The following is a 138,700-nucleotide window of genomic DNA, read 5'->3' as shown; positions in this document are numbered from 1 at the left end:
CTCCAGCAGTCCAAATGAAGAGCAGAAAAGAGGAGGCAGGAGGCTGTCAGAACAGCATGAGAATGAAAGCTCCCTGTAAAATCCATCTAGTTGTTTTGGCTCTGGATGCGATACGGCAAATATAAAAGATGAATATATCTCGGTTTGAAAATACATTCCTCCTTTTCACCTTAAATTTCCTTAATTTTTCATCTTCAAGTACATTCTGCAAGTCTGAAATAGGAAAATCAAAAATGGCTATGAGGAGCATTTGGATGCCCCTCTCAGCAATGTTCCCTTGTTGGTGCTTACTAACAAACTGCAACAAAATACTTTTCTATCTCATACGGTTTTGCTTCATCTCACTTCCCTACTGAAGACAGATGGGGGAGCTGAACGTTTAGCCCAGGACAATGCTTTCTGAAGAGTAGCCCAGAATGTCACCTGACAAACTTGAACACCTGCTCTGGCAAGTCTACCTACTCCTCTAAATTGAGCGGTCTATGACTCAACCACAGCAACAAGCTGTAGTTAAAATAAATTTCAGTAACATTTGAAATTTTGAACTTGCGGTGCACCTCCACATGGCAGACTAAACGTGCAATTATTCATCTGTCACTCTGCGAGAAAGCATTAAAAAAACTTCTTCATTTGATTTAAGAAAACAGACAAAGCAACTCTGACAACTGACAAACTTTGTGATGAGGCTCATATTTAAATCACTCAAAATAAACAAATAAGTACATTAAAACTGTATCAACATTTTTACTTAACTTTAAACTGATGTATCAAAACGGTTTCCTACTTGTTTCCAATGCAGATACTTTTGACAAACATGTCTATTTTCTGTCATTTAATTCCAATTACCAGAGAGTTGATGAAATCATCAGGATCTGCAAAAATCTAATGTTTAACACCCATTTCTACCCAGAGTTCTAACCAGGTCTAGAAAATTTGATCACATCACCCCAATTTTATCCTCCTTACACTGGCTGCCTGTTAAGTTTCGTATTGAATTTAAAATATTGCTTCTTACATATAAAGCTCTAAATAATCTAGCTCCTGCTTATCTAACCAATCTTCTGTCTCGCTACAATCCAACTCGCTCTTTAAGATCTCAAAACTCAGGACTTCTGGTAGTACCTAGAATAGCAAAGTCGAGTAAAGGAGGTCGAGCCTTCTCATTTATAGCTCCTAAACTCTGGAATAGCCTTCCTGATAACGTCCGAGGCTCAGACACACTCTCCCAATTCAAAACTAGATTAAAGACCTATCTGTTCAGTAAAGCATACACTTAGTGCACCACTTAGGGGGCTTCCACACAGGTTATGCATCTTGCTGATATACACTGTGAACATCAGCTACGCTAATTATTTTCTTTATTCTCCATTTCCACCTGGGGATACTCTTCCCGAGGCCCTCAGACTATGCAGAGTCACTGATTCGATCCAAGACCAACGACGAGATGATCCCAAGGTTTCCATATCCTGGACCTGGCCGAATCCTGAACAACTACTGCGATGGTCATGGAAGAGTGGAGAACATGAGACTGTTTCCTATGACGCTCCAGAGACAGACGAGTCTTCGCTGAGGCCAGCTTCCAGCCTCCGCCACTGAGACTGCAGCTCTGCACAAGACGTTTGGCCAGCGGAGAAATTAAAATGGTCGTGCCCAACTGAGCCTGGTTTCTCTCAAGGTTTTTTTTTTCTTCACTTCCGCCTTTAGTGAAGTTTTTTTTCCCTCTCCGCTGTCGCCACTGGCTTGCATGGTTCAGGATCTGTAGAGCTGCGCATCGTTGGATTTGCTCTTCAATATTTGGACTCTCAGTAGTGATTATTAAACCACACTGAACTGAGCTAAACTGAACTGAACTTAAACACTACAAACTGAACTACACTGTTCCTATTTACTGTGACCTTTTATGTGAAGCTGCTTTGACACAATCTACATTGTATAAGCGCTATACAAATAAAGGTGAATTGAATTGAATTGAATTGAATTTCATAGTCCATTTACTACATTTTGCAAAAAAATATAAGGTCATATAAGAAAATGCAATGAGTGAAAGAAGCATTCACTGAAAACAAAAAGAAATAAAAAAAGCTTAACTTTGACAACTTAAAATTAAGGCAACCAGCTTCAGGACATTTGAGTTTATTAAACTTAAATCAAGTCAAGTGCATTGCTTAATATAATGTAATATTATATAATATTATATTATGTAATTTATATATATATATATATATATATATATATATATATATATATATATATATATATATATATATATATATATATATATATAACTACTGTTAGGTTACTCTAACCTCAGTGTTCTTGATCAGATATATGCAACTCGTACTACATCAGGCTGAGTTAGGGATGCATGCTCAAATGTTCTAAGATACAAGACTTGAATGGAGGCTTTCTTTTTGTGATGTTATTCTGACACCTAGTGGCTTATACAGATTTTACTCTACACAGTTTTTTCTAAAGTGAAAAATATGTCTAAAAACAATAGGTACAGTCTACAAAGATACATAGTGAAAACATTTACTAGCTTAATATAATAGTACAATATCATCTCTTATAAAAACTAAATTGTAATTGAAAAGAAAATAAGGGAATAGTAAATTCGTTAGTGACAATAATAAAAGAACATGAACCCTGAGGAACATTTTGAACCAAGTGAAACCACAGTAATTATGTAATTGATCTCATTTAAGCTGGATTGATTAATAAATACTAAGCTTAATCATTTTACTTGAAGGCACATTATCCTTCCCTTAAACAATATCTGCAACATGATTCTGGAGGCATGTTGCTCCATTGTGGGGGGAAAACAAAGACATAAACCCAACTAATGCTGAATTCAAGAACTATAAATATATGCATCAAAATAAGAAGTGTTCATGTGATTTTTGAAACTCCTTTTAACAAATCAATTGTGGAGAGAGGTGCATGAATACCCTGTAAAGATATTGCAGATCCTGTTTGATTTTTGCACAAGCCTATACATACTTGGTGACCCCTGTCCCTTAAGCCACATGAATAAAGCTGAATCAAAGTGGATACGGAGCTGTATCATGCTGGGCAGACAGGTGATTGCTAAAAACTGAAAATCTTCCAGTAGACCTCCGAACTTCAAGTGGATCTCAGAGTTGGGGCGAGTTGCAGCTTTTGAAAAACTCTCCTACAGTTTCCATATTTATATTTTAGCATCGATACCGCAAGGTGTGTATTCACAATAGTCACATCTCAGTATGTTGCAATGTTGAGTTGCAGCATTAAGGATTGTACAGTGTTATTTTAAATTACATTTGACTACTGTTTGATTTCGCAAAACCAAAACTTATTTCACTTTTATCTTTGCTCATGTCAGGGCTGGACAATTAATCGATAAAGTATTCGAAATTCAGGACATTCAGCCCTATAATCGATCTAATTTTTCCAGGTCAATTTTTTCAATTACTTTCCCTACCGTGTGTGGAGTCACGTGACCCCGCTTCATCCAGGCTAATTTATACTTATTATAATATGATTTATACTTATTATATTATTTTGACATTATACTTCTGCCAAGCGCACGCTTGCATGTACGGTCTGGCGCAGCCTTCGCATACTCGCACACCTCTCAACAAAATTTAACTCTCCTACAGTTTCCATGGAAGGTTTGGAGGGATTTCTGAATTTGTGCGACCCACAATGCTTGAAAACATGTAACGAGAAAAATTAATAATTGAAGCTTTGATATTAGCAACCCCCTTCCCCTTTGTGTTTTGGTTTACTTACAATTAATAAGTAACGTCATATTAAATTGAGTATTTATTTATTTTGTTTTGTTCTGCTTTTATGTTGATATTCTGCATTATATATTAATTATATTTATATATAATATATTGAATAATAATTTTTCGCTCTTACAAAGAAAAGTAAGTACAAGCAAGCCCAAACAATGGATGATTTTTTTAAAGATTTAACAAGCACATGATGCAGTAGCACATGTAATTATCTTCTCCACACATTCAGTCAGTGGTCACTAAAAATAGATTTTAAATCCCACCAAGTTACAAATAAAAGCACCAGGAACAACAGGCTGAGGACAATACAGTCTCTTCCTGGAACACAGGAAACATGGAGTGATGCAAAAGCAGATTGAGCACAGTCTGTGACTTGTCAAGTCAATCCACTATAGGACTTAAAAGTCTGTCTGTGAGCTCTCTGTAGTCTGAACTGTTCATTACAAGTGCAGCTGGAACAAACCACTATGGGAAAACTACAGTAAAGATGGGTCTCTAACAGTCACTGCATTCCACACATTCTGACAGAAGACCTCGTTCTGATAAAAGAAGTACATGTGTGCCTTGAACTGTGTGACTCAGCCAGGGTGTGTTGATGAAAACTTCTCAGAACTGTCAAACAAACACCACACATCTGTTAAGAGTAAAACAAGTGCCTTTTTCATTTAAAAAATGTGGAAAGGAGGTGGTATTTATGTAAATGAAAATAACATATAATCCTGCTTTAGCTAACATTTACTGTCTTTTATCAAATTAAACCAGATAAAATCAAAAACTTCATATGCAAAACCTACATATGTTTTCTGCTTTGGACTAGGGCTGCACATTATATCATTTTAGCATCGATACCGCAAGGTGTGTATTCGCAATAGTCACATCTCAGTTTGTTGCAATGTTGAGTTGCAGCATTAAGGATTGTACAGTGTTATTTTAAATTACATTTGACTACTGTTTGATTTCGCAAAACCAAAAAGCACAACTTATTTCACTTTTATCTTTGCTCATGTCAGGGCTGGACGATTAATCGATAAAGTATTCGAAATTCAGGACATTCAGCCCCTATAATCGATCTAATTTTTCCAGGTCAATTTTTTCAATTACTTTCCCTACCGTGTGTGGAGTCACGTGACCCCGCTTCATCCAGGCTAATTTATACTTATTATAATATGATTTATACTTATATTATTTTGACATTATACTACTGCCAAGCGCACGCTTGCATGTACGGTCTGGCGCAGCCTTCACATACTCGCACACCTCTCAACAAAATTTAACTACACGTCACAACAACACATAGCACAAGCCTTATGATTGGTCGGTTTGATATCAGTGGCATGGGTGGGCAGCTCGGAGGGCCACATTTTAGGCAATGTGTGTTCAGTTGTTCAGCATTGATGTTCAATAAATAATCATAGACAGTAGATAGTGTGCCTTTGCTTCAATTATTTTAAAATCAAATAATGCACCCTACATTCAAAAATCTCTCGCTTGTAATATGTGATCATACTTACTGAAAACTTGTCAGTGTAGTATGAGGGAAAAACATTAAATAAATCAGTAAAATAATCATTTATTAATCATAGAGTTAAAATGTTTCCAGTTAAAATGAGCTAGGTCAAGCTCATGTTATTTGTTCATGCTTGCAATTTGTTTGATTCTCTGCGCTACAAGATTATTCCATTCAATCTAAATGAATGGTTTCATTCCAAGTAGTGCTATTCAACTCATCTGCTGAAATTGTATTTATATTGCAGCAAAATTAAACATCGCAATGTCCGATTTCTCCAATATCTTGCAGCCAGACTATGGACGTACCAAACTTCTAAACAATTCTGCTGAGCTAATGAAAACCTGAAGCTTTGTGTGCACAAAACAAGCAGACCAGGAATGCTGAAAATCTAGGTCTCTCACCAAACTAATTTTGATGCAGTTTGACTAAAATACGAACTCAACAAATGAAGCAAAGGCATCTACACAAACCAAAACCAGACATTCTTGCTGCTGGTTTGACTACTTTACACATTTTATACTACAAGTTCTTTACTAAAAAAAAATTGTAGTACTTTAAGCTTTGTGGCGAGATTTAAATTATAAGTCTTTTTTGTTTTGTCTCTCTTTTAAACGGATTCAGTTCGAAAAGTAATTTTTGTGAATTCTAATTTTTTTTCTGGTTTGTATAAAAATAAATAAACAGAGATCTGAACTAGGCAGAATATCTTGAACCCGATTATCGTCCAATCGGGTTCAAGATGTTCTGTGGTTTGGAAAAGTCAAGGTTTTAAAACTGAAAAAAAATAGTCTGTGATACATATACTGTTCCTAAGGTAAATGTAAGGTTTGGGGGGGGCAATTAGGAAAAGGGTTGTACAATTAGGAAACATCTGAAAAACAAATCGCCTATTATGTGCCAACATCCAAGCATGCTATTGACCTGAACAGTGCAGCTTATTTTATATCCGAAAAAGAAAGATATCCAAAGGTGTCTTTTTCAAGTTGTAAAAAATCTGTATTTTTTAAACCAATGAAGATAGCATAAGTTTCTTTCAGCGGAAGTGTTTCTTAAAATTAAATATATTGGGCTCAATGAGAAAAAAAGCCTTTTTTACCCAGACGTTTAAAAATGAAATATTTGGAGCAGTAGTCACAATACATTCATACCATCAAAATTTTATACCGGCCCGTGCCTAATCTGAGCAACAAGTGTGAATGCACCATAAGAGAGTAAGACTCCTTTAAAATATCTAGCCGATCTTACCCTCTGAATGATATATCGCTGCTGTTATATTTTAAGAAGGTCTTGGCATTAAACTGTTTGTAAAACTCCAACCTACAGTAATCCATGTGGTGATATTTACAGACGTCAAAGCCCATTATTTGATTTTGGCACACAGTCATTCGTCAGAGCGGGTGGCCATTCAGAAAATCTACTGTTCCAAAACCAGCACTAAAGCAAAACTGGATTATTCGGTCTTATCCCTGAGCTATTTTTATCCTTTGATTAAGCATTGGCATCAACCAAGTTAATAACATTGAAAGAGGGGTTCAATGTGTGTGGGTGTTTTTTTTATCCGTCTGTCTCTCTGGTGTCTGTTTAAACACAACAACAACAACAAAATCTTGGTTGCCTACAAGATCCATCCATACAAAAACTGAAGTCTCTGAACTGTCTTTAATTTGTAAAATGTACATTTGATTGTTAAAGAGACGGCAGAAGGAAGATGCAGCACACATAACCTATATGTTAACATACAGTGCAGATGAGGGGTATTTACAATAACATTGAGATTCTTGTACGATACCAGGCTATTTTAGCCTACAAAATGGAGAAATTAAATATTAATTTGAATATGAATTAAATATTAATTTGATACCATCACATTTACAATGTTATTTACAAAGGTTTTAATATTGACAACTCACCATCACAAAAAAAATATAGACAAGAACTAACTTCTTATTCATATAGAACGGAGTAACGTTATGATAAAAATATTTTCATATTTCATCTGATAAGAGATCGATGTTTATATCTGTTTAGACGTTTTTCCTTATGTGTGATATACAAAATATCTTGATGGAAATTAGTATATTCTATCAATAAATCACTATATTTCATTTCAGCATCAATATCATGATGTGTGTATCCGCAATAGGCATAGATATGCAATGTTGAGTTGACTTTGCAGTGTATTTTTTACATTTACAAAACCATAAAGCACGCACTGCTTATTTCACTTTTATCTTGACTTTATTGCAATCATCTAAGCTTGTAATTTGTGTGTTACTTTTTATGGATGACCCACTCCCCTACAGAATCACCCCAAATCAAAATTAAGACATTTGATAACACTTCTCATTAATAACTAGCTGCTTATTAGCATGCATGTTATTGAGATATTGGCTGCTTATTAGTACTTATAACTAGGCCCACACAGAATCTGTATGCACATAAATCCGTAGATGTCTAGTCCATTGAGTCTAATTATTTACTTGTGTAAATGTGTGTAAATTTATATTTATTTATTCAGTTTTTAAATTAATTTAATTAATATTAATGACTAATATGAAAATGTTTGTATGCTTTATTTACAATAGAGTTTGTAAAGTAATATTTTCTGTCATTTAGTAAATGTATTATATGTGAGAATTGCTTTGTTTACCAAAAAAAATTTATCTAATTGTATTTTGCTTTGTAAACATAAAATAAAAATAAAAAAATATTATTTATTTAGTATATAACGTTTTTAGTTACGATACTCCCAAAAATCATTCCAGACAAATCTGCTGATTTTTTACTAAATTCTGCGCAGAAATATCGAAATATCTACAGTACTGTCTGGCTGTACTTATAACCAACATATTCTATATGATCTTATTCTACATCCCTAATCCAATACCTAAACTACCTTGATATCTATTTGATAAGGAGCATATTTGGAGTTTATTAAAGCAAATGTCATATTAATGGTTTGCTAATAGAGAGAATTGAACCTTTAAATAAAGTGTGACTATAAATTCTTGGTAAAAGTGATTCAATCATTTAATGATATTGTATAGATAAAGTATATCGCAATATATATCCCAGAAAAATGTATTTGCGATATTAGATTTTTCCAATGTCGTGAAAATCATACGGTATTGTCAATATTCATAATAATTATCAAACACTGCTGACCGATACAGTGACAGCCAACACATACATACAGTGCTCAGCATATATAAGTACACCCCTCACAACTTTTTTTTAACTCATATTTTTATTAGAAAGCTATACAATTTTATATTTGTGCATATACATTAGATTAGTCAGTACTGAAGCCAAATCTGGAGCTTATCTGACAAATATAAAGATGTTCTGTGACTAAAATATTATTTTAATAACTATATCTGTTTAATAAATCTGTTTTGTTTAAATGCACCAATATTCACTGTGAAATGGATAAAAATAATCATCTTCAGAATGGAGTGTACTCAATTATGCTGAGCACTGTATATTGTGAGATATTGAAAGCAAACCCCTGCACTAAGAGATAGTTACCCTTAACATAAAGTAATTCATTCATAAGAAATCCTTGACTCAAAAACTGGTAGGTGGGCTTGTATGTTGGCTTTATATTCACACACTCGTTCAGAGACAGCTTGTGACATGCTCCCTATATAGTTTACCATGGTAATAACTTTGAATATTCAGTCTGAAGTCACATGCAGGTATGACTTCAAAACAACATTAGCACTATTTAACTGTCTGTGAACAATGTTGTACTTTGATGGTTGCTAATATGATCTCCCTATTTAGAATACTTTTCTCAAATTATATTATTAAGGAGAAAGTCCGAATGTATGAAAATAAAACCAACTTTACCTAAATGGTTTGTACCACTAATGTCACCAAACAACCAGTGATTCAAAGCTAACGTTGGAGGCCTGTCAGAATCAGTGTCCGTGTGGAAACAAACTAATAACCAGACATAACAACCAAAGAAATGCACATCCATACGTGTAACTTACAAATTTAGGCTTCTTCTCTCCGTCATCCCCACTTGAACCGCCCTGAGATGACACTCCGGCTCCAAATCCTTTCTTGCGGTTAAATTTATTCTCCCTTCCTTGATTCGAGCCTTCATATCTTGGTTGGCGGTAGTTGTCCATATTGAGGTGAAGCTATAAAACTATCTCTACAAAGTTTCCGTGTTTAATGGCTCATTGTGTCTCCGAGATTGCCCGTTGAAAGAGACAAGCGCGAGCGCGGATTAAGCTGACTCTCGCGGGTGAACTTGCACGAGAAGCGCCCCTTGACAGTAAGTTAAGTTAGTTGTTGTCTAATAAATCGGCTAACGACGGTAATCCAATTGCCAGCTCCTTAGATGTCACTAACACCTTTTTTCAAACCGTACATTGATGTAAATGTTAAAAAAAAACACTCCTGTGATGCAAAATGCCAGTATCAGAAAAGCGTGTATGCTGTCCGTGTTGGTAAAAACAAGAGCAGAAATGAAATAGGTAGAAAGGTTATGACGAATGACAAGCAAACAAAAACTCCCGCCTTGGAACAGCCAATGAAAGCGTCCTTCTTCTTCTTCTCTTGGTTAATGGCGGATTGCGAACAGGTTTTAGGTGTATTCCGCCATCTACTGTGCAGGAGAGTAACATCACGTCATATTCTGTTAGTTAAATTTGTTTCATTAAGATGTTTAATACTGCTTTCCTAGTGTTTATTATTCATTCTCTTTCTCCTTCTGTTCCCAAAATCGACCCTTAAATTCCACTCCCTTTCTGCCTACTGGACTTCATCTTTTAATTCTTGTCTTTCCATCTTATCTACACTGTAAAATGACCTTCATTCGTTCATTTTCCTTCGGCTTAGTTCCTTTATTCATCAGGGGTCACCACAGCAGAATGAACCGCCAACTATTCCAGCTTATGTTTTACGCAGCAGATGCCCTTCCAGCTGCAACCCAGTACAGGGAAACACTTATACACTACGGCCAATTTAGTTTATTCAAATCACATAGCTTTATAACTATACCTGTCTGTTTGAACTGTGGGGAAACCCACGCCAACACAGGGAGAACATGCAAACTCCATACAGAAATGCTAACTGGCCCAGCCAGGACTCGAACCAGCAACCTTTTTGCTGTGAGGTGACAATGCTAACCACTGAGCCACCGTGTTGCCCTTATATCTAATGATATAAAATGCTTTGGTTGTTAAATTTGAATTAATATTTTAAAACCGATTAAATTTTCAAAATTTCACTTTATCAGTTTTACACAGTATTTAAATATAATATGTCTATTTATCAGTAATGCGATCTAAAAAATTATCAACAAAAAAAAACTTCAGCTCGTTTATTTTCAATAATTTGTACTAAAAAACAATATATATATGTGACTATAAACTTACAGTAGGTGTCAGTATTTGACTAACTATTTCGCCTTTACTACACTTTATAGACTTTTTTGTATAGTTTATATTACATGAAATCATTTAAATGATTTAAATAATCACTTTTTTGCAGAAGTGGATTTTTTTATTCAACATTAATAGATATTAAATAAATTCCTCTATTAATCAAATTATTTTAAGTACATTACATTAAGTTTCAACATGGTATTTAATCTTAACACGTCTTCCAACTAAATACACATAACTTTTCTATTAAATTGTGATTATATATGCTTTTTACTAATTATTTTTTGTCTGATAAATAACAAATTTATACCAGGAGTCCTAACCTTAACCCACTGTAAATCTCAAACTTTCTAAAACTTTACTCATCCTGTTTCATTTTTTGTTTTTCTTTTTAAATACAATAATTCAATCAAATTAAAATAAGGAATATGTCCATATGTCCCCTACTGGACTCCACTACTTGATTTATGTTCTCTGTACAAGCAGATAACATTTCCACAGCAGCTCTAAACTGAGACCAAATCACAACTGGCACATGCATTAATTAAGTGAACAAATGTGTGACATAAATAAAGAAATCAAACGCATTCTGGCTAATAAAACAGAACACATGCATGCTGTTTTTCGTCCTCTGTCTCCCTCTACTGCACATTTTCATCAAAGCACTTTGTTCTCTCACTGTAAACCCTGGTTGCCTTACATTTTAAAGCTGAATCAAATTAACCTTATGAGAGTCCATTGAACTTATATGATGTTAAACCGAGAGCTTGCGTAATTTATAAATTAAGTTATAACATGATTAACTTAGTTAAATAAGCTACAATGAACCAAAAACATATGCTGTCATAACTAATTGATCATATATTCTCTACAGTGCTTAGTTACACTTGGTTTTTCTCTCTCACACACACACACACACACACACACACACACGTTTGTTTTTCTGAATTGTGGGCACATTCCATAGGTTTCCATTGTTTTAAGGCTGTACAAACCATATATTTTATTGTCCTTTACAGGAAACTGAGTGCAGTTTTACTTTCTGGGGGAAAAGAAGTCATCAAAAAATGCCTTCATCATCAATCTCTTTGTACCAGTGTTATTACACATTTATGGCCTGATATGTCACAGTACACACACAATAATGTGAATATTAGCAATGTTAATTACATTAAAAGAATAATAATAAAACAATCTATTATACACTGGTCACACTTTATTTTAAGATACAATTCTCGCTGTTAACAAACTATTAACCTAGGACTTTTAGCTCAATAAACTACTAATTACCTGCTTATTAATAAACAGTAAGGTAGTACTTTGGTTTAGCTATTAGATTAGGGACATAGAATAAGATCATACTTTAGAAGTACTAACAAACAGCAAATATCTTAATAACATGCAGGTAATAAGCCACTTAAACTAAAGTGAACATAAAAAGATTTGTGCTACTTGTTCAAACTACTTATTTAAAATGAGCTCAATCAACACAATTCTTGAGCCTTTTGGGGGGCACAACTTAATTGTTGCAACCCAGGCTCATTCTAATTATGTACCTCTATATACATTTCTGTAGAACACCAAATACATCCTAGGAGCTACATTTTTATTTAGCAGTTTTTGTTTTCATGAATTCACCAGAGGCGGATGTGTACACTTTTTTAGATCTTAGGCCCCTTTTACACTGTTTACATATTCAGAGACTGGATTCAGGCCTCCATTATGAGAAAAGTAATCAGATATAAATCTGATATGTGACAACGCGACTATCATGTAAACAGGCAGATTGGATTTATTGAGGCATTCCGTTTTGTATATCATTAAACTTGCGACAATGTGGTACTTCTCTGCGGTTTAATAACGTAGAAGGAAGAGCGTGTGTGAAGACGCTGACGCGGTAAACAACAACAACAACAGAAGAAACATGGAGGAAAGTGATCAGTCGCCACAATTTGCTCCCACCAGACCTGAGATCTCTCTCATACCTACAAATTCCTCTGAATGGTGGAGGACACTATAAACCATAGGCGCAAGCTGTGATGACAGCCCTTTCCCCTCCTCCTCAAAATCATTATGAAGTTGGATGAACTTCACATAGTTTTCAGAGCTAAAAGCAAGATAATTTTTTCCATCATGGCTAGTGTGGCACAGATGCTAGAAGCCATCTTTAGCGCATGCGCAACGCCGTTAATTGTGTGTAAACGGGGTCTTAAATCAGATATGGGTCAAAATTAAAAGGACATGTAAACGGACAGGCAAAAAAAAAATCAGATATATGCAACAAATCGGAATTGGGCATCAAGACCTTACAGTGTAAACGGGGCCTTAAATTTTTCTTGTGAGTGTCATTTGCGCCAGCTGTTCTCACGTAAATCCACCAGAGGCCACTGTTGCCTGACTGTCTGACTGACCAACCCACGCCCCATTCCTAAACCCAATCGATAGAGGGTGCGCGCGATGTGTCTGAATAGCTTAGGCAAGAGTGGGGGGTTGGGCGACAGAGCAGGGAGGGATGCGGTGGACAGGGGTCTGCAACGTAATTTGAGGAACAGGCGGGACGCACGATTTCAGGGAGATTACCATTCGTTTGCGGGCAACTTCTGGGAGACTTGGGATGTCTGCCGTTCTTATGATCAACTCTGCTCTGTCTCAAGACATCCAACCTACCTAAGACTGTATGTAGCGAGCCACTGGACAAACAGCAGGGAGGCGGTCAGCTGGTAAGCGCGAAAAGGAACGCCGTCACAACGCCCCGTAGCGTTCATTTTAAAGATGAAATGCAGCCACACAATGCATTGTTACCAATATGCATATTGTGCAATCTACTGCAATCTGCAAGACAGTTCATACTGAATAAACACATTTGACTCCCATGAACAGCACATTTATTGACCATTCAGCAGATAGCATCCTATCTCTGTACAAGCAATATAGATTCTGTTAGCATATACTCTTTCTATGGTACAATGATCATTTACACAAATATACACAATTTAAAATATAAACTTGTTCCAAAGTACAACATATACTGTGTTTTATCTTTTTTATATATATATGTGTATTTATTTATTTCACGACATAGTGTTTCATTGAGGCAGTCCACGCGCTTCAGTTTCTATGGAGAGTGGACGGCGCACAGGCAACAGTAAAGCGGGCTCAATCAGCACAAACCGAAACGGTGACATGGAAGAGGATTTTTTTTTCATATTCAGGATGACCTACAGTACAGCTGGGCTGGATAAAACTCTTTGGATCATGCACTATCAGGCCTTTCTTTATGCATTGACCGTGATTGTCGGTTTATTGAAGTTCATTGCTCTGCTACGGTGCTGTTTGCTCCACTCAACGCAACACCGTATTGTTATTGTTGTTTGTATGGCACATTTAAAACAGTCTTGAATCATGTGCACTTGAAAAAAAATGTCCATTGTGCAAAACATTATCTCCTCCACACCGATCCCAAGTGCATAATGTAGTGATCAAATCAAAAGTGTATGAGCACACACTCTCATTCGAACACGTTCATAAGACAACATGCTTGTACACATGCACGAACATTTCTCTCTTTCACACATGCACGCATACTATAGCAAGCTGTTTTAGCATTTAATGCACCCAGTTTCATGCTACTAGTACTTAAAGCCACTGGTGTCTGTTCAGTTAAGTACTTAGTACTTGCATATTAGCTATTAGTACCCTTTTAAAGATATAAGTACTTATTAATTAGTTCTTATTTATTAAACACCAACATATAATACAACAGTGATGGTATCTATTCTATTGTTAGGAAGATTTCACATTTTTGACGTCTATAGGGAACTGTCGTTCAGATATTAACAATTCACTTCTGGCTGGTGTGTATTTTAATAGTGATAGCATAATATTTAAATAATATGCGAAAGTATTTAAACACTAGCAGTGGTTTATTAGATCGTAGTACATATTAGACCTAAGTAATAGTGTTGTCATGATACTGCAATTTAGTACCAATTCGGTACTGAAATTTTAAAAACAATACAGGGACCGAATGGTAATGAATATTAGATGCTTACTATATAGTACCTATTGGTACCAAAATTAAGTATTGTGAGAACACTAATAAGTACTTATATTGTGATTAGCATATTTTTAAATAATATTGGCAGGTACATATTAGGCCTAAGTACTAGTGTAGTCACAATACTGGAATTCGGTACCAATTCGGTACTGATATTTTAAAAACGATACAGGGACCAATTGATATTGAATATTACATACTATACAGTACCAAAATTCTGTATTGTGACAACAATAATAAGTACCTATGTTGTAATAAAGCACATTTTTAAATAATATTCCCAAGTATTTGGACACTAGCATGGATTTATTAGATAGTAGTACGTGTTAGACCAAAGTACTGGTGTTGTCACGATACTAGAGTTCGGTACCAATTTAGTACTGAAATGATACAGGGTTAAAAACGATACAGGGACCTTCACAGCCAATCACAGTCATTTCAGTTGATTACGTGAACATAATGGCAAATCAGAGTTGTTTAAGAACGAGATCAAATGTTAGCGGGAAATGGACATTATAAAAAATTTCAGTATCGATTGGTACCTAAATTTAGGTACCGTGATGACCCTTAGTTAGGACTAATTAGTGCTTAATTAGTGAATTGCGAGGTCCCGGAACTGATCAGGGTAATGGATCCGGCATGTTACCAGAGGATGGAGAGGTATCGCGCACGAAAGTGGAGAGAGGTGGGGGGAGCTATTGTTAGATGGTGCAGTGGATGGCAGACGGGTGTGAGCGGGGCGAGGGTGTCATGGACGAAAGTGAAGAGGGTTGGGGAGTCGCGGAAGAAAGTGAAAGTGAACAGCGGACGGGGGAGGAGGGCGGTTGAGGAAGGGGATTGGTAAAATGAGGATCCGGCGTGTTCCGGCACAAATGAAGCCCTGGGACTAATACTCACTACTATCTAATCACAACATAAGTACTAGTGTTGTCACAATGCTGGAATTTGGTACTAATTCGGTACTGAAATTTTTAAAAAGATACATGGACACTGGAGCATTTTAAAGCTGTGAAGATCAGTCAATTCATCAGTGGATCGCTTGTATGTTAGCTCATAAACAGACCAGCTTATCTTCGCTGCTTTAAAACGCTGTCCCTGTATCTGTAGTTGCAATCAGTAAACAGCGGTGAGTTTGGTGATGACCTTCACAGCCAATGACAGTCATTTCTGTTGAGCATGTGAACACAAATGGCAAATCAGTGCTGTTTAAGAACTCAAATGTTAATGGAAAATGGCCATTATTAAAATTTCAGTGACAACACTAATAAGTACTTATGTTGAGATTATCACAATTATATTTGCAAGTATTTTGACACTAGCAGTGATTTATTAGATCATAGTACGTATTAATCTGAAGTACTACTGTTGTTACGATACTGGAATTTTGTACCAATTCAGTATGGAAATTTTAAAAATTATACATGGATACTGGAGAGTTTTAAAGCTGTGAAGATCAGTCGAATCTTTAGTGGATCGCTGGTTTGTCAGCTCGTATACAGAGCAGCTGATCTTCGCTACTTTAAAATGCTCCAGTGTCCCTGTATCTGTAGTTGCACTCTAAACAGCGGTGAGTTTGGTTAATTGATGACCCTCACAGCCAATCACAGTCATTTGTGTTGAGCACGTTAACACAATGGCAAATCACCGCCATTTAAGAACAAGCTTAAATGTTAGAGGGAAATAGACATTTTTAAAATTTCAGTACAGACTGGTACCAAACTTCATTATTGTGACAACACAAATGAGTACTTATGTTTTGTAATTACTACTAGTAAATCTTACCAATCAAAATTATATATATTTTTTATTTATCTTATGTTATACATACTCATAATACAAAAAAAAATCTTATTTTGAATATTACCAATGAGTAGTAGTATTTAAATGTGTAGCAATAGCCTACTAATAATGACCAAGTACTAGAATCTATGTAATAGTTGCAAGTATCTAACGAAAGTTCTAGTGTTTAATAAATGAGAACCAGAATTTAATGAATAGTAGACACTATATATTAGATTACTAGTACATAATAATGTTACACTTTACAAAAAGGTCTCATTTGTTAACAAGTTAATTATGTCAGCCTAACCCGAAACCAACCATGAGCAACGTCTGTAATTTCCTCTGTAATATTTATTAGCTCATGTTAATTTCTAGATTTGCAACAAAAAAGGCATTTGTTAATATGAGCAAGCAAACAATGTTTTTCTAACATTAACAAAAATTAAATCCTTTACAAGATATGGATTATAGTTGATTCATTTTAATAATGTTAACAAATTAGACCAAATTATTAAGGGTTAAATAACCAAAATATTTGTTACTAAATGTATAATTTAAATTAAATATAGAATTTAACACTAGCTAGAACTGAATCATATCTGAACCCCATATAAGTGTGTTGTTACTACTACAACTACATTACTACTAACGACAGAACAGTATTCCAGCATTACCTAAAGTTCTAGTATCTATTTAACAGGTACCAAAACGAATAAATGCACACCATCTTCTAATAAACAACTTAAAAACCTACTAGTACCTAGTGTTGTCCCGATACTGAATTTCGGTATCAAAATTTTAAATACGCCCATTTTTTAAGTGTGTTTTTAAACAGCACTGATTGGCCATTGTGTTCATGTGGACACTGGAGCGTTTCAAAGTCGCACTGGATTGCTCATATGTCAGCTCATAGACAGACCAGCTGATCACTGATGGTTCGAATTCAGTATTGAGACAACACTATTAGAACCAATGTGTTTCTAGTACTAGTATCAATAAAGAATAATCACTTCTACCTAATGGAAAAGATACCAGTAGCAAAACATAAGTACCAATAGCATGTTAAAGGAATTAACGGTAAAGCAGCTTGCCATACACACAGCCCAGTAAAATCACTCTACACCTGTGATATAATCTGCATATTAAAACTGGGTGATCTGGACTGTTTGGACAATGGGCTTCCAGAGGAGAACGGACTCCCTGGGGAAAGGAGATCCTGGCTGCGTTCCGATCGGCCCAGACGCTCCTCCTGCAGGCTGATGGCGGACAGATAGTGAGCCCTGTCCGCACTGAGGCTTCCCAGCGATAGGCTATCTGTGGGTCCTGATGAGCCGTTGAGGCCGGTACAGTCAAGAGACTTGCTAGAAGATGTGCTGCTGGCTTTGGGAGGTGCACCAGCGAACGGAGGGATGTAATGTGGGTCTAGAAAGCGTCTGGGAGCGCTGGGACTGGGACTGCGGCTGCATTCTGCAGTCCGGAGGCTGACGGCTGGAGGAGGGGACTGGTGGCGTTGGTGGAGGCTTCTCAGGGCAGCTCGGGTGTCCGCGGACGTGCTCTCCCTGTGTCTGGCTCCTGGCTCTCTGGAAGGTCGAACGCCAGTGATGATCCAGTCACGTTTCACACTGCTAGGCTGACTGCTGCTGGAAGCCCCAGAGGAAAAGCCTTCATCTGGGTCAAAAGAGTCCTCGCCACAGCTCACGCCGTCTGCATCTAAAACACACACACAAAAAGAGAGAGAGAGGGAGGGAGGAAAATTGAAGTAGGGGAAACAGACCGCTGGATTAAGTAGATTTGCATTTCCTGGAGAAAATACCAGCGCTTGCAAGGCAGAGAAAGAAAAGTGTAAGGTGCGCTTAGAAGTAAGCTGAAGCTTTTGGATGCACGGCTGTGAAATGCAGCATCAGACACTCAGCACGCATCTTGTGTTGATTCTGCTGCAGAGCCCATAGAAAACAACACGACGCCGTCTTTGAAGTGTAAAGCTGCAGTTATACTAGGCTGCATTCGCTTGGTTTTTTCCATTTATACACATGTGGATGTTGACTCAACTCAAGACTCACCTAAAATTTGGATTGAAGAATAAGTTTCTAAATATAAAACGGTTGTTTATTTTATTTTTAAAGTAATATTTTTATTCAGTATGGATGCATTGAATTGATTAAAGGTGATGTTAACGTAGGGTTCCCACTTCAAGTCAATTAAAAGTTAAACAACATTAAAATAACAACAATATTTAAATGGTTTTAGTTGGAATATCATTTAGCATGACTTTAATAGCCAATATGACAACAACAATGGATAATTTACCTACATTTTTATTCATTTACCTAAATAGGTACATTTGTCAACAACAACGAAAAAGAAATAAATCGCAGTAATTACTGTTTGCGTGGCAATGCCGTGTTCCCTCTCCTAAATTTGTTAAATCAACAATTTGAGACAGTAATCCATGCTTTTGTGACCACTCTGTTAGATTACTGTAATGCTGGTACTAGCAAATATGACCACAACTCCCATGTGTTAGCTTCACTTAATTGGTTGCCAGTTCATTTTAGAATACAGTTTAAGATTCTTTTATTTGCCTATTTAGAAAGTTTAGCTATATTTTATCTTGTATTTTTTGTTATCTTGTAGTTTTATATAATATTATGCTTATTTTGTTATATATTTTTGCACAGCACTTCTGTGTTTTTAAAGTACTCTATGAATAAAATTTGACTTGACTAAATTTGATCGTTCAATAGCTGTTTACAAACTTTACATTTAGCAATGTTTTAAAGTGGTTATTTTAAAGCCAAAGCACTTAAAATATTGATTATCCCGATATGTTAGCCTTAGTTAACGTGTACAGTTTCGTTCTGACTCCTGTATTCAGGTGACAGTTCCAAGGGTACATTCAGAATTGGGTAAACGTGCTTTCTCTTTCTATGCCTCGTGTACTTAAAAACGAATTACAAAAGACACTCAGCCTTGCTGCATTGCCAACTCTGAATACTTTTAAACCTCTTTTGTATACAGCTTTAAAGGAGAGTTGTAACTTTTCCATGATGCGATCACAAACTATGATTGTCCAGGTCATGATTGTCTTCCTGTCCAGGTCTCACTAGAAGAAAAGATAGTAGTGATAACTCAATGTGATTTCCTGGCTAAATAAAGGAACAATAATAATAATAATGCATTTGACTAAAGTAATTACCAGTTGAAAAGTGGGAAAAGCATTAAAACAGCACTGAAAAACAGCCTAACTATAACAATAGGCGAGAAACAGCGTGATATAATAATACATTCAGGTAAATTGAAATAAAATTGAACTTATGCGAATTGCATATTCCATTACTTGAAAAAAAAAAAAAAAAAAAAAAAAAAATCAATGTCTGGAATAGACATTTTAAAATTCCATGATATTCCAGAAACTCCATGACCCGTAGGAACCCTGTTAAAGACTCTTGATGTTACAAAAGATCATACCTTAAAAAAAAACAAAAAACTATTTTTAGCATTGGCTAGGCCTGTGACGATGTCTATTTTTGTTAAACAATATATTGCAAAACATATATTGCGATAAACTATATTATTGCCATTTTAAGACCATTTTATGCCACTCACACACATTATATAATGCCAGAATGACATATATAATATCAGCCCAATGCAAGTACACTCTACCAAAGGACACATTTTATTTTTAAGAATTTAATTTATAGTCATTTTAAGAATGGAATAATTAGGCATTGGAATGAGAATGTGAAAACTTATATCCTAAACAAATAACAATAAATGTTCATGAAAAAAGTGCAAGGTAAAAAGTAACAGAGGCTGCGTTATCTGCTACCAGATACTTTCAGTTTTCATACACCCACATGAAAATATACTATAGTAATTAATTAATTAATTATTAGTAAATAATAAAACCATACTGTCACTGACCCTTCCAATAGAGATAGAGATGTTGCAAAATCAGCAAAAATGTTTCTAGAATTAGTTTATGTATGGGCGATATACACTCACCGGTCACTTTATTAGGTACACCTCCAACTGTTTGTTAAATGTTAATTTTTCAAATCAGCCAATCACATGGCAATAACTTAATGCATTTAGGCATGTAGACATGATCAAGATAATCTGCTGCAGCTCAAACTGAGCATCAGAATGGGGAGGAGAGGTGATTTAAATGACTTTGAACGTGGCATGGTTGTTAGTGCCAGACAGGCTGGTCTGAGTATTTCAGAAACTGCTGATCTACTGGGATTTTCATGCACAACCATCTCTACGGTTTACAGAGAATGGTCCGAAAAAGAGAAAAAATCCTGAGCTGATAGAAAGGCAACAGTAACTCAAATAACCACTCGTTACAACTGAATCTCTAAATGCACAACACGTCGAACCTTGAGGCAGATGGGCTACAGCAGCAGAAGACCACACCGGGTGCCACTCCTGTCAGCTAAGAAGAAGAAACTGAGGCTATTACTGAGGGATATATTCTTGCCACAATTTAGGCCCATTAGTACCAATTGAGCATTGTGTCAATGCCACAGTCTACCTAAGTATTGTTGCTGACCATGTCCATCCTTTTATGACCACAGTATACCCATATTCTGATGACTACTTCCAGCGTAAATCATCTTAGACTGGTTTCTTGAACATGACAATGAGTTCACTGTACTCAAATGGCCTCCACAATCACCAGACCTTAATCCAATAGAGAAGCTTTGTGATGTGGTGAAACAGGAGATTCGCATCATGGATGTGCAGCCGACAAATCTGCAGGAAATGCATGATGCTATCATTTCAATATAGACCAAATTCTCAGAGGAATGTTTCTAGTAACTTGTTGAATCTATGCCATGATGGATTAAGACAGTTCTGAAGGCCAAAGGGGGTCCAACCCGGTACTAGTAAGGTGTACCTAATAAAGTTGTCAGTGAGTGTATATTGCATCACCAAAAATGATTGAGGTCTTGTCCATTTGTTGTGCGATAATTGTGACAGACTTAGCATAGTGAATAATAAAAATGTTTATATGGATTAGGTAATTAGTGAATAATGATTAAGGATTGAGTAATTAGTGAATAATGTCATTAGCATTACTTTATTATTGAACACAAACCATACAAGTATTGTAGTTTTGCCGGATTAAAGTATACTGTACACTACTAAACTGTCCTGGAAATGATGTTTGATTGAATCTGTACGTTATGTAACAAGATATGAGAAAAAAAAAGTAATATAATTTATTTCTTGCCTTGCAAGCACTGTCTCCTGATCACAAATGAAAGGATTAAACACAAACAATGACAGTACAACACTAAGGTATGTGGAGAAACTAGTAACAGACAAAAGGAAGTTTTTTTCATGCAGTGGGAGTTGGTGTATTATTTATGCCAATGGAGATTATCTATGATGAACAAGGGCAGGGCTTGTGTATGGACTGTCTAATGGTGAGATGCTCCTGAGCCCCTGCCTACCCCCTTGCAAGGTTAGCTGAATGGTGCACTTTATCCGCCCGCATGGCACAGGATTGTCAGCTCGCTCCGTGGGAGGAGTGTATCGGCTGGGGGTGACGGAGGCGTAGAATTCAGCCGTGGTTGAGAAATCAAAACAATCTGAGGTGAAGACAGTGAACCAACTAAACATGATGCTGACAGAGGGAAAATAAATACACACACACAACAATGTCCTCCTTTTTCTGATGCTTGAATGGGTGTAATGGATGGACTGTCAGGGATGTCATGTAAATGTTCACTTTATGATTTTAACGATCATGGAGGAAATGAACGTGCAGAAAACAGGCAAAATAAAATGATGGGTATATAATGAAGGGTATATTTTCTGACTGTGTGTGTGTATATTTGACGTACCTTCTCGTTTCCAGCGGAGGCGGCGGATGGAGGCGGCAGTGACAGCAGCCTGAGAGACGCATCTCCCAGCAGGCGTTACTTCCACCTCCAGAAGATTCCGTGAGCCCTCTGGAGGACGGGATGGAAGAGAGCGGCTAATTGCATTTGCCACCTGAGGATCAGAGTTCAGTGTAAAGTGGTCAAACATTAATACATACATACATACATGCATACATACACACACACACACACGTCATTTAAAGGTTATTATTGAAAGATTCATGAACTATGACAAACTCAACACAACTCCAAATTCACCATTATAGTAGAGTGGGTCTCAAACGTCTGAGACCGCCAATGAAAATGATTAATGGTCATTATATTTGAAAGGTAACATTTTGGGAATAAGTAAACTAAGTTATATTTCTATTCACACATACATGGATAAATGTAAATAAAAATATATCGAGTCACCATGAGCACCTAAGTGCACTTAACCAATAGGCTATTGGCACTGACACATGAATATTTTTTTAAACCTTCCTTCCCTTATTAAATTAAAAATCTCCAACCACATAAAATGCAATCGCATACAAAGCACTGTCAAAATCATACCAAACTAATAGGTTGTGATGTAACCCTAACCACAAAGCCATGTTTGCCAATCTGAACCCTGAAAAAGGGAGATAGCAGTGCTGCTAAACACATTGTACATCCATGTAAAAGTTAACATCATCTTAATATTCTACTCTACTTTACGTTGTAACATGTCTTTTCTTTCATTTTATTAAACATTGATTATTCCAGACCAAAAATGAAAAAAAAAAAAGAGGACCAAAAAAAAATCTTTCAGACTTTCAGACCCCACTGCATTTTCCCCAAGTGTACTGTAACAAAGGTATTTCACATAATGTATTGGTGTGCAGACAGCTGATGACTTTTACCAGTAATGGTTGGGCATGGAGGTCTAGCTGTGCTCGGTAGAGGATGTCATCCAAAGCTTCTCTCCCCAGATCCCACTGGCCATTATAACTGGAGTTGATAGGAGAGAGCATCATTGTGAAGATGAGATCATTACTAACTAATCATCTCACTGACAATTCAATTCAAAAACATATTCTAAATCAAAATTAGCCCTGAACATTGAAATGGACTTAATACACTGAAGTTAATACACTCAATAAGGCTGAAAAGAAGGGGGAAAAAATGGGAATATTTGGAAATATTATTACAATTTATAAATCACTGTGTTTTAATATATTAAAAACTTTTAATTAATTTCAGTGATGGCAATGTTGAATTTCCAGTGTTTTTTGTGCTGGGCACAGTATAATCATGATTAATCACATCCAAAATAAAAGTTTGTTTTATCATAATATATGTGTGTATTATATTCATATACAGTTGAAGTCAAAATTATTAGGCCCCCTGAAATATTAGCCCCCTGTTTATTTTTCCCCAATTTCTGTTTAAAGGAGAGAAAAATTTTTCAACACATTTCTAAACATAATAGTTTTAATAACTCATTTCTAATAACTGATTTCTTTTATCTTTGCCATGATGACAGTAAATAATTTATTGACTGTCAAGACACTTCTCTACAGTTAAAAGTGACATTTAAAGGTTTAATTAGGTTAATTAGGTTAACTAGGCAGGTTAGGGTAATTAGGCAAGTTATTGTATAACAATGGTTTCTTCTGTAGACTATCAAAAAAAAAAAAAAAAAAAAAAAAAAAAAAAAAAAAAAAAAAAAAAAAAAAAAAAAAAAAAAAAAAAAAAAAAAATCGCTTAGAGGCTAATAATTTTGTCCTTGAAATGGTTATTAAAAATTTGAAAAATGCTTTTATTCTATTCGAAATAAAACAATTAAGACTTTCTCCAGAAGAAAAAATATTATCAGACATACTGTGAAAATTTCCTTGGTTTGTTAAACATCATTTGGGAAATACACATTTTTTTAATTCAAAGGTGGGCTAATATTTCTAACTTCAACTTTGTGTATGTGTGTGTGTGTGCGTGTGTGTGTGTGTGTGTGTATAATAAAACTTAAATTACATTATTTATCAGTGCATTCACCCAAAAATAAGAATTGGCTCGCCATTTGCTGTTGCCAAGTGTTTCCAAATCTTTTAGGAATTTAGTTTTTTCTATTGAAGACAAATTCAGATATTTCTAAGAATGTTTGAAACTGGTAAGCATTGATTTCCATAGTATTATTTCCCTACTAAGCGTGTCAATGACTACCACTTTACAATATTCTTCAAAATATCTTCCTGTGTTTTCAAAAATTCAAACATGTTTGAAACATTCATTCATTCATTTTCCTTCAGCTTAGTCCCTTATGTATCAGGGGTCACCGCAGCTGAATGAACCGCCAACTATTCCAGCTTATGTTTTACGCAGCAGATGTCCTTGCAGCTACAACCCAGTACTGGGAAATACCCATACACACTAATTCACTACAGCCAATTTCGATTATTCAATTCACCAATAGCACATGTCTTTGAACTGTGTGGGAAACCGGAGCACCCGGAGGAAACCCACATGAACACGTGGAAACTCCACACAGAAATGCCAACTGGCCCAGCTAGGACTCGAACCAGTGACCTTCTTGTTGTGAGGCGACTGTGCTAACCACTGAGCCACCATGTCACCCATGTTTGAAACAAGATCCAAACATCTACATCAAATACTCATCATATTAAAATGGTATGGAACAAACAAAACAGCAGTAATTTTACATCTATTAGAGAAAGTAGAGCTCAGCAAACATACATGGCATAGTAAACGGCACTCAGCATCTGCACCATAAACTCTGGCTCCAATCGCACACGGTTACAAGGCTCCTTCCAGGACTTCATCTGCTGTCGTGGGTATCCGCTCACACACAGCCTAAAACACAAAGACAGATTCTGAGAAAATCTCTAACGACATGTTTATTTGGAGGTCTTTATGCTAATGTCGTGACCCGACACAGAAATCCTTCGCTCTCTCTCTCGAAATCAATATTCCATTTAATCCATTTAATCATTCCATCTCTGCCAGTTCCAGCAAGAAATTTCAGAGAAAGAGAGAGAGAGAAAGAGATACAGAGACAGCAATGTTAGTGGATCATTAGCAGAAAACGCATTCTCCATTTTGCAAGCCGATTAGTGGTCTGTTCTTCTATTTTCCCTAAATACTAAAGAGTTGTGGACACTAAATGACTTTCCTAAGGTAAACTAGAACTCAGAAATGTAGTTTTTTTTAGGAGTAGTTAAATATAGAGCAAAATATTATTATAATTTTTTTATAATAAGTTAAAAACTAAAAACAGTTGAAACAGAGGGTTATACATTGCAAAACATCACTGTTCTCTCACTTAAACTTGAAATTCATTGCTGGACTACTTAAAATCTATTGCAAATTATAATCTTTTTTTTAAAGCCAAGTTTTTCAGTCAGTTTTTGTAATTCATTGTAATTTAAGTTTTTGTGCTGCGAATTAGCTTCAATAACAAGCATTACGGTACATTATAGGGATCATTTTTATTTTATTTATTTTTTATTTGTAGTAGCAATATACATGTGTACAGTACAATGATTTCACTTAAGAGTGTACATTTCCTATTGCTAAACTTTCTTTTTTACAAGCTATAAAGTAACAGAACACAACATAAAATAAAAAGTTTCATAAAATATGTAAAAATAACAGTAACAATAAAATGGCAACATATCAATAACTAAATATACATAGGTCAGAGAGGGTCGAGTCTTTATTTATTCGCTCAACTTTAGTTATTATCAGCTGTAAATTTCTAATCTAAAGAGAGGATTAAGAGGGGGAGTGCAATGTGTCGTAAATTGAAAAATGTTGATGGGAATTAGGTAGTAATATTTTTATATTTCTACGAAGATTGGATGGAGCAACCTAATGTATTCGGTCCACTTGGACCAGATATTTCTAAATATGTTAATTTGGAGTAGAAGGGAGAATATAATTTTTTCAATGACATAAACATCATATACTAATTCTAGCCAATCTTGGATTGTTGGGGATTCAGAAAGTAACCAGTGTCCAATGTCCAATGTACCATAATGTGCTTTTTTTGTCTGCGATTATTAAAATATCATGTAAGTATTTTTCAGATTTACTTATTTGGATATCAAAGCTTCCAAATAAATACCGATGAATTGAAAGGGTAGTGTAATATTAAGTATGTTTTCTATTACTCCATGTCCTGCTACCCAAAATTGTTTTAATACTGGACATTCCAAAAACATGTGCCAGTGACTAGGTTCCCGAGACCCACATTGTCTCCAGCACTTAAGTGTATTTTCCTGTGGCGTATGCTGTTTGTTTTGGCGTGAAGCTTTCATTTAATTTTAATTGAAGTTTATTAATAAATATTATATTGAAGAGTCCCTATTATGGGTTTTTGAAAATGACCTTCCATGTAATGTATAACACAGTGAAATATCCAGCTAAGGCTTAAATCTGAAAGTGCACAGTGTTTAAAACTATTGATTAATTTATAACAGAGTCGACTCTTAGTGCTTTAAAAGAATCGTCTTGCTAACGCGTCTTTAGCCATTTCGGCGTGATGTCAATATGAAACTTAAGCCCTGCCTAATTGTTGCGCGCACAAACCCAGGAAAATTGAAACCTGCGGCACAGCCCACAAACAGTAGCAAAGAAAAAGTGGAAGACAAACACTGTAGCAGACGCCGGTTGAATAAAGTCATGATGACGCTGTGCTCAGCTGGATATTATTGGAAGTGTGAGGGAAAGTTAGTGTTATTTTCTCTACCCAAAGATGAATCTGTGGAGAGTCAGTGGTTGAGGTTTATTTTTACAACAATACCTCATCATTAAAGCCCTCATTTTTCTGATGAGTGCTTCAGTAACCTACACACTTACAACGGGGGATTCGTCTGTCGTTTGATAAAGGAAGGATCAGAAAAGACTATTGATGTATGGGACTGTCAGAGCTTGACAGCAACTTTACAGTGGACCAGTTTCTTCCTCCATTTCACAAGTGTAAGTAAGTGCATCTTATAAGACAATGAAAGTGTATTTTGACCTTGCATGCATATCAGACTGTTGTTGGAGACCCTTAAAAACAAAATATGACCCTTTTTAAAGTATAATCGGGGCTCTTTAAATTATTATATTTTATATTAAATAAATATAAATAAAAAATTTAAATGGTCCTGAAAAAAAAACAGTGAAGTAACCTTACTGCTGTCATTACAGCCTCATCAATTTAAATGGAAAACATCTGATATGATTTTGCTAGAGGAACAGGCATTATTTTTATTGATTGGTTGGGGTTACCCTGGTCATCCATTTCTACATTCCATCCCATCAATATTTTTTAGAGGAAGCGAGACAGACGGGCTGAAATGTTCCTGCATCATTAGCAGAAAATATCATTTGTGCACTCTCCTTACCGTGTGCTCATTCTGCAAGCCGATTGGTGGGACGACGCAGGCATGAAGACCACGGCTGAGTTGTAGCAGAGCATTAGAAATGACAGCACCTCAAACCTGGAGGAGAAACACACACACACACACTGCTGTTACACAAAACCGCTCTGACATCTGCATAATTTTACATTGACAAATCAGACAGCGGTACATTAGGAGTCAGCGACTGTCGCCGTGTATCTAACACTGGAACAGGTAATAACAAATCACACTACATCTGCACAGATCCTGCTGTCATGAAGCTCCAGCAGCGGCTTAATGAAATAAAAATGCTGAGATATCATTACAGCCCGTTTCAACCTGCAGGAAGCAGCAGGAGCTGAGTCACCATAATGAAACGGTCCAGCGTGCGATTAATCAAATGCCTAGAAATATTCACAAGGAAATGGTACCAAAAAAAAAACACAGTTTGACAGGAAGCGTACCTGTTCTGTGAGGTGAAAGTCTCTCGCTGTGACAGCAGACCACTGTACACCACTCGGATGAGGTCATGCTGGTTCAGCGCTCCTTCGGTCAGCGCCATGGACCCCAGGCTGGATGGCTGCATTTTAGTATAAAAGCATTTGAATTTATTCATTCATCCATTCATTTGAGGCCCACCAAGTATTGAATATTCATGCAGCAGTTCAATTGAAAACAATGAATAACATTTTGTATGATTTCACTCGAGGCGTTGTTTTCATTGACAGAGTATGTAAATAAGTGTCAGATCCTGCTAAAATCAGTCTAGGCTAGTTTTTGTGATCCGTTGGGTAGTTTCAGAAAGATTTTAAGTACTTTTTAGATAGTCAATGTGGCCTCTAAGATAAATCAGGTAAATACCAGCTTGGTAAAAGTGAGAGAGTTGTTCTTATGATCAATTTGACTCTGCAGAAAAGATACCTTCTTATACACAGGTTAAATTGGAACTAGCCAAATTCAAAACCAAATATAGAGCATAATTGGGACCGATGTAATATCGAGCCAGCTACACAATCTCATATGTTTTGGGCTTGTTAAAAATTAAAAGGACTTCTGGCCGCTAATATTTACAGTTCTCTCTGAAGCATTAAATACTTATATAGAACCTGAGGCCATAATTTCAATATTTGGTTTTACATCACAGTCCTTATGTTTTAATAAAAGTAAGACAAATGTGATTGCCTTTGCAACGCTTCTAGCTAGAGGGTTAATATTGCTCAAAATGGAAGAAAAAATTTCTTCCAACCTTTAGGCAATGGCTTATGGAACTTCTACACCACCTGACCTTAGAAAAAATACTATATACTGTAAGAGATTGCACTGATAGTTTTTCTTCTCACTTGGCAACCTGTTTTAGATCACATAAAGGAGCCTTCAGTTATTTTAGAAGAGTAGAACCTTTATTTTTTTATTATTTTATTTTTTACCTTTTCTTTCCTTTTATATACAAGAGTAAAATATCCCTTACTTAATTCTATTATTTGTTAGTATTCTATTGTAATATTATTCATATACTTTTATAGAACCTAAATGTATATGTGTGCGACAGGTTTTGTTTGTTTGTTGTGTTACAAAAAGAAAGTGAGAAGCTATTTGTAGTACGTTTCGTATCTAACATGTCCAATAAAAACACCTTTAAAAAAAAGAAAAAAAGAAGATACCTTTTTAATATCCTGTAAAATTAGTTTGCAGTTAACCTATGGTTTTAAACAGCTTTCATTTAGAACTTGCTAATTAATTTGACCCAGTTAATTCATCATTAAACAGCAGATTTGACATTTTTTTTAAATATATTTGGTTATTTTAGACTTATATTGTCATCTAAAAAATATATAGAGTATTAATGTTAAACATGTCAAGTTTATTGTGACAGTTCAGCCAAAATGTATTCAACTGAAGATTTCAATAACCCTAAACCAGGGGTGTCCAAACTCAGTTCTGGAGGGCGGGTGTCCAAACTCAGTTCTGGAGGGCGGGTGTCCAAACTCAGTTCTGAAGGGCGGGTGTCCAAACTCAGTTCTGAAGGGCGGGTGTCCAAACTCAGTTCTGAAGGGCGGGTGTCCAAACTCAGTTCTGAAGGGCGGGTGTCCAAACTCAGTTCTGAAGGGCGGGTGTCCAAACTCAGTTCTGAAGGGCGGGTGTCCAAACTCAATTCTGGAGGGCAGGTGTCCTGCAGATTTTAGTTCCAACTTGCCTCAACACACCTGCATGGATGTTTCTAGAAAGCCTAATAAGAGCTTGATTAGCTAGCCCAGGTGTTTCTGATTGGCAATGGAGCAAAACTTTGCAGGACACTGGCCCTCCAGGACAGAGTTTGGACACCCCTGCCTCAAACCTACCCCTCATGTCTAAAGACTTCCTATTTGAGACTTCAAATTCAGACGTGAATTTAAATATCTTCCACTGGGTTAAATAAATGAACAAAAGTATTAAGTTTATGGGACAACAATTTTCATTTTGGGTGAACAACCCCTTGAACTGTTTTCTTTTTTTAATTAGGTTTTTGTATTGAGTGAAAATTCATTCATTCATTCGTTTTCCTTCTGCATTGTCCCTTTATTCATCAGGGGTCACCACAGTGGAATGAACCACCAACTCATCCAGCATATGTTTTACACCGCGGATGCCCTTCCAGCTGCAACCCGGTGCTGGGAAACATCTATACACACTCATTCATTGAGTGAAAATATGTGGCAAAAATATATACTTGACCTCATGCCTTATTTTAAAGTATGTGTACTTCATCTGTAGTAACAATGAACTTACTTAAGAAATGAATGGGTTATTTAAGGTAATACATGGGTTAAGGTTAGGTATATAAGTACAAGTGAAACAACTGAAATATAACGTGTTTCAATCATAACAGTCATCCTCATATTTTTAGCATAGCCCATGAGCTGGATTAAAGGCGCATTTGGAAATTGCATTTTAAAAAAAGAGATTGAAAAAAGGTCATGTTGGGGACATGTTGGTCATGTTAGGGAAAGCGCATGATTGTTTTGTCGATTTTAAATATTAAGACAGATTAGCAAAATTCACTTTGGGCACTTTAAAAACTACCCAATAACAAATCAACTCCCAGAACACTAGAAACAGTCCAGGAAATCTTAGCAACCTAGTAGTAGTACTTTATTTATATAGCACATTTTTTAAAGCACAACATTGCCCAAAGTGCTGAACATAATTAATACTAATTAAAATCACACAGCACATTTGTAACAGCTAAAACATAAGTCAAACCCCTTAACATAAAAAAAGGCTCAAATGCTAAAAGGATGAAGATGCAACTTCACAAGGTTTTAAAAACAATTAAATTTTAAATATTATATATGGGTAATACAGGCTAGGATCATTCTAGACTGAGTACATAGATGCTCTGCAGGTAGATAGTGAACAAGAGTTTTGTAACCCAGCTTCTCTTATCAACGTACTTGACCATAAAACCCAAATTCCTGACAAGATAAAAGAAAAGCCAGTCCTTATGAGGTATCAAAACATGGTCGCAGATCAGAAGATCTCTTAAGTACAACCAGAATCTGCCTATTCTATCCACACTGACCAGTAATACAAATTTTTACCATATTTATATGGGCTTTCAATTTGGTAGCTGGATTAATGTGAGAACATACATGACATATGATCTATTCCATAAGAATAATATTTCATTTGAGGAGTTACATTAAAAGCATAATATGCCTAAAAAGATCTTTAAATATCTGCAGAGAAGACATTTCGTTTATACTAGACATGGCAGTCTTACCTTTGATTTCTTTTTGGATAAGAGAATACACTTTCAGGTTAACATAAACACATTAAAGGGATAGTTCACCCAAAAATAACTAAATCTGCCATCCTTTACTCACTCTTGATGTGCTCCAAACCTTTTTTTGTTGTTCTGTTAAACACAAATGGAGATATTTTGAAAAATGTTGAAAACCTGTAACCGTTGACATCCACAGTACAATAAACAAATACTATGGAAGTCAGTGGTTGCAGGTTTCCAACATTCTTCAAAATATCTTCTTTTGTGTTTGGAAAAAAAAAAGAATAGGGTGAATAAATGATGCCACAATTATAATTTATGTGAACTATCCCTTTAACACAGTGAGCACTTTTATGTCTCAAATATCATTTCATAGGAACTCATTATAGCTTATTAGACAGTAGATCAGAAAATGCACATTCAGGTTATCATAAACGCATTAAAGGGAGAGTTCACCCAAAAATAACTAAATCTGCCATCATTTACTCACCCTTGATGTGCTCAAAACCTTTTTTGTTGTTTTGTTAAACACAAAAGAAGATATTTTGAAAAACGTTGAAAACCTGTAACTATTGACATCCACAGTACAAAAAAAACAAATACTATGGAAGTCAATGGTTGCAGCTTTCCAACATTCTTCAAACTATCTTCTTTTGTGGAAAAAAGACAAGGGTGAATAAATGCCAGAATCAATGTGCTCAAGATGCTGCATTACATAGGAACTCATTATAGCTTATTTAGAATACTGAAGTTAAGCACTTTATATCCAAATTTTACTCCATGATCAACCAGTATAAAGCAGACAATCTGATTTCATTGCAAAAGACATGGAGTACGAACTTAAAATGCGACATTGATGAAAATGTGTGGGATGATATTATCAGACTACCCTTGAATATTTCAGTCTGCAACAGATTTAATGAATTGCGATTTAATATTGTACATAGAGCTTATATATCCCCCAAAAAATACAGTAAAATAAATAACAGTTTCACCTTAATGTCCAAAATGCAATAATAATATCGGCGCGTTCTTTCATTGTGTTTAAGAATGTCCCTTGATTGCTGATTTTTGGACTGATGTTTGTGACAAACTGTCCATAATACATAAACAGAAGGTTACAGCCTCCCCATTAATGTGCTTACTAGGTGTTCTTTTTTCCCCTTAAAAATAGTGCATGCTGTTTATCAGGTAAATACCAGCTTGGTAAAAGTGGGAGAGTACCTCAAGCCAGCTCTTATGTGTGTTGCAGATCAATATAACTCTTTTAAAAAGATCCCTTTTTAATATCCTGTAAAATTAATTTTCAGTGAACCTATGGTTTTTAACAGCTTTCTATTACAATTTGCAAATTAATTTGACCCAGTTAATTCATCATTAAACAGCAGATTTGACGTATGTTTTTAAATATATTTAGTTTTTTTAGTGTTATATTGCCATCTAAAGTGTATCTAAAGTATTAATGTTTAAGATGTCAAGTTTTAATAGGACAGTTTACCCAAAATATATTTAACTGAAGATTTCAATAACCCTAAACCTACCCCTCATGACTGAAGACATCAGATTTGAGACTTTAAATTTACATTTGAAATATCTTTCATTGTGTTCCATAGATAAACAAAAGAATAATGTTTTACTGGACAACATGAGGTTAAATGAAGGATAACAGAATTTTCATTTTGGGTGAACTACCACTTTAACAATTTTCTTCTTTCTAATTAGATTTTTGTATGGAGTAAAAATGTATGGCAAAAATATATACTTGACCCCATAGAAATGTTTACAGTGTGTACTTAATCTGTACAAACAATAAACTTCTGGGTTATTTGAGGTAATTCATGGGTTAAGGTTAGGTTCAGAGATAGTGCCTAGTTATTTTATCCCAGTTTATGAAATGACTATGATAAGTAAGTACATGTGAAACAACTGAAATATAATGCACTTCAATCAGCCACCCTCGTATTTTTAGCATAGCGCAAGAGCTGGATTAAAGGCGCATTTAGAATTAATGTGCTCACTAGGTGTTTTTTATCCCTTAAAAATTACTGTATACGGTTTATGTTCTAATCATTGCTGTGTATACAACTCATTCTGAAAAATTCATTAAAAAATAATAATAATAATTTAAAAACCAGTAAAGTTGGAGCGAATCTAATGTGAGGTGGATGCTTGTTCCAGCATTTTGGGGTGATGACAGCGAAAACCTGATCCCCCTTCGCTTACACCGTGTCTTTGGTACAGAAAGAAAAGACTGACCTGTTGTTCATGAGCACCACTAATGTTTATTTTGTCTAAGAATGCCAAAAAAAAATTTCTACATTACTTTCTAATAAATAATACTGTAACAATAAAACCAGAACATTCTGATATCCCCTGTATCTCAGACATCCAATAAAGATCAGATTAAAGGGTGTATGTATGGTTCTTCATACCTCATGGTATATTGAAGGCTTGGAAAGAGAAGGGATGGTGAATGACAGCAGCTTGCCATATCCTTTACTGTCCACAATTTCCTGCAGCACACAATCCATATGTCAATTAAAAGACATGGTTTTTCAGGAAATGAAAGCTAACGCTAGCACAGTCATCGTTCTCTCACCAGGTTATAGATCCCCAAAAGCAAGGCCTCCACACAGCCATTGCGGTATCGCTCTCTGCTGGCTGAATGACTCAAGTACACCCAGATGAGTTCAGGCAGGAACTGCAGTGTGAAACGCCGCAAACCCTCCTCTGAGCTCCGGTACAACTCAAACAACTGATGACACACTGGAGCCAGCAGCTACAGAGGAGCAGACGCAAACAAAACAAAAACAAAACAGTGATGTGAAGTGAAACAGACAATATGGGACACTAGCCCTGCCACATTAATAAATAAAAAGGACACACAAGCATAAGAAAGCAGCATGTTTAAGACCTTCATTCATTTTCCTTCGCCTTAGTCTCGGATTAATCACAGGTCGCCACAGCGGAATGAACCGCCAACTGCTCCGGCATATGTTTTTACTAAGCAGATGCATATAATAGATTAACATCATATATTCAATTTGAATTGTCATTTAAAGTAAATGAAAAACATTTAACTTAACATATTATTTGCAATCACCTGAAATATAGTAAGTTATATGCTTTACAATGCATTTCATTTTGTTTATTGATTTGATTTTTTTCCAGAAATATTTAAGCTTTATGGTTTGATTTAGTTAACTATAATAGCCCAGTATTGTTTTCGCTATATAGCTATCATTTGAGAAAAGTTATTATTTTTGTGTAGGCATTTCTTAAAGGAACACTGGACAGCTGAAAAAAGGTAACTAGCTGTAATATCATTGCGACTGCTGCAGTCATGTTACAGCAGCAAAGTTCCTTGATTATTACGCCAGACTCAAAGAATAGTTCCTAGCTATATCCACCTAAAAATAGGAAAATATTTCTTTTTTTATTTCAGCAAGATGCTAATGGCCTCTGCTGATTCAATGACTTACACCAGTGGTCCCAAACCACTGGACTGATACCAGGCCACACAGCAAATCATTAATTATTTGTATTTATTTATTACCTGAATCTGAAAAATCTTTTATTTTGAAAAACCGTATTCTCTTGATTACATCTCGATCACTTGAGTGCTAAATTTCAACCCACAAGCTAGCAAAATGAGTAAGAAACAGACAGAGGTCTTTGTAATAATCCTTTGCAAAGAGGAAAGGCCCAGTGAAGGACCCACAAAACACCAAAGAATGGATCTGCAACCCATTTGTCAACATATCAGGTGAACCCAGCATGCCTGTGCAAGAAAAAGATCAACTGCTGGAAATTGCAAAAGACAGTGGCCTTAGGGGCCGTTCACATATTGCATCTTTTCCAGGTGCAAATTCGTCATTTCCAATGGAAGTGCATGGATTGCGTGCGCATATTGGGAATGACGTGCACACAGCGAAACATGCTCACACCTTCCAGGCACACCAAGTTGAAAACATCTCAACTTTTCAGAATGCAGTGAGTGCACTGTGAGTCACGTGACAAGAACTGATAATCCGCTTCATAATTTGTAAGAAATATACATATTTCAGTAGACTAATTACCCCAGACAAACACAAAACACACAAACACTGCAGTGCTTTTTCATTTTCTCCATAAATAAAACTTGTATCAGAGTTGCAGCAATGTTTTGTCATCCTTTGAGAAAACGGTTGATGGTCGCCTAGACATTTACGTAAATATGCCCCCCCACCAGTAAAACTGTCAATCATTGACTGGTCTGTGGTGATAAAAGGTTGGGGACCACTGATTTACGCTAAACTAAATCTAAAAATTACCCAGAGATCAGCTAAATGGATTAAAGAATGGTAAATCTTAACTGTAGGTGTTGTAAAATAAGCCTATTTCCAAAAAAAGAGTGTTCCTTTAACAAGGCAAATTATTAATCTAATATTTTTATTTGACTTAATAATAATGCTGAATGCATCAATAAAACCAAGTCACAAGAATGCCAACCAATGAATAAATCATCATCTGACAGAAAACCCTCTACACGTAACAGTTCAATAAAACATGAATCTGTCCTGAAGCGCTTCAAACACCTCTTCATACCTCACTGCTGGGCTGCTCCTGAATAACAGCATAGAGAGCAGGAACCAGAGCTTTCTTCAGACGCAGACTGCCAGAATAGCGGTGGATCTGCTCGTCAGGTAACGTCTAAGGAGAACAAAAAACATTGGTTAACATGACTAAGCTGCCTCAACCTGAATCGGCCTGGAATTGAAATAACTTGATGCTGAAAATATTCCTCCATTAAAATCTGACATTCCAGAAGCAAATGTGGTTAATGGGACATTGAGCTCAGATCACTTGGGAAGGGAGAATTTAATTTGAGTGAGCTATATAAAAAAAAAAACATCACATCATATTAAATTCTGCTCACCTTGAACTCCGAGAGCCATTCCTCAACCACACTTCGCTCTGAGCTGAGCATGGTCCTCCTGACAGAGAAAACACAGAAAGGAAATGGACAAGAGGAAAATATGTCTCTCTCTATATATATATATATAAGTGTCCTAACAACACACGATGCGACGAGCAGTTTGTATACCAGCAATTTAAATACCAGAGCTATTGAAGTGCTGAACAGTCTACTGTACTCCCTACAAACTTGTATAATCAAATAATCAAAAAGTCATGATCTGCACGATTGAGTTATTGCTTTATATTCCTTTATTTCACATTCTTCTGAGATACATACAAACGTTTCAGTGTGTGAAATGATTTTCTCCCTCCACCCTCCTTTTCAATTGTCGTCAATCACATTATGTTATTAATAAAATATGCAGTCATTAAAAACAATCCAATCTCATTTCGTATATGACGAATACCATCATAAGGAATGTCATTTCCACCTACAAAAACATTATCTCCATAATCAAAATTACTCTGTTTATAAGGTTACCGCGCCAATGCAAAAAACAAACAAACAAAAGTGTGCAGGATGTACACTCACTGGCCACGTTATTAGGTACACCTTTCTAGTCCCGGGTTGGACTCCCTTTTGCCTTCAGAACTGCCTTAATCCTTCATGGCATAGATTCAACAAGGTACTGGAAATATTCCTCAGAGATTTTGGTCTATATTGACATGATAGCATTACACAGTTGCAGATTTGTCGGCTGCACATCCATGATGTGAATCTCCTGTTCCACCACATGCCAAAGGTACTCTATTGGATTGTGATCTGGTGACTTTGGTGGCCATTTGAGCATAGTGAACTCATTGTCATGTTCAAGAAACCAGTCTGAGATGATACTGGCTTTATGACATATATGACACGTTATCTTGCTGGAAGTAGCCATTAGAAGATGGGTACGCTGTGGTCATAAAGAGATGGACATGGTCAGCAACAATACTCCGGTAGGCTGTGGTGTTGACAAGATGCTTGATTGGTACAAATGGACCTAAAGTGTGGCAAGAAAATATTCCCCACACCATAACACCATCACCACCAGCCTGAGCCATTGATACAAGTCAGTATGAATCCATGCTTTCATGTTGTTGACGGCAAATTCTGACCCTACCATCCGAATGTCGCAGCAGAAAGAGACTCATCAGACCAGGCAAAAATTTTCCAATTTTGGTGAGCCTGTGCAAATTGTAGCCTCAGTTTCCTGTTCTTAGCTAACAGGAGTGGCACCCGGTGGTCTTCTGGTGCTGTAGCCTATCCGCCTTAAGGTTTGACGTGTTGTGCGTTCAGAGATGCTCTTCTGCATACCTCAGTTTTAACGAGTGGTTATTATTGCCACAGCCATATCACCCTGCATCCCAAGACTGGTTACTCACTGAGGCCAAGCAGGACTGAGCCTGGTCAGTACCTGGATGGGAGATCACATGGGAAAACTAGGTTGCTGTTGAAAGTGTTGTTGGTGAGACCAGCAGGGGGGGCTCAACCTGTGGTCTGTGTGAGTCCTAATGCCCCAGTAAAAGTGAAGGGGACACTGTCAGTGGCCGCCGTCTTTCGGATGAGATGTTAAACAGAGGTCCTGACTCTCTGTGGTCATGACAATTCCCATGGCACTTCCTGTAAAAGAGTAGGGGTGTAACCCCCAGTGTCCTGGCCTTTCCCTTAATGGCCTTCCAATCATCCCCATTCACTGAATTGGCTCTATCACTGTCTCTCCACTCCCTCTATAGCTGGTGTGTGGTGAGATCTGCAGTTTCTGAAATACTCAGACCAGCCCGTTTGGCACCAACAACCATGCCACATTTAAAAGTCACTTAAATCACTTTTCTTCCCCATTCTGATGCTCGGCTTGAACTCCAACAGATCGTCTTGACCATGTCTACATGCCGCAATGCATTGAGTTGCTACAATGTGATTGGCTGATTAGAAATTTGCGTTAACGAGCAGTTGGACAGATGTACCTAATAATGTGGTCAGTGAGTGTACTTCATTGAACTATGATCCAATTAATACCTATTAAAACTCTATTAAAACTATTAAAATTAATAACATTATTAAAAATACATGCTAAGTGACAGAAACTTGTTGGTTTTGTGTGTATCTGTGGTAAAACATCTGCTTCCGCTTTCAGTATGGCTATATGGCTATAAAATGTCACATAAAATGGTATTGAAACCCACATTAGTAGCATTTACACTGAATAAAGCCCATAATCAGTACCTGAGGTGATCATTGTCAAATAGTTTATGTTGCAGAAATAAAAACAGTTTCTAAAACAGAAATTTATCCAGAAATGTATTCCTTTTAGCATGGAAAACTTTACTTTACTCTTGTGTCGCATGTAGTTATGACCCGGTGTAAGAAAGAGTTGTATTAATTGAATGTTGTTACACTGAAATCATGGCCTAAATCACACCTGTCGGTATGTGGGGGGTTGCATCGATTAATATTTAGCTGAGTGTGTTTTTGTGTTGATATATTATCTAGTTCAGGTCTGTCATTAATAATTAAACGATAAAAGTAGTTTCTGGCAAGTTCTTGTGTTAATAAGTGATTCACTAAATCAATGGTTGGTTACAAAATATGACTACATCATTTAAAAATTAAGCAAGTGACTGTCTTTAAGAATTACAAAATTATTGGCTCACTCGATTCATTCAGTAACAGGTTCATTCAGAAACAAAACACTGCAGTGCAGCTCTGAAATGCACAGATAAGCATCTCCACTCTCAAAGCATTTCTAAATGCAACATTTCTAAAATGCAACACTCGCTATTTACTTCTAATTTGTTGAACTGTGATAAAAAAAAAATCAATATCACATTAGCTATCATTCTCACATGCTGATATTTGAGAAAAGTGCACTTATGATTGTGAATTTATTGTCATAACTTATGAATATCAAAACAAAAACAAACAAGTTTGAATTCTTTTCATGACTTCAATTCTAGGGTGATTCCAACAGCATTCAAATGGATTTCATTACACAGTATATGTTTTTGGCTTGTTTTGTAGCAAAGTGAGTTACTATATTACATTAGACAATAATAAATTTTGCACACTCCTATCTGTCAGTGTCTGACTAGAGAATATTTGCCATGTAAATGTTTTCCTCATTGACTATGAATATATTTTGCATTTAATGGCATTTTCTGTCTAAAATACTTTAATAGAGGATGCAATAGGGTATATGTGGAAGCATGCTAATAGGACTTTTAATTTGCCAGTAACCTGGGTTAAGCGCTTCCGCTGAACTGTTTGCATTTGCAAAATTGGCGCGTTTAAGGTCTGTTTTCTTTAAAAAGCAGCTATCTCCACTGGCTGAGTGATATCCGATATAAAGTGGGTCTCAGATTGTACAAGAAGCACTGCATTAAATTACATTTTCCCCGGTATGTCTTTATAATATGAGCATTTATTTTACCCCAGTATTTTCAATGGAGCTTCTGCGCTAGCCTGTGGATTCTGACAGGTGCATGTAAGTCAACTTTTTTTGTCTCGTTTTACGCTTGAGCAACTGAATGAATGCCAAAGTCTATTTAACGGATTGTATTTTAATGACATTACAACATCGATGCTGTAAAAGGAATCGTATAAAATGGAAAAAACTCACAATAACCGGTTTATCAGTTTATCAGTGTGGGAACAACACTAGCTCGGCATATACCCTATAAAGTGATGAATTTAAATCAGTTAAGATCAACAAACCATGTGAATTCTTCAAATAATCAAGTGATATAAACTGTCTATTTTCATTTGCTTATTTTGTGTTCACTACATAGTTCCAATTCTTTAAAGTGCCACAATTACTCTACTTGTAAGTTAAGGAGGTCTCCTTTTCTTATAATAAGCATTTCAAGTCATTTCATTTCTCATTTCAAGTCCCAATAAATCATTCGCTTTAAACTAATGAAATGAGTAATTTTTATTTAATTTTTATTACAAAAAATATTATAGGAACACTCAATGAAATCGCACATTTTCCCAGTATCGCTCTATAGCACTACTGCTTAATTAAAGCAAATCTATTATGAAGCGTGAAACGTTTAACTGAATTAAAAGTGTCAATTCGAGGGATGTTTAGACCTGTGCACACTGCAGCTTGTTTACACGTTGTATTGAATAACAGAATAACCAATAAAACAATGGTGAATCAGATGCGTTTAGATTAGTCATGACTAAAAGTGGTAGTCTGAATTCTACTCCGTGCAAATTCACTTATAAACAAGACATTGTACATACAATGCAAGACATTTAGTACAAAAAAAGCACAACTAACATGACTCATCAACAAAAATGCAGTAATTATACATATTTTTACACAAATAATTTAATAACAGCTGGCGACTTGTGGATTTAAATTCTTTGATTAATTTGTGATTCGCATCGGAGATCTTAACCATTTTTCATTAGATTTCACAACAATGCATCTAGGGCCAGACAGAATCTGCAGACATTTTTTGCCATTCCTGTGCAATATTTTGTAAAAACGTAGAATGATTTTGGAAGTATTTAAAAACGTAATACATTGAAATTATAAATAACACCTTTATAACTTTTAGTTAGAGTTTACAATACAAATCCAATTAGATTTGGTAACACAAAGTCTCTTATATAACAGATCTACTAAAAGATTTACTGTATTGTAAATAAATCGTTTCATATTGGTCAATAATATTACTGAAATTAATTTAAAAACTGAATAAATTTATAAATTTACACAAGTAAATAAATAGACTCAATGATGGGCTAAAAATCTGTGGAAAAATGTGCAGATTTCTACAAGTGCAGATTCTGTGTGGGCCAACTCATATCTCATTTACGTATTGCCTGAATGTCAGACTGTCATTAGCCAGCTTTCCATCCATAAACAAATCCATTTTTTCCGCTACATTCATTTTTCCATGGTGGCGCGCCACACCAAAATTCATCCCGCCATGGCTGCATTGCAGCTTCTCATTCAAAACATTCAGTCGTTTTTTTTTTTTAATAGCGAGTAGCAATTGCACCAAAACCTATTAAAAGATAAGTGAATCATAACAGCGCGAACTTCTCCGTTACCATAGTGCTGTGCGTTATCTGTTTAACCCTTAAAGGTGACATGCTGACTGACTGGTGCGTGATGCATGAGGCTAGCAAACACGACGTATAGCTTTCGGTTAGGATGAACAGTTTCCACAATTATACTTTATAGATAAAGGTCTATAGCTCTGCATGCAAGACTTTATCTTGCTGGAGTTTACAGCTGATTCACTTTACTTCAGGACGCAATAATGCTGCTCTGTAGGTCTATTGGAGATATTCATAAACATTCCTAGCAAATCTAATAAATGTTGGAGACATACTCGCTACATAAACGCACTAAATCACACTTAAGCAGCGTTTATTTGAGAGCGCAGCAGAAAATCTGCAGTTGAGCAGCGTATATTTGAGGGTGTGCAAGAAGTTGTGCACGAACAGAGGAAATCAGCGCGCAAGCAAAGAGATTCGCATACTCATATTAAATAAATGCGATCTCATAACTGCCATAAGCAGTTGGTAGATCTGTAAAAAGGCCTGCCGCCACAACTAGAAATCCTAGAGGAAACATTGAAAGCTTGCAAAAAAAAAATCTGAAAATATGTGAATTAGGTGTGTTGTTAGAGCAGCTGACTGTAGTATTAGTAAGCAAGTAGTTAACAGTAAACAGGTCAAGCATGATGAAAGTTGATAGCTCACATGGGTGTAATGCTCACCAAGTCAGAGTTTATTCAGCAAATGCGTTTCCATCTCCCATTATTTGCATAAATAATGTCCAAAACCACCTCAAGCAAGCATCATTTTTATTGTGAATTAAAGGATTTACATTCAAAATTCAATATTTGGTGTTTCCATGACTCGTTTTTATGCAATACTTCAAAATGTGCATTAAACAGGGTGATGGAAACTCAGTTTTGCATATCTTCTGCAAATTTTAGTCATCCTGCCAGGAAAATGGTCATACAATGCGACCATTTCCTTACAGTATGGAGCCTGTGATGTCAATAATACAATCAACTATAGTGTTTGATCGTCAAAGAAGACACTATTTGCAGGCAGTCAGTGAAGACAGTAGGCAGCCATTATGTATGGATCTACATAGATCATTTACACAAGTTAAACTGAAACTGCTGACGACTCATTTCAGTAGTTCCGAATTTATTCTTTCAGTGAGGAGATAACATTAGTTGTCCTGCAATTCATCTTTAAAACTCTGCAGAGCTTTCACATTCTCACACACGGCAACATTACACACTGCATGAAGGTAATGTTAAGAAAAAACCACAAAGGGCTTACCAAGGTTATTATAGTTTCCCATTTCTAATTGAATTTTTGTTTTTATACTATTAAATTTGCAGTACATTTCAGGTTAATTTTAGTTATCTCTTTATGTCCAATCTCAGTACACTGCTTTACTGCACAGCATACTGATTTACATACAACTTTAATACAACCCTGCAGTTTTATGAATTAATATAGACAGAATGTTTGGACAGTAATGTTAACAAAAAAAAACTCCAAAGGGTGCTTCCCAAGGTTATTATAGTTTTCCATTTACAAATACATTTTTATTTTGATACTATTTTTAAATTTGCAGTTCATTTCAATTTAGTTTTACTTTGTTTTTATTAATAGTTTTATTTTTTATTTTGTGAAAATTCTGTTTAGTTTTAATACATTTAGTTTCAGTTTTTGTTATTCTACAGTTTGATGTTTGCACAGTTTACATTACCTCTTGTTCAAACTTATTAGTAATCCAAATAAAATAATTGTTTGCACAAACACAGACTAAAGAACCATACACAAGGAATTAAAGTTAGAATTGTGAAGATCACAAACAATCTTCTTAACATAAAATGTTTACATTGTATATGTAGATAAACATGCCTATTGTTTACTTTTTAGGCAAAAAGTTAGAACATGTTTTATGTTTATATACAGTTGAAGTCAAAATTATTAGCCCTCCTGTGAATTTCTTTTCTTTTCCAAATATTTTCCAAATGATGAGGAATTCTTCACAGTATTTCCTGTAATATTTTTTCTTCTAGAGAAAGTCTTATTTGTTTTATTTCGGCTAGGATAAAAGCAGTTTTTAAATTTTATTTAAACCATTTTAAGGTCAATATTATTAGCCATCTTATGCAATTTAGATGTCTACAGAATAAACCATCGTTGTACAATGACTTGCCCAATTACCCTAACTTACCTAATTAATCTAGGTAAGCCTTTAAATGTCACTTTAAGCTGAATACTAGGGTCTTGAAAATATCTAGCAAAATATTATTTGCTGTCATCATGGCAAAGATAAAATAAATTAGTCATTAGAAATTAGTTACTAAAACTATTACGTTTAGAAGTGTGTTGAAAATATGACTGATCTGTCTTGTCTGTTTATAAAAAAAAGCAAAAGATGTTTCTCTAAACAGTCAGATTTTTCAGAAGGAGTGTTTTACAAATTCTGAAAAAAATGACTATTTATTCATTTCTATTTATTATATTCTAATTTCAATTTCAGTTAGCTTTTCAGTGACGGTTATTAGTTTTGTTTAGTTTCAGTTTTTCCATTTCTTGTACATTTTACAATTTAATTCAGTCAACGAAATATTTTCGACCAGCAGTTTTAGCCTTAGTTTTAATTTACTAAAATAACCTTGATGCTTACTAGGACTGCACAGTATATCGTTATCGTTATCAACAACGATATCGCAATATGATCATTCGCAATGGTCATAATCGCAGGATCTGCAATACGGAGTTTGTATTATAATTTATAATTTGCATGTGTGTTTTTGATGCCTGTGATTGTATAATGATTTTAAAAACATTCAGGTATAAGAAATTGTCCCATTTGTGACTTTAACTACTCTAAATTTTAATGATTTATTTTTATTTTGATCATTCAGTTACTGTACTTGAATACTGTTAAACTCAGGAAATGATTTTATTTATAGATTCTTATGCATGAAAATACTCACAACACATGCAAATACAGAAATGCACTGCAAATAGCACAGATCACATTGAAAACGTGTCGGGACCCCAAAAAGTTTATAGATTGTTTTAGATTTTGTGGAGATGCAAATAGTAAAGATTAATTCATCAATCTCTGACTAAACATGTGCATGAAGATACTTACAACACATGCAAATACAGAAAAGCACTGCAAGTAGCACAAAACACAACAAATATCTGTCAAAGGAGCCCAAAATGTTTATAGATTGTTTATTAGATTTTATGGAGATGCACTCCCACTACAGAATCATCCCAATTGATCTAACATTATCAATTCTTTCCAAATAGAGATTGAAGTCATATGGTGAAACTATTCAAATCACAAAATAACAAAAAAATAATAATAATGAATCGCAATGTTAGAATTTTCCCAATATCATGCAGCCCTAATCTCTTTTTTTGCATTCATATCAACTTACCTGACTCAAACCCAGCTCACAAATGTAGACAAGCAGAGATGTGGCTCAGACTCTCCATGTCTCTTGATCTCTGGTCAAACAGCCTGCAGATAAAAAAAGAAACACACAAAGCTTATGCACCTGCCCGACACACAGAGCATCACAGTAACCAAACTGACTGTAGGTTCATATTCCAAACTGAGTGTTTGATGATAACACAAACACACCCAGGTGTTTCCCCACTCAGCCCTAACACCGGACGTCTGTGTTTGTGTGCAGTTTTTAAAATGGCAGAGAGATCGCTCTGCTCTGATTAAACAGCACTGCTGCGCTCGGGGTTTGGGAGTGAATCTGAGGTGAACAGATGCTTTACACGCTAAACAAAATCTGCGAACATCTCAAATCCTACTTGTGCTGTCGAGACATGACATGAGATAGCCTAGAGGATGCAGCGCTAACTGCACTTTCAGCTTGTGTTATGCACTGTTTTCACTTCATTTACAGCTTTGCATCTAACGGACAACAAGCAAACATAAATCTATCAGTAACGTCTTTAAGAACGTAGTGTAAGTGAGACTTTGTTAAGTGTAACAAATGCTGCTAGCTGGTGGTTTGGATAATGCATTTTAGCACAATAAAGAGACAGCTCACCTCAGAAACTTGTTCTAACCTGTTTGAGTTTCTTTCTTCTGTTGAACAGAAAAGATGATATTTTGAAGAATGCTATAGGGAAAAAAAACAGCCATTGACTTCCATAGTATTTTTGTTCCTAATGTGGATGTCAATGGCTGCTTTTTTCACAACATTCTACAGAATATCTTGTTTTGTGTTCAACAGAAAAAAAATAAATCACTTTAGAACCATGAGCGCAAGCAAAATTTTCATTTTTTGGCCGAACTATCCCTTTAATTTATGTCCAATCTCAGAACACTCTACTGCTGTTTCGTGAATATTGAAAGAATATATATATATATATATATATATATATATATATATATATATATATATATATATATATATATATATATATATACACACACACATATATACACACATACATACTTTTTTTTTTTTTTAAATAAAGTATATTTACTTATGTATTAGACAGTCTTTCTAACATGTTGAATAAATTATTCTGATCGGGTTTGCAGTATTGATCAGTATAAGATGTAACTATATAATATTTACCAACAATAAATTAGTTTATAGCATTATAACAGTATCTTGTTTAATTCAATCGGTTCTTAAAGGGCATCTATGGTGAAAAATCTACTTTTCAAGCTGTTTGGCCAGACATATGTCTAAGTATAGTGTATGGACCGTCATATTGGGGTGATATAAACACACCCAGTCCTTTTTTTTTTAAATTTAACAACATAAAATACGGTGGACCAATTGGAGCGGTTTTCAGATTGACCGCAACTTCACGTAGGAGTGCGGTCCCCCTGCCCACCAATATAGTTTGACAGGTGCGCATCACCATTTCTTCACTTTGTTGTTTCACCTCCGCCATTTTCAGCGTGCGAGTCAAAGCGATGTCACTAAAGGAACACCCTTGCTCTATTTTTGGATGTAAGGCTCATTGGGCTCAACATAAGATCAACATTGCCCACATGATCGCTCACATCAGAAATATTGTTTGTAACTTATTTTGTTTGTAGGTAGGTTTGCAAACATGTGTACTTTTCATTGCGTCTACCTTAAACTTCAGCTGTTTTGGCATTTCTCGCGGTCACAGAAGCTCCAGATTTTAACTAGGTGCAGCTGGAAATAATGCTTTGTTAATGCTGCTTTAATAAATAAATGCATATTTATTGGGGTCTAAAAAAAATAAATGTTGACTACCTACAATATAAATGCTGTAATTGTACATATAAACAATATATATGTTATTTCCATATTTAATCTTCTGTTTTTATTTTTATTTTAAATGGGGTATATGCACAAAGACTTTTAATTTCAGTCAGCCAGCCCCAGGGCATCCAGTGAACTGTCGTCCAATACAAAAATCGCTGAATTTAAGATCTGATTTCTTAAAAAAAAAAAAAAAAAAAAACTGTGATCATCACTGCCTGGCTAAGATACAATATAAAGTGGGTATTAGACCAAACAAGAAGCGCTGCATTAAATTATATTCTTCCGCTCCATGTCTTTAAAATATGGAAATTAATTTTACCCTAGTATTTTAATGTGTGCGCTAGCCTGCTGCTAAAGGCGGCACTAGCGTTTACATGATCTTTCGTCTCTTTTGATGCTTTAACAACCAAATAGACACTCAAGTCTATTTAACTTATCATATTTGAATTACATTACAACATCGATGCTGTAAAAGCCACCTTGTAAAATTGAAAATAATCATGTAAACCTTTCACCGGAAGTTCATCATTGGCTGAAAAACACTAGCTGTTGCATATAGCACATTGCACGGTCAAAACAATGATCAAGAGATCATATCAACATACGTTTTTATGTTAACAAAACTAAAAATAAGCTAATGTTAATGAATAAACTTGATGTTTAGTCAGTTAGTTTGATGTAAATGTACAATAAAATTACACTAGCCCGGAGTTTGAGTACCAAAAACAGAGCATTTTAAAAATGCTGAAGAGGCCGTTTTCAATTGAAAATGCCTGCTGCTCCATGTCAGTGTGGATGGGGAAACGAAAACAAATGGAGGCGTGGCTGCCAACATTCGACGTCTGATTGGGGCTTTTTCTCAATATTAAGTGAACAAATTTCAGTCTTGCATCCTCTCTTTGCAAGTTCAGACTTCACAATTTTGGACACGTCGGGTAAATCTTCAAAAGGAACAGTGTACTTTCTAATGTCATTCACATCACCCTGACGGCTACGTTTATTCTCAACAATAAAATGAAAACATGATATAAGGAACTGCCTATTTTTTTTGATATTAACAACTTAACAGACACCAAAAACGTTGAAGCGTCATGTAGCTACATTTATATGACTGTCATCTTCACTGTATGTACTGTATATTTGTAACAAAACGAAGTCTATAACATAACTGCCTCCTTTTATTTTTATTTTAAAATACAAAAAATACTCTGTGATTTTGCTGAATATGAATAATCAATATTGGCCATTATAAAAAGTCCAACATAGAATAAGTTTATACAATATTGGAAATAAAGGCAAGCAATCAGTCAATACGCAAAATCCGTGTACGTGGTTACTTGAATTAATAACTTATCTATCACTTAGCCTATCTTTGCGCTCAGCCAAAACACGTTACCTGAGAACAAATAATTGCTTCAAAAGACCAGAATCGATAGATAGAGACTAGATTAATTAAATATCATGTTTAACAACTATAGTGTGATGAGATCCAGCAGTAGATCCTTAATGAACTGTCCAATGTGCGCTGCTCTCACCTGGGAAGGTGTGTTCAAAGCACCCGCTGACTGCCAGGAGCTCAGACCCCCGCATATGCCACAGAGCAAGCCAAAGTGTGTATATGGTCAGGTGATGTGCGTTTTCAGCAGTATAGTGGGGATGGAGATCTTTTCAGAAATGTTATGTGAAACGCCAGTGAGGATGTGGATCCTTTTCATTCTAAAACGCTGTTTGAAAACTAAAACATATTAGTGTAAACGGGCCTCAGAGCTCTGGGTTCTCTCCCAGGACAGCATATCAAACATGCAAATAGCGTCAAGCAATATCTAAGGGTGTTTTCACAACTGCCTTATTTAGTTCAGTTGAATTGCATTAAAGTTCATTTTCCATCTTGGTGGGATTTGTTTGGGCAGATGTGAATGTAGCATTAGCATTCGAGTGTGCACCAAAATCGGACAAATAAAAGCATACCGAGCCATCTTTAAAGAGGTAACTAACACCTCCTCCTAAAGTGACTCGCGATGTGCATTCCCCGTTTGCAATGCATTAGAACATTGGTTTCCAGCCGTGCTTCATTCTCGAAATGTAGTTTGTCTAAAGTGATGTATACAAACTATATAGTATACCATGACCTAGGATACAATCAGCCAGAGCAGTCTTGCCTCCATAGTAAAATGCAACATTTTGTGTCTCTGGTTTGTTTACTTGCGGGAGTTCCATTGGCATTTTACCGCACATTAATTCTGACCAATCGAAAAGTAGTTTAGGAAATACGTTCAATAACCTCTGGCTAATGAGTGATGTGGATTTCGTCAAATGATTGCATTTTGTTTGTTTTTTTCAACTGGTTCGGACCAAAGCAATCAGTGTGGTGTGACAAAAAGCTACAGTGCATCATTTGTTGCCCTTGGCCCGGACCAAATGAACCAAACCACAGATGTGAAAGCACCGTAAGTGAGAACTCTTAAAATTTCCTTTAGTGTTCTCTTTAGTTCTGAGGAACTCAAAGGTTTGACACCACTTAAGGGTGAGCAAAATGGCATTGTTGCATGAACTATCCCTTAAAAAATAATGTAGGGCAGCAACTTTTCTTTTTTCCAGAATAATCTTTCACTAGACCAACATGGTAAACAAGAATCAATATTTCAACAGTAGTAACTGTACATAAACATACTTTCCTCACAAACATGAACTTTAACCAAAAACTTGTTGTTCCAGCCAGAATCCTTGACCAACGTTCAGTCAACTCCCCATTCAGTTTCTCCCAAGTCAAACATGAGTTTTTCCTGAGGGCCTACAACACCACTTTGACTTAACCAAGACTAGAAAAAAAGTAAATATCTGAAAAATGCAACGTGGCTGCAACAAACTATCACTCAATACTCCCCTGAGGAGAAACTCCCATCCAGAAAGCCTTACCTCAATCTGCTTGACCAAAACATTCCTCTGCTACATGGACGGTTAGCACGCCTGCTCTCCAACCCTTTGTCAACGGCTAAGAAGCTTACAAGATTCAGTGCCAGATAATTAAGTGTATACAGTCCCCCGAAGAGGAACGCCAAAAATAGCCATTGTGAAAAGAGCTTAGCGCGGAGAGACTGGAAGAGGGAAAATGAGAGGTGATTTCACTCAGCGGAGATCAAAGTAGTAAGCGTTGGGTTTACTATGATCAGCCGGTCGACTGCAACAGAAAGGTCATTGTTAAACAGCTTGCGCAACACACACTCGACTGAAAAAATGCACTCCAGGCTGTCAGACACACGCGCGCGCCGTTTACCTGCACCGATAACGTAGATCGACACATCTCACGAACTGTTTCCATAGCGAGGACAAACATTGGCGCGAACATATGCACACAAACATACGCACTCCTACATATCCGTGCGTTCAAACACACAGCAGCATTATTTTGGTTCTGATGCATCTCATCACTCTCAATCCTGTCAAATTAGCCAGATGGTGTCTAATCTCGCCCGGGCAAATCTCTGAATGCAAGTCCTTGGCAAAGGGTCACCATCCAGCAGCTCCTCTTCTGAGATAAAAACAACTCCCCCGGTATAGGGCATGCAGAGATGGTTTGATTAAAGAATTATTCTAGGGTTACATCAGTGGCAAATCAAGCTCTGGTGATTGCTGCCATCCTTCCTGTGCCATTTGACTGTGGTTTTCAGGGAACGCCGGCTTCCTGTTTTCAGTGCATCTGTGTTTTTAGGAAGGGGGGTGAGGGATGAGAGTGTGCACTTCACACTGCAGGTTTGTAGTTGTGCCTTCACTGGCATTCAGTTACTTTGTGTATATGCAGGATGAAATTGGTGTTATGCCAGATGGTGGAACAGAGCCAGTGTGTGATGTAAAGAATGCATGTTGGGAAAATGATTTCAAAATTAGCCTAAGGCCATAATATTGTGGCGTGGTTCTTTAAAAGGTTCAAATCTATCAAACAACATATCTAGCATTCGTAGTTCATCTGCATTCCAGTAGACATTTGTTTTTGTTTTGTCTTTGCCAGCCAAATGACAAATAGCATTAAGCTTAATATATTAAAATCGTTGTGAGTAATGTAGCTTTTTCAACAAACACACACACACACACACACACACACACGCACACACGCACACACGCACACACGCACAATATTTAAATAACTCTTTGATGGCTGCTCTTCCAAACCATGTTTTTACCATTTTAAATAATGACTGTTAAAGTTATTTAAAGAATGACTGTTTTAAATAATGGTTGATTTACAAAAATAATCAAACAAACATAATCCTGTTGCACAACTACACTTGACTTTGGTTTTATTGTAATAAAGGAAAAAAAGGAAACATGTTAAATGGGAATCTGAAATATTTTATGGCATACTACAAAAAAAAAGGTGATTTATTATTCAAAAATGTTTTATTTTTAATAATTTTTTACACTTACACTTCTTATTTTCAGAGTTTTTTTTAATTATATGTATTAATTCCGGTACTTTTACCATAAACAACATTATCAACCATTTGGTAGAGGCTGATATTTTAGAAATGATGGTATGTGTTGAAAAGTTGACCATTGAATGTGTTAACTAGCGACATTAGGAGTTAGGAAATGCAATCCAAACATTTTTTTCTTGGTTGGGTAGTTAAAGGGATAAATGAGAATAATCCTTTAAAATGAAAGGCATGGCTGTGACTCAATACTGAAAATATGACATCATTTTAACTATTGTAATTATTTATATAATAAAAATCGCTGTGACAATACTGAAAATATTACAGTATTTTTTTAAACTATTATATTTATATATATTTATATAATAAAATTACAGTCCTTAAAGTTAATCTATGGGAATTTGTGTGCAATAGGTCTTTAGATTTATCACAGTCAGTTTTATTTAAAAAAAAAAAAAAAAAAAAGTATTTTATGAACTAATTAAGATTCATAGATTGGTGTTTGTGTAATCTGGGGTAGGCATGGGATGATAACCGGTTTTAATGTTTACCACGGTTTGGAAAAGTCTAGGTCTTAAAACCATTAAAATTTACTGTTATACCATTCCTAAGGTATATCAAGTTTTGTCATGTGCTTTTTAATGGGTTGTAAATAAATCTGTGCTTTTCAATCTAACAAAGACAGCAGAAGTCAATGATTTATCTTAATTATTTCGTCTGACTTGTTTATTGTTCCAAAATATTATAAATATTTTGTGTTCAATTGGGGGGGGGGGGGGGGGGGGGGGGTTACTCAGACATTTTAAAATAACTTATTTTGGAGCATTTATCACAATACTGTGGTATTTTTATGCAAGGCTACCAAACCGTCAGAAACTTATACCACCAGCACATGCCTATCAGGGAGTAAACATTGTTTAACAGTGTTAAAAGGAAAACATATGGGCCTTTTTAATTGTGTTAAATATACACAAGTATGTATATTAGTATTGTACAGCAAGTGATAATAAGACAATTAAATCATTACATGTTTATCATATTTGTCATATAATTATTCAGGTTTGCTGGGTTCTAGTGTGAATGTAAAGATTAAAACATTTTGTACTTTACAAAACATGTATTAAATGTATTAGAAATTTAGAATTTAAATTAATTAATATTCATTTAATTCGATTTTTTACTATAATCATTTACAAAATATGAATTAGTATTTTTTTAACTTTTATATATTTTCACAAAATATACAGAAAATATTTATTAATTAATATATTTTTTTCTTTACTTGAATAAAATCATTTGCACAATATATATAGAAAAAATATGTATTGATCTAATGTTAAAATTGACATGATCCAAACAATTCGACGTTAACAAATGTTAATATTTGTTTGAAACTTAATAGTCAGCACAAATACACATGCCATTTTAGAAGGAAAGAAAGCTCAGCCAGTCGTGTTTGTTTATCATTGCGTTGTATGTTATAAATTAATGGTCCAAAAGCCTTTTCATGTGTTTACAGTAATAATATTTTACTTAACAACAATAAAATTTAAAATGAATAGCAAAATAGAGGCGTTAGCACACTACATAAAGGGTTTTATTAAAACGCTTACTAACCATTTAACATCACTTCAAGAAACCCTAGATTTCCCTAGAACCCTAGATAGATAGATAGATAGATAGATAGATAGATAGATAGATAGATAGATAGATAGATAGATAGATAGATAGATAGATAGATAGATAGATACGAGACAAAAGTCATATTTTTGGTCACTGGAACATAATTCAAGTCTGAACAGGTTGTACAGACCATCACTGCAATATACAGAGCACGTTGTGGTCAACTTTGAAACGACCAAAATAATTAGATTTAATAAGCACTCGGCCTAATTACAACACAGGCAGTGTCGTCCTCGAGCCCTGAGTGACTCCTATATATTTAAATAGCCTCATTAATGCTAACACACACAGGTTGCATGAATGGTGTGGTTGTGAATTACATACCAGTAGGATCTGGACTCCTCCGGATGCTGCAGATGATCACTAGAGTCCTTGAGCAAAGCTGCAATGCGCCTTAAAAGACAGAGCCGACAGCACGACCACCTCCGAGATCAAGCTCAACATTACTTCCACAATCCCCCCGGACCGCTACTATTAATATCGAGGAATCGATGGGTTAAAAAAAAGGCCTTGCGTGTGCCAGACCGAATAGATCACTGCCGTGTTGACATCATCGTGTCTCTCCTCTCTCTGGCTCTCTTCCTGCCAACTTGCAGCTATTTACCTGACCAATTGAGTCGCTCTGATCGAGCCCTCGCCGCGGTTGGCCAATAGGAGCGCAGTACGGTGAGCGGTGAGCTAAGCGGTGAACATCGAGCTGCGCTGCTATTGGTGCGTTACGTCGTGGGCTCGATCAGAGGGACTCAATTGGTCAGGTGAGTAGGTGACTCGTGCTTAGGTTAAAGCAGATGTCACGCGCGTCGATGTTTTTTTTAGTTTTTGTTTTTTAAAGTCAAACGTGTTTGAAAAAGGCACTCAGGAAAGAGCACCGACTGAATAAACTTCGAGTTCCCATCAAAACATGATACTGGGTGTAAATTCCACTGCCGTTATTCATGGTGCAATTAAAAGAGGCCAGAAATGTTCAGTCACTGTGACAGGGCCTTAGGGAAATATGGTGGATCTCAGAGTTTACTCTCAAATTACATAATTTGAAACACATAGGATAATCCCAGGGAAACTAATTTTGACAGATGAAAATTTCATTATCGATATTTGGTTGAAAGAGATTAAAAAATGGAAGATTTTGGATAAGTTATTTTCGGTTATCAAGATTTGTCATTATTATATACTTGTTAATAATCACTAATACATACTTGTTTATCATCAAACATTAACTCAATGACTTTCAGTGTTTTCCCTTCTTTATTGGGACAGGAGTCACCATGAAAAAAGTCTGAAAAAGTCAAGAAGGCACCTTCTTGTGAACCCCCAGTGCTGGGAAACACTGTGGCCATTTTACTATATGCAGTTCACCTATAGACCATTTCAATGTAGGTCATGTCATTGGCCAATGAACATTTCCTGCTTCAACGTATCAAACTATTTCATAACTCTAACAAGAGGCGATTCAATAATAACTTAATGCTAAAACAACTATCATAACTACTATCATGTGTGACTGTTTTTGTATTCTCGAAAGCTATAGAAATTAAAAATGTAAAACAGAAAATACGTTGGGACCATTGTTTTTGTTTACATCCCTCAAAATAGTCTATACCACATGGAAAGTGGGAGAAACCAGAGCACTGGGAGACACATGAACACAGGGAAAACATGCAAACTTCACACAGAAAATCATCCTGGCTCATCCTGACTCAAATCAGAGACCTTTTTAACTGTGAGGGGACGCTGTTAGCCACTGACCAACCCATCATGCCATCCTGTCAAATTTGGATAATTTATTCGCAGACAACGACTATGGGTTATTAGGTCAAATGACTTTCATGTATCAATTGTATAAACTTTCATTCATTCATTCATTCATTTTCTTTTCAGCTTGGTCCATTTATTAATCTGGGGTCGCCACAGAGGAATGAACCGCCAACTTATCCAGCATATGATTTACACAGCGTACAGTATGCTCTTCCAGCTGCAACCCATCACTGGGAAATACCCATACACACTCATTCACACACATACACTCCGGACAATTTAGCTTACTCAATTCACCTATACTGCATGTCTTTGGACTTGTGGGGAAAACCAGAGCACCCGTAGGAAACCCACACCAACATGGGGAGAACATGCAAACTCTACGCAGAAATGCCCACTGACCCAGCCGAGGCTCGAACCAGCAACCTTCTTGCCGTCAGGTGACAGTGCTACCCACCGTGCCACCGCGGCGCCCCTTGTACAAACTTATTTAAAAATTTGAAACTTAAACATTCATCAACATTCTTGGCTGTCAATGAAGCCATTTATTTGTGTTATGACTGAAGGTAATTTTGCATTGTTTCGACACATTAAAACAAATGCTTCAAATGTTCAGGATAATGCATAATGAGACATTCTGTACAGTTATGTCTATGTGTCATGTAAAGAAAGGGTTCATTCAAACAACAGTCTCATATAGCCAGATCTACAGGCTAGTTAGTATACCATTTGAAATTCCAATTCTTGCATATCAAGGCATACAAAACTATCTGATCTTTAGCACACCAACCTGATTTCACCAAGTAGGATATATTCCTGGATTAGCATCTATGTTGATCCTGGAACAACATTCCAATCAGCCAATTAGAATTAAGGGATCTGTTTACAGTTTATGTTAAGTTTAGGCTTACGGTTAGGTTTATGCACTTCCACATGATTGTTATCTAACTATTATTCTCTTCTGATTTTGGCAATAATTTACAGTTATGGTTAGATTTAGGGATGGGGAATAGGTATGGATTAGAAAAACAGACAAAAATGATGTTCCAGGATCAACATAGATGTTAATCCAGGGTCGAATCGTACCTTGCAAAATCACGACGTGCTTATAATTTGAAAAACTACATTCACACATGAACAACAACACATAGCATTAACAAAAATAAGTCGGGTACTGCTAATTAAATGTCTTCACTGATCATCAGCAGAAGATTGATCAGTTTGTTAGTCTGGAGCCTTCAGGTGTATGAGTGAACACAATGCCTGTCACACAACTAAAGCAGAGCCAAAATTGGTTTATGCAACAAGACAACGATCCCAAGCACATCAGTAAATCTACAACAGAACTGAAGCTGGAAAAAAATATCAAAGTGTTGCAATAGTTCAGTCAAAGTCCAGAGCTCATCCCGACTGAAATGCTGTGGCGAGAACTGTGAAAAACAAAAAAAAAAACTCATACAGTACTAAGTGTGTCACGCAAGGTTTTTCACTCATGTCTTTATAATTGGTAAATAAATAATGATTCGATGTGAGATGTCATGTGATGCTATTCATCTCAGGTTTTATCTTCCAAATTTTAAGACCCGCCAATGACCATATCGTTCGTTTAGTACAAGGGTGTCAAACTCAGTTCCTGGAGGGCTGCAGCCCTGCACAGTTTAGTTCCAACCCTGCTTCAATACACTAACCTGGAGGTTTCAAACAAGCCTGAAGGACTCAATTAGTTTAATCAGGTGTGTTTAATTAGGGTTAAAGCTAAACTGTGTAGAGTTGAGGCCCTCTTGAACCTGAGTTTGGCGCCTGTGGTTTAGTATTTCCTGATATAAAAACCTGTGAAATTTTATAGGGTATACTAACTTTTTCACATGTCTGTATTTAGTGTTTTAGTCTAAAATACACTTTATAAACAAAATATAATAACAGTGTCATTTTAATTACCTCAACTGTCAGGATGATGACTCTCTGAGATATATATGAGAATGCCGCTATTGCCAAATTGTTAGGTCCCGTGTGGGACCTGTTTGTTGTGGTTGTGTTTTGTGATTTGCAGAGCCTGCATGATTGCTGATTTGTGGGTGGGTCATCTCACCTGAGACCCATTGTGTGGTGCCTATAAAGAGTCTAACATTTGACATGAGAAGAAAGCTCAGTTAGCCAGACCTCTCTGCCTGGCGTTTCTGATTTATTTTAGTTTGTTTTGGATCATGAGCTCAGATCACTACCATGCACATGCTTTTCACTACTGACTTACATTTATATTGACTTTGATTGCTTTAAATATTTTTGTTAATTATGATTTTTGTTAATAAATAATTTCTCTTTTCAATCTACCTGGCCCGTATTGTCTATATTACAACTTTGAGCCAGTTGTAACACAGATGCTTGCTTAACTGCTGTTTTCTCACCACTGTCATTTTTGTTACGCGTTTGATTTGTTCTCAGAAGATGCCCTTTAACTGACACATATAAATGTTGCTTTCTGTAGCATCTACTGTATGTAATCTACAGGTTTGTATATCTGAATATGTACAAAATAATTTCCAATATTTTTTACTTCTCAACAAAGAATGAAGAGGATCCTTGCGAGTGGCGGCATAGTGGCTCAGTGGTTAGCACTGTCCCCTCACAGCTAGAAGGTTGCTGGTTTGAGTCCCAGATTGACATTTCTGTGTGGAGTTTGCATGTTCTCCCCGTGTTGGCGTGGGTTTTCTCCGGGTGCTCCGGTTTCCCCCACAGTCCAAAGACATGCGCTATAGGTAAATTGGATGAACTAAATTGGCCATGGTGTATGAGTGCATGTGTGAATGTGAGAGTGTATGGGTGTTTCCCAGTACTGGGTTGCGGCTTGAAGGGCATCCGCTGCGTAAAACATATGCTAGAATTGTTGGCGGTTCATTCCGCTGTATCGACCTCTGAATTAGCGACTAAGCTGAATGAAAATGAATGAATAAAAAAGCCAATGATGTCATAGTATGTTCTGAAGAACAAAATCAACATCCAAACATAAATGAAGGCGGGCCCTTTGCTATCTGCCATCAAACCAGTTCTAGTGTCAGTGATCGAAAGATTGCATGATATGAAGTGAAGTGGTAAAGTGATTTTAATGGTTATGGAAAGATAAAGGAAGGGCATCCGCTGCATAAAACATATGCCGGAATAGTTGGTGGTTCGTTCCGCTGTGGCGACCCCTGATAAATAAGGGACTAAGCTGAAGGAAAATGAATGAATGAATGAATCATTGCAAGTATACTGGAGCACTGAATCATTTTCAATCTCTTGTACATCACAAATTCACAAAAGCAAGCGTGTGAAAATGAACTATCTTTAAAAAAAAACATCCTTTAATAGAAAGCTTGTTTTATTATCATCAGCCTGCTTTTACTGCACTTCTAAAGTGAATTCATCAACTGAGAACATAAAAGGCAAATATATGAAAAAGCCATCAGAGAATCTGATCTTTAAACACTGTTACTGTGGCTTTATGTGAAGTGCACACTGTGAAAAGCACAAATTCAGACATTTCAGATCCTTCCAAAGCTCTTTTGGAGCACATAAAACATCCCGCATCAAAGATCATTCAGATACAAAGACCAAATCACAGTCTTTTCACAGTCTTTCATGAGTGTGCAGAGATTGTAATTGTGTGCCTTGTGTGTGTGTGTGTGTTACACAGAAAAAAAAACATCTAAAATGAAGACTGTAATTCTCAATGTGAGCATTCTAGTTTCCACAAAGCCTACTTTGCTGGAATATAACATTTTCAACAACAAGTGCTCCTCAAGGACAGAACTGCCCATAATGCACTTGGCTCAGAAACAGCAAGCTCTTAAGTTTAGTTTCCTACAGACACCTGCATTATAAAGCAGCTGGAGCAGTGTTTCTGTGTTAGGGATTGTTACCAGCCTCGAGTGGGTTTCCATGTGTCCACAATCTTCCCTTTAGAGTGGACAAAATAAACCGCATGCATCATGGCGGTGGCACAAGCCTGTCAAGAAAAGCACACAGATGTTCTGATTTAATGCACTTCAACCTGTTCTTTAGTCATCATTGGGGCATAACAATGGGGAATGCATTTGCCAACGTTGATGGAGGGCATACAGGTGCAAGCCTTTATTCCCATTCCCCTGATAAATATGGGCTTACTGCAATATAAACAAAGTTTGTGTCGACACTGACTGTAGTTTTGTGTCGGGATATATTCTTTTTTTTTTTTTTTTTTTTAGAATTTTTTCAGGGTTTTCACCTTTAATGCACAGGACAGTAGAGAGTGTTAAGAGGAAAGCATGGGGAGCTGAGAGAGGGGAAGGATCGGCATAGGACCACGAGGCGGGTATCGAACTCAGGTCGCCATGAGCACTGGAGTGCATGTGTCGACGCACGAACCACTACACCACTGGCGCCGACGTGTCAGGATATATTCTTATTTGGAAGTTATGCACATTGTGGAAACATACTGTCCATAGGGTTTGTGCACCAAGTTAAATTTAAGACATTTTTAAGAGCATGAAATTCTTTGATTTATACAAGGCTAAATGCTAAAGATATTTTTCAAATATTCCTGCTGGAAAAGATTTTCACTTGACTTGTATAATTGAATACAATTAATAATAAGTTATTAAAAATAAAAAGGTCAGGTCAGTATCCTCAACAGTAAATAAATGAAGAACTTTTAAACAAATGTTACTGTATGGAAAGTAATTCAAAGCTGTTTTTTATTAAAAAGTTTAAAGTTTTATTGAGATGGATTGTTAGTGATTGTATGGGTGTTAATGGCTGGATAAAGTAGTAATGCATGAACAAAGGAAAATTAAAACCTGTTAAAAAAGATTTAGGACCACATCACAATATTTCAGTAGATTTAAGACTTTTTAAGGGGGGAGGGGGGAGGGGGGGGATCACATTTTGGGTTTCTCAGCAACAGAAGTCATCATAGTAGGATAATTTTAGAACACAGTGAATGGGAGAGTACAAATCTTTTTTTACAATCCTCTTTGCTCAGATAATTACAGAAAATTTCAAGGATGGTGTTATCAGGACTTTCAGAAAAAGAAAAAAAAACGAAAACGGCAGACAAAAAAAAGAGAATAACGTCAAATGTACTGTCCCGCTACTATAACAGTGCATTAAAAACACCTTGCATAAGTGATGATTCGTTTTTTTGTCATTTGATGCGAAGATGATATAATACATACATAAATACATATAAATGTGCAAACATTTAAAAAAAATCTAAATAGTAAAAACTTTCAAAGATTTAAAATGCTGATGACCTGTTAAATGTGTCATAACCGGCTTGTGAAAAGGGTCCATAGCTAGGCTTTTTCAACCATTTTATTTGCATGCATGCACTATTTTATATATATTTCTATTCATTTTGAACTGAAACAGCAAGATAAAAAGCAATCAACTTTGAATGATAGTTTTTCATAATACAAGGGACATCCAAAAATGTTACTATTAATGTTACAGGTTTTTGGCCACTAAGAAACACTCTTGAAAATACACATGCTACAGTAGGAAGAGTCAAAAAGGTTTTCACAGTGATGTCAGGGGGGAAGGATTTAGTTTTTTTTAAATCACTTTTAGTGAAGTTCTTTGAATCACTTTTTTTTTCAAAGAAATGAAAAAACTGTAACTTGTAAATGATTTTGACAAAAGAAAGATCTATAGAGAGAGAGAGAGAGAGAGAGAGAGAGAGAGAGAGAGAGAGCATTTAAATTTATTGCCTTATAAGCTTCTTTGACTATTTCATGGCAAAACCAGATCAAATTTAGAACATTTTATAAATATGACTTTTAACAAAAGAAAAAACAATAAAAAGACATCATCAACAATAAATAATACACAAGATAAAACAGCTTTGTAAGGATATTGTAGCATTTTTGATGGATTCACATTTCAAAATATGTCCTTTAAAGTCTCTCCAGGTAAATATTGTTGTCTGATAACATTAAAAAAAGGAAAAGTATGTGTTGAACTGTTTGGTTTCTGTTGGAATATTGACGAAAGATACTTTTTGTTTTTGTATCTAGGCTTCTTATCAATTCATATCAAGATTAGCAATTTCAGCCTATTTATCAGTTACCAATATTACACTCACACACCCTTAGAATAAATCAAGATGGAAAAACATGCATGAAATAAATTGCGTGATATTCAACAAAAGCCATACCATGTGACTGATAAATGAATTAAGCATTAGATCAGTGTTTCTCAACCACGTTCCTGGAGGACCACCAGCTCTGCACTTTTTCCATGTCTCCTTAACCAAACACACCTGATTCAGATCATCAGCGGAGACTGATTCAGCTCATTATTGGAGACTGAGAGACCTCTAATGGGTGTGACAGACAAAAGAGACATCCAAAACATGTAGTTTGGTTGTCCTCCAGGAACATGGTTGAGAAACTCTGCATTAGACCAATCTCACTGTACAAAAACTTGCTCGTTGTGAAAACTTACATGTTGTACTCACACCATGTTGTACTTATTATTTATGCAATATTCAGAATTTTTCAAATACTTTAAATCCGCAGGGTGCATCAACAATAATGACATAGCAGCAGCTATGCATTAAGAGTGTTAGTAGTGTAACTCACATGGTAAGGCATGAGGGTGAGCAGGGACCCCAGCGGGAACTGCTTGAAGTCCAGTTTTCCAGAGACGGGCTCCACCCTGCCGTGTTCCTGAGTCATAGACAGGAGTCTGAAAACAGACGACACCCTTCATGCTATTTATATCAGCTGACTCACAAAACCTCCCACTCCCACTGTGTGATGAAAAAAACATAACATCTAAACATTGCACACACAAACATAATGATTATGTAACGTCGCCGCTTGGTTTTTGATATTTGACAATGGATTGAAACACGTTTTTATGATGATTGTCAATCCATTCATTTATTTTCCTTAGGCTTAGTCTTTGATTTATCGCCACAGCAGAATGAACCACCAACTATTCCAGCATATGTTTTACGCAGCAGATGCTCTTCCAGCCACAACCCAGTTCTGGGAAACACCCATGCACTCTTGCATTGACACACACACTTATTCACAGCGGCCAATTTAGTTTATCAAATTCACCTACAGCGCATGTCTTTGGACTGTGAAGGGGAAACTGGAGCACCCAGAAAAAACCCACGCAAACACGGGGAGAAAACAAAACAAAACTAGAAACAAACCAAACTAAACAAAAAATATTTTTGATTCTGCTCTTAAATTTGGCCAAAATATAAACCCAGCAGTAAAATGTAGCCTTTTTTTTCATCTTAAACTTCTTTCGAAGGTTAAATCTTTTCTTTCCTTTAAAGATCTTGAAACAAGCTTTACATGCTTGTTTCATCACACTTGGACTACTGTAACTGTATACTGGTTTACCCCAGTCTTCAATGTCACGGCAGCAAATGGTTCGAAATAAAAAAATAAAATGAAATATCTGCCCCTAATAACACTCTACTCTCTCACTTGAGTTCTGGATGTCCTTCAATGACAGCGTATCCTGTAGGCAACCGTCCCCCTCCATCATGACTCAGTGCCGTCCAGCCACAGTCCACTAGTAACTGGTTTCGGTGGGGGTAATGCCCAATGACCCGCGTTAACACCCGGACTGCCACATCCTCAAGACTACACGACCCAATGAGGGACTGCTGCACATCTATATAACAATAGATGGTAATTCCATACAAAACTGATAAAAACAATTAAACTAGTCCACATGACAACACTAACCATAGAATACATAGTTTCCAGGATGCACCTCACTCAGCTTGGCCATGTCTGGCACTGGGTGACTGCAGGAAGGGGTAGAGCCAATGCTGGATTTGGGACTGTGTATTCCTGCAGCCTTCAGCCTGTAGAGTTAGTAGAAATAAACAGTTAATGTACACTACTTGACAAAAGCATTGTCACCTATTCAAGTTTTAGGAACAAGAAATAATAATAACTTGACTTCTAGTTGATCATTTGGTATCAGAAGTGGCTTATATAAAAGGCAAAGGCCTCTAGATTACGCAATCAACAACAAGACTTTTGTCAAGTAGTGTATTTGGAGAAGGGAAGAATTTATATTCAAATGTTGAATATATATATATATATATATATATATATATATATATATATATATATATATATATATATATATATATATATATATATATATATATATATATATATATATATATATATATATATATATATCAGTGGTGTAGTCCTTGCTATACGCACGTATACTCAGTATGCCTACTTTTTTCCAAGAGCTGTTTGGGTATTACGACATCTGAGGATCATACTCTCGGTATACTCACTTGTTTTGGTGATTAGACTTCCCTAATTTTTGTCTATTGAGTATTTGAGTTTTTCGAAGATCACAACAAATCAGCTGAATGAAGTCTCGATGAAACGTTCGAGTGAAATTAAAAACAGCATGGGCGTCGCTTTAGCCCTCCTATATTTCCATGCAGCCCCCCTAACACCTTTGCGATTACCTGTACACTACTAAATGATCGCCTCAGTCCCCTTTAAATTTGATATAAAAACGGCGGCAGAATCCTGCTCCTGAACTCGTTTTTTAGATAGTCAGCAATGTGTGTGTGTGTGTGTGTGTGTGTGTGTGTGTGTGTGTGTGTGTGTGTGTGTGTAAATATACATATAAATCAAATGAATCAAAAATACATTGACTTTCGTTGTTTCTTTGCCTACTTTTAAAATTTGGGTTGGGTGGGTAATAGTACACCACCTATTTTTTTAGGACTACACCACTGATATATATACACACAGTGCTCAGCATATATGAGTACACCCCATTTTGAAAATGAATATTATATATATGATAAAAATTATTTTGCATGTTGTTTAAATAAATGAATATGTATTTATTGATTTATTAGTCTTGTTATATAATTAGTGTTTATACGCTTTGTTGTCTAAACAAATAAAAAAACATTAAAAAATAAAATGTTTAGAACCGTTTGAATAAAATACTACAAAACCAAAGCATGTGAATCATAACAGTAAGTAAACAGCAATTTTATAATGTACAACATAAAAACTTGTATTCTTATTTAATGATTAATAATAATGATGAACCCTATATGGTAACTTCATTGACCTTGATTAAGTCATAGACAGTTTAAAGTCCTGCAATAACCCTCAATAATAGTATAGTGTAGTATACTGGTCAATGAGTGACCAGTAAAGGGTTAAAAGTGAATGTCGTGTAATTAAAAAATCTAAAAGATACTAAAATCAGTTACTTTAAAAGCTACATGTGAATGTAATTACCAATATTATAATACACTATATAAATAATTATTGATTTATTATATGTAAGTTGATTATTGCATAAATGTATTAGCATTACTAAATAATGATCAATCAATTTTAAAGATGAATATTAAGTGAGCATTATATGATGTCAGCATACTGGTCCATGAACTGTAGTGTGACTGTAGTGGTTTGCTGAGCGACGTCTTTGATTCGCTCCTCTCCCTGACAGCTGTAGGTGTTTCCACAGTGGGCGTAAACACCGGTCAGCTCCACCCCTTCCGTCTGCCAGATCTCCTGAGCGAGCTGAAGCGCCACCGGCTCATAGTGAGGAACACCCGCTGACAAAGCAACAACAAAAACATCTCAGCTTTACACAAGTGAACATTAGTGCTGTCAAAATAACGTGCGATTAATTCTTTAAAAAAGAATGCAGGGGCGGAGCTTGGATTGGCCATACCCCATGAACAACTGTCAATTCTGACTCAGTTATGTTAAATTAGACACAGAATGCCTCTATATGGAAGCACATTTCTGCCAAATATTCTAAGATATTGTAAAAAAAAACTATTTACATATATTTATTTGTTTTTCAGTTTGCATATTTTTTATATATTTTATGCATATTTTAGCTCAGTATGTCACTAAATTATCATCATCGCAATAATAGGATGTGAAATACATGTAACGCAGGCATGTGTGAGAAACAACATTTAGTTAATGTATTGTTTATCTGGTTGTTTATCTAGAATTGACCAATCAGATTGGGACTTATCTTTATCCCCACCTCTCCATTAGCTGCTGTTCTGATATTGACTGGAGCGGCCCAAAGGTGAACCCAAAGCTGAATAAAAATACTAATGCCGGAAGTCAAGACAAGATGACAATGACAACAGCCAATCAGAGTCAGTATATATTTTGTATTTATTATATTAATATTTGCTGTGGTTTTTTTTTTTGCAGGACTAAATATTAGCACATTGATCGTGTTTTTAAGTCTAAATTAGAATTAATTATGGCAAAAAAATATTTTTACCTGTTTATTTTAATACCATTAAATTAATAAATTATTTAAAAACATAGTTAATATTTTTTTCATGAGAGATGTTATATATCATAATAAAAATCACATATTTTTCCATATTTTTTAGGGTTATCATGCGGCCCTATTTTCTGCATTTATTTGAAGATTGAATTTTAATTTAATTAATTCATGCAAAAAGAAAAAATACTCAATATTTCCTCATCCTCAGGTGATTTCAGAGTTTCTATTTTAGAAACAAAATTACAATCTATTAACACAAAGTAAGATATTTTGAAGAATGTTTTAAACTGGCAACCACTGACATCCAAAATAAGAAAAACACATACTACGGATAATTTATTTTATAATTATTGATTGACAGCACAAGCAGATGTACATATAGTGAAGCGTTTACCTCTTCCGTTGTCACAGTCCAGCTTCATCCAGACGCTCCAGACTTTTCCCTGCTTCAGCGGTCTCTTCCTCAGCTCCTGCAGGGCCAGACTGTTGTCCAGCAGCACGTGGAACAGAGAGAGTCTCTCGGAGAGCTCAGCACAACGCTCCACTTTATCAAACGGCAGAGGATATGCGTACAGTATATCATCATAACCATTATCAGCATAGAAAGAGGCCTCAGCAAGTGTCGACACCACAATACAGCGACGAGAGCCTCCTGTCATGATGTCCGCACATTCCCTAAAACCAACAGACAGACAGGTGAACTACACTATCAGTCAAACCTTTGGGATCGATACTGTTTATTTCCTTATTTCGTATAATTGTACTCTCATTATTGATGCTATACTTTTGTTTTGTTTTTGGCTTCTATTCATTGGATACCCCAGTTTAAAGAGACAGCAGGGGATAGGGGTGAGGTGGGGGGCAGTTGAATTGATTTTTTTTTTTACCTTTTATTGGGATAGGATAGTATGGAAGACAGACAGGAAAGCATTGGGAGAAGAGAGACGGGGAAGGATGGGCATTGGACCTCGAGCCAGGAATCGAACTCGGGTAGCCCTGAGCACTATGGGGCTATATGTCGGCACACTTAACCACTAGGCTATTGGTACCGACTGTTGAACTGATTTATGTCATGATATTGTTATTTCAGCCTGCATTCTTTGTTATTATTAACAATAATAATAATTAAGGTGGCTCAGTGGTTAGCACTGCCGCCTCAGAGCAAGAAGGCCACTGGTTCGAGTCATCGCGTGGGTTTCCTCCACAGTCCAAAGACATGCGATATAGGTGAATTGGGTAAACAAAACTGCCTGTAGTGTATGAGTGTGTGTGTAAATGTGAGTGTGTATGGGTGTTTCACAGTACTGGGTTGCAGCTGGAAGGGCATTCACTACGTAAAACATAAGCCAGAATAGTTGGTGGTTCATTTTGCTGTGGTGACCCCTGATAAATAAGGGACTAAGCCGAAGGAAAGTGAATGAATAATAATAATAATAATATTAAATGTTTGAAAAGTTCAGATGCAAAAGTTCCGTCTGAAATATTCTTATATAATGAGCATTTTTGAGTGTGTAGGTTTAGTTATTTCACTTTGATATCGAAGAATAGGTTCTTCTTAAATTGCATTTAAGGTGAAATCACTGAATATGACCATAGGTAGCAAAGAAAAATGCAGATTTTAGAAGCAGATTTTAGATGATACTTAGAGGTTTTTGCACCTAAACTCTTCTTTTCTAAAATAAGCCTGTTCTGCTTCTTTTTAGGACACTTTTAAAATATTGCTGATCCCAAGCTAGTTAGTCCACATATTATGCTCTTATCATGGTCATTACATAAACTTAGCTAGGTAATATCCTTAAACCTACCCCTGAACTTAACCTTAGGCCATGTAGTTACCTTATGTAATCCAGTACTTTCTTAGGTAAGTACACTGTAAGTACAGATTAAGTGCATGTACTGTATAAGAAGTGCAAGCATTAATGCTTTCTTTGATGAGCAAATGTCCTAGCTTTTTTTTTCACTTTATATCAGTTATTCAAACACTTAAAACTTTATTTTTATTAAATGTTTTGCTCAAAAACTGCTTTTATTTATTTATTTAATTAAATTATTGTCACTTGGTTTAATTAAAACAGTATTTAAATGTCTTATGTGCTTTAAGTCTCTAAATACCTATTTATTTTGCATGGATCAATTGAAAAGGTCTTGTGAAAAGGATCCGATTTAAGGAGATAAAATGTCATTAAGAATTAATGGTGACAGAATATTTGTTTTTTAGGGTGAAATATTCTTTTTCCAAATACTGTTTCATTTTTGTAACAGTGTATTTAGGCTTTTCAAATGTTCTGTATAATGAAATATATTGAAAAGTGCTTTAAAGGTGCAGTAGGTGATTGTCTTCAGAAACATTTTGCTGGTTGAAAGTCTCTTCACATTTCAGTAGTAATGATTAAATGATCTAAATGTATTTTCATGTATTTTTTTATTCTGGGTAGGGTATAAGATTAAATTCATCCAAAATGTTCATCCAGTTGTTGTCCAATTGTCTAGCCGATAATTCCCATAATTCATGATAAGTAGCACAAACTGTCTGTCAGCAAATTTAGATTTGTACAACTACACACCCATTCACGCAGATCCATCAAATGGGTTATATGCACAGAAGTGTTGTTCTGCCACTGAAATCTTCCGGCGAAATATTGATGTGACTACTTTTAATTTCATAAAGTACGTTTTAAAGCATAAATAATGTAGATTTTTTTTATTTAGTTTAATAACAAAAGATAATTAAATAGTGTTATTCCACCAAGCCTGCTTTACTGAGGTGAAGTTGGTTTACATTCACATTGGTTCATTTTTTAACAATGACAACCTGTGACGTGCTCCCTATATTGTTTACCATGCTACTCTGAATATTCGGTCTGAAATAGACAGTACGTGTGGCTTAGTAATAAGTGTAATTCCTGTACCCTGCCAGCCAACCACTAAGCATACAGTAGAGGCTTTAGAACAGCGTGTGAGAGAGTGACACTTGCATGCATGAAGTATTGCACATTATGACAAGTTTTGCTTGCTACACAACTGAAATCCTGCTAGATATGATACAGTTTTTGATTCAGAATTGTAGTGTTGTAAAGTACTATAAAGTTTTCAAACTGGTGAATGACATGATCTAGTGGGTCTCTTGTCATCTTTAAGGTGCGCGTTCGTGATATCAGAAGCGTGGCTTTAGACGGCAGGGGAGGGATTGTGTTTCAAACATATTATGCTAGCCTTTTAGCATTTTGGCAGTTCACCTACTGCATCTTTTGGAGTCCAATTACAGATTAATCAAAAGTGGAAAAAGACAATTGTAAATACCTCTATAGTTAATGATGACATATAGTTTATTGTCGAGGTTAACGTTCCTTTTACAAAGATTTAGTTTTAAAGAGCCCATATTATACATGAAATAGGGTCATATTTAGGTTGTAAGGGTCTCCAACAACAGTCTAATATGCATGCAAGGTCAAAAAACACTTTGATGGTCTTATAATCTGCATTTATTTTTACCTAATTATCCCAGCGACTCCCATATGAATCGTTCAGCGATTCATTTGTTCCCAAACCCCTCCTCAGTGCGAAGCTAATCTGCGCTGATTGGACCGATGACAGCCTGCTGCGATTGGTCGACAGTGACAGGCTTCAGCACGAGACAGAGTGAAATGCCCAGCTGGTAATCAACTATATAAAAGTAGTCACAGTGCACACGCGCTTCATAGTGTAAGGCTTTTTTCACACACACACACACACACACACACACACACACACACACACACACACACACACACACAACCCTCCTCAGAAGAACTGGGGAGATCGACGCAAGTCTCCTAGCCTCTCCCTCTCCCTCTCTCTCTCACACACACACACAACGCTCCTCAGAAGAACTAGGGAAAGCGACGCGAGTCTCTCTCTCTCTCTCTCTCTCTCTCACACACACACACACACACACACAACGCTCCTCAGAAAAACTAGGGAAAGCGACGCGAGTCTCTCTCTCTCTCTCTCTCTCTCACACACACACACACACACACACACACACAACGCTCCTCAGAAGAACTAGGGAAAGCGACGCGAGTCTCCTGTCTCCTAGCCCCTAGGCGTCACAAACTCGACCTGTTCTTTTTCTCTCTCTCTACTAAAGAGTAACCGCGTGTACTGTACCAGGTTAACAAGTAACAAAACACAATAAATACATAATTTGCAAGTTAATCGAGGCAACAATTTTAATCGCACTTACTTACACTAGTGAATAAACCTCAACCACTGACTCTTCACAGTTCACAACTCATCTTTGGGTAGAGACTGTCAATATTATCCATCTGAGCACAGCGTGACTTCATTCGACCGGCGGCGTCTGTGTGTGTGTGTCTAGTGTTTTTTCTGTGTTAGTGGGCGGGGCCGCAGGTTTCAAATCTCCCTGGTTTGCGCGCGTAACTACTGGCGAGGCTTGTGTTTCGTGGCTGCGTCATCGCGAAACACCTAATGACTCGTTATCATGACGACTCGTTTGAAGCACTATGAGTCGACTCTTTTATAGATGAATCAATAGTTTTAAACACTGTACACTTACAGATTTAAGCCTTAGCTGGATATTTCACTTCACTTAGAGCTGTGTTACACACTACATGGAAGGTCATTTTCAAAAACCCATAATATGGGCTCTTTAATTGTTAAGAGTGTATCTACTGTATTGTTCATTAACTAAAATTTCTCAAGTGCTTTAACTGTCTAGTTTTGTTCGGCAGAAACTAATCAAATTTACTGGTGAAAAAAACACAACAAAGAACATAGTTATAAAGTGAAATTAATGATGAAAGAGATTTTTATTTCTTGACTTGCTAACTGTACATCTTTAACAGTGTACATCTTTTTAATCATTTAAAATCTGTTTTCGTGTAGCAAATTGCTTGATACGCATGGTTGTCATCAAAATAAACACCACTTGGTTTAAGTATATAGTTTTTAAAAATTGTACTCAATTTCTTTAAAGTGCCTCAAGCATCAACATATGTGTTTAAGCCTCAGCTGGATCAGTTGGCGTTTCTATGTGGAGTTTGCATGTTCTCCCCGCGTTCATGTGGGATTCCTCTGGGTGTTCCGATTTCCCCACAGTCCAAAGACATGGGCTATAGGTGAATTGGATTAACTAAATTGACTGTAGTGAATGAGTGTGTATGGATGCTTCCCGGCACCGGTTTGCAGATGGAAGGGCATCCGCTGTGTAAAACATATGCTGGATAATTTGGCGGTTCATTCCGCTGTGGCAACCCCTGATGAATAAAGGGACTAAGCCGAAGGAAAATTTATGAATTAATAATTATTTTTAATCAAGATACTAAAAGTAGCTCATCAAGACAAAGTAAATAGATAAAAAAAAAAAGATGTGTCGAGGTTGCTGTTGTTGTAGACATGAGTCTCTTACAGCGTTTTGTGTGTTTTCATGTGAGGTCTCAGCTGGACTTGTAGTTTCTGGCATCGCTCCTTCATTCCTTCAGCGTTTCTCTTCACTTTATCCAGGTCAACGACCAGCGCTGGAGTACAAAGGTCTTTTATGAACTCAACCGAGGCCATTGTGCTAGAAAAACTACAAAACACAAAATACAACAGCACATTTAGGCGAAATGAAAACTTGCAGAACAACAAGTTGCAGGACTGTGTGGAAAAAAGTTTATATTGTAAGTTAATTTTGAGGTATCTCACTTAAAAAAAAACATGTATATGCATTTGAAACAAAAAATGAGCTTGGTTTATAGTCAAACTGCGATAACAAACTTATCAATAACTTAAATTGACATTTCGTCACCTTGGAATTATAATGTTCTATCTGCATTCTGTATGATTTTGGGATATTGATCTTCAAAGTTTTTGCATTCCATATAGCAAACAGTATGTGTGTAACATTTGTTTTCAAAATAAAGTCTTAAAATGTAAACAACTTATAAAAAACATCCCATAATGTAAACAAGTTGTCATTTAATAAGAGTATGTTAATAATTCAATTTTGACAAAAATGTCAGATAGAACCTTATAATTCTAAGGTGACGATTTCTTTCACTCACCGAAAAGCTGCAGCTCTGGATGTGATCAATGAGAAAGCCGGAGTGAAGCCAGAACCAAACAAGCGACACAACGAGAGACTCATACTGCAGTTTTTCAAACTTAAAGCTCCTGACGAGATTTGGAGAACATTTATCAATGTTTCATCCGCAAGGATAATGATGAAATTATAAACCTGTGATTATGTGGTTGATTTTTTTAAGTGAAAACAAATATTTGTTTTAGCGTTACAAATTTCTAGAAAAGTCCCACCCCCATTTGCTTCACGTTTACCTTTATTTAAAGCAAGGGTGCCCAAACCTTTTCGTATGAACGGCCAAATACCAAATGTCATCGTAAATATACTAAACTAGGCTATATCGCATTAAAGTACACTGTAAAACCCAATAGTCAACTTTATCAAATAAAATGAGTGTAGTTAACTCAATATTGACTGAAAGTTAATTGTACTCATTTGAAGAGTTTTGAACTCTGTGTAAGGTAATGAGTTAATTAAATACCTCATCACTTTAACTTAAATGGAGTAAGTTCAAAGTATAGATTAGTTTTTTTTAACTCAAATGATTTGTAGCAATCAGTTTCCTCAAATGGTTTGAGTTGGCTTAACTTAGTGGTTTTACTGTACTCAGTTGGTTTGAGTTGTCTTCATTTATTGGGTTTTACTGTGCTCAAATTGCTTCGCTTACTCAAATGGATTAAGTTCACAGCACTCATTTGGATTCGTTTACTTTAATGGTTTGTTGCAACTGATTTCCTCAAATGGTTTGAGTTACCTTAACTTTTTAGGTTTTAAAGTGTAGCCATAAGTAATTTGCTAAATTACTTTATAATGTTGAAAAATAAAAATAAAAAGTTATTTTAAATCATATTTGCAGTCTAACTTTTTAAATGATTACTTAATGCAATAAAAACAAACAATCACATTTATAACACAGTGGAGCTCAATGATCAATACACTGGTCAAGCAGAATCTGACTGGATTTGCTTACCAAAGCCCCCCATTGTCCATGGGCCCTAGTTTGGGCATCTCCGATTTAAAGGAATAGTTCACCCAAAGTGAAAATTCTGTCATCATTTATTCTCACTTCAGTCGTTTCACACATGTTTGAGTTTCTTCAGTTGAAAACACATACATATATACAAGCCTGCTGATTTATCAAGACATAATTAAGTTTCAACATGCTGATGTGTTTTGAAATGTATAGCCTTCAAAAATATCGCCACACTCGTTTTGTTCTATATCACAACTCTGCAGTCCCTAAAAAATAACCTAAATAATAACATATGGTTCTATTTTGTTATTTTAGTTTTTTCCAGCAGCATTATAAATTCAAAAAAGCGATTTATCCAACTAAATTCAAGTATTTTGGCAGCCACAAATGATAAAAATGCTATCATTTTTGTTCTGCAATCTACCAGAAATGCTTCAAAACCTATGCTCAGCCCAGCATAAGTTTTACGCAGCAGATGCCCTTCCAGCTGCAACCCATCACTAGGAAACAACCATATACACTCATTCACATACTTACGGACAATTTGGTTAATCCAATTCACCTATACCACATGTCTTTAAACTGTGGGGGAAACCAGAGCACCCGGAGGAAACCCACGCCAACACGGGGAGAACATCGCAAACTCTACAAAGAAATGCCAACTGGCCAAGCCGGGACTCGAACCAGTGACCTTAAAATATTACTAAATATGCTAAAAATATTACTGAGAATGAAGAAATACTGAAAAGGTGTTTAAATAACTGAGTCACTTTAGTGTGAGTAAATGGTGAGAACTCTTTCATTTTGGGTGATCTATCCTTTTAATTATGAAGGTCTATCACAAAATATACATTTATTATTATTATTATTATTATTATTATTATTAATAATAATAATAATAATAATAAAGTGTAATAAACTAAAAACCCTTTAAACATAAAGTTTATATACTATAAAGCCAGGCAAATTTAAAACAGATGAAATATTAAAAGATTTAATATTAAATCTAAATATTAAATGAATTATTAAAATACTAAAGATTACAGTGCTGTTCCAAAATACTAACATTATTAATCTTCTATTCTGTCACTATGAAGAGATCAGGCATTCAGTGTGTGGATGAACGTGGGATCTAATGTCCTGGTTGAACTTTGTGTTGCTCATTAAAGTGGATTATTTCAAAGTCAGTTAATAAAGTGGCTAATTAAGGCTTGTAGTCATTAACACTAATCTCTTCTCTCCCACATGGATCAAATCCTCAATTACTAGAGCAGCGTCGGAGTATCTGAAAGACCTTTAGGCCTGTTTGCACTTCATCCCTTAATGTTTTATTCTTTTGGCTTGGTCCCTTTATTCATTAGGGGTCACCACAGCTGAATGAACCGACAACTATTCCAGCATATGTTTAACACAGCGGATAAGCATTTCCAGCTGCAACCCAGTACTGGGAAACACCCATACACTCTCACATTCACACACATACAGTAATCAATTTAGTTTATTCAATTAACCTATAGCGCATGTCTTTGGACTGTGGGGGAACCCAGAGCACCCGGAGGAAACCACGCGAACACGGGGAGAACATGCAAACTGGGACTTGCCGGTACTTGAAACAAGTGACCTTTTTGCTGAGGCGACAGTGCTAAAATATGAAGGTAAATCAGTAGCAAAACTCGAGAGCTTGCTAATGTAAACGTGAGAACTTGTGATAATATTTGTATGTGTAGGTTGAAATGTACACTCTCAGCTATTGCACACACAGACAATAATCAACACACTTGTGTTTTGAATTCGAAGTGGCTGATTAATTGTTGTGTACTTGTAAAATGTCATTCACAAATACAAAATGACAGACATGTGTACGGCAAATTTGATTGCTGCTACAGTACAGTAATCGCGCAAAATGTGTAGCAAAAGTCAGAGCGCGAGAGATGTGTAGTTGAACTGGCAAATTGGGGAGGTTGTGAGTGCCGACTTGTGGTTGTACAGCAAAGCTGCAATCAAATTTGCCGTACACACGTTTATTTTAATACCGAATAAGGTACGGAACGACCTCATAACATACTGCATATTCTGATTAATATTTAAGAAAAACAGCGGCGTGTATATGTGAAGTGTGTGTATATGTGAAGTTTTGTGTGTATAACAAATATATTTTTGAGCTGCATTTCACCTATTGTTTAGAGATTTTATCAAGTTTGGGATTTCTGGATATTCTGGATTTACTTGTGTTAAAATTAAAATCTTATATTTTATTAAGTTCTGATAGCACATCTTACAAATGTCTAATAAAATGTCGTTTATAGCATTTAATATATATATATATATATATATATATATATATATATATATATATATATATATATATATATATATATTTATATATATACACTTACCGACCTATTAGGTAAACCTGTCCAACTGCTCGTTAAAGCAAGTTTTTAATCAGCCAATCACATGCCAGCAGCTCAATGCATTTAGGCATGTAGACATGATCAAGACGATCTGCTGCAGTTCAAACCGAGCATCAGAATAGGGAAGAAAGATGATTTAAGTGACTTTGAACGTGGCGTGGTTGTTGGTGCCAGGCGGGCTGGTCTGAGTATCTCAGAAACTGCTGATCTACTGGGATTTTCACGCACAATCATCTCTAGGGTTTACAGAGAATGGTCCGAAAAAGAGAAAATATCCAGTGAGCAGCAGCACAAATGCCTTGTTGATGCCAGAGGTCAGAGGGGAATGGCCAGACTAGTTCAAGATGAGAGAAAGGCAACAGCAACTTAAAGGCAACTCATTACAACCATTCCCTGAACACACAGCACATGCAACCTTAAGGCATATGGGCTACAGCAGTATAAGACCACATCGGGTGCCACTCCTGTCAGCTAAGAGCAGGAAACTGAGGCTACAATTCACACAGGCTCACCAAAATTGAACAATAGAAGATTGGAAAAACGTTGCCTGGTTTGATGAGTCTCAATTTCTGCTGCGACATTCGGATGGTAGGGTCAGAATTTGCTGTCAACATCATGAAAGCATGGAGCCATCCTGCCTTGTATCAATGGTTCAGGCTGGGGGTGGTGTAATAGCATGGGGAATATTTTATTGGCACACTTTGGGCCCATTAGTACCAATTAAGCATCGTGTCAACCCCACAGCCTACCTGAGTATTGTTGCTGACCATGTCCATCCCTTTTTGACTACAGTGTACCCATCTTCTGATAGCTCTGTCCAGCAGGATAATGCGTCATGTCAAAGCGCGAATCATCTCAGACTGGTTTATTGAACATGACAATGAGTTCACTGTACTCAAATGGCCACCACAGTCACCAGAGCTCAATCCAATAGAGCACCATTGGGATTCACATCATGGATGCGCAGCCATCAAATCTGCAGCAACTGCGTGATGCTATCATGTCAATATGGACCAAAATCTCTGAGGAATATTTCCAGTACCTTGTTGAATCTGTGCAGTTCTGAAGGCAAAAGGGGGTCCAACCCGGTACCAGTAAGATGTACCTAATAAAGTGGAAGGTGAGTGCATGTTTTTATATAATATATTTTATATTCTTATTTTTTTATACAAAATATAAATGATTATATTATTAATACTATGTAGCTGATTGAGTGTACACGTCAGAATTATTTAGCATCATTACTTTCTCATTAAATGTGACAAATAAAGTACACATACAAAACATTTGTCAATCATATTTAGAAAAATAATCATTTGATGACACATTAAAAGTCAATAAAAAAATCACAGTGCAGTGATAAAATACGAATGAATTCTCTTTTTTGATATACTTTGCCACAATCCTTCATACCTGTAGGTTTTACTGTTTATAAACAAGAAGTTTAATCATTCAAAATATAATGTTAATTAGTTTTTCCCAGTGTTGGGTTGCAGCTGGAAGGGCATCCGCTGCGTAAAACATGTGCTGGATAGTTTGGCAGTTCATTCCGCTGTGGCGACCCCGGATTATTAAAGGGACTAAGCTGAAAAGAAAATGATTGAATGAATGTTAATTAGTTTCTATGATCACATATTCAGTTATATATTTCAGTAAGGTCAGAATAAGCATGTTGTTTACATTTAATTTCGTCATAAATTAGTTTATTATGATGAATTACAATGCAAGATGTTTAACCTGTATTTTGAAATCTCATCTTAAAAGTAAGAATAAGATGAAGACTTATTTTTAAATTACACACACTCACACACTACTTAAGGCAGGGGTCACCAATCTCGGTCCTGGAGGGCCAGTGTCCCTGCGGGGTTTAGCTCCAACTTGCCTCAACACACCTGCCTGGATGTTTCAAGTATACCTAGTAAGTCCTTGATTAGCTTGTTCAGGTGTGTTTGATTAGGGTTGGAGCTAAAATCTGCAGGACACCAGCCCTCCAGGAACAAGTTTGGTGAAGGCCTTAGCTAAATCTTTTTTCCGCATTTGCAGGTACCAACCGCTAGAGGGTGCTGCAGGACTCGAAACAAATCCTGCCAAAATTAGAGAGTACAGACAACATCTAAACACTCACAACCATCCAAAACAAGACGTATTTAGGAAAACTGCTTCTTTAATTAAAACTCAGAGCTGTTAGACAGACATTAGGTGTCAATTTTGGCTTACGACAGTAGAGACATGACGTCTGCAACAACAGACATAACGCAGATTTACTTGCAAAAAACAATCCAGCATGGCACCCCGATTAACAAAGCAAACAGGTGACAAGCCATGATAAAGAAAGAAGCACGTTCCGGAAAACTCCAATTAAGAAGAGCCTGGAAATACAAGCCATACGATTAACACAAATCTGATCATTACAGTGGCTTATGAGCAAAAACACCGAACGGCCACTTATTTTTCTGAGTATGCACTTGTCAAACATAAATGTACCTTTATTAACGAATGTGCAAAGCTGACGAGAGAAACTGGAGGAGGCGTAGCTCCAAAATAAACCTGTATTGAATGCGAATGCGCAAACACACACACATGTAGGTTTAGCGGTTTGTCCATGTAATGCTCATGTAAGCCAGGTTTCTTCATTAGGGAAACACAAAGCATGTCTTAATGCACGTCTGTCTTTCACAGCTCTATCACAGTCCGAGTCTTTATGAGAAGCCTCATTGTAGATGATGGATGGAGAGGTGAAGCGTAGAGGAAGTGGCTTCATGACAGTCTTCCTCTTCTTCTTCTTCTTCATCATCTCTCAGCAGCAGGTCTGACCCCAGCGGTCACTCCTCTTCATTCAGTCCTCCAGGATCACTAGCTTGGCTCAGATGGCTTGTTTAGCTCCACTTTTACACCCCTTTCTCCTGAACCTAAGAGACGGAAAGAATGGCGTGTTATAGATCTGCAGTGTTTAAAGGGGTCATAATCTGTCCAACCAAAATATGCATGATTTTGTGACCTTAACGAGGTCAGAGTGCTATAAAAACCTCCCAGAAGTTTTAGAACTGAAATCTTTATTGTTACTCTAAAAACAGATGATATATTGAAGTCTTAAAAAACAACAGGTTTTGCAATGTTCGACTTTATGATGTAATAGTTAATAAGCCCCGCCTCCAGAACATGGATGCCTCTAAGGCTGATTTATACAACTGCGTTAAGCGCACGCGTATGAACTGACACAGACTTTGTAAGGTCGCACAGCCCTCGCACTTCTCAAAAAAATTTACCTACATGTCTCAACGCGTAGCACAAGCTCTGTGATTGGTCGGCTTGATAGCGGTGACGAGTGTCGACAGTGCTAAGAGGCGCGGGCCAATGGAGCGAGTGTGTCGAGTCCCGTGAAAAAGCTCCAGATGGAAACTTTTGATTTGTGTTTACCTTATGTTTAAAGTTGTTGTACTCCTGCCGGTTCCCACCTGAATGAGCAAGTTTTAGCTACTTGTACATTAAGGTAGCGTTCAGAAAAAACAAAACACCCACGAAGAAACTCGACACGTGAAAACTTATTACCAGCTAGTGTTTCAGAAGTGTTATTGCAGAGCAACACAAACAGCATGAAGAAGTATAAATGCACGGCTACGAGTAGGGCAGGAGTCATGGCCAGCAAAACTAGGCAATCAAGACAGTAGGCATTTAGTCCTGAGTCTATTTAAAAGTGTACTGAAGAGAAAGTAGACAATTATTTCAAAATTACGATAATGTTATAAATTAGCTTTAATAAACTAGAGGCAGTTTATGGCCCCTTTGAAAGGGAAATAAAGCACTCAGTCAAGTTTATATTATTTTGTACTTTGGATTCCACTTTAATGAAAATATATTAAACAAACTCGATTGATGTAACCATCTAGAAGAAAATGGCATGTTTTACTATAGCTTTTAGAGCTAGGGCACCGCCATCTTGGGATGTCGCTGTGTCTGACGTCACGTGGTTGGTTCCGTTCCCTCAAGCTGTGGGCCTGGAGCTGGTGCAAATGCAAACATCAGATGTCTAATATAAAAAAAATATATCTATTTATTCTATTATTCTTTTTTTACCTTTTAATAACCGATCATTTGATGCACTTTGGCCAATCTCTGTATTAGGCTGCCTGACTGCCAGTATGGGTTTCAAACATGGTAGTAACGGACTGAACACGGAGACTGGACAGCCTAATTTAAATCAATGCATAAAGCTGTGGACGTGCATCACAGAGCTGGTGCAAATACAACAAATACAAGCATTTAAGTGTCTTTAAGTTGTGTATTTTTCTTTTGTTAATACCTTTCGTTTGATGCACTATGGTCCACTCTCTCACGCTGGTGCAGCATTTCCTGACGAGGGGATTTACACTTAGACTAATGCAATGATTAAAATGCTACATGACTTCACACTTAACTAAGTTACGTCTTTGTGGAATTTTTCAAGATATATTAAAAAAAGCTCTGCATTAAATTCCATTTCCCCCGCCATGTCTTTAAAATATGACAGTTTATTTTATCCCAGTATTTTCAATGGAACTTCTGCGCTAGCCTGCTGCTACTGACGGCGCTAGTGGTTACAATGGTCTTTCATCTCGTTTTACGCTTGAACAACTAAATGAATACTTAAGTCTATTTGCCTGAATGTATTGTAATCACATTACAACATCGATGCTGTAAATACAACCTTGTGAAACTGAAAATAGTCACATTAAGCTTTCACCAGAAGGGTAACACTTTATAATAATTTATAACTACACACTGTGAATCATTTATTAAGCATTAGCATCTAGTGAATTCATCATTTGTTAAGCATTAACTCTACATTAATAAACGTTAGTCAGTTTATAACTGCAGATAAAAATGCTCTATTCTTGACTTTGGCCACATTTATAATGTGCTTTATAATGGTACTTCCATAATTTGGTGATTGTTGACTAAATTAAGTATTGCATTATTTACAAACCATTTGTATTTAAGAGTAGTTGGAGGTTTTTAAGATCATTTAGAATGAGTTAGTAAATGATTAATAAACTATTCAAATCAATGTTTATATATCTTATTATTCAGGCATATGTTAAGGGTTACTATGTATGTTAATAAATGCTTTATTAACTCAACTTCATCAAGTTTTGTGACCTAATCTAAAGTGAGGACTATTTATGCTTTATAAATCCTAATTGACAATGCTTTTAAATGACAAGTAAAGACTCACGATCACAATTTTATCTAAAAAGTAATATTACTGTGAAGTTTAAACATTGCTAAATAACAGGAGTCTCAAAATACGACATCAAATTGGATAAAACAACACCTTTTTAATTATTTAACAACATAGTAGGATGCAATGTCTAAACAGTACAGTCATTTTATTGTAGATAAGGTTGCGGTTTATTTGTGTATCTTCAAATGAATAAAAATTAATAAAGTAGTTTATTTTCTTTTTTCCTGTTTAGAATATAACTGAGCCTTTATTTGTCATTTATAAGGGATTTATAAAGCATAAATAGTCCTCACTTTAGATTAGGTCACAAAACTAGATGAAGTTGAGTTAATAAAGCATTTATTAACATGCAAATTAACTATTAGTATATGCCTGAATAATAAGATATAAATGTTAATTTGAATCGTTTATTAATCATTTACTAACTCATTCTGAATGATCTTAAAAAACAATCATGCTTAAATAACTGGTTTGTAAATAATGCAATACTTCATTTAGTACTGAAAAATAAATCATTAACAAATTATGAAAGTAGAATCATTAAGCACATTATAAATGTGGTTGTATTTCAAGAATACAGCATTTGTAGCTGCCGTTATAAACTGCTTACTATCGTTTATTAATGTAGAGTTAATGCTTAACACATAATGAATTCACTATTTGCTAATGCTTAATAAATGCTTCATAGTGTGTAGTTATTATAAAGTTTTACTGAAACATTAAGGACTTAAATATTGTTAGAAAAATATTATACTTGTAAATAAAATGCCATTCATTTGAGGTTTTTTATTTATAGAAATCTGAAAATAATAAAGTGTATACTGAGAAACACAGGACACGTTTTGAGCACCAAATCTGCATATTAAAATGATTTACGGTAAAATCCTGTGACACTAAAGACTGGTTTAATGATGAAAATTCAGCGGTAAAATATTTCATTTTGGAATAAATAACATTTCAAAATGTAAAAAAACCTGAAAGTTCTATTACATTGTTATTTTTCACAACATTACGGTTTTATTATGCATGAATTATTTACGGTTAAAAAAACATATTTCTCCTGATGCAAATTGCAATATAATAGATTTATGTATAAAACAATCCAACCTCTTATCTATTAAAATAAATCATACAAGCTGTTTATTGTGCAAGTAAAAAACATTGAAAAGTATTTTTTTTTTGAATAAAACAACAAAAAAGTGTTTTTTTTTTTAGATCTTTAAGTTTACGTTAATACACATATTAACAAAAAATACTCACTTGTTGAATATTTCTCTTTCGCTCGAGCTCGCTCATCAGCATCAAAATACCACACCGTTATAGCATACCTGCACACAAAAATCACACAACTGGATATAAACGCAAGCAGTGGCAGGTTTCATAAGACATAGGCGAATACGGTAAAAAATAAAATAAAATAATAATAATAATAATCCGATGATAATAATAATAATAATAATAATAATAATAATTGTGTGTTGGTGTTTTCCAGTGATGGGTTGCAGCTGGAAGGGCATCAGCTGCGTAAAACATATGCTGGATAAGTTGGCGGTTCATTCCGCTGTGGCGACCCCAGATTAATAAAGGGACTAAGCTGAAAAGAAAACAAATGAATGAATAATAATAATAATATCATAGTCCCCAGTTGACTACATTAAGAATGACTAACATTTTTCAATCACTAGTTTTCTAAATTTTAATGTTTAAATATGCAATTGAGGCATTTTTCTTGAAATATGCATGAACAAATAAACAAAAACAAAAATCCAAGTTCAAAATGTTTCATTTTTTAATAAACTCAGTGGGGTTTTGGTAATAAAATTCATTCATTTTCTTTTTGGCTCAGTCCCTTAATTAATCTGGGCTCGACACAGAGGAATGAACCGACAATCTTTCCAGCATATGTTTTACGCAGCGGATGCCCTTCCAGCTGCAACCCATTACTGGGAAACATCCATACTCATTCACACACATACACTACAGACAATTTACCTAACCCAATTCATCTATACCACATGTCTTTAGACTTGTGGGGGAAACCAGAGCACCCGGAGGAAATACGCGAACACGGGGACAACATTCAAACTCCACACAGGTATAGCAAACTGACCCAGCTGAGGCTCGAACCAGCGACCTTTCTTGCTGTGAGGCGAACGTGCTACCCACTGTGCCATCGGTAATGAAATTATTGGAAGGCAAAATTATGTACAACAAATCCTTCAGTAAAAACTGACAGGTACATAAACAAGGTTTCTTGCATGTACAGCTGAAGTTAAAATGATTAGCCCTCCAGTGATTTTTCTTTTCTTTTCTTTTTTAAATATTTCCCAAATGACTGTTAACAGAGCAAGGAATTTTTAACAGTATTTCCAATAATGTTTTTTCTTCTGGAGAAAATCTTATTTGCTTTATTTTAGCTAGAATAAAAGCAGTTTTTATTTTTAAAAAACTACTTTAAGGTCAAAATTATTATCCCCTTAAGCAATATTTTTTTTCAATAGCCTACAGATCAAACCATTGTTATACAATAACTTGCCTAATTACCCTAACCTGCCTAGTTAACCTTTAAATTGCACTTTAAGCTGAATACTAGTGCCTTGAAAAACAGCTAGTAAAATATGTACTGCCATCATGGCAAAGAGAAAAGAAGTCAGTTATTAGAAATTAGTTTATTAAAAAATATTCTCTCTGTTAAACAAAAAAGTGGATTAAAAATATAGAGGGGGGCTAATAATTCTGACTTCAACTGTGTGTGTCTCCTTATCACTGACCTTGTGGCATAAGCCGGCTGGACCTCATGAGGGTTCCTTCTGTCTGACCAGAACAGCAAAAGTCTGTCAAACTTGGGCTCAATGTCTGCAAACTGAGCCGTTCCCTCTGGAAAGATCCGCAAAAGGCCACCATGTTCCTACAGAGATAAAGCAGATGCAATATTATTATACACAGTTTGATGTATAGCTACATTTACTGTAACTAAGCCTCTTTTAGTTAGTATAATTCAACTTCTCTTTGTCTGTAAGTGGTCACAATTGTGGTAAATGATTAAATGACTGAGTTTATCTTGATATCGGAGAATGAATGTACAACAACAACAAAAAGATCCGAATACAAAAGTCAAATACATAAAGAAAAGAAAACGTTGTGTGTGTATATATATATATATATATATATATATATATATATATATATATATATATATATATACACACATACATACACATACACACACACACACACACACACACACACACACACACACACACACACACACACACACACACACACACACACACACACACACACACACACACATATACATATATACATATATACATATATATACATATATATATATATATATATATATATATATATATATATATATATATATATATATATATATACATACACACACACACACACACACACACACACACACACACACACACACACACACACACGATATCTATCTATCTATCTATCTATATAAATTGTATATACAGTTGAGGTCAGAATTATTAGCCCCTTGAATTATTAGCCCCCCTGTTTATTTTTTTCCGAAATTTCTGTTTAACAGAGAGAAGATTTTCTCAACACGTTTCTAAACATAATAGTTTGAATAACTCATTTCTAATAACTGATTTATTTTATCTTTGCCATGATGACATTAAATAATATTTTACTAGACGTTTTTCAAGACACTTCTATACAGCTTAAAGTGATATTTAAAGGCTTAACTAGCTTAATTAAATTAACTAGGCAGATTAGGGTAATTAGGCAAGTTATTGTATAACGATGGTTTGTTCTGTAGACAGTCGGAGAAATATTGCTTAAAGGGGCTAATAATTTTGACCATAAAATGGTTTAAAAAAAATTAAAACTGCTTTTATTCTAGCCGAAAAAAAAACAAATAAGACTTTCTCCAGCAGAAAAAATATTATCAGACATACTGTGAAAATGTCCTTGCTCTGTTAAACATCATTTGGTAAATATTTAAAAAAGAAAAAAAATTTAACGGGGGGCTAATAATTCTGACTTCAACTGTATCTGACTCTGTTTTAACTGTTTTTGACATTATTTTGCCCCATATTGTGATTCACTGAAATAAAAAAATAAATAAATTCAATAAAATAAAAACAAGCAAAAACACAAAATAAAGTTAATTAAAATGAAATATACAGATTTATTTAAATTGAAATATGTATAATAACACTAACAATGTATTTCAATATATAAAGGTGTACTCAGTTAATGTGTCTTGATTAAACATACTAATTGCTTTTCATTACAATAAAAAACTAGAAGAGCCAGAACTAATAGAAGAGCAAAAACTGTTTTTAACAATTATTCCATCACCAAAAAAAACTACATAAGAAAAGTAAATAAATAAATAAATGAAATACTTAAATATCGATATCAGCCGGAAAATGCTATTTTTATGTTATATTTTAAGCTGATAACTTACTTAATTGTACAGAACTGCCTGCCTTGTAAGCACGAGAGAATCTTGCGGGAGTACGGTAATATGTGTCAAAGGACTAACAATTGAACATTACTGTAACACTTTATTCGAGAACATTTGAGCTGGTTTCAGTTTTTAGTTCTTTCATTTTCGTTTTCAGTTTATTTAAATATATATTCATTTACCTTGTTAATTAAATCCAGTTTTGTTAATTAACCTATTATTTTTATGCAACAGTCAAGTTGCATGTTAATTTGCTATGTGAAGAAAAGGAAATAGTTTATGTTTGGCTTGCTGATTTATGTGAAATTGTGAATATAGGTCTATTTAATCACCTTGCAGTTTTGAAATGATTGCTTTTTTGTTTTGAGTAGGCTATTCTCAGTATCGGTTCAAACTTACGAATTTTTTTCAATAAAATCAGTTAATATATATAACAGTGAATATCAGTTAATAAAATATGACATTTTTAAATATATTTACCAGCTAACATATAGGTTATCTGCCTCCAAATTTAAATATTTATCGGTTATCGGCCAAAAATCTATATCGGTGAATAACTAATAAATATATTAAAATAGAGCAAACAGTTCGAATGCTAACAATATTTTACAATACATGCAGCTTTTTACAAATAAATTCAATCTTGATAATCAAAACAACAAACACACAAATCCAAACACAAATTGCAGCACAAAGCTAAGAGTTTTATTTACACCCCACAGAATGGATGGGAAAACGTTGGGAGGGAATGTCTTTTTTCCTGCTCCAGGACAACCTGATGCTAATTTTAGCTTAAGAAAAAATATCTGACACACTGACATTCACATAAGCCAAGACAACCGGGAACAAGCAGGTTTGCGTGAGACGGATATTTTCCTCTTAATTCAATGAAGGGTTGAAATGAGTGCGAGAGAGAGAGAGCTGGACTTTATTGCATGTATTACTGGCTTCCTGTGCCACTTGAGAAAAACAGAAAACACCATGGTTATGTGTGTAGTTACATAACAAATCACAACATGAATGAACGAATGAATGAATGAAAACAGCATTGGGATGAAAACACTGCATTCTTATGTTTAGTATCTAGATAAAAGACTTGCCCTTGTGTATTTAATGTACAGTAGACTAAACACTACAGATCGCACTGCATCCTTCTTTCCTCGCACTAATATTAGCACTGTTGGTAAACACAGGGCAAGAAACAAGGCTGTAAAAACACTGTTTCTTTATCGTTAAATCTTTTGCTTTAAAAAACTACTTGCTTAATTCCCCTAACTTGCCTAACAACCTAGTTAAGACTTGAAACTGCACTGTAAGCTGAATACTAGTACCTTGAAAAATATCTATTAAAATATTATGTACTGTTATCATGGCAAAGACAAAAGAATCCGTTATTAGAAATTAGTTATTAAAACTATTATGTTTAGAAATGTGTTGAAAAAAATCTCTCCGTTAAATAGAAATTGCGGGACAAAAAAATACGAGGGCTAATAAATCAGGAAGGCTAATGGTTCGGACTTCAACTGTTTATATACACATACACTCACATTTATTTATGTTGTGTTTATTTTTAAAGTACACTGTCATTGATGGTAATTATTTTTAATATGCTTGAACTAGAAATAGAAAATTGTTTAATTATGAACTCTAGTTTCTCAAGGGTGTAAATATCAAGTAACACAGACCAAACTTACTCATCACAACAGGTAAAGACTAAAAACAGAGTTGAGATTCATGGCAGAAGGTTGTTGTCAGTGTTGAGGAAAGTTACTTTAGAAAGTAATGTATTACAGTATTGAGTTACTGCCCTAAAAAGTAACTAGTTGCATTACTTGGTAACTATTTATGGTTATACGTTATGTTACTTTTGTGTTACTTTTTATTACCAGGCTGAGGCTTGATCTCTTTCAGAACTTTTTTTCTTTCTTTCTTTTTTAATAGAAGAGCTCTGCAATTAACAATACACTATATAACCTGCACCTACATTTACCTTTAAAAAACACAAAATATGGCTAGACATGCAGAAAACACTCACCGGACACTTTATTAGGTACACCTAGTCCAACTTTTTTGTGCAAATTTCTAATCAGCCAATCACATGCTAGCTGTTCAATGCATTTAGGCATGTAGACATGGTCAAGACAATCTGCTGAGGTTCAAACCGAGCTTCAGAATGGGGAAGAAAGATGATTTAAGTGACTTTGAACGTGGCATAGTTGTTAGTGCCAGACAGGTTGGTCTGGGTATTTCAGAACTGATCTACTGGGATTTTCACGCACAACCATCTCTAGGGTTTACAAAGAATGGTCCTAAAGAGAGAAAATATCCAGTGAGCGGCAGTTCTGTGGGCAAAATTTTGTGTCAACAACATGAAAGCATGGGTCCATCTTGCCTTGTATCAACGGTTCAGGCTGTTGCTGGTGGTGTGATGGTGTGGGGAATATTTTCTTGGCACACTTTGGGCCCATTAGTACCAATTGAGCATTGTGTCAACGCCACAGCCTACCTGAGTATTGTTGCTGATCATGTCCATCCCTTTATGACCACAATGCACCAATCATCTGATGGCTACTTCCAGCAGGATAACGCGCCATGTAATAAAGCTTAAATCATCTTAGTTGGTTTCTTGAACATGACAATGAGTTCACTGTAGACAAATGGCCTCCATAGTCACCAGATCTCAATCCAATAGAGCATCTTTGGGATGTGGTGGAACGGGAGATTCGCATCATGGATGTGCAGCCGACAAATCTGCAGCAAATGCGTGATGCTATCTTGTCAATATGGACCAAATCCTGGAATATGAGGAATATTTCCATTACTTCGTTGAATTTATCCCACGAAGGATTAAGGCAGTTCTGAAGGCAAAAGTGGGTCCAACCCGGTATTAGTAATAAAGTGGTCGGTGAGTATATACAGATTATTGAAATTTTAAAGCAGCGTGTTTGCTGCTTTTGTACTATTTGTCTTAAAGGGGACCTATGGTGCAAAATCTACTTTTAAAGCTGTTTGGACAGACAAGTGTGTAGATATGGTGTATAGACTGTCATATTGGGGTGATATAAACACACCCAGTCCTTTTTTTTCAAATTTAACAACATAAAAACAGTGCACCAATTGGAGCGGTTTTCAGACCGACCGCAACTTGACGTAGGACTGCGGTCCCCCCGCCCACCAATATTGATTGACAGGCTGGCGTTAACATGTCTCCGTAGTAACGCATATAATCATATCAACAAGAGAGGACGTGCGCAAAGCAACCGGGAATAAAAGGTCTGTTCAGTTTGCTAGGATCATCAATCATCATCAAATGTGATCATGAGTGAGTTTTACAACATTAAAATGTTTTTAAAACAGTGCACGTGTGTAATGAATTACAGCGATTTAGCTTAGCTTTACTTCATCAGCACAGCCGCATGTCAGAACAATTATAAAGGAAGACGCATCAATCCTGATTTAAGGACGCTAAATCAGGTTTATTTTGTACATTAACATAACAGATATCTATACAGCAGTGAGGATTAACCTGTATCCTGTCACATATGCGTGCAAAGAGTGCGAAGCTAAAAGTGTGCGCTGTCTCTCTCTCTCTCTGTGTGTGTGTGTGTGTGCGTTAACTTTGTAACGATATTGTGTGTGTCTCATGGTTGCAACTCACAAAAAATGCATCAAATAATCATTGGTAAAGTTCTTACTGTAGTATTTCTACAATACGCGACAAACGCGACGTGAGATCTGCTTCCTGAGGCAGCCGAGGGTGGCAATTGAGGCATCTTGCTGACAGGCACGTGGGAACGTGGGCGGGAGGACTAGCCTTAAAGGCCCAGCACAAAAAAACAGCAACCAGATTTTACCGGCTATAATACAGACACTTCAGACAGCTATAACAAATACTCTGATGGTTGTTTTGAGCTGAAACTTTACAGACACATTCTGGGGACACAAAAGACTTATCTTAAATCTGTAAAAAGGGGTAACCTAGGTGCCCTTTAAGTAAAATCATTCTCCATTGAAACAATCCCCTTTTCCTTGATGCGTTCAAAATAATGAACACATTTTCTCACTGACCGCATGATTCATTGAGACTATTTTGATTCAGCAATTTATTTTTTAAAAGCCAATTAATTAAATAAAAAAGTAACTGCAGTTACATTTAAAAAAAATAAAATAGATAAAACTTGAGTTACTTTTTTGAAGTAATGAATTACTTGCTACTTAGAAAAGTACCATTATTACGTTACTTTTGCTACTTGTAATGCGTTACCCGCAACACTGGTTATTGTTATGTAGCTATGAGAAGATATCAGAAACATTGTGAAACTGCCATTAACACAATCAGGAAAATAATAAAAAAAATTCCAGTGTTATCAATCAGTCTGGAAGAGGATGTGAGTTAATCTTGTCCCAACACAACTGTAAGCAGGAGGTTTGACTCAAGTGACCAAAAACTGTCCAAGAACCACAGCTGGAGATTTGCAGTTAGTTCTTGTAGGTCTTGCGAGTCTCAAAAGCTATGCTCTGACATCACCAAATAAAGCAGTGTTTCCCAACCCTGTTCCTGAAGGCACACCAACAGTACACATTTTCAATCTCTCCCTATTCAAATACACCTGAATCAAATCATCAGAACATTAGAAGAGACTTGAAAACCTGAAATGAATGGTTCAGATACGGGAGACATCCAAAAGATGTACTGTTGGTGTGCCTTCAGGACCAGGGTTGGGAAACACCGAAATAAAGGATTCATGACGAAAAAGCCAATATTTTGAGCAAATGATTAAAAGGTTAAACAATAAACACACTGTTTTCTAGACTTCTTCATTTATGTTTTTACCAAGGGTGCCAATAATAAAGGAGGGTGCTGTAAATATCTCCAGCTACTGGCCAACTCTCTCTTTTCCATTGACATCATATAAGATGATGAACATTCTGGATGGTTTCCACGGCCGGTGGGAATGTGCTGGAGGAGAAGCGGCTCTCTGACGCAGATCTGACAGGTGACTGAGGCAGTCAAGGGCTGGAAAGATTTCAGTCTTCTGTTCATGGAAATTCAACAATGTTTCACATAACCGAAAGACTAGAGGAGAATACCACGCGCGATTCGATTTGATTAGGATTTATTAGGGTATATTTAGGTAGGTTTAAGGGAATGAAAATTCTGCCACCCTTCACTTGTTCAAAAACCTATTTGAGTTTCTTTCTTCTGCTGAACACAAAAGAAGATATTTGGAAGAATGGTGGAAGCTGACACCCATTGACTTCCAATGTCATTCTTTTCCTACTGTGAAAGTCAATAGGTGCCAACTACACTGAAAAAAAATGATCCAACGATGATTTACTACATTTTGTTAAGGTAAGTGGTTGTAAAATATTTATTTGGGCTGAATGTAAACAAACAACTTAAGCTGAACATTACTTTTTTTGTGCACCAGCATTCTTCAAAATATCTTCTCGTGTCCTACAGAAGACAGAAACTCATTAAGAATTGACTCCACGTGAGAGAGAATAAATGATGAGTGAACAATCAAACAATGCAAATAGGCATAATTTGTTTTGTGCATTAATCAGGCTGTGAGTGTTCCTGACTGACAGCTCATCTGTCTATCTGGTAGTGTTTTTGCTTGTATTTTTCCTTGTCATATTTTTGCAGAAGAAATAAGGCATTTACTTTTGGGCATCACTATGGCATCACAATAATTTTTGGCAACCTGTTGAGGTGTTGAACATGAAAAATATTATACTCCAACACACCAAAAAGTGCTATTTATTAGGGATGCACTGAAACTGACAATTCTGGATGCACTTGGGTGAAAACTGAAACCGAAAATCCCTTTTTTAATCCTTTCAAAAAATATATTTTTAATTAAATAATATATCTTTTTAAGAATTTATAAATTTAACTCAACTTATATTGTACTGATTAAAAAAAACACAAACCAAACATGCATCCTGTTGCTCTACCACTTTGGTCAACACAGCAACAAACTGGCCTTTGCATAGTGAAATGAAAGAGTTTCATAGTGCAGCGCTTTTCAGGTCCGGTGTGAAAGCTTCTTCATGCCACAGTGACTATAGCTGGAGGAAACCTGAAACCAGCACAGCATAACCTTTTTGGCTCTTATTTTCAGGCATTTTACTCTAATAATCAGTTACGGTCTAAAGGACAGCATAGCATAAGCTTAAAGCAAATATATTTACTCTAGTTTCAGTCACAACCACTAAACAGTGCTATGAGATCCAGTGAGAAGCATTCAAGTTGAGCCGAGAGCTCTTCGAAATCCCAAATGTCTCTGTAATTTAAAACTTTAAGGCCAGATAAAACAGCTCAATATTCTCAAAAGCACTGACACAAGAGAAACACTAATACTAATACACAAATCACCAACATTTTAATGATGGTCATAATATTAATGTTTAATGTTGAAGTGTAATGATACTGAGACATAAATGAGGAATCCATCATATGAGTAATATTCACAAAAAATAAATAAATAAATAAATAAATATATATATAAATATATATATAAATATATATATAAATATATATATATATATATATATATATATATATATATATATATATATATATATATATATATATATATAGTGCTTGCATTAATTTTACGCTGTATGTGTGTGTGTTTGGGTTGGTATCACGGCTGGTTTAGGTCTGTCATGAATAAATAAAATACGCTATGCACCAAAACCATCAGTAGGTGACTTAACGAGTGATTCACTGATTCAATCATTCTTTGAATTCGGTCAAAAAGCAAATTAATTTGAAAAGAAGCAAGACATTGGGTTTATAAATGATTAACTGAATTACTTAATAAATAATTGAACAAATAATGAGTTCATAAACACATTAATTCTGGAACAAAATAATGCAGTGAGGATCTGAGATACTCTAGCTTGGCATGGAATTATTTTTGTTGGCAAAAAATAAAAATATTTTTTTGGATAATGTGCATTTCAAATAAAACTCACTCAATATTAATATTGTTTAAAAAAGCAAAGTTTTTTTGCGTACTTGACTACTGCAGTTTTATGCATTTTATAACTAAATGTATTTAGGCTTTTGTTTTCTGTTGTAACATATGCCAAAGAAACCATATAATTACCATTTACCATAGTAGCGAGGTGTTATGCCTTGTTTAACATGTGGTTATCATTGTCTACAAATGTTTTATTCTATTAAACACCAATGGATAATTTAAATGCAGAAATGATAATGTTACCAAATTATTATTAACAAAAAAGGTTTTACATCAGCATCTCGACTCAAGCTACTGTCAATCTACTGTGCATGAAAATGCATATTAATATTACAAATAATCGATTTTGCCATTATTTACAAAGCCATGCACACACAAGTTTCCTGTTTAGCAGACCTGTAATAACAGCACATAAACAGTCTCTCGTGTGGCCTATTGATATAAAGCAGCGACAGCAAACTCCCTGCACAAGGACAGTTTTGAACTTCCATTGTATTGAACGTAAGCTCAGATGCAAGTTTGAGCCGTCTACATCAGATAAGAACTCTAAACAAACAGACAAGAGCTTAAACTAATCTTGTGCAGCTTTACACGCTACAGAATATATACAAGTTTATGAACTGCAAAAACAACAAACACACACAAAAAAACACCTACCTTGGCATCCCAGTCTTTATTCAGGTAATATATGCATGTGACACATCTCCCATCTCCATTAGGGTTATCCACATGCCTTACATATCCTGTCCCATTGCCAGGGTAACATGCCACCATTGCCTAAAAAAAATAAAACAACAATAATAATTAATTAAAAAAATGGTCAGTTTATTACTGTACCAAAGTAGCCAACCAAATTGCTTTTTTTTTCTTGAGCAAAATGATTACTTCATTATATTTCATTATTGTTTTACTTTATATCATGATATTCCAGAAGACATATGAAGACATCCAATAATACGTCATTCAGTCTAACAATAGTTTATTTACCTAAATATGTTGCTATTTACAACAAGGATCATTTGATGACATGATACGACACAGTTTTTCCTTATTTTAATACAGGTATATTCATTTTAACATAAATATCAGGGCTCAACGGTAAGGATTTTCACTGGCCCCACAAAAAAAAAAAAAGTTAATAGCTATTTCTTAGTCACATATTTTAAATAAAGTGTCAAAGCCAAACAAAATAGTATATATACACTTTAAATACAACTGACAATTAAAAAATATATAATTGTGATGTAAATAAATTTTATAAGCCAAATGGGCACTTTAATTTTGACAATACAATCAGAGAAGTAAGACTTTCTCATAGCCTCATTTCAGTTGTCAAGTTTTGTAAAAATCTATCTATTGAATTAATCAATCTATTAAAAAAAGCGTTGGCTAGAGTTCTGCATTACTGGCTTACATTATAGAGAGAAATTACAGATGAAGCAAGACTGCAGTCAGATCATGAAGCAGATCAATGTGGATCTTTCTTTCAAGGTGTCAGTGCAGAAATGAATGAAACTAGGCCTAATACAAAATATTATAAGAAAAAATTATCAGATGGTAATTTCAATCAATTTTCCTAACGGATAAACAGCTCTCGGTAATATTTCAGCCTGCTTTCACTTTCATATTCGACATGAAAAGCACATTTACTGGTAGGAATGACATCCCGCCCTACTCATAATTCTCTCTTCATATAGCCGTATATGTAGCTATTATCACAACTATAATACACTGTGATAAAGCCTGTTTTTTTTTTAGTTCATTGTATCATTTTTGCTTTATAACTACAATCGATCCACAGCAGGTTCATTTCAATCGAGCCGAGACCACATCACTCAGGTGATCTAGGACCGATTCATTTGGAATGGATCCGATCCCAATCAGGACAGTAACAATCCTGTCTACTGTCCCAAATGCGTCTCACACGCTGGACCCAGGCCATTGGGCAGTCCTCATTGTCGAGCCCTGAATATATAAATATACAGGTATGCTGAATGACAATTGACCATTATTTCAGTCAAACTTTGATATCTATTTTAATCCAAAAAAAAAATTTATAATAGAAATAATAATAATAATAATAATAATAATAATAATAATAAACAAATGTTTTTTTAAAATAGGGAAATTTTACTTGCATTTAATAACCTTTGTATGTAAAACAATCACTTTGTAAATTTTTTTGTGTAATACATTTCATGTAAAACACAATGGAAGACCAAAAATACAATGAAATACATATACTTTTATCATGAACCTTACAATGAGGGCCGAATAAATACAAAGATAACATTACAAATAGTTTGAAATAAAAACAAATAATTGAGAACATTTCAGAATAATGAGAATTATTAAGATAAAACTCAACTAAAATTAAATTATCCAAATACAATAAATATAAATCAATCAAAATAAATCAAAACAATATCAGCTTTAAAAGCAATTGTACAGGTCTCAAAATGATCAATAAAAAAATATTATTCATATGATTTCAGTGTTTCTCTATATACACATATAATGCAGTTCAGACAACTGAATTCCACTGTAGATACAGTACGATACCGAATCTCACAACTACATGAATCAAAGTGATAAAAAACTAAGGTGATAACTCTGATATTCTCAGGCTTGTGATGATCATATCTTTTAATCTTGTTGAATCTGGGTTATGAGGCTGAGGGAACAATGAAGCCATTGCTGAAGCCTTTCCTTTGCAGAGGTTTTTCCTTTCCTGCTCTTCCTCGGCCCCTTTTATTTTGGTCTCCGGGTTTACATGGAAAGTGTTAATTAATCACAGAGGAAGAAAAGAAAAAAAATTGCAGTGTAATTGTATTTGTGCACATCCGTTAGGAGTGTTACAAAAGGGAGAACAAGTCAAAAGCCCATAAAAATAGACAGTCGGCCGCATATGACCTGCGCATGACTTTGTCAAACTACATTTCTGGAGAAAACATCTACTTCCTTATAATTAGATGCTCAGAAATAACTTGAAAGGTTGGAGAATATTCATTCAAGTATAAAAACATGTCAAATGTTAAACAAGGCCGTGACTAATTTCAGCATTCAGCTTAAAACATTAACTCATGCATCCATTTCAACAAGTTACACACAGGTCAATAGAAGACAAAAATATCAATGTCAAAAAAACATTTAAAAATATCATATTTTTTAACTGACATGGATATCTTTATCGGCCTCTTATTAACATTTAATCTGAAGAATTTTAATCCTTTAAGTTATAGCTTGTTTACTGTACACTCTTGTTGTTGTTTTTGTTGTTCAGTGCTCAAAAGCAGAAAACAAGAAAAAAGGAGTATTTTCTCCACAGTTCAAGCCTGAAAAATATGGCAAAACAACAAAATTTAGATTTTAAAAGACAGGTGAACATTTTAAACCATGTTAACAAAGAATGTATAATATATTTTTACTTAAATAGCACTGGTATGAAATATTGTCCTGAAGGTCCTGCATGTAAATATTCCTTACATGGCGAAGAACAGTTTTATGAGAAAAAAAAAAACAAAAAACAAACAAACAAAAAAAAAAAAGAGGGTGAATATAGTTATAGCTAGGCATGGGACGATAACAGTTTTCAAGGTATACCGCGGTTTGGAAAAAAGGTTTTAAAACCAATTTTTACATTTTATATTATACCGTTCCTAAGGTATATATAAGATTTTTTTTATTTACATTTTACATGTTTACAACAGTATCTCCAGCAGAAAAGATATCCAAAGATGCTGTTTTAAATTGTAAAGAAATCTGTGTTTTTGAAACTAATGAAGACAGCAGACATTTTACCCAGACATTTACAAAGAGTATATTTTAGAGCAGTAGTCACAATATCGTAAAACCGTAATATTTTTATCCAAGGTAATCCATTAGAATCTTATACTCACCCATGCCTAGCTACAGCGGAATGAAAAGTGCACCATAAAATTACTTATTATTTTGTTTATACAGCGAGATGTAAATTAGTGGGTGTGGCCAACTCACAAAAATGGCAGTGTTGTCAATTGCTTTATATTTTCAACAAGAAGTCAACCGTTAGTTTCAATATTTAAACAATGAATGAAATTCTTGATATTTTGTATTTTTGAAAGAAAAATATATATATTTGCTTCATATTTATTTTCCATGGTTTTATTTTCCTGTTACTTGGTATCTACAGTGCTCAGCATAATTGAGTACACCCCATTTTGAAAATGAATATTTTTATCCACTTCTCAGTGAATATTGGCAATGTATTTTGGTGCATTTAAACAAAACAGATTATTAAATAGATATATTTATTAAAATAATATTTTAGTCACCAAACATATTTAGAAATTGAAAGATAAAACAATTAAATTCAGACAAAATATTGCAAAACAAATTACAATTTACAAGTAAATTTTCACAAATTTTTGCTTCGTTTGATTTTTCCTTTTTTAAATTTGTATTTAATATTTTTCTATAAATTTGGATGTACTCATTTTTGGACCGTTATCGTACGTTATTTTGTTAGATAAGCTCCAGATTTGTCTTCAGTACTGACTAATCTAATGTATATGCACAAATATTGTATAGCTTCCTATTAAAACTATGAATTCAAAAGAAATTTACGAGGGGTGTACTTACATATGCTGAGCACTGTATTTCATACTTGTGAGATGTTACTTGAGAATTGTTTATAATAATAAGGTCTGATCTCATAACTGTAAAATTTAATATACATTGGAATTTGTTGTTCATCTAGTCATATTTTGTTTACTATATTTATATATACTATATTTAATGTTAAAATAAAACACAAAATAATCAAATAAGATCAAGTCTTTTTTGTAAATATTTAAGCTTATTTATTATAAAAAAGCCCTTTTGTACATTTTCTGGAATAACTTTTATTATTAAAAAAGGTATATAGTGAAAAATATTGTTACCATGATATAAACTCTCTAATACAGTGACAACATTTTGGTCATATCATCCATCCCTGAGGTGAAATATAAGACATTACAATAAAACAACATGGACAATTTCCAATGTAATCCTATTTGCATTAACACAGCCAAAACGAACAGATCAAAACAATAAAGGTGCACAATGGTTTAAACAAAACATTACAAATCAGCATCACCACACAACAAACACTGCGGCAATACTGAGAGCTGTGCTTCTGTGAACTGAAAGCATACACACAGACAGAGCAACTCTCTGATATCGATCCCCTCCGGGAGCTCGCCTTTTGCCTTCTTTTTCACCCACTTCTGCACGTAGGCTCCTGAACCTGATCACTTCACTGACAGTTCATGACCTGCTGCTCTATTTATAAGCCGTACTAACCCAGCGGGGAATTTTTAGGTCTTAGCTTAACCCTGTAACCCTCACCCTACAGCATAATGTCAGAGGGAGCGAGACGTCCTCCTCAGAGACTCGACATCAGCGTGTTTTCCACTGACTGTTTGTGTGTGTGTGTGAGTCTGTCTGGGACTCTGGAGAAGAGAAAAAAAAGGAAAGAGGGAGGGAGTTTTGTGACTGAAAAACAAGCATCTTTTTCCAGTATTCTTTGCAATACTTGCATAAATACTACAGTACTACAGGTGGAATCAATGAAATAAAAATGTTTTGGATTTGATGTCAGTAATGTGTAGTGACGAGATGTTTTCGGAAAATATAAATATTTAAATATTTATTAATATAATTTTACGTCAGCATTTAAGCCTATTATATGACAAGAGCATTAAGCATAAGCACAAAAGTTTTTGGATTCCATCTTTACTCTTTTTATATACAAATACACACACATGCAACTGCATTTTTATCTAAATGAAATATACACACGGCTGTTTTGACTGTTTGGTGCCATCCTGTGAATGAATAATACATAGATTAGTGTATCCTCCCTTCAACTGGTTGTGTTTCTGTTAGCTTTGCATTTTTTCCTTTTGAGCGCCATCTTGTAACTAAATAATGTGCAGGATACTGCATGGGTTCCCAAACTTTTTAGCCTGCGACCCCTAAAATAACGCCAGTGAATCGCGATCCTTAAATTCCTCTTGGGTGGTTATACATATGCAAAAGTGGCTCATAAAACAATAGGTCTACATAAACACGAGCATATTGACAACACAAAAAGTGCAACAATACCATTTTTATAGTCATTCGACAATTTGTTTAATTTAATATTACCCTCAACTAAAGAGATTTGTGGACACAATGTTCTCAGCACAAGTCTATTCTTGGTTTAATTTCAGATACCGCTAATCAGAGATCATTCTCAATATTCAGTTGTGGCTTGTATTTATTTTTAATATATTTGATTGCCATGAAGTTGTCAGAAAGTTTAACCTGCTGCAGCGGACTCTATTGCTGTGTTGTTAATCGAACGTAAACATATCGATCTTGAAGGTTGATGGCTTTTCATTTGCATGTTGTTGTTTTTTTACTATTAAAAACTATTTCTTCTGTGGGTAAAATATTGTAATTCTAATAATTTAATAATAAAAAAAAAATTTAAATCACCAAGTGACCCACAATCATTGTATCGCGACCCCCAAGGGGGTCCCGACTGCCACTTTGGGAACCACTGGGTTAGCGAATGCTCAATCAGCTCTATTCAAATGGTTTTGTTTTGGTCAGCTTTGTGTTTACATTTTTTTTATGTTTTGTGGCAAGTATCCGTGTAATAAGTGGGATTAATTACATGGTTGATTTTGCAGAATAAAGCCATTCAGTCTCAAGACCTGTGCACACAGGAATGCTTTTCACTCGCGATGATTTTTATCGATGTTTAATGCCTTGTGACTGAACAAAGAGCGCCAATGTGATCACGCACACCAACGCGCAAACAGGAGGCAAAAAACATAATTAAAAAAATACATCGGGCTCGTTATTTTTGAATGTGCTGCTTCAACAACTGCTCCACCAATGAGATGGACCCTTTTTTCACATGCCTCGAGTTGATGAAGTCACAGTAAACACCACTTGGAAGTGCTCAAGCCAAAACATTCTAGGCGAGCACAGTTTCACTTTCATTCAAAGATGATGCACCAAGGCAAAATTAATGTGGAGCTGCTTTTTCATTGGTGTATGAACAAAAAGAGCTATATGATAAATGCAACAAAACTACAATAACTACAAACTAATTGTATAGCCTGTCTTATGTGTATAGTTAAGTATCTCATGTGTATAGTTAAGTCTTACGGCCTGTTTTCACTGAGTGGTACAGCATGGTATGGGTCGGTACTGGTAACCTTTATCAGGTTTGTGTTTCCACTGCCAAAACGGTACCAATGGCGTGGTGTATGGCAGAAAGTTTCAGTCGATGTCATTCTCGCTCGAGGAACATATAGCTACATATAGCCTCACAGTCAGTGCAAACTTCTCAATGCATCTTTAATCTTCACCAGCACATGTAACCTCCTGTTAGAAAGTAACTCTAACGTCACTGAGTTCATAATGGTCTAAAAGGCGACGATAATAGTTAAACATGGCAGTTTGTTCATGTTTTAGGTTGCAGAAAGAATCATTTGCTCCTTTGTTTTTTCGCTCTTCACTCTCGCATTTGTCTGTTTCTGAAAGGATCGGATGTCAGAAGCGCTTCAATTATCATGCGCATGTTATTATCATCAGCTAGAAGAGGTTCGTTATTTCAAATATAGATGCGCACACAAGCTTTTTTGAGAAAGTGAAATTGCTCGCGCTTTGGACAGCCTTGTAAACGGGGCACAGGGTAGATTCTGCTCTTCTGAGATTAGATTGTGTATAGTTAAGTATCTTGTAGTATATTTTAGTTACGCATAGGTTTTTTAAAATAGCTCTTATGTCCAGTGTTGTGTTGGTATTTATGATTAATTTATGCACCATTGTTCTGCGAGACACAACATTTTGTTTCTCTGTATGTCCACACATGTAGCAGAATGACAATAAAGCTCGACTTGACTTAATTAGCAAATAGGACTCAATGGTCAGTTTCATTTCACTTGTCTTTTTTAAGACTTGTAAGTTCATTATGCACCATCTAAAGTCAGGGGGTGATTTTGCATGTTCACTCATTACAGGTAAAAATTGCTTGATTTGAATGCAGCAAAAATAAATAAATAAATAAATAAATACTTAGCAAAAGTGTATGAGCCTTTTTACAAGCCTGTCTATTATTATTTCTGCGATAACAACCTCCTGAATGTACTTTATCCCCAACTTATCAACTTATCCCAACTTGTCAAGCTATGATTTGGGAAAATAAGTAACAGAAATCATATATATTCCAGCCAATCACAGACTAGTACCTCCCACAAACAGCAACCTGCCAAGTATGTAAACCAAGGCCACAAATCCATGACACAAACAAAGCTGTAAAAAAAAAAAAATCTGAACAGTAACAGTCCTAACAGACGCACACCCTTTCACTCACAATAACACAAAGCTTCAAACAAGCACTACATGACCTCCCCTTAACATCTCTTCTCCCCAGCTTCCTGAAGTCTATAATTTGATATTAGATTTCCAGTGAAACGGCATCATCGTTCCCGGAGAAAAGACAACAGCAGAGGAAAGCAACACGGGCTGAGAAAAAAAAAACTCAAAGTGAGTATACATGAGGACTTTTTTCCACCAACGACATAACCGTTAGCGGTGCTAGGGTGTGACTGGTTGTAAATCACTCATCTCAAGTGGAAGACAAGGAATGCAGGAGTCACGGTAAGGCCAAGCTAGGACCACTCAGTGAGACGTTAGCAATTGTTATCTCTTTTTTCCTGGTTAAACTCATCTGGAATTAAAATGTTCAGTCTTTACTTTAAAAGATAGACATTTCCAGCCAAGTGCAATGGCACGCAACGCACGACGGGTCACAATACATGTGACGACATTTCAACCTGAACTGTTTTTCCTGGCGGCAGGTGCAAAAGCGAGGGACAACGTAAACAAAGGCTGCAGGGTGAAGAGCGTGAGTGTGTGCTTTAGCTAAGGGGAGAAGGAGATATAGGGGGAGAGGAAAAGACAGACAAGCCGGGACAAAAAAGCAAGCTGAGGGCATTGACGCAATCTGCGAGCCCCCCACGTGAATGGGCTGGAGCAGATAAGGGTGAAATCCCTCAACGGTGCTTCAATCATTCAGGTGGGAGCCAACTGCGTCAGAGAGTATATGGCACGCAGGGCATGCTGGGTTGAGAAAACAATCAGGCGAGGAAGGGGGTGGGTGGATGTGGATGGCAGGCATTAACATTGTGCAGCGGGTTTTGCGTCAGGATGCCATGCCGGCAGTCTCTCATCATCGCCTGCAAAGATGCATGACCGCAGACGAGGGTGAAGGAGATGGAAGGGATGCATGCCATAGTACCAAAAGACAAAGAGCACTTCAATCAGTGCTTCACACTGTGTGTGTGTGTGTGTGTGTGTGTGTGTATTTCAACATAGTTTGAACACTTTTTTTTTTAGACTTGCAATGTTCACCAATACTGATAACAAAAGAAATTCGAGATTGCCTTAGTCACTAGTCAAATCCTCATCCACCCACACAACAGTTGTGCAAGTCGGGCACGAACACACACACACACACACACACACACACACACACACACACACACACACACACACACACACACACACATACATGCATATACACACACACACACACACACACACACACACACACACAGACGCGCACGCACACGCACACGCACACAGTTATTTACAAAATAAACAAGGAGAAACAATAACATCTGAGGTGAAGCACTTCAAAACAATTCTGCTGTATGCTTTAGCACCAAAACAATCCATTAAACTATTTTCAGGATTTCAATTTAATTCATTTAATAAAGCGGTTGAATAAGCTGCACAGTCTTTACAAACTATTCGCAGCACTGAAAGTATTCTTAGATTACCTCAGAAGAATGAACTCGGTCTGAAGGATGAGAGAACTCAGAAACTCACTGTGTAAATGGAGAGGCTCCTCGCATGTCTGGCCGTGATGGCGATTTTCAAAATAAGAGTCTGCATAGGCCTATTCGTGAAAGTCTGTCAGATAAACTTGGTTAAAACGCCCACCGATATAACCAAGATCTGCGCATAACAGGGTTTATGCGTTCCCCAATATGCAATATCATAAGAGTGACACCTTAAGGTAAGGTAAACTGCACACACTTGATTATGTAATGCATAAAGTCGTGGACGCGTGTCTCACAGCGCAAAACATAACTTGACCTTTAAATGTCCATGCTTAATCAGTCATCAATAAGGTCTGTCAATTAATGCATTATCAACAATCAATCGATCATGTAATCGTTCGCATCCCTAAATAAAATTAAGTATATTTCACCCTAAATTCACCATACTCACCATTAAAAGGATAGTCCATCCAAAACTGAAAATTCTGTCACCATTAACTGACCTTTTCTTGTTCCAAACCTGTCAGACTTTTTTTCTGATGTTGAACAATAATATACAATAACTTGTAGGGTAATGTCTTTGGTTGTTAAACACTTGAACAGCAAATGCTGAAAAATGATTAAGATTGTTCTTTTGTTTATTATTTTTTTATTTATTTTGTCAGACAGCTAAAACATTTCCCAAAATGTGTTAAATCAGCTACACAAAGGGATTGGCATGCTGAAAAGCCTTTAAAATTGGTAGATATAAAGATTTGGCATTTATTGTGATAATTATCGATATCAACTGATATGAAAAAAAAGTGTTAATTTTTTTGCCTAGCCTGAACAATTAATATTAGTGATGTTGTTGTTGTAATTGTTTAATAAAAAAACAGTACAATAACCATAATTCTCTTTCTTTCTGCTTTTAAACCATTGTTTGCTTGTTTTGACAGAAAATGTAAGAGCATTTCACTTTTGAAGTGCTTTACATTTGTTGATAACAGATTTTTAAAGGGCACATAGTTTACCTCTTTTTTATGATTTAATATTAATATTATGGTTCTTCTGAGTGTGCCAGTTTAGGTTCAGTTTAAAACACAATTCAGATTTTTTTTATTATAATGTGTTAAAGTGTCATGTTGGGGTGTGTCCACAGTTCGCTGATTTATGGGTGTGTTGCTTCACATGTAAATTAGTTTTGGCTTCCCGCCAACGTAACAAGGGGGCGGGGCCATGAGCTCACCCGCTCTGCGTTTGCAACAGAGTCTGACAGGCAGACTGCGAGAAGGAGCTCGAGTGAGAGGATCACCATTCAGTCGTACATGTACGACTCTGACACAGACCAAGCAGAGAGTACAAAATCATTTGTGTCTTTGTACAGTTTTAAAGCCAACTGTGTGCTAGTTTCAAGTGCCGAGCTTGTACACAGAAACTAATAACTACGCACACTGAATTAACCTTCTATCAGGGTACACACAACGGTGCTTCAAGTCTGCAGCGGTCCGACTTGAGTGTACGTTGATAGAAACCCATGTTTAGAATTCTAAAATGCTAGTTAAGATCACAGGGAGCTTCTGGGATCGCGAGAAATGCAAACGACTGAAGTATAAGGTAGACTCAATGAGAAGTACACATGTTTGCAAACCTACCTAAAGATACAACCAATAATTCTGATTAGAGCGATAATGTGGAGAATATTGATCTTGTGTTGAGCTCAATGAGCCTTGCATCTAAAAATAGAGCTAGGGTGTTCCTTTAGTGATATTGGTTCGACTCACGCTGAAAATGGCGGACGTGAATCAACAAATGGAGGATATGATGACGCGCCTGTCAATCAATATTGGTGGGCGGGGGGACCGCTCTCCTACGTAAAGTTGTGGTCGGTTTGAAAACCGCTCCAATTGGTCCACCGTTTTTTATGTTGTTAAATTGAAAAAAAAGCACTGGGTGTGCTTATATCACCCCAATATGACAGTCTATACACCATACATGCACATATGTCTGTCCAAACAGCTTGAAAAGTAGATTTTTTACCATAGGTGCCCTTTAAAGCATATGCATTACAAACCTGGAAAAGTATCGTGGAGCTATAAGTAGATGTAAGTGACTAAAACTCAGCACTAGCAGAGATGGAGCAGCATTTACTGCAAACTGATGTCCTCTAAAACACTGAAAACGCTGAGCTGCTCATTTGAAAAGGTCACAGTGCTGCATATCAGATTTCATGTTTATAAAAATTACAAAGCAGCATCTTCAAATTTGATAAGCTAAAAAAGGTAATGTTAATTTTTTTTTTAATGAACAAGTTACCAACCAACCATTATATACATATCCTAATGTGTCTGGGGTCATCATGTACTATAACACATCTCCATAACAGTGATTTGTTTTCCTGGAAATATGCCCTCTTGGGTTTACAATGTGTCCTTTCTTCCCTATGTTTGCTGCGTATGGTCTTGACCTGCTGCCGTCTCTTCCAGTCAATGCAGTGCAGAGCTGATTTAAAACTCAGCTGCTGGACTTTAGCCAGACAGACAGTTCTAATAGTCCAGCTACGTGCAGAGCGTGCAGCTGCACTGCTGTTCCAGCACTGAGACTCAAGCAGACTGACACCACACTACACCATTAATAAACACCTTGAGGAAAAGGCAATGACAGTGCACAAGTCTGAGAGATAACACATGCATAGAAATGCAAGCTGATTAAAAATGGGCAAAATTCAGGTAAGTGCACACAATTGGAAAAAAAAACATCATATACAGTTCAAGTCAGAATTAATAAAGCCCTCCTGTGATTTTTTTTTCCCTTTTCCAAAATATTTCCCAAATGATGTTTAACAGAGCAAGGAACTTTTCACAGTATTTCCAAAAATATTTTTTCTTCTGGAAAAAGTCTCATTTGTTTTATTTCGGCTAGAATAAAAGCAGTTTTTTATTTTTTTAAGGTCAATTTTATTAGCCCCCTAAAGAAATATAGATATATTTTCTTTGTCTACAGAACAAACTGCTGTTGAACAACGATTTGCCTAATTACCCTAATTATCCAAGTTAAGCCTTTAAATTGCACTTTAAGCTAAATAGGTTTTCACAAGACGTCATTGACGACTCGTGAGACTCAGATGGAGGGCAGAAAGTGCTTCTTCTACATAGGAACCGCTATCAGAACATCAAAATGTTTATGTTTTATGTTGTTTATAATTGTTTAAATTGGCCAAAATGACAAATTCCGAACAGCTTTTATGGACTTACAAAAGTTTTCGCTCATAAAGGAGAGAAAGTTCAAGAAGCTGAAGAAAAGAAAATGCGGCATGCAATAAACATTTTTTTAATACATCGGTGTGTACAAACTTTTTTGAATGCGATAATTTGTTTGACAGCACCAATAACTATTTTATACAGGCCTAACTGTGTATATAAATATGTTAATGAGTTATATAAAAAAAAATCAAACACAAACACCACGAGACTTATACAAAATCCAGGAGAACATAAATAACGTACCCTGCCATGTAATTGCTACAATGAAATCTCTGTCTTGTTTTGCAATAATCCATGTCTTTACTGGCGTTTGGGCAGAATAAACAACTGAGGTCTATATGCACAGCAGCGGTGAATGTTTGTTAATGGTAAGTTTATCAACAGAACAAAAAAGAAACGCAACCCTTGCGACAAAACTAGACGGTTATTATTGTGGAGCACTTTTCATGTGAAGTAATAGTTTATACAGTATACTGCCTCAATGACAGGCAAATATATTTTAGTTCAGTAGAAAACTCAGCTCTCTTCATGATATAAGGATCATGCCCAACATATGTGCTTATTTTCTAATGATATCTCTTTTAAAATATGGTATAATTTGCAAAAATACAGACTTTCATTTACGTCTCCCATTCAATTTTTACGTCCTGTCCTCCATCTGAATTTCACGCATCACCAGAAGCACATGATTGAAAACAACCTATACTAGCATCTTGAAAAATATCTAGCAAAATATTATTTACCGTCATCGTGGCAAAAATAAAAGAAATTAGTTGTTAAAACTATTATGTGTAGAAATATGTTGAAGAAATCTTTCTGTTAAACAACAATCGGGGAAATAAATATACAAGGGGGGCTAATAATTCAGGAGAGCTAATAATTCTGATGTCAACTGTACATGTAAAGCATAAATAAACCCTCATACATAAATAAACACACGTATACAACAGGCCTCCTGTTTATTTTTCCCCCAATTTCTGTTTAATGGAGAGAAGATTTTTTTGAACACATTTCTAAAGAAAATAGTTTTAGTGACTCATTTCTAATAACTGATTTATTTTATCTTTGGCATGATGACAGTAAATAATATTTTACTAGATATTTTTCAAGACACTTCTATACAGCTTAAAGTGACATTTAAAGGCCTAACTAGGTTAACTGGGTTAATTAGGCAAGTTAGGTTAACTAGGCAAGTAATTGTATAATGATGGTTTGTTCTGTAGACTATCAGAAAAAAATATAGCTTAAAGGGGCTAATAATAATTTTGACCTTAGATGGTTTTTAAAAAATTAAAAACTGCTTTTAATCTAGCCGAAATAAAACAAATAAGACTTTCTCCAGAAGAAAAAATATTATCAGACATACTGTGAAAATTTCCTTGCTCTGTTAAACATCATTTGGGAAATATTTAAAAAAGAAAATAAATAAAATCAAAGTGGGCTAATAATTCTAACATCAACTGTACATAAACCCTTAAAATACAGCCAAAAAAATCAAATCATGCTTCATTGTGGTTCATTATGAAACCTACAAGTGTTTTACACATCAGATTTCCGCCTTCAAAAAAAACAACCTCATAAGAACCCTGCTGGTGGCACGCAAGGTTTCCTGACATAAGGGAACAAAACAAAAAGCATGCAACTAAACGTTGATGCAGACGCAAAGAAATATTATACATCCTTCCCGGTGAGGAGGGATTTTCCAAAGGGAATGGACTGCTTTAACGAATACGCTCAAAAACAGCCCGCTCTGACCCAGTGCCAGAGTATCTCTGGTCACGTAATGTAAACATGACCGTTCAGCAATTCATTGTTTTGTACTGCGGCACACATTCTTCACCCTGACACCCAGAAGGAGGCCGGGCGGGAGGTGGACCAATGACAGGCAATAACAAATATTCATAAAAAACACACACAATCTTTGGAGAAGACAGCAAGACATTTTCTGATTTGATTCAAACTGAGAACCATCAATTTAATTGTGATTAATTTTAAGTATATTTTATGCATATTCCGTTAAAGTAATTCTCTTTTAGCTAATGCTATAAATGAATTTCAGAGTGCAGTCGGTTCATTTTAAGTCATTCTATAGAAAAAAATAGATTATAGTTTCTTATTTCAGAAATCGAACAGCACATGCTACATGTTTAACACAATAAAATAACCAGACGGAAAGTCATTTATTTGTGACTAGACAGCTTGCACTGTATGTTTTTTGACTGACTTAAAGTAAGCTAAACGAAAAGGTCAAAGCAGTGACATCTCTTGTAATAAGTCCACTTCCCCAGTTTCGCTTGCATCAAATGAAGTGCTAACACATAAAAAAGAACTGTACACACACACACACGCACACACACACACGCACACGCACGCACGCACACACACACGCACACACACACACATATGAAAGATGTCTTCTTTCATAAACAGCAACATTAATCTGGCTGTGTAAATTATGCATGGGCTGGTATATGATTCTGACAATATAACCTTGGATGAAAACATCATGGTTTCACGGGATTGTGATAACTGCTCTAAAATATATTCTTTTAAATGTCTGGGTAAGAAACTAAATTTTTTTGGACAACATAGTTTATTTTGAGGAACATTTTCAATATTTTAGAACAATAAACATGTCAGGCTAAACAATTAAAATAAATCATTGACTTCTGCTGTCTTCATTAGTTTCAAAAACACTGATTTATTTACAATTTAAAATGGCATCTTTGAATATTTTTTTCTGTTGAAGATACTGTTATCCTAAAAAAAAAAGCAAAAACAAAAAAAATTAAATAAAAATAACGTATAAAAAAATCTTACATATAGCATAGGAACGGTATAGCAGAAAATTTTGGCAGGTTTAAAAGCTTGATTTTTCTAAATCGCCGTATACCTTGAGAACGGTTATCATCCCATGCCTAGTGTAAATGTGTTTACATTTTTTCATAATTTCCAAATCTTCAAAATACTGACTCTCTCTCTATTACAGTATCTTTATGATTCAAAACATTTTAATATCTGCTAGTTACTAATGTCCAGGGTCAGACAGAATATGTGAATATTTTTAGCTATTTCATGCACAGAATTATGTAAAAAATAAATAAAATAAAATCTGTAGATTTATCTGGAATGATAGTAATAGTAATGATAGTATAATATCTAAAAATTTAACACAGGAAATAAATCAATCAATAAATAAATACACAAATACATATAAATCTGTGGATTTATCTGGAATGATAGTAATTGTAATGATAGTATAATATCTAAATATTTAACACATGAAATAAATAAATAAATAAATAAATAAATTAATTAAATGATAATAATCTGTGGATTTATCTGGAATGATAGTAATAGTAATGATAGTATAGCATCAAAAAATTTAACACATTAAATAAATAAATAAATAAATAAATGAATAAATAAATAAATAATCTGTGGATTTATCCGGAATGACAGTAATAGTTAATGTTGTACCTAAAAATTTAACACACGAATAAATAAATAAATAAATATATAAATAAAAATCTGTGGATTTATCTGGAATGATAGTAATGATAGTATAGTATCTAAAAAGATAACACATTAAATGAATAAATTAATTAATTAAATAATTGAATAAATAAATAAATAATCTGTGGACTTATCTGGAGTGATAGTAATAGTGTAGTACCTAAAAATTTAACACATAAAAAAATAAATAAAATAAATAAATAAATAAATAAATAAAAATCTGTGGATTTATCTGGAATGATAGTAATTGTAATGATAGTATAATATCTAAATATTTAACACATTAAATAAATAAATAAATTAATTAATTAATTAAATGATAATAATATGTGGATTTATCTGGAATGATAGTAATAGTAATGACAGTATAGCATCTAAAAATTTAACACATTAAATAAATAAATAAATAAATAAATGAATAAATAAATAATCTGTGGATTTATCCAGAATGACAGTAATAGTTAATGTTGTACCTAAAAATTTAACTCACAAATAAATAAATAAAATAAATAAATAAATAAAAATCTGTGGATTTATCTGGAATGATAGTAATAGTAATGATAGTATAGTATCTAAAAAGATAACACATTAAATTAATAAATTAATAAATTAAATAATTAAATAAATAAATAAATAAATAATCTGTGGACTTATCTGGAGTGATAGTAATAGTGTAGTACCTAAAAATTTAACACATAAAAAAATAAATAAAATAAATAAATAAATAAATAAATAAAAAATATGTGGATTTATCTGGAATGATAGTAATAGTAATGATAGTATAGCATCTAAAATGTAACAAATTAAATAAATAAATAAATAAATGAATAAATAAATAATCTGTGGATTTATCCGGAATGATATCAATAGTTAGTGTAGTACCTAAAAATTTAACACATGAAATAATAAATTAATTAATTAATTAATAAAAAAATAAAAATCTGTGGATTTATCTGGAATGATTGTAATAGTAATGACAGTGTAGTATCTAAAAATATAACATGAAATAAAGAAATAAAAATCTGTGGATTTATCCGGAATGATAGCAATAGTTAGTGTAGTACCTAAAAATTTAACACATGAAATAATAAATAAATAAATAAATAAACAATCTGTGTTGTAGTAATAGTAATGATAGTATGGTATCTAAATATTTAACACATGAAATAAATAAATTAATTAATAAAAAAAAAATTTGGATTTATCTAGAAAGATAGTAATAGTAATGATAGCGTAGTACCTAAAAACTTAACATATGAAAAATAAATAAATAAATAAATTTTAGAAAATAAATAAATAAATTTACAGAAAATAGTAGTTTACAAACTGTATTGAATATAAATTAGGGCTGCACAATGTATAATTTCACCATTGATATTGCAATGTGCACATCTGCAATACTCCCATCACAGAATGTGCAATGTTGTCTATGATTATAGTTGACAAGAAGAAACAGAACACATGTGAATTCTGTTATGCAAATGAAGTGGTTTTCATTTGCACACGTTTTAAAGCCTAACAGACTTCAAAATATTCAGGCACAATACATTTTACTGTTTGTAACTTTAATGAAGAATAATTTTATTCAATTATTTATACAGTAAAGACTTTTGCAGGATTATTTTACATTTGATTATTCTAGTTCTCTACCTGAACACTATTTGACTGCACCAAAAATCACTAAACACTGTTTATTTTACTATTATCTTTGCTTTTTGTATATTTTTTGTAAATATATTGCAATATTTATTCCAGAAAAACAAAAAACCTTAATGTCAGATTTTTCCAATAATCTGCACAAATTCTGTATGGACCTTCTAACATCCCACATGCGCTTCACTTTCTCAGGATTGAAGCTGCCCGTTTGAATTGGTTTGGTTTTGTCAACTCAACACTACTCCTGCAACCCCAAGTTTGTCCAGCCACCATTACCATAAAGGTCCCTGCTCTATTGTTTCATAACAAACATCATCTTTCGTTCCTGTTCTCACTTCTCTCTCAACTCATCTCCTGTCCTTCCACCATCTGCGGCCTCACTGAATGTATCCACGCATATTCTCTTCCTCTGATCCTCTATCATTTGACAAACCACAAAGCCCACTCGCAGCTTAATATCAATACAAAACACAAACATATTATCCGTTCATTGTGTTTTATGTAACAGACTCTTTCCCTCCGGCTGAGTCAATGTCATATGCCTGCTGAGCATCCTGAACCGTCCTGCTGTACATCTGCGATCATCACAATGACAATTAAAAAAAAAAAAAATGCGGCCACAGGAAGTGCCATCCTTCACCTCCCATCAAGCCTTCTGCTATTCACACTGTAACATGCCGTGCAAAGCATATGCATTTATTACTGTATAAGCATTATGCATTAGGGCTGCACGATATTGGAAAAATCTTACATTGCAATGTTTTGTTTTACCGTGATATTTATTGCGATATGATTTTCATAACTTAAGATTTCATTAATTTAGATCACCTGGGATGATCAAGTATTTCTCCATGAAGTGCATCTGCATAAATGATATTAAATTACAAGCAGAAATAAATTAATAAACAGTGCTTTATGGTTTTCAGGGCAGTCTAACAGTAACTGTAACAGCGAATACAGAAATGGAACGATAACAAATGTAAAATAACAATCATCATTGAAAAAAAAATAGTAACAAAAATATATATGTTTAATAATATATATTTTAATCTTTAATAGATAATAATACATATAGTAATAATATAAATAAAATATAATAATAATAATAAATATAATAAATAATGACTATTGCTATATGACTATTGCATATGATATATTGTTCAGCCCTATAATGCAACCTTATGTACAACATTTTACTCAAAGGGATAGTTCACCCAAAAATGAAAATTCTGTTGTCATTAGAGCTGCACGATATTGGAAAAATCTGATAGTCAATATTTCATTTTTCTGTGATGAATATTGCAATATGAATATGGTTTCACAAGATGGTTCAATAGCACTATTTGACTGGTTTTTCTGTGGAGTCTAACAGTATTCAGGTACAGAAATGTAATAACCTCAATACAAATTATGCTGTTTTTATTTTGCTTTGTCTCGTTTCTAGTCCAAATATTAAAAAATTCTTAGATCAAGTAAAAACATAGTAAAAAAAAAAATTAAGAATTTTTCCTTCAAACAAGTAAAATTATTCGCCTGTTGGGTAAGTAAAATAAACTTGTTTTCGCTTTGAAATGTAGATATTTGGACTAGAAACAAGAGAAAAATTTTAAGTAGGAAATCCAAAGATTTTTTCCAAAGATCTTATAAATATTGTGCAGAAATAAATGGAGTAATTAAACACAATTCTGTAGTTCCTGGTGAACTTAAATCCAGACTCAACATTGAGTATCTTGCAATATGGCTATTGCGGATGTAAACATTGTGATATCAATGCTGAAACGATATATTATGCAGCTTTAGTTGTCATTTACTTACTTGTTCCAACCCTGTTTGAATTTCCTTCTTCTGTTGAAGACCAAAGAAGACATTTTGAAGAAAGCTGAAAACACATTTATTTTTCCCACTATAAGGAAGTCCTACTACTTTTCAGCTTTCTTTAAAGCATCTTCTTTTGTGTTCAACAGAAAATAGAAAGGCATAAAATTTTATAATCAATCGACCGTATATTATACAGTATATTCATATTACAGTGAACTTTCCTTTTATTAAACATGTTTTCCTATAGTCATGGAAACATCGCTGCTTAAAAGGCAGTGAATAAATGTCTTAATTATTAATTTATGTTTCATAATGCAATGTCTTTTTATTGACAGTCTGAACATGGTGTACGTGACTGATCGAAATGCAAGCTTGTGAAGGCTTGCTGTGGTGTAAAGGGAGTGCATGTAAAAAAAGAACACATACTCCTCCAGACACAGTTTGTGAACACTTTGTCTTTAGAAAGGCACCTTTCAAACTTTAATAAGCCAAAAAACCCTAAAATCTAAAGATTTTACCATATTATATATATATATATATATATATATATATATATATATATATATATATATATATATATATATATATATATAAAATATGGTAAAATCTTTAGATTTTAGGGTTTTTTGGCTTATTAAAGTTTGAAAGGTGTCTTATCTATCTACAATTATATATATATATATATATATATATATATATATATATATATATATATATATATATATAAAATTGTCCAAGCCTATTAGGGCTGCACAATATATTGTTTCAGCATCGAAATCACAATGTGTGTCCGCAATAGTCACATTGCAGGATATGCAATATTGAGGGATTATAGTTGATTAGCACAAGTTTCTCACAGCATGAGATTTGTGGAGTCATTGCAAAGTATAAAATGACAGAGTGAAACTTTATCATTTGCATGCAATTTAAAGGCAGTTCAAGAGAGTTTAAAGCATTCAGGCACAAAATGTATTACTAAATTAATACAATAAAGACTATACAGTGTTATTTTACATTTCATCATTCAATTTCAGTACCTGAACACTGTTTGACTCTCCAGAAAACCATGAAGCACCGTTTATTTGTCTTTTTTCTTTGCTCTGTTGTTATTATTCTTGCTTGCAATTAGTATATTATTTATTTATGCATGATTCACACACTTACAAAATCACCCCAATCAATCTAAATTCTAAATTTTCCCCCAAATAGATCTATTCAAGCTATCTGATGAAATTGTACTCAAATTGCTGGAAAAACCAAATATCATAATGTCAGACTTTTCCAATATGGTGCAGCCCTAAAACCTATGCATATTGATAGGCTAAATGTTGCAGATTTCCTCTAAGTCAACAAATGTGCGTGCGTTTACAACAAAAAGGAAAAGGTGATGTTTCCTTCAACTCTCAGAGCTTGGAGGTTTGTCCAAACATTGTGCATGCGTTGGGTACGCCTGATAGCAGCTGGTGGTCACAGGCGTTCCCCTGACCTGGGGAAATATGAGAGCCATGCTGGTCATGGATAACTCACAACTGCACTATCAGTAACAGCCTGTGGCTCCACAGGAAGCTCCTGTTTAAAAAAAACGGTCAGCCTGACATTACTTGTGTGTCTGGAAAGTTCAAGAACAATTGAATCTGGGGGAGAAACCTAATGGTGCATCTAGAGTCTTCAGTTTCATAGCGAGGTTCCATTTAGGACATTTTCAGGGTTTCAAGAAATGCAGTGATCAAGGTTGAACGCGAAACAAGTGATTTACAATGAACTCTCACAGACAAATATTTAGGAAATGTATTTAAGAGGCTTTTTTAAAGTAATGTCACTAGGGCTGACCAATATATCATTTGAGCATTGATATTGGTGTGTGTGTGTGTGTGTGTGTGTGTGTATCTGCAATAGTCACATCGCAGGATTAGATTATTTATTAAAGATTAAAAGATAAAGATATTAAATATTATATTTGTTAATTATTTATACCAGGGCTGCACGATTCTGGCTAAAATAAGTATCACATATTTTTTTTATAATTAAAATATATAATATATAATTTTCTCATGATTCTTTAGATGTAAAATAAAAGTAAATATGAGTAGGCTATTATTATTGTTATATTCAAACAGCAATAATAATATTAGGTCTGTGTGTGTAGGTCTGCTGTTAGTTAAAAGGCTACATTTTGTATAGACTTGGGACGAACTTGAACAGACTATGTTCTGTTTATCAGTAAAGTGATTACATTAGAATACAACTATTCATAATTATAAGGTTGAATTGTTATGTTTGAGACATTTGCTTGCAATCTGTCAATGACATTTTCAGACCATTTTTTTCACTGGTAAAATGAAACATTTGTTATTACCAGACTCCCTCTTGCATTATATTCAACATCATATATACGAATTACCGTTTTGTATACATTCAGGATGCGCACGCAGCGAGGTTGCAGAAAAAAAACTGGAGCGCTAGCATTTACAGCGAGGGGATGACATCCGATGCAGTACAGAGTTTGTTGTTGTTTTATAAATAAGTTACATTGATTACATGTTATATACAATATTTACATAATGCTTTCGGCGTATTATAACATCTTGTCACCCAGTGATAAGCACAGTTATTTGGCAAAATTAACGTTAAAGTCAGCGGCGTTAGTCTGACAGGTCCATTTGTGATAGCACCCTCCCAATGGATATTGAAAAAGATAAAACGGCCAAGCATCCAGCCCAATATACAACTATCTCATTGATACTCCAAGTGATCTTACAAGAGTGTAGTTAAAGGCCTACAAGTCTTTGGATGCCTAATTTTGCTCTGTGTGGTCATGTGCAAGATTAATGTTCCATGATTACCAGATTAAAAACTTTGTAGTGCTAAAAAATAAGGTTCTGCCCAGCCAAAGACAAGGGAATAAGACGGAAGGCCCGGGTAATCATCAACAAGCAAAACAACTGCATTCTGACAGCAGGGTATGTGAATTTACACTTTTACATTTGATTCTAAGCAATCAGTGTCCGCAGTTTAATTAACCATATTAAACCGTTTTTGCTAAAATCATTGCTGCAATCAAAAAAAAGTAATGTGTATGATTCAGCATAGCGTGAACTTGCCTGATATGAAATGAGAACTGCAGTGTCGAGCATTTTCAATTAGATCGTCACTTCATTCAGCTCCCTTTTAGCCAAAGACATCTGCTATTGGCATTAAAAACAGTGTGGTGTACGGTAAAAGTTACATTTTTGGCATTCTACTGCACAACACGACATGTTTTCTATTGCAACCGGTCTTTTTTTGCAACCGGAAACCCGTGTCACATCATGTGTGACATAAGTTGGTAATTCCTCTATAGGCTAGAGTAGTTATACTGACCCAGTAAAAATTTATTTTCATGCACAACACTTTGTGTTCGCTATGAAAGAAAATACATATCAAATGGTTGTCGTTATCTTAACTCTAAAATGTGAATCACTTTCACTGCCGAGAGCGCTCATATCATTGCCGCAGTCACTTTGAGAAAAAACATACATTAAAATCATATTTCCCGCGCAGGAATTTATTATTATTTTGCTTGTAATTTATAATTTGTGCAGATGCACTGCACAGAAAAAGGATTGACCCAGTCAGTCTAATTTAATGAAATCGCTTAAAATAGAGCCGTTTAAATAATCTAGTGAAATTATATTCATATTGCAGCAAAACAAAATATCGAAATGTCAGATTTTTCTAATATCATGCCGTTCTAAATGCCACCGTTGAAAGATATATAGTGATACATTTACAACATCTGTGAGAAAGAGAAAGAACTGAAATGGTGAACAGACATGCTTTCATTTTTAATATGACATCTAAATAATATTTCTGAAGATTCACTTTGAATTGAAAGACAGGTTTGGGCACGTCTCTGCATCACCTGAGGATCAAAGGTGAGGCCTCTTCCCATATAAAGTAACACGGTGTTTAAACCTAATCTATCAAAGACGTGTTAAGTGGGCCTACAACCTGATCCCACAACCATATGCTCCCACGCCTTTTGACCGGTGACTTCCCGTGTGATTACTGGATAACCAAACTTCATAGCCACTACACTCACAAAAAAAGGGCAGGCATTAGCAGATTAATTAATAACAGATTAAAATAACTGACGCCACACCCAAACTTACATTCAGATAAGGTGAAAATCACAAAACATTTTGCTGTATGATAAATACTGAGATAATTTTAAACATTATATTTATCCATTTATTTATATAATATTAGTTAAAGAATTTGATATACAGTATATACACAAAGATCAAAACAACTGGCTTTCTCAAGCTATGTGTTTTTTAAATATAAGCTTCTCCTAGTAACTACTACAGTGGTTCCCAACCTTTTTTTGCCTAAGACCCCCTTTTACCCTGGAAAATATTATAAGGCCCCCCTCCACATTTAATGATATTATTGCTCATATATGTTTGCATTAAGGTGTTCAAACAAATGGTATGCTTATTACTATATCTAGGTATGTTTAAAAGCAAAACATTAATAGGCCATCTGCTCTGGGCTTGTCGCGGTATTGGGGATTGAGGAGTCATCTGCAAATGTCTTATTAATTTGAATGGCCTCATGCAATTGTTAGCATGAACTTTGGAGCAGATAATGCACTGTGGCCGGGTCAGGGACTCTTTCCTTCGAGAAAATTAAATAAAACCATAGTTCAGGTATTTACTACATTTCATGTTTTCAGTATTGCTAGCGCTGCGACTTAAAATGTTTGGAGCTTCCTCACCTGGGTCCAGAATGCTTGGGTTATTACTATTAGTTGCTGAAGGCAAATCGGTGGGACTCTGTCTCTGTTTTTTTTTGTGGAGGACGAATTGAAAATTTGTCCTTTTTTTGGCCACCAGGGGATGAAATGAACTAAGGCAACATGATTGTTTTCCTAATTGTCCACTGCTAAATTTTTTTTTTTAAATATGACGTGACCCCTGCACCAGAGCTTGCTGAGGCCCCTTTGTGGGCCGGGACCCCCTGTTGGGAACCGCTGAACTACTATACACTAGGGCTGCACAATATATTGTTTCATCATTGATATCGCAATGTAATCATTCGCAATAGTCACATCGCAGGATATGCAATGTTAAGTTTGTATTATAATTTATCATTTGCATGTGTGTTTTAATGCCTGGGAAAGTATAATGACCTTAAAAACATTCAGGCATAAGAAATTATACCATCTGTGACTTTAACAACTATATTAATATAAACTATATCATTTTATTGAATTATTTTGACTTTTATCATTCGGTTACTGTGCTTGAATACCGCTAGACTCGGAAAACGATAAAGTACTTTATTTTTGTTGTATCTTTTTCTTGATTGTATTTACAGATCAGTATGCATGAAAATACAAAAATGCACTGCAAATAGCACAGATCACAATGAAAAGATGTCGGCGACCCCAAAAAGTTAATAGGTTGTTTATTAGATTTTATGCAGATGCACTCCCACGGCTGAATTATCCCAATCGATCTACCATTATAAATTCTTTCTGGAAAGACCAGAAAGTTATCTGGTGAAATTGTATTCAATTTACAATACATATCACAAAATAATTAAAAAATTATAGCAATGCTATATTTTTCCAATATCCTGCAGCCCTTCTATGCAGGAACATTTAAAATGTCTCATTCTGTTTACTTTCTATGGTCATCATTAATTGTATGCATTTTTGCATTGTTTTAATTTTCTCTTTAAGCCAGGTCTTGGTCTTTTATGCACATATACAAACATTGACCAGTGCAAATTGGCCAGGCAAACATCTGTCAATCCCTCAGCAGCACTAGGTAACAGCCAAGAGAGAGAGGGAGCAGCAGCGTTTACATGTTGGTGGCACGTGGTTCCTGGTAACGTAAAAGTGAAAGACGATTTTTTAAATACTGATTTTTTTTTCCAATAGAAAATAAACAGTCATGTAAAAGATCCTCAATGCCAAACATTTTTTTTTATTATTCTATTGCTGATTGCCAAACGTTTTATTAAAAAAAATGGAAAGGCTGTTTCCATCTCAGCATGACTTGTTGCTTCTGCCACAATTCACAAGTTTTTTATTCTTCCTTTTCAATCTGCTTCATTCTATACAGAAAATATCAATACTCTGGCAAGTTTGAACGATGGTTACCTGCAGCGGCAGTTTGGCTGGTCATGTGACATCAACATGGCGGTTCCCATGAGCAGGGCAAGCCGCAGATTTCCAAAACGCGGAATGAAAGCCCAAAACATAACATTCTCTTTGGCATGTTCATATGCTACAAGTAGTATAATCATGCATTATTTGCAAGTTCGGATTAGTCGGTTAATAAATACCAAACTCCTCAGACTTCAGAATTAAATCAATCTAACCTCACAGAAGTGTTTGTCATATTGACATGACACCTTTTGTCATACAACTTTTAAAGTAACTTAGTTACTAACAGTTCTCATGCAATGACAACTCCACTTACTTTTGTTCTTCCATTGATCCTGTAGTTGCCCAGTTTCCCGTTACAGTGTCGGATCAGATCGTCCATGCGGCTCATGAGAAACGCTATCCGCTCACAGCCGGGCTCCTTCCCCTCCACCCAGGTGATCTTATCCCCGCGAATGTCCTTGGACGAGTCGCTCCTCTGACTGACCAGCTGTCCGTCCGTAAAGCCGCCGGTCAGATAAAGCGCCTGCACGTCCTCCAGAATACTGCGTCCGACCTCGTTCCCTAGGAGGTTGTCGACCACACAGATGCCGTGCTTGTTCATGCAGGGCACGATATAGTCCGTGGCCAGTTTCTGAGGGGGCGAGCGCGTCTGTCCGTTAGGTTTTGAGCTGTCCGGGGTCGGTTTGGTGTCAGAGCCCGTAGCAGACTTGATAAAATCTGGCATTTCTTCGTCTTGTGACGTAAGTGTGGAGTTACTCTGAGAAGTGCTCGACTGTTTTGAAGTGTCGCGCTGCTGCTGCTCTTCTTCTTCACCTACCGGCTGCTGCTGCTGTTTGTCGGCCTCCTTGCAGACCCGCTTATGCTTCTTCCAGTCCTGTCTCTGGTGCTCTTTGCTGCAGTAAAATGAGCTGCGACAGCGTCCACACTTCATCAGGTTCTCCATTTTCCCGCACAGCTCGCAGAACTGACGCTCGCGTTCCAGACGCTCGCTTTCCCTTGAGTTTCCCTCCATGATTCAGCGCTGTATTACAGTATCAGTCTGCAACTTCACTACAAGTCTCCACAAGCGAAAATGAAAGAAACAGTGTCGCTGGCCCCCCGCTGCCGTTCTCATAACAGTTGACGGAGGGGAAAGCGAGGATCTCACATTCCCGGGACATCTATGTTTTGACACTTAAGAACTGAAGTCGTGTGATTGTGATGGAAGCGCATGGCGCCGACCGTTCCTTTTCTTCAGCGCTGGGCGCACGTCAACCATCTGCGCATGCGCACTGGAGACAAGCACTGTGGGCATGGCTCGCATGTGCTTCTCAGAACTTTGTGTGGGCAGAATCAAAATTAACACAAATAGAATTATAATCGCCCTAAAAATTGACTTAAATGCTTTATTTGCGAATTAGAAATAAAAACAATAATAAAATAATAACAGTAAGTGCATTTGTACTACAATTCAGGGGGATTATGAATATGATAATGGATTAAAATATGATTTCAAAAAACAGTTTGCAACATAAAGCTGCGTAATAGACTATTTTTGTGCAGCTAAAAATAACTGCAAGCAAATTACACCGGATGCCTTACACAGGTCACGTCCACTCTCCAGATAAAAATCACAAACAAACAAACAAATACATTCTCACTATATGCATAAATTGTCATAAAAACAAATAAATACTTAATCTAACCAAACAAAACTTTTAACGGCCAGAAAAATAATCTTATAAAAGTGCAATAAAATGCATTAACAGTAAAATATTTATGCTACATTACAGCACTTTTATGATAATACGTTAAAATATGATATGAAATAAAATGTTTACAAATAAAGCTGCATGATGGATTAAAGACTAACAAGTGACATAATTATGTTATGTAACTTTATACCTTATACACTCACCAACCACTTTATTAGGTTTACCTGTCCAACTGCTGCAGTTCAAACCGAGCATCAGAATGGGCAAGAAAAGTGATTTGAGTGACTTTAAATGTGGCATGGTTTTTGGTACCAGATGGGCTGGTCTGAGTATTTCAGAAACTGCTGATCTACTGGGGTTTTCACGCAACGTTGCCTGGTCTAATGAGTCTTGATTTTTGCTGCGGCATTCAAATGGTAGGGTCTGAATTTGGTGTCAACAACATGAAAGCATAGATCCATCCTGCCTTGTATCAACGGCTCAGGCTGCTGTTGGTGTGATGGTGTGGGGAATATTTTCTTGGCACACTTTGTGCCCATTAGTACCAATTGAGCATCGTGTCACCACCACAGCCTACCTGAGTATTGTTGCTGATCATGTCCATCCCTTTATGACCACAGTGCACCAATCTTCTGATGGCTACTTCCAGCAGGATAACGCGCCATGTCATAAATTGCAAATCATCTCAGACTAGTTTCTTGAACATGACAATGAGTTCACTGTACTCAAATGGCCTCCACAATCACCAGAGCTCAATCCAATAGAGCACTTTGGGATGTGGTGGAACGGGAGATTCCCATCATGGATGTGCAGCCAACAAATCTGCAGCACCTGCGTGATGCTATCATGTCAATATGGACCAAAATCTCTGGGGGGTGTCCAACACGGTACTAGTAAGGTGTACCTAATAAACTGGCCGGTGAGTGTATATAAACAACATTCATTCATTCATTCAATAAAACTGGAGCACCCAAAGGAAACCCACATGAACACGGGGAGAACATGCAAACTCTACACATGCCAACTGACCCAGCCAAGGCTCGAACCAGCGACCTTCTTGTTGTAAGGTGATTGTGCTACCCACTGCGCCACCGTGCTGCCCATACATATACAACAAATAAGAAAATTGTTGTTATGTATTTTCATATAACACATTTTATACCAAAGTGCTTTACATATGTAATAAATTTTAAATATCTCATAGTAAAGAAAAAAAAATGACATACAAAGCAATATTTAATAATTAAAACAATACACGAAACGAAATGAGTATACTCACTTTATCAACATGAGTAAAATGCCTTATCTTATACCTAAATAATAGACTTTACACTTGTCAATGTTTATGACTGTTGTGGATTTGCTATGGTTTCCTTCACATAATAATCTCCATAAATGTTACATCACTCTGTTTCTCAACTCATGTCATAAACAAAGTCCAAAAAAAAATCTTGTTTTGCAACCCAATCATTTACAGTAATATGCAGAGCTATTTCCATTTACCAAATCAATCATATTCTCATGGGAGCAATAAAGATTAGGCTTATACTGTATAAGATAACGCTGAAATGATACTCCGCTTCCTTGCCGCCAAACTAATGACAGTATTTTTGTAATAAAAGCATTCCACCTTCAAATCCTGCATTATATCATCTAGAACGCAAAGTTTATGTAACATTTACACGATTTTAGGTCGCAGTTACATAAAAAATATGCTGCTTATGTAATGGGAAACTTGTGAATGATTATTACAATTTTCTTATCTCAATTACAAGCGAAAAAACACTCTAGAAAATGATGTCACGGGTTTTGGGATAACACTAATGTTTGTGATTCTCTTCGAGGCTGAATCATGACCATGACTTTGTCTGTCTTGTTAATTTGCTGTTTGGATTAGAATTGATCACAGAGGGTTTTGTTGGTTTAACTGCCCCTCCGAGCTCAGATACGCACACAGGACATGTTTATTTACAGTCTCAGTGTGCGTGTTTGTGTTTATCTCTCTGTGAGTAGATCCACAGTCTGAATACTTCAGTAATGCCGAGCTCAGGGTGGACCCATATCCAGGACTGGCCCTCATATCTGTCCCTCAGGAGGGCTATCCCAAGCCTGAGGCCATCGCCCCTCCTTCCTTTGCCCTATAACCATCTATTACTCTGCCTCTGGGAACGAGGAGAGTCCTGATCCTGGTCTATCTTTGACAGTATTCTGACAGGTTTTTAAAACAAGGGCAAAAATATTAGCCCTCCTGCAATGTAATCCAACTTTCAAATTGTTCCATTCATCTATATTTCTATAGCACTTTTACAATTCTGATTGCGTCAAAGCAGATTCACATAGAAGTTCTAGTAGACTGAAACTGTCAGTCCAGTTTTCAGAGTTGAAGTTGAGTTTAGTTCAGTTCAGTGTGGTTTAATTTTCACTGCTGAAAGTCCAAACACTGAAGAGCAAATCCATCGATACACATTGATTGTTAACTTTGTTTAAAGTTGTTAACTCTGTTTAAAATTGCAAGTTAGGTGGACATATCTTTGAGCTCACTGTTGAGTTTACTCATACAAACTATTTAAATGCACGTTTAGAACTGTTTGTTCAATAAAAGTAAAAAAATTTGTTGTGGAGATATAATTGTTTATTTCTTCATTAGAGTATTTACTTCCAAATTCTAATTCTTTTTCAAATATTTCCCAAGTGACGTTATTATTATAATTATTATTATTATTATTATTATTATTATTATCATTATTATTATTAAATATTTTAATTGTTTAAAAATATTATTAGCCCTTTTAAGAATTTGTTTTTCAGATTGGATACAGAACAAACCACTGTTGTCCAATGCATCTTTAATATTTCATGTATTATTTTTATTTCTTTATTATAGTTAGGCTGAATAATGACGTTTTAATGTAAAAAATATTATAATTATTCATATAATTTTTAAATACTACAATTGTTTTTAAAAATATTATTAGCCCTCTTAAGAATGACCTTTTCTGATTGGAAACAGAACAAACCATTGTTGTCAATGCATATTTTATATATTGTTTATTTGATTTTTTCATTTATGATAGTTTGGCTGAATAATGACGTTTATAATAAAAAATTATAATTATTATTATATTTTTTAAATATGATAATTGTTTTAAAATATTATTAGCCCTCTTAAGAATGAGTTTTTCTGATTGGATACAGAACAAACCATTGTTGTCAATGCATATTTAATATTTTATATATTATGTGTATATACATTTTTATTTATTATAGTTTGGCTGAATAAAAGCAGCTTTTAATAAAAAAACAAGATAAAAATATGTATTTATTATTTTTATAATCATTATTATAATTACATTTTAAATCTTATAATTGTTTTAAAATATAATTAGCTCTCTTAAGAATTAGTTTTTCCAATAGGAAGCAGAAAAAACCACTGTTGTCCAACGGAAATTTCATATTTTGTATTGAATAAAGCAGCTTTTAATAAAAAAAAAGATTTAAAAAATATTTGATAATAATTATTTTTCATCAAATTTGCTTTTTTATTTGATGGCCTTGAGGTCAACCCTTATGACTGGTAAAGATATTTGAGTAAATGTTTACAAAGGTAAATATTTCACAGAAGTAGCAAATTGTTATCTGTTTGAAAAAATAAACAGCACGTTGGATAAAGGTAGTGTAGTCTGGCCAGTATTTCTGGACCTAAGAAGTTAAATGACACTGTTAATCACAGTATTTTACTAAATAAATTATTAAAATGTCTCTGTAAATGCCATACAGTGGGATTGGGTCTTATTTGGACAGGAAATAAAAATGTGTGAGAGTCAACGGGGTGTGTGTCCTAACAATAAGGGAGTACCTCTAGGGTATGTACTAAGCCCATTGTTGTTTACAATGTACATAAAGGACCCTCCAGACTGTAATCCAGGTGTCAACTGGCAGTTATATGCAGATATGTCTGCTAAAACACCTAGCCTGACAGGTGAGCATATGGCTTGAGTTGTCTCATTTAACTCAGAAGTTAAAGGAAATAATTTCTATGTATCGTGCAAGGGATACATTTGATGTACAAATTTTCAAAAAAGTATATTTGAACTAATAACGGGCAGCACAGTGGCGCAGTGGGTAGCACAATCGCCTCACAGCAAGAAGGTTGCTGGTTCAAACCTTGGCTAGGTCAGTTGGCATTTCTGTGTGGAGTTTGCATGTTCTTCTCAGGTTTGCGTGGGTTTCCTTCTGGTGCTCCGGTTTCCCCCACAAAGTCCAAACCCAAAACCTTCAGCATAATGTAATGAGAGTTATGACCCTCATATGAATCCAGGACAAAACCATTTAAATTTACTTACTGCAATTACTGAGCTAATAATTATGGTAAAAGTCACTATGACTATTATAATAATTACAAATGATTGATAGCAAAGTTTAATATTAGTGACCTGTGATGACGTGTGACTTTCTAGTACAAAAAAGTAATTAGTAAACATATACCAGGACTCTAGACTAACTTTGTTACTAAAATTGCACCCAAATTTTCGACTGCATCGCATTGTGTACAGTTTTATATTTATTCTAAAGATAAACAAGGCTAGAATATGCAAATGAGGTATATTTTTACATCAACAAAAACATCTTGTGGTAGTTCACTGTGACTGTAACATTCAACATGCAATAAAGTGCCATCAAAAAAAAAACCCAAAACCACACAATCTTTTGTTTCATTCATTTTCTTTTTGGCTTTGTAATAATCAATAATAATTTACAACAACAATTTAATAATCAGGGGTCGCCACAGCGGAATGAACTGCCAACTTATCCAGCACATGTTTTACGCAGCAGATGCCCTTCCAGCTGCAACCGATTACTGGGAAACATCCATACACACTACAGACAATTTATCTTAATTCACCTATAGCGCATGTCTTTGAACTTGTAGGGGAAACCGAAGCACCCGAAGGAAACCCACACAAACACAGGGAGAACATGCAAACTCCACACAGAACTGCCAACTGATCCAGCCGGGGCTTGAGCCAGTGACCTACTTGCTGTGAGGCGATTGTGCTACCCACTGCGCCACCGTGCTGCCCCACACTCTTTTGTATTTTCAAGTAAAATTACATACTCGGCCTATGCCTAAATCCAAAAAGTACTTAACAATTTATATATTACAATAATTAAATAACTGAAGCAATCTAAGTGAATGTAATTTGCTAAGTGGCATTATTAAATTGACAATGTGAATTAACTAAAGAGTAATATATTTTACCATCTTTCTTGTTTAAGAAAATCTTCTTGTAATTCTTTTTATGAAATTAAAAGTTAAATGCTGAGGTTAACTAAGGCTACACTGTTAAAAAAATCCATTAATGACCATTATTCCTTATTTTGTGATTCGTTTAAAAATTAAATTATTTTGTCATGTTTTATTCATAAATGTTTTGAAATTGTATTATAGGATCTTAATGTCTCCTCTTATAACTTTTGATGTTGAAATGTTTGAAAAAGTTGACATTTTTTACATTATTTGAAGTTATAAGTAGAGGTTCATCTTGTAAACCAGGTACAAAAACTTGGTAATAAACAATTTTTATTCTAAAGACCCACCCCTCAAAGGTCCAGAACTTGTCCCATACATGAGCTTCTTTGACTGTTATGCCATCATAAATTGTACAAATTATCCATCGAAAAAGGCTTTAAGACCAAGTGGAATCCTCTGTTGGCTGTTGTGACTTCAGTTATTCAGTTTTGGCCAATGCAAACAAATATTTTTCACGAGTCCAACATCCAGCTGTGCAAGAAACCATACAAGTCATCTTTCGCTACTGATCTACTGTATTGTTGTGAAATACACTCTCAGAAATATAGGTAGATGAGCTGTCACTGGGGTGGTACCTTTTCAAAAGGTAAACATTTTTACTTAAATGGTCCTTATTGGTGCCTCAGAAGTATATATTAATACCCAAATTTTTTTTAGAGGAACACTTTTGTACTTTTTCATTTATTCATTTTTTTTTCATTCATTCATTTATTTTCCTTTGGCTTAGTCCCTTATTTATCAGGTGTCGCCACAGCGGAATGAACCGCCAACTATTCCAGCATATGTTTTACGCAGCCGATGCCCTTCCAGCCACATCCCAGTACTAGTAAACAGGCATGCACACACACACACACACACACACACACACACACACACACACACGCACACACACACGCACACACACACACACTCTCATCCACTACAGGCAATTTAGTTTATTCAATTCACCTAGCGCATGTATTTGAATTGTGGGGGAAACCGGAGAACCCATAGGAAACCCACGTCAGCCGGGACTTGAGCCAGCGACCTTCTTGCCGTGAGGCAACAGTGCTAACCACTGAGCCACTATGCCACCCTCTAAAGGTAACTTTTATTTTAAATGTGGACCTCTTTCTTGAAACAAACAAAAAAAGACCAATAAAAAGGTGTGAAAAAACGTAAGTGGCCCACATTAAAATTAATGTGAATACTAATTAGGCTATTGTTGTTATCCATGAATATTATCATATGGTTTTTTATGATTCAAATGGCCCGTATTCTGATTGAGGACAGTTGAATGTGCTGGTTAGTTTATTTGCTTAACAAATGACAATAGACCACAATTTAATTTAAAACTTGAACAGATTCCTATGTTTACTAACGATATGATTTAATACATTTGTATTTAAAATATATATATATTTTAATATTTCTTTATTCTAAATCATAGGTGTCAAACTTCCTGGATTCCTGGAGGGCCGCAGCTCTGCACAGTTTTGCTTCAACTCTAATCAAACATAGCTGATCCAAATAATCAAGGTGTTTAAGACTTCTAAAGACTATTAAGCAGGTGTGAGTTGGAGGTGGTTGGAGCAATGCTTAGAGCTGTGGCCCTCCAGGAATTGAGTTTTAGATCAATGTTCTAAATCTTTAGGAAATATTTTTGACACCAAAAAGTGTGGTTATGATGACCATTCCAGATTAGCCATTCCAAGCTAATCCAGCTAAAAATAATGCTTTAAAATGTCACTAAAATGCAATATTTAAATATTATAATTAAATAGAAAATGAGGTGAATAACTGCAAAAAAAGGTCTACTTTTGGAGAAAACCACCCCTTTCACAAGGCTGGCTACAGGCCTAAACTACTCCAAGATTACTGGACTTTTATTTACAAGAAAATACTATCCTCTAATAGAGTTTTCTGCTTCAAAATTTTAGAACTAGTCAATGTTTTACTTGCAGTTTCTTTATAAATTTATGAGTCAAAATTATTTCCACACTTTTTTATTTTAAGTGGATTGTTCTTTGCAAGTTTAAACGAAACCAGAAGTAATTAAAAGCGCTGAACTGTAGTGTATATTTTTATTTTATTAAGATAAAACCCTTCTCATGTTGTTTATATAAATGCAATATATGTGTTATCAGATTCTATAAGTCTAAATAAGGGTGGAGCTTTTCATTTCAGCCTGCAGTAAACCAGTTAACGGCTGCACACCTTGACCCACATAAACTCAGCAGCGCTATAGTGAACATCCACCCTTGATCTATTGTCTTGAAAACAATAGTGATGTTGACCTGACTTGATAAACACACACACGGACACGCGCGCACACACACAGGCTGTTTCTTTCCTCCTCAAGCCACATACCACATAAATTCCTGCCCCTATATTCGCAGTCTCTTTTACCAGTTTTGACTCAACTGCAATGCGGGATGATTTTTTTCTTCCTTTTTTCTGTTTACGTCAGAGTGATTCGTGTTGTTGATGTTCGGACCACCTTCCCAGTTTAGTTAGTCAAGGATCAACAGATGGTGAGAAACTGGGCCAAAGTCTTTCTTCCCCAAGACAAAGTTTTGATATTCTTGGCTGTTGCACAAAACAATGTGTTTTTATGGAAGAAGCCAGGTGTGGACACACACACACACATCTTCTGTTGTGAGTGAGGTTATTTGGAGTGACCTCGACAAAAGTGGTATTTGTTTTTCTCTGACTTCCCTGTTTAGTTTTGTTTGTTATCCTTAAGATGCATTATGTTTGATGAGGACGGGGTTTATTTTTTCTGGTTTACTTGTTTAGATCTTAGTATATTTACAAGTACAAAACTAAAAGTAAACAAAAAAAAAAAAATCAAATATACATTTCGAAAAATGGTAATGCTGTGTTTAGGTGCCACACAAAACAGAACTTTACTACTTTGTTTTATTCATCTTTAGACATTCCTTCTTTTCCTTTCTTCCATCCTTCTTTTCCCTTCCTACCTTCTTTTCCCTCCTTATTTTTACTTCTTTTTCCTTCCTTCATTCTTTCCTTCTGTCAGAGTCAGGGATAGAGACCCAGGTCTCTGATGTGAGATGTTGGTCATGAAACCACTGAGCCAAATAGGTGTTGAGGAACCCAAACCTCAAAAAAATTATTAATCACAAAAAAAACTTCAATAATCGATAAAGTTAGAGCAGACAAAAACAGAAACTTTTCCAATTTCCAAAAATGCAAAAACTCCTTGTTACTGCTCAACAAATACTTCCTCCCATCGTTCTTTCCATTTCTTCCATCCTTCCTTCCACCCTTCTTTTCTTTCTTTCCCTTCCATCCTCCCCTTCCTTATTTTCCTTTCTTCCTTCTTTCCTGTCTTTCCCTTCCCTCTTCTTTCTCTTCTTTGTGCATATACATTAGATTAGTCAGCACTGAAGCCAAATCTGGAGCTTATCTAACAAAATAACTTTTGATAAAAACTAGTACACCCAAATTTATATGTTATAGAAAAATATTAAATACAAATAAAAAATAAAAAAAGAGGAAAAATCAAGAGGAACTAAATATTTTTTTTAATTTTGCAGGTCGTTGGGCTGTAGAGTTGTACTGAGCTAATGTGGTAAGGAGTTCCTGGGAACTGGGGGTTTCTGGTTTTATGATCTTGACTCTCTGGTGTGAGATGTTGGTCTAGTAACCATTGAGCCTTGATGAACCCAAGCCACAAAAAGGAACTTGCTTCTTAGGATGAATTTGTTGATGACAAAAAAATAAAATAAAATACTTCAATAGAAGATAAAGTTAGAGCAGACAAAAACAATTCCAATTTCCAAAAGTGCATAAACTCAAAAAGGCAAAAAACCCAGGATCAGTTATTGCTCAACAAATACTCCTTCCATCGTTCTTTCTTTCTTTCTTTCTTTTTTTCTTTCTTTTCCTTCCTTCCTACCTTTCTTTCTTCTTTTCCTTCTTTCCTTTTTCTTCTTTCCCCTCCTTCCTTCCTTCCTTCCTTTTACTTCTTTCCCTTCCTTCCTTCATAAGAATTTTTTAGCTTATATAAAGATTAACTTAATATTTCTTGTCAGTTTGATTGGTGCAAGTTAAGATGACTAGAAACATCTATTTGATTCAACTAAAAAATGTAAGAAAGCAAGATTTTTTCAGTCTGTAGGAATTGACTTTGTTTGGCCTTAATGATCTGACAGTATTTGTTTTTAAACATTATGTTATAAATATTTTGTCTTTGAAAGAAGTCTCTTATAGTCTTATTTGCTCATAAATATGGTAAAACAGCAATATTGAGAAATAGTATTACTAATAAAAATAACAGTGTTGTATTTTAATACATTTTAAAATGTAATTAACTGCTTTGATTGCAAGGCTGAATTTGAAAACAAAAAAAAGTTTTTGGTGTAACATTAAAACTCTAACATTATTAATACTCCAAAAGTATTATTAATATTTGGAAATGCTATGAAAATTTTTGGAAAATAATGGAAACACTGCTTTCAGGATTGAGTTAAAAATTATTTTTTTACATCAATTGAATTCATTTTTGCTAAATGTATTGTCTTAAATAAAAATAAAGGAAAAGCAAATAACGACACCGTCAGTTTAAAATGACCTTCTGCAAAAACTACTCCTAATAATTACATATTGTGTCTAAACTGGAAAGAGGGCACATTAAATAATGTTTCTTTTCTAGCTAAATCTCTATTGATATACTGGAAATGTGTCTTTCCTCCACTAGAGGTCACTGCACACCAAACTAAAAGAGAGCGTTTGCGATCAGCATATAACGCTGCTCTCTCTAAGCAGATGTCAGCCAAGAAGGATAGACGCCATATTTATTTATTTGTGAATGAAAATAAACCTGCATTACAGATGCGGGCTACAGAAAGAAATGCATAAATATCCATGTGACTTCACCCCAGAGGCTTTTACATTGAACTTGGCATTTTTAAAGCCACATGAATGAAATATAGCTCAGATAAATTTATTTCAAATAGTTTATGTGAAATAAATTGATTTGTTCTGAAGGCGATATGCTTATCTGAAGAATCCACCTCATGAATATTATATATAAAAAAATAATAATAATCAGAAAAAAGCATGGTTATAAGCATACCACAAATTCACTAAAGTAACCATAGTTTAACCATGACATTTGTATTAAACTGTAGTATACAAATGATAATATAGGTACTGTAATAAAAGCATGTACAATTTTCACAATTCTGGATAAACTGTGGACATTTTAGGGTTTAAAGTACAGATTGTGATTCTCATATGATTCAAAACAACAATCAAAGACTATTAAAGCATTCAATTTTAATTTAGGCATTCATCTTCTATAATAACTGTTGTTTTAATCATGTCTAAACTTAAAATACTGATCTTTCTTTCTTCCTTTCTTTCTTTCTTTCTTTCTTTCTTTCTTCTGTTTTGACATCAATAATAATTCCAAACAAAATGAATTGAGCAATTGATTTAATTGTATATTCATACATACAGTTACTCGCTTCATTTCTGAATAAATCATCCATTTGAATGAATCACTTTAAAGAATGATTAACTGAATCACTTGATAAGACTTGTTGTCAACTTACTGGCAGTTTTGTCATAATTATTTTTTCCATATCAGGCATAAAACAGACAGTACATCAGCACTCAACAATATATAAATTATTCATTCATTCATTCATTTTCTTTTCGGCTTAGTCCCTTTATTAATCTGGGGTCGCCACAGCAGAATTAACTGCCAACTTATATGTTCTACGCAGCGCATGCCCTTCCAGCCGCAACCCATCACTGGGAAATCCATACACACTCATTCTCACACATGCATACACTATGAACAATTTAGCTTACCCAATTCACCTGCACCGCATGTCTTTGGACTGTGGGGGAAACTGGAGCACCCAGAGGAAAGCCATGCGAACGCAGGGAGAACATGCAAACTCCACACAGAAACGGCAACTGTCCCAGCCGAGGCTCGAACCAGCGTCCTTCTTGCTGTGAGGCGACAGCACTACATATCGCGCCACTGTGCCGCCCTATATAAATTATTGCTATATGAAAAATAAATAAATAAAAATAAAATTACAGCACCTGAGGTTCAGGAAATAAAGCTTAAATTAGCTGGCCTTGAATTAATAAATCAGTGGCTGGCTCATAAAGACGTGTCACTGCTGAATGAATCAGTGTTTTGAATGAATCATTTGAATGGCGATTCTTTTGATTCTATGTTAATTTATCATTAATGTTAATACTCAAATGTTAATTTACTTTATCACTATTAAGAACAAAAGTGTTTATATACAAACAATACCCTGTTATTACTGCTGCGTTACAATTTGCATGCTATCCATCCTAAATATTTGCAAATAGAATTAGTATGTCCCAAATCATAGTGGAAGAGTATGCAAAGGTTCCCGGATGATATAACAAGAATTGGGGGTATAGCAAGAATTGGGGGTATACAATAATAAAATACAATTAATGGGAAATTTTATAAATAATACAAATAATTTTCGTTAACTTACGGCCATATCTGATCTAGCGACAAACGTAGAACCTTCCATACTCTAACTGCTGATATTGCCCACAATTCATTGCATGTTGGACGTGAATTTGATTAGAACTACAAACGCGGATGAACAGTGTAAACAAACTACAAACATGGCCGACGCGCGAGACCAACCGTCAAGTAGAGAGGTTTCGGTGAAATGTTTGTACGACTGTCAATTAATATTTAGCCCACTGGAACATATTTAAATTGCGTTTTCCGTGTTATATTTCATCAGCAACTACAACGTGAACTTATATTAAGATGTGTTTGGACATTAACGTCTGAAAGCATAATTATCCAAAGACCTGTGGAGATTTCTCTGCATGAAAGACTTGTGAATGGCAGCTTATCCTGCTGCTGATTCTCCAATAAGGTAGGAAATTAAATATGAAAGATGTAGATGATGTGTTGATGACTGACAGGGCTAAAACTAAGCAACTTAACGATCTGTTAACGAGGAAGTGGTATGTCCCAAAGCTTGCATATCTGTTACACACTCAAAAGTATATACTTTTCTTTCTCAAAAAAGAACATAACGTACTTCTATGGCGTAGTAATAGTATGCGAATTGAGATGCAGCATATCTCATTTCTTTTAATAATAACATGACATTGTGTAACACAAAAATAACAATACTACACTGTGAAAAATGCTGTGTTTCCACAATTCCTTCGTGTTGTCCCAACATAAATAGGTTAAGACTTAATTGTTTTTGCAAATTTAGGTAGACTGAACATAAAGTATTTAAGTGGTCCCAAACAATCTCAAGAATTACGTATGTTGTTTTAAATAAGCAGTTTAAACAAGTAGCAGAAATAGTGTGTGTATGTGTATTAAAAAACAAAGCTCTTTCAGCTGCATGACTATACAAAGGTTTAATAGACATTGTGCTTGTTAGGAATACACATACTGTATAAGGGTGTTTGATTTGATATTGTAACCATTCAAACATTAACCAATTGGCAGGAATGAACAGATGATAAACATGAAGAAAATTACCATCCTTCCACATCAGTAAGCTTAATTACATAATCTCAAACCACCGAGACAAAAAGAAGCAAGTGCAGCATAAACAAAAACATCTCTGTTAATCTACAGGGATCTAAACAGTTAATGCTTGAGTTCATGGCTGTATAACAACTTACAAACAGCAGTCTAACCGCTCCGACTGCCTAATACGGAATCAGTAAATGAAGTTCATGCCTGAGAAAATGTGCAGTTTATTCACAGCCGCCGATTTAGATGTTATTACAGGGGCTGCTGCACTTTACAAGAACAGACCTGTGCTCATGGACGTCATTAACACCCTACTAACAGCAGTACTAACAGAAGAGCAGCTCCGTTTCTGCTGTTATTATAGTATATGTATTATAGGGGACAGAGCTGATGCTGGACTTCAGGAGCTGAGAGAACAATGCAAATGTCTCATTAGTGAATATTTGGTAAAAACATCCTTGAAGCTTTAGATATCTATTTTAAGACCTGAAACTAAGCAGATTTATTTGGAAGCATTACCTTTTGGGGTATCACTTTACTATATTTATTGTCCCTTTAATGCATTTTGTTAAATTTAAGTGACACAGCATATACATGCCAACTAATTCACATTAGATCATAAGTAGACTGTTACGTTAGGGTTAGGGTTAGTGTAAGTTGACATGTACTTGCAAAGTTTCTTATCGTCAGTTAAATGTCTGTTGAAGGAGCAGTATCAGCTGATATAAAGCTGACAGTCTACTAATACTCAAATGAGAATTGGCATGTTGTTGCAATGCAAATGTTAGTCAACAAAATGCGCAATAGGGACCAAAACAGTGAGTTTATAAAGTCTTACCCATTTTTGTTTAAAGATGATGTGTGTAAACTCAGAATGAAATTGTATAGAACTTATGATTGCATTGTAAATAATTTCAGATGATGATTAATTTAATTAAATAAATAAGTAATTAAATATATAAGTAAATATATAAATATGGAATAAGATATAGGCCTATTTAACAAAGAGGGTGCATTTAATTTGCAAAAATAGTAATATTACTAATTAAATAGAACATATATATAAAAAAATAATATATATATATATATATATATATATATATATATATATATATATATATATATATATATATATATATATATATATATATATATATATATATATAGTTTTTTGTAAACATTAAGTTTTAGAATCAGAATGTAGTTTTAATAATTAATCAAAATGAATAATTTTTATTTAAAAAAATTATTGTTTTGGTAATTCTATTGGGTGTAGTTCATTCGTTCGTTCATTTTATTTGACAAATACGCTTTGTTCATTATGGATATAAACAATAAAGTTTTACAAATGAAACTTATTTTCATTGTGGTCTTCAATGGAAATGTAAACAAATAAAAATGAACCCAGTCATTGTTTTGTTTTTAAAATATATGTTGGCAGTTTTATTTTACTTCATTATTATTATTATTATTATTATTATTATTATTATTATTATTATTATTATTATTATTATTATTTTAGTTATGTTAGTGCAAGAACTTAAACTAAATAAAAATGAGAAATACTTTCTAAAAAAGTTTTTGTCATCTTGCTAAAATAAAATGTTATATTATTTTTGTCAGCTATTTCTTTTTATTCCAATTAATAAAAATAGACCAATTTTTGTTGTAGTTTTATACTAAGTTAAATAAAAACAATTATAAAAAATTATAAAAATAAAAATAAAATAAAGTCTTATAAAGTCTTAAAGGCAGCATGCTGATATAGACTAGCCTATATACAGTGCTCAGCATAATTGAGTACACCCCTTTTTGAAAATGAATATTTTTATCCATTTCTCAGTGAATATAGGCAATGTATTGTGGTGCATTTAAACAAAACAGATTTATTAAACAGATATATTTGTTAAAATTATATCTTAGTTACCAAACATATTTAGAAATTAAAAGATAAAACAATTAAATTCAAGGAAAATATTGCAAAACTAAAATTTTTACATTTTTTTGCTTCTCTTGATTTTTCCTCTTTTTAAAATTTGTATTTAATATATTTTTGTTACATATAAATTTGGGTGTTCTAGTTTTTTGACCGTTATCATAAGTTATTTTGTTAGATAAGCTCCAAATTTGGCTTCAGTACTGACTAATCTAATGTATATGCACAAATATAATATTGTATATATATAATATATATATATAATATTGAAATTTTAATATCCTATTAAAAATATGAATTTAAAAGATAGATTTGTGAGGGGTGTACTCATATATGCTGAGCACTGTATATTAAAGTGTGTGTATACTGTATATACTATATATATATATATATTAGTTAACCAATGTTTAAATTAAATTAAAATAAAATTTTGATTTACTTATTTTTTATTTTTTTGATTTCTGGTTGATTAGAAGAGAATAATTTTGTTAGTCAGTAAGTGCAGACCGTACTTGTAAAGCCACCTGCTGGATGTTGTGTTAGTAACACGACCTCTTACCCTCGTGTTCTGTGCCTGTGCCAACACTCTTCCTGAGGCGCAACAGCACAGCCCACATCTGTCACTCCACAGCACATAAACCAGCATGCCAGCCTCCATCCCAAACATATTGTACCTCCCCAGGCCACGAACCACCCTCTCCTTCAATGGCTTTTGGATGTTTTCCTCTCCCATAATGTGTGTGCAGATTAACACCCATCACCTGATTCATCATGTGTCACTTTTTGCCTGGTTGCACTTGTACACTTGGCCTCGGTTGTTCGTTTTTATATTAGATTAATTTTGTTTCATGCCATTTGGGATTTGAACTGTCCTTGTTGCACAACAGCAGTGACATTAAATGCCAGGCTTTTATTGTTATTTCATTGACCTCAATTGAAATGGCAAATATTTTTGCCACAAAATTACTGTCTATCTATAGAATGTGTGTGTATATGTTTTTAATATGTAACTCAGTCTACAAGAATCCTTTAAAGGGCACCTTTAAACAACTTTTGTAAACTGTATGGACAGATCTGTGTGTATGTATAGTGTGTCCACCTTCATATTGGAGTGATATAAACACAATAGGTCTCTTTTTAAAAAATGTTCTGATGTTAAAATAGGACCCAAATCCCAGTGATTTTGAGGCCCACCGCAATGTGTAGGAGTGCAGTTTCACCCCCACTGAACCGATTGACAGGCGCCATGTTTCTGTAATAACATGTATACAGTACACATGTTCACAGAGCTTCTTTTTGCAAATAAACCGGGATTAAAATGTTACAACTCTCTGTGACTTTTATAAGTTCCATAAGTTCAAAATGTTTTTAAAACAGAGCATGTTTTAAATAAAGACAGTAGAATCACTGTTATTCTTAATAATCGGCCGCATGGTGTCAGTAAACGCTAATGTGTGTGTGTGTGTGTGTGTTCTGCAAACGGAATATATAAAATAAACTTACTTGGTATTTTTGACTAATGAGCTTTCAGCTTCATCTGAGTCTGTCTCTGTCACTGACTGCTGTTTATCTGACATAACGCACTAGGGAATGGTGGGCGGGCAGAAGCAGCTCATTTGGATTTAAAACCACAGCCTATAAAAACATTTATAATGCATTCAGACACCAAAATGGGCAGATTCTGGAAGTTATAATAAATTATCTGATGGGTATTTTGAGCTGAAACTTTACAGACACATTCTGGAGACACTAACGGCTTATCTTACATCTTGTAAAAGAGGTAAAATAGGTGCCCTTTAAGGTTCTTTGCACATATAGGTAAAAGTTCTATTTCAAACTGTATCATCCAGTTGATTTCCCGCCTTTTTGTTTTTCAAATATATTTAAATAACACTGTTTATTCGTGTCCAAAAACTGCACTTTTCAGAAGTTAACTTAAACTGCAGTATTCCTTTAAAAAAACTGCTGTAATTTTTTGTAAGGGTGCTGTGATCATATTAACAATTCTATTTACAACCAAATGATCCTGCCATATAGTGGCTCAGTGGTTAGCACTGTCGCCTCATAGCAAGAAGGTCGCTGGTTCCATGCTCAGCCAGTTGGCATGTCTGTGTGGAGTTTACATGTTCTCACTGTGTTTGTGTGGATTTCCTCCGAGTGCTCCGGTTTCCCCCAGGGTCCAAAGACATGCGCTATAGGTGAACTGAATAAACTAAATTGGCCACAGTGTAAGAGTGTGTGTAAATGAGTGTGTATGGGTGTTTCCCAATACTGGGTTGCAGCTGGAAGGGCATCCACTGTGTAAAACATAAGCTAGTAGTTGGCGGTTCATTCCCACTGTGGCAACCTCTGAAATAGAGACTAAGCCGAAGGAAAATTAATGATCCTGACATTTTGTTTTTCAAAACTAAGCACCTCATTATTTTCACCTCACTTATTTTCTGGAGCGCAAACATTGAACTATACAGATTGTCAATTCTCTTAAAACGTAAATGATTTTCTGTTTTTAATACAACAGAAGAGTAATGTAATGTACTGTAAGTGACCAGCTTTTTTAAAAAAAATTTTTTTTACACTGTAAAGGACTAACATGTTCTAAATATTTGCTACTTATACAACAATAAACAAAAGTAAAAGACACTGTAACTTTAAACATCAATATGTCAATTAAAGAAGGACATTATTAAACTAAAGAATAAAATTAATAAAGCTTAATTACTATTAAAAGTCTTATAAAAACCATTATAGTTTAGCACTTTATGCATGGTTCTTTATAGAAACATATAAAAAAGGTTTCTGCTATAGTTACAACCCAAAGATCCAAAACGTGATACATTTGATACAGATTTTTTCCCTAAGAGTTTTCCTCAAGAACCTTTGGGATGTGAGTCTGTGCAGTTCATGTTGTAGAAAAAAAACATTCAAGTATCGTTGAGTTATGTTTACCACAGACATTATTCTGCTCATTAATTGAAACCCTCTATTATAAAACCCCATAGGAAAATCTCAAATGAACCAGCAGTAGATTATTCTTCTGTCATCCCTGCCCCCTCGACTGGACGCCGACAAGTAAAGCAAGGTTTAAATTTTCAGCATTTGCATGAACGCTTTTTTTCTCACAAGGCAGCAAATGCTGCTCTGAAGAGTTAAATGTATTAGTAAAATGTGTTGTTTTGTCAGTGCTTGAATGGCTAAGTACAGAAGATTCTCGATGGCAGCCGTGAATATTCATGCCTGTTCCTGTCAAAGAAGCACTCAGTACCTCAAGCCGTACCAATCTGACACATTTCCAGCACTCTTGCTGCCTATAGGGCATCTGTGTTTATGGGTTAACTCGATCTTCAAGCTGCATGAGCTTATTCATGTATTTACTCATTAAAGATGAGATGAATGTAAAGGAATATGTGTGTTTTCAGTTATGTGCATTACAAGATTAAGTAAATGCTAATCATTGTGTTATCCCTTACAGTGGCTGACAGTCTTGCAAAAGTGAGAAGCGAATTGCAAAAAATCCTGTTAAGCCAAAAAGAGAAAAATAAGATATTATCTTCATGAGAAAACAGCATTTCCAATACACACACACACACACACATAGGAAATTTTAAGGAAAAATGTGTTGAAATTGTGAAAAATGAGTGGAAAGTGCTGAGGCCTTTGAATTGAATTCACTCTATTTCAGTCTCTTCCATTGTTTAGTTTTTTCTAACCATAGTTATGTTGCCAATGAGGTTCCAGAGATTTTCAATCAGGTTTAAATCAGGACTCTGGGCTGGTCACTTCATATTTTCAATCTTTTTTGCTTCAAGGAACCACTGTTTTGCTTTATGACAGGGTTCATTTTTCTGCATGAAAATTGCTGGCTGACTACATAAACATAAACATAGCAAAGAATCACATGTTGCTGAAGGAGCCTCTGATCTATATTTTAATACATTCTGCCATGTGCTGTGAATTAGCCTGGGATGAGCTGCATTATTTTTTTAAAGGCAGCTGGAAATGGCTTGAAATAAACAGGCAAATCGAAAGCAAAAACATTAAAACTAATACGCATGAATTGCACTTTTATGCAAGTCTTTAAATTTGTGACTAACTATAGGCTACACAGAGTTTACATTATCACCAGTGGCTGTGAGAATTTGCATAATACAAATTTTGAAAATGTAAATGAGCTTTTCAGGTGCTTTTTCCTAAATATTTGTCTGAATTATATTTTAAAATAATATTTTTATATTAATAGGCTACTTAATCTGTTAAACTACCAGACGCTAACAGAACACAAATTCAAAAATCAACAATACGAAGCAGTCTGATCTGGTCATGTTGTTTAACTACGAACTGTAAATGTTCAAATATATTATATGGCCATATATGAAAATTTATAAAGTTACAGCTAACCGGCCACTTTATTAGGTACACCTTACTAGTATCGAGTTGGACCCACTTTTGCCTTCAGAACTGCCTTAATCCTTCGTGACATAGATTCAACAAGGAACTGGAAATAATCCTCAGAGATTTTGGTCTATATTGACATGATAGCATCATGCAGTTGCTGCAGATTTTTTGGCTGCACATCCATGATGCGAATCTCCCGTTCCACCACATCCCAAAGTGCTCTATTGGATTGAGCTCTGGTGACAATGGAGGCCATTGAGTACAATGAACTCATTGTCTTGTTCAAGAAACCAGTCTGAGATGATTTGCACTTTATGACATGGCACGTTATTCTGCTGGAAGTAGCCCTCATAAGATGGGTACACTGTGGTCATAAAGGGATGGACATGATCAGCAACAATACTCAGGTAGGCTTTGGCATTGACACGATGCTCAATTGGTACTAATGTGCCCAAAGTGTGCCAAGAAAATATCCCCTACACCCATTACACT

The 138,700-nt window shown here is 35.2% G+C and overlaps 4 protein-coding genes across 8 annotated transcripts in view; all 4 read right to left on the bottom strand.

Annotated features, from left to right (window-relative positions):
• Positions 1–9,789, bottom strand: part of diaph3 (diaphanous-related formin 3) — a 475,404-nt gene extending 465,615 nt beyond the window's left edge. For both annotated transcript variants that reach the window (XM_056468166.1, XM_056468167.1), the window contains exon 1: positions 9,288–9,789. In XM_056468166.1, the coding sequence (XP_056324141.1) occupies positions 9,288–9,428 (141 nt within the window). In that variant the 5' untranslated portion in view covers positions 9,429–9,789. The remainder of the gene's footprint in view (positions 1–9,287) is intronic.
• Positions 9,790–17,476: 7,687 nt separating this feature from the next.
• Positions 17,477–53,470, bottom strand: LOC130237710 (hyccin 2). Of its 3 annotated transcripts, none has more exons than XM_056468725.1 (13): positions 53,228–53,470; positions 44,955–45,037; positions 36,478–36,535; positions 36,147–36,251; positions 34,159–34,338; positions 33,992–34,072; positions 28,261–28,376; positions 27,800–27,895; positions 25,143–25,259; positions 23,312–23,399; positions 22,389–22,539; positions 21,996–22,133; positions 17,477–18,240 (listed from the first exon to the last, which is right to left on the bottom strand). In XM_056468725.1, the coding sequence occupies exons 3-13, from the start codon at positions 36,526–36,528 to the stop codon at positions 17,648–17,650; spliced, it is 1,716 nt and encodes a 571-aa protein (XP_056324700.1). In that variant the 5' UTR covers positions 36,529–36,535; positions 44,955–45,037; positions 53,228–53,470; the 3' UTR covers positions 17,477–17,647. The 3 variants fall into 3 exon arrangements, with proteins under 3 accessions (XP_056324700.1, XP_056324701.1, XP_056324702.1); XM_056468726.1 differs by lacking the exon at positions 53,228–53,470 and adding an exon at positions 49,707–49,919; XM_056468727.1 differs by lacking the exon at positions 21,996–22,133.
• A 4,528-nt stretch (positions 53,471–57,998) lies between these two features.
• On the bottom strand, positions 57,999–71,143 carry zgc:162816 (uncharacterized protein LOC571260 homolog). Its single transcript, XM_056468784.1, has 8 exons — positions 71,011–71,143; positions 70,374–70,535; positions 65,361–65,641; positions 64,082–64,262; positions 62,389–62,510; positions 62,125–62,314; positions 61,258–61,363; positions 57,999–58,643 (listed from the first exon to the last, which is right to left on the bottom strand). Exons 1-8 carry the CDS (start codon positions 71,091–71,093, stop codon positions 58,554–58,556), a joined length of 1,215 nt encoding a protein of 404 aa, XP_056324759.1. The 5' UTR covers positions 71,094–71,143; the 3' UTR covers positions 57,999–58,553.
• Positions 71,144–76,560: 5,417 nt separating this feature from the next.
• On the bottom strand, positions 76,561–118,607 carry egln1b (egl-9 family hypoxia-inducible factor 1b). Of its 2 annotated transcripts, XM_056468173.1 has the most exons (6): positions 117,670–118,607; positions 91,753–91,872; positions 82,407–82,543; positions 80,896–80,963; positions 78,715–78,764; positions 76,561–77,323 (listed from the first exon to the last, which is right to left on the bottom strand). In XM_056468173.1, the coding sequence occupies exons 1-5, from the start codon at positions 118,366–118,368 to the stop codon at positions 78,745–78,747; spliced, it is 1,044 nt and encodes a 347-aa protein (XP_056324148.1). In that variant the 5' UTR covers positions 118,369–118,607; the 3' UTR covers positions 76,561–77,323; positions 78,715–78,744. The 2 variants fall into 2 exon arrangements, with proteins under 2 accessions (XP_056324148.1, XP_056324146.1); XM_056468171.1 differs by lacking the exon at positions 78,715–78,764 and having other exon boundaries at positions 117,670–118,606.
• Between the last annotated feature and the right edge of the window lie 20,093 nt (positions 118,608–138,700).

The sequence above is a fragment of the Danio aesculapii genome, chromosome 11 (genome assembly GCF_903798145.1).
Source record: "Danio aesculapii chromosome 11, fDanAes4.1, whole genome shotgun sequence".
Classification (NCBI taxonomy): domain Eukaryota; kingdom Metazoa; phylum Chordata; class Actinopteri; order Cypriniformes; family Danionidae; genus Danio; species Danio aesculapii.
Note: the sequence above shows the minus strand (reverse complement) of the source record. Positions and strands in the feature narration are given on the sequence as shown.

Bases quoted from the DNA above. Each gene is read 5' to 3' on its own strand.
- LOC130237710 (XM_056468725.1), bottom strand. From the start codon at position 36,528: ATGCTCAGCTCAGAGCGAAGTGTGGTTGAGGAATGGCTCTCGGAGTTC. The intron at 34,339-36,146 runs GTATGAAGAGGT...GCTCCTCTGTAG, and splicing joins AGGAGCAGCCCAGCAGTGAG to CTGCTGGCTCCAGTGTGTCA. The intron at 22,540-23,311 runs GTAAAAGTCATC...TCTGATCCTCAG, and splicing joins TCCATGCCCAACCATTACTG to GTGGCAAATGCAATTAGCCG.
- egln1b (XM_056468171.1), bottom strand. From the start codon at position 118,368: ATGGAGGGAAACTCAAGGGAAAGCGAGCGTCTGGAACGCGAGCGTCAG. The intron at 82,544-91,752 runs GTAGGTGTTTTT...TTATCTCTGTAG, and splicing joins ATAAAGACTGGGATGCCAAG to GAACATGGTGGCCTTTTGCG. The intron at 77,324-80,895 runs GTGAGTATTTTT...TCCGTCTCTTAG, and splicing joins GAAAGAGAAATATTCAACAA to GTTCAGGAGAAAGGGGTGTA.
- zgc:162816 (XM_056468784.1), bottom strand. From the start codon at position 71,093: ATGAGTCTCTCGTTGTGTCGCTTGTTTGGTTCTGGCTTCACTCCGGCT. The intron at 70,536-71,010 runs GTGAGTGAAAGA...TGTGTTTTGTAG, and splicing joins TCCAGAGCTGCAGCTTTTCG to TTTTTCTAGCACAATGGCCT. The intron at 58,644-61,257 runs GTGAGTTACACT...TTTTCTTGACAG, and splicing joins TCACCCTCATGCCTTACCAT to GCTTGTGCCACCGCCATGAT.